This window comes from Emys orbicularis, chromosome 20, assembly GCF_028017835.1.
Source record: "Emys orbicularis isolate rEmyOrb1 chromosome 20, rEmyOrb1.hap1, whole genome shotgun sequence".
Lineage (NCBI taxonomy): Eukaryota > Metazoa > Chordata > Testudines > Emydidae > Emys > Emys orbicularis.
This window is the reverse complement of record NC_088702.1, coordinates 24,475,140-24,601,757: the sequence shown is the minus strand read 5'-3', so window position 1 is coordinate 24,601,757 and position 126,618 is coordinate 24,475,140. Positions and strand designations below refer to the sequence as shown.

General features: G+C 61.4%; 7 protein-coding genes across 7 annotated transcripts; 3 read left to right on the top strand and 4 right to left on the bottom strand.

The window, feature by feature from the left end:
- Window positions 1-8,071: 8,071 nt before the first annotated feature.
- BCAM (basal cell adhesion molecule (Lutheran blood group)) lies at window positions 8,072-30,229 on the top strand. Its single transcript, XM_065419979.1, has 15 exons — window positions 8,072-8,132; window positions 18,919-19,046; window positions 19,506-19,722; window positions 20,324-20,394; window positions 20,593-20,689; window positions 21,129-21,311; window positions 23,793-23,917; window positions 24,097-24,253; window positions 25,113-25,228; window positions 25,618-25,759; window positions 26,845-26,972; window positions 28,140-28,278; window positions 28,492-28,530; window positions 29,681-29,828; window positions 30,076-30,229. The coding sequence occupies exons 1-15, from the start codon at window positions 8,072-8,074 to the stop codon at window positions 30,227-30,229; spliced, it is 1,905 nt and encodes a 634-aa protein (XP_065276051.1).
- Window positions 30,230-35,791: 5,562 nt separating this feature from the next.
- On the bottom strand, window positions 35,792-46,544 carry CBLC (Cbl proto-oncogene C). The gene is made up of 11 exons (XM_065419978.1): window positions 46,406-46,544; window positions 45,307-45,658; window positions 44,263-44,409; window positions 43,859-44,015; window positions 43,179-43,300; window positions 42,820-42,957; window positions 42,391-42,478; window positions 42,149-42,280; window positions 41,560-41,727; window positions 36,923-36,983; window positions 35,792-35,901 (listed from the first exon to the last, which is right to left on the bottom strand). The coding sequence occupies exons 1-11, from the start codon at window positions 46,542-46,544 to the stop codon at window positions 35,792-35,794; spliced, it is 1,614 nt and encodes a 537-aa protein (XP_065276050.1).
- Window positions 46,545-51,511: 4,967 nt separating this feature from the next.
- On the bottom strand, window positions 51,512-58,578 carry BCL3 (BCL3 transcription coactivator). The gene is made up of 9 exons (XM_065420637.1): window positions 58,140-58,578; window positions 57,503-57,686; window positions 55,490-55,598; window positions 54,031-54,232; window positions 53,694-53,782; window positions 53,361-53,438; window positions 52,986-53,153; window positions 52,363-52,483; window positions 51,512-51,996 (listed from the first exon to the last, which is right to left on the bottom strand). The coding sequence occupies exons 1-9, from the start codon at window positions 58,576-58,578 to the stop codon at window positions 51,512-51,514; spliced, it is 1,875 nt and encodes a 624-aa protein (XP_065276709.1).
- A 5,626-nt stretch (window positions 58,579-64,204) lies between these two features.
- On the top strand, window positions 64,205-69,725 carry CEACAM19 (CEA cell adhesion molecule 19). The gene is made up of 7 exons (XM_065419977.1): window positions 64,205-64,256; window positions 64,660-65,025; window positions 68,398-68,599; window positions 68,874-68,926; window positions 69,009-69,099; window positions 69,383-69,424; window positions 69,539-69,725. The coding sequence occupies exons 1-7, from the start codon at window positions 64,205-64,207 to the stop codon at window positions 69,723-69,725; spliced, it is 993 nt and encodes a 330-aa protein (XP_065276049.1).
- Window positions 69,726-70,366: 641 nt separating this feature from the next.
- On the bottom strand, window positions 70,367-71,537 carry LOC135892794 (pregnancy-specific beta-1-glycoprotein 5-like). The gene is made up of 3 exons (XM_065420590.1): window positions 71,435-71,537; window positions 70,760-71,113; window positions 70,367-70,516 (listed from the first exon to the last, which is right to left on the bottom strand). The coding sequence occupies exons 1-3, from the start codon at window positions 71,502-71,504 to the stop codon at window positions 70,512-70,514; spliced, it is 429 nt and encodes a 142-aa protein (XP_065276662.1). The 5' UTR covers window positions 71,505-71,537; the 3' UTR covers window positions 70,367-70,511.
- A 9,461-nt stretch (window positions 71,538-80,998) lies between these two features.
- LOC135892705 (carcinoembryonic antigen-related cell adhesion molecule 6-like) lies at window positions 80,999-97,928 on the top strand. The gene is made up of 11 exons (XM_065420498.1): window positions 80,999-81,053; window positions 81,688-82,053; window positions 82,952-83,227; window positions 84,901-85,138; window positions 87,742-87,749; window positions 95,806-96,102; window positions 96,391-96,657; window positions 96,832-96,927; window positions 97,159-97,250; window positions 97,493-97,534; window positions 97,881-97,928. Exons 1-11 carry the CDS (start codon window positions 80,999-81,001, stop codon window positions 97,926-97,928), a joined length of 1,785 nt encoding a protein of 594 aa, XP_065276570.1.
- A 12,612-nt stretch (window positions 97,929-110,540) lies between these two features.
- Window positions 110,541-117,111, bottom strand: LOC135892706 (carcinoembryonic antigen-related cell adhesion molecule 6-like). Its single transcript, XM_065420499.1, has 8 exons — window positions 117,057-117,111; window positions 114,138-114,512; window positions 113,277-113,552; window positions 112,849-113,115; window positions 112,593-112,691; window positions 112,356-112,447; window positions 110,943-110,984; window positions 110,541-110,588 (listed from the first exon to the last, which is right to left on the bottom strand). The coding sequence occupies exons 1-8, from the start codon at window positions 117,109-117,111 to the stop codon at window positions 110,541-110,543; spliced, it is 1,254 nt and encodes a 417-aa protein (XP_065276571.1).
- Between the last annotated feature and the right edge of the window lie 9,507 nt (window positions 117,112-126,618).

The window sequence follows — 126,618 nt, the reverse complement described above, 5'->3', positions numbered from 1 at the left end:
GCTCAGCCCCTCCCCCCCGGGCACGGACCCTCCCCCTGTCTCCCCCCAGCCCTCACGTGGGGATCCCCAGGCGGGGGACACCCCGGTGATCAGGCGCCTCCCTGCCCCTAAACCCCCCTCCACGGTCAGACCTGGACCCAAACCCCCCGCGGCGGAATCGCGGCTCAGGGGCCGGTGCCAGACCCGCCTGCCGGCCCGGGGCACAGCCGGGGGTCCGCACCCCAGACCCCCGGCAGGGGCAGAGAACGGCCCCCCCAGGGTCTCAGATGCAGCCGGGTCCTGCCCGCACTCCTCTCGCCCCCCCGTCCGGCTGACGTCAGGCGGGCCCAGGAGCCCCCTGCCGGCCGGGATAATTATCAGCAGGGACTAGCGTTTATAGTTGGGGGGCTGGGTCCCCCCGGGCTCAGCCCCCCGCACCTGGGCTGTATCAGGCTAAGGGAGAGAACCCAGGAGTCCTGGCTCCCAGACATGCCCCCCTCAACCCTCCAGACCCCACTCCCCTCCCAGAGCCAGGGATAGAACCCAGGAGTCCTGGGGCCCGGGGAGTGGTGCCCACCCTAGCAGAGCCGGGGGGAGCCTGGCCTCTCCTTGCATAACCCACTGAATGCGGATTGGTGACCTTCCTTGGGAAATCTACACCCCAATATCCCAGACCCCCATCTGCCCCCTTGATCAGGTGCCTGCTGAGCCAGCAGCCGTCTCAGGGTGACTTCCCAATCCCCCATTCCTGCTAGGCAGTTAGGGAACAGGGGGGTGATAGAGGAAAGCCCCATGTCCCTGCCCCGGGGCCAGATCAGTCAGTGCTGCCTGGGGGAAAGGCCCCACCTGGGCTGGGACCCTGGATTGTACCTCCTCAGCAGAAAGGCTGCCCTGATGCTGCTGGCCCCAGGCTGGCACCCTGGATTCCTGAGTTCAATTCCCAGCTCTGCTGGTGACTCCCTGGGTGCCCTCAGGCCAGTCCCCTGCTCTCCCTGCCACTGTTCCCAGCTGGAGACTGATCCTGCCTTTGGCTTTTAGACTGTGAGCTCCTCAAGGCAGGGGCCATCTCATGGTGTGGGGACCTGCTCTCGGCTGGTCTGTGCAGCACCGAGCACCATGGGGACCCCCATCCTAGGGGCTCTGTGCAGCCCCCAGCACAAAGGGGGGGCCAAACTCCAGGAGGTCTGTGCAATGATCAGCACAACACAAGCCCCCATCTCAGTCGGGGGGCAGCGCACGCCCCCTTGTGGCACAAGGTGACCCTGCAGGGCCCCTGCAGTCAGTCCCCTCCCGCTTGTCCCACTAACTCCCTCACAGCCAGAAGCACTTGGGACAACGTCCCCCCTTCCTGGGGGCTGATTTGTTCTGTCAGTTCAGCCCAGCACGGCCTGGCTCAGGGCCGGCCCCAACCCCCTTGGGCTGCTACTTCGCCCTGGTTCCCGGCTCCCTCTGCGCCAGGGAGCTCAGCCAGCCCCCGACCTCGCTGGAGAGATTTTCCTACCGGCCTGGACTCGCACCCCCACCCTGTGGTTCCGGGTCTCTGGGGCTGGGCATGATGCAGCCAGGTCCCTCCCCAGCTATCTGCCAGCGCTCAGCCCCCAGGAGGGGCCCAGGGCAGGGTTTTCGCATGTTCCACAGTGGCTCCTACCTGGCACCATTCCCCAGCTGAGCAGCTGCTCCCTTGAACACCTGCTGCTTAAAGGGGTGGCTGGCCCCAGGGGTCCCGCCTCCTTAAAGGGGGCAGACCACCCTGTTAGCAAGTGTCTGTGCAGCCCCTAGCACAACAGGGGTCCCCCAGTCTCAGTGGGGGTCTGTGCAGAGCCCAGCATGATGGCCCCCCATCTCATCTCATCTGTGGTCTGAGCAGCGCCCGGCCTACCCCCACCAAGATCAAGGCCCCCATCATACTGGGCACTGCACAGATATGGTGAGATGGTCCCTACCCCACAGAGCTCAAAGGCAAGAACGTTTTCCCCCATGTTACTGCTGGGACCTGAGGCCGGGAGAGAGGCAGGGACTGGCCCATACCAGGAGTCATTGGCAGAGCTGGGAATTGAACCCAGGAGTCCTGAGCCCTGCCCCATGTCCTAACCCCAGTTAAAGGAGCAGAGTTAAGGTTGGGGTCACTGCAAGGCCCCTTGGGAGCCCACAGCCGGGGATGGGCAGGGTCAGAGACAACAGGCCAGGTTCCCACCTCAGCTACATTCCTGCCTTACTGGGCAGGGCACATTTATACAAATCAGATGATCACACTCAGTAGATTATGAGCTTTGTAATGATACCTTACAAGAGACCTTTTGCATGAAGCATATTCCAGTTACATTATATTCACTCATTAGCATATTTTTATAAAACCATATAGACTGCAACGTCACACCCTCCTCCTGAACTTACTGCCAGAGACTTGGACACTGACCATGGCAGAGGCAGTATACCTAAAATTCGTTTTTGGGCTCCCCATGGGGCAGACACTCCTGTGTCATCCCCCCCAATGTGTGTGTGTGAGGGGATTGTGGGGGACACACAGGGTGTGTGTGTGTGAGGGGATTGTGGGGGGACACAGGAAGTGTGTTTGTGAGGGGATTGTGGGGGGGACAGTATGTGTGTGTGAGGGGATTGTGGGGGGGACACAGGAAGTGTGTGTGTGAGGGGATTGTGGGGGGGACACAGTGTGTGTGTGTGAGGGGATTGTGCGGGGGGACACAGGAAGGGTGTGTGTGTGAAGGGATTGTGGGGGGGACACAGGATGTGCATGTGAGGTGACTGGGAGGTGCAGGGTGTATGTGTATGTGGGGAGGGGTACGGCCACTGATTTCAGTTCAATCTTGGGCTTTGTGGCTTTTGCTGCTGTCCCAAGCGATGCTGCCTGTGAACCCCGAGCCGCTCCACTCGCTTTGCTCAGCCCCCACGGAGCGGAATCCACGTTTAAAGTGATTTAACATTAAGCCAGGACTGCTCTGAGCTGGTTCATCCATGGAGTTATTCCGCAACAGTCGTGGCACTTTCAATCCTCACCCTCCCTTAGTCCGAACTCACGTTCCAGTGTGGATGAGCCCCGGAGACAAGCGTAGAGGCTCTGTCAGGTTAGCTTCCCCACCAGCACAGCGTGGGGCTGGGGTCTCTTTAGCTTCACAGGCCAACGCAGAGAGAGACAGAGGCAGGCTGGGGGTCCCTTCTCCACAGGGAGTGGGGTTCCCGGGGGGGCAGCTGCTCCGTGGGGAAGCTCTGCCCATCTCACTGAGACGCGGCCCCTTATTCCCAGTCAGACTCTCTGGCTCCAGCTCCCACCTCTGCCTTGGCCTGTGACATTCAAGAGCTTCCATTTGCAAAACCCCTCGCACATTGGTCCTTGTAGACAGACCCATGAGCTGCTCCCCAGCTCACTAGACCAAGCGTACCCAGTGCGGGGAGAGAGACAAAGCGGATGTGCTGGAGGGATTGGGGCTTTGGGACCAGTTAGAGAAGGGCTCCTGCGGCAGACAAGTGTCTTCTCCTTCGTCATCAGGGTAATTATCCCTGGCACCCGCTGCTCCAGTCGGCTTCCATGTTGGGCTCAGCGCTCACAGCACCCACCACAGTCTCAGTGCCAATGCATCATAGAGACGCTGCCATCAGGTTAACAGCGGCAGCTCGACCAGGATGCACACGGCATTAGTGGCAGAACCAGGGATAAAACCCAGGAGTCCTGGCTCCCAGCCCTCCCCGCTCTAACCCACTAGACCCACGCCCCTCACAGTACTAGAGTGACCAGATGTCCTGATTTTATAGGGAAAGTCCGGGTTTTGGGGTCTTTTTCTTATATAGGCTCCTATTACCCCCCACCCTGTCCCGATTTTTCACATTTGCTGTCTGGTTGTAGATAAATCTCTGCATTAAGCATCTTTGCCTAACTGTGTATAATTGTCATCATTTTCATATGACTTTGTATTATGCCTCTTCATATAACCCTGTATTCTATTTTCATACAACTTTGTATCAAGTCCTTTGATATAGGAACTTTGTATCAAATTCTTATATAGAAACTTTGTATCGAACCTTGGTACAATGTTATCACCCCTAAGGATAGTTAAGATAGAAGGAACATGTCTTTTTGCTAGGAATAGAATAAGATCTTCCCCCCTTTTAATCAATTGCCCTGTTGAATGAATGAGGTGTGAATGAGGAAGGGGTGGAGGGCAGCATCGCCAGACAGCTGGAACAGTTGGAGAGGGGTTGGAAGCCAGACCCAAAAACAATAAAACTTGTCAAGTGGGCTCACTAAAGAAGATCAGACATATTCGGCCTTGGGGGTTAGAAGCGAGCACCTTCTTTTGAAAACACCCTCTTTGAAAATAAATGTGGCAGCATTAAGACAACACCCAGAAAGAAGCTCCACAAAGGACCAATGGACACAGACACGGATTTTGAAGCTGGTACAGATTTGGATGAGAGGGAAGCTGCTATAAATGTGAGGTGTCTTGCAGAGGACCCCGGGTCTCGTCTTGTCAACATGGGAGCATCGATCCGGATCGGCAGAAGCCCGGCTCCACCCCTCCCCCATCTAACTCACCTGGCCAGTGCAGTTAAGAGGAGCAACTAGTTGGTAACAACAGCAAGACGGAGTGTGCTTGTGTGTGTGTGTGTAAGTGCATGAGTGTAATATATCTCATATGCACATGATACAGTGTTAATTGATACATGTATTACCAATAAAAGTGGTGCTTTGCCTTATCCCCCCTGAAAAGACCCTGGGCAGTACTTTAAGTACATGGTCACCCTACATGGTACCAGGGACAGAACCCAGGAGTCCTGGCTCCAATACTGGGCGCAACTTGCAGAGGTGCTGGGCTCCTGCTGACCCCACCAGCCCCTTTGGGAAAAGGACCCCAAGGAGACTTTCCCGGCGGCTCCATCCCTGTGCATTTCTCAGACTGGCCACACGGTGACGCTGCTGCCTGTGATGAAACAAGGGAGGGGCAGGATCCCAGCTCAGCCCTGCAAGAGCTGCAGGTGCTGCTGGGCCCCTGGGTCTGACCCAGGGCAGTGTGTGTGTGTGCACTAGTGCATGTGCTAGTGTGCACACAGTGTCTGGCTGTGCCCCTGGGTCTGACCCAGCCCAGTGTGTGTGTGTGTGCACTAGTGCATGTGCTAGTGTGCACACAGTGTCTGGCTGTGCCCCTGGGTCTGACCCAGCCCAGTGTGTGTGTGTGCACTAGTGCATGTGCTAGTGTGCACACAGTGTCTGGCTGTGCCCCTGGGTCTGACCCAGCCCAGTGTGTGTGTGTGCACTAGTGCATGTGCTAGTGTGCACACAGTGTCTGGCTGTGCCCCTGGGTCTGACCCAGCCCAGTGTGTGTGTGTGCACTAGTGCATGTGCTAGTGTGCACACAGTGTCTGGCTGTGCCCCTGGGTCTGACCCAGCCCAGTGTGTGTGTGTGTGCGTGCATAGATTTGCATTGATGTGTGTGCTAGTGTCTGGCTGGGCCCCTGGGTCTGACCCAGGACAGTGTGTGTGTGTGCACTAGTGCATGTGCTAGTGTGCACACAGTGTCTGGCTGTGCCCCTGGGTCTGACCCAGCCCAGTGTGTGTGTGTGCACTAGTGCATGTGCTAGTGTGCACACAGTGTCTGGCTGTGCCCCTGGGTCTGACCCAGCCCAGTGTGTGTGTGTGCACTAGTGCATGTGCTAGTGTGCACACAGTGTCTGGCTGTGCCCCTGGGTCTGACCCAGCCCAGTGTGTGTGTGTGCACTAGTGCATGTGCTAGTGTGCACACAGTGTCTGGCTGTGCCCCTGGGTCTGACCCAGCCCAGTGTGTGTGTGTGTGCGTGCATAGATTTGCATTGATGTGTGTGCTAGTGTCTGGCTGTGCCCCTGGGTCTGACCCAGCCCAGTGTGTGTGTGTGTGCGCGCATAGATTTGCACTGATGTGTGTGCTAGTGTCTGGCTGGGCCCCTGGGTCTGACCCAGGACAGTGTGTGTGTGTGTGTTAATGGGCACACCAGCGCTGCTTGGCCCCCTGGGTCAGCCTTTCCCCTTTCAGCTGGCTGAGTGCCTGAGGCCTGTCTGTGCCTGGCTCCTGCTTCCTCGCTTTGTTCTTGATTCCTGTGGCCTGGCCCTGGCCACGGTTCCTGCCGACCAACTCTGGCTCCATCCCTCAGGCCCGGCCTAACCACTGGACCTGCAGCTTAGTTCCTGATACACAGCTACACAACACACCCTCCTCTGCACATCGGCCAGAGCATCCTGGACACCCCCCCTCCCGTGCAGAACACTACACCAGCTTGTGTACCCACTCACACAGCCCCCTACAGATTCACACATTCATGCACACTTGTGAACACTTGTTTGTGGACACACGCAAGTGTGCATCCTGCACACATGGATTTGTGAATGCACACACACTCACCCATTCCTCGTGCTTACCTGCCTGGTGTCTCTCTCCCTCTCTCTGTCACACACACGCGCACACCCCCAAGCCTACAAACCAAAGCGCAGACCGCCAGGTTCAGACGGCTCAGATTACAGCCTCCCTGAAACAAAGGGCTCCCAGACCAGAAGAAGCAGATCCAGGGAAGGGGGGCAGGGTGGGCTGGGGTACCCTAGGGGGCTGCTCCCATGATGCACACCAGGTTGGGGGGCCCGGTGGGATGTCTCTGATGCACCAGACTCGTGATTTGCAGTGTGCTGTGGGGCTGCTGCCAGCCAGGCTGCCATTAATCCCCAGCTCCGGGCTGGCAGCCCAGCCCCCCCACCCCCTGGCCCTGGCCCAGGTTTGCAGAGAGCAGGCAGGGGAGGTGGAAACGCACATCCGGGCCCAGCTAAGCAGCACTACAGGGCATCAGCTCCCCAGCCAGCCAGTGCCCCCATCCTCCCAGCACCCTGGGGCCAGATCAACGCCGGCGCCTCCTAGAGGGGAAAGGCCCCATGTCCCATTCACCATCCCCTCCCTTTGTGCACACACTACACACTCGCTGTCACCAATCCTGGCCTTTCCCCCAGGCGGGTGTGACCTTTGACCCAGGTCTGGGGGATGCCCCAGACCCTGAGACAGGGATGTGGACTATGCAGCCTCTGGAATGGGAAGGCGAGGGGCAGGTGGCAGCATGTTGAGAGCAAAGAGAGGTCAGGCCCTGGGCTGGAAGTGGTCTTGGATGGATGGGAGGGGGGACCAGGACTCCTGGGTTCTGTCCCTGGCTCTGGGGGTGAGGTGGGGTCCAGTGGGTTAGAGCAGGGGGGGCTGGGACCCAGGACTCCTGGGTTCTGTCCCTGGCTCTGGGAGGCGACTGGGGTTCAGTGGGGTGGGGGTGGGGGCTGGGAGCCAGGACTCCTGGGTTCTGTCCCTGGGGGTGGGGTGGGGTCCAGTGGGTTAGAGCAGGGGGGGCTGGGACCCAGGACTCCTGGGTTCTGTCCCTGGCTCTGGGAGGCGACTGGGGTTCAGTGGGGTGGGGGGTGGGGGCTGGGAGCCAGGACTCCTGGGTTCTGTCCCTGGGGGTGGGGTGGGGTCCAGTGGGTTAGAGCAGGGGGGAGCTGGGACCCAGGACTCCTGGGTTCCACCCAGGCCTGTCAGGATCTGTATACCAGACCTACTTGGGCTTGTCTGAGTGGTGAACGGATCCCAACGGGCCTGACAAGAACCCAGAAGTCCTGGCTCCGGTGGCCGGCTCCGATCCCCCTGCTGCAGACCCTGACGCATGGCTATCACCCTTTGCTCCGGCCGGGATTCAACAGGAGGTGCTGGAGGGTTAGATGGGTAGACGGGCAGGGCCCTGCAGTGGCGAGGGGGGAGGCAGGCTAAGGCAGGGAGTGGGGCTGGCTGGGGAGAAGGGGATCCAATGTGCTTTAGGGGACGGGGGTCCCTGGTGTGGCGAGGGCTGCAGGGGTCCTGGTGGGGTGGGGGTCCCAGGGATGTCTCTATCCCGGGGTCCCGGCTCCCAGGGACCGCAGTCCCCGCCCTCTCTGGAGCAGGTGGGTGTTTGGGGGCCGGGCGAGCCGGGCTCCGGGGGTCGGGGGCGGAGCGAGCCGGGCTCGGGGGCGGGGCGAGCCGGGCTCGGGGGGCTGGAGTCCGGGACGGGCTCCGGGAGTTAGTTACAGTTTCTCGCGGCCGCGGACACCATGGGCCAGTCCGGCTGCCCGCTGCGGGGCCTCCTGCTTCTGGCTCTGATCGGTCGCCCAGGTAGGCACCGGACCTGGGCTCCGTGCGCCCCTCACCGTGCGCCCCGGCCGCCCCAGGCGCTGGACCCTCAGGCCCCTTCGCTGCCCGGGCTCTCGCCCTGCGTCCCGCCGTCCAGCCCGTGCCCCAGGGCAGGCGCTGCCCAGCGCTCCCCCCCCGCAATGTGAACTTTAGTCTCGGATTATGGGAGGGGGCATCTGCGAGCCCCTCTGCCTGCCCCCCCCCCGGCCCTGGGCTGCCCCCTCCTCACCCGGCAGGGGCTCCCCGGGTCTCGTCTCCGCCCCTCCCTGCCCGGGCCAGGGGGCACAATCCCCACCCCTGTAACAGTCACCTGCCAGGCTCAGCCCCCTTGGCAGGACCCTTCTCCCCATAGCCGGGTCAGAGGAGCGGGGGGAGGGGTAGCTGTGTAGGGTGGGGGGCTGGGATGTGGGGAGGGCAGGGGGAGGGGTAGTTGAGTAGGGTGGGGGGCTGGGATGTGGGGAGGGCAGGGGGAGGGGTAGTTGAATAGGGTGGGGGGCTGGGATGTGGGGAGGGCAGGGGGAGAGGTAGCTGTGTAGGGTGGGGGGCTGGGGTGTGGGGAGGGCAGGGGGAGGGGTAGCTGTGTAGGGTGGGGGGCTGGGGTGTGGGGAGAGCAGGGGGAGGGGTAGTTGAGTAGGGTGGGGGGCTGGGAGGTGGGGAGGGCAGGGGGAGGGGTAGTTGAGTAGGGTGGGGGGCTGGGGTGTGGGGAGGGCAGGGGGAGGGGTAGTTGAGTAGGGTGGGGGGCTGGGATGTGAGGAGGGCAGGGAGAGGGGTAGTTGAGTAGGGTGGGGGGCTAGGATGTGGGGAGGGCAGGGGGAGGGGTAGCTGTGTTGGGTGGGGGGCTGGGGTGTGGGGAGGGCAGGGGGAGGGGTAGCTGTGTAGGGTGGGGGGCTGGGGTGTGGGGAGGGCAGGGGGAGGGGTAGCTGTGTAGGGTGGGGGGCTGGGGTGGGGAGGGCAGGGGGAGGGGTAGCTGTGTAGGGTGTGGGGAGGGCAGGGGGAGGGGTAGTTGAGTAGGGTGGGGGGCTGGGATGTGGGGAGGGCAGGGGGAGGGGTAGTTGAGTAGGGTGGGGGCTGGGATGTGGGGAGGGCAGGGGGAGGGGTAGTTGAGTAGGGTGTGGGGCTGGGGTGTGGGGAGGGCAGGGGGAGGGGTAGTTGAGTAGGATGGAGGGCTGGGATTTGGGGAGGGGTAGTTGAGTAGGGTGGGGGGCTGAGTGTGTGGGGAGGGCAGGGGGAGGGGTAGCTGTGTAGGGTGGGGGCTGGAGTGTGTGGAGGGAGGAGGTGTATGGGGGAGCTGTATGTGTGGTAGTTGTATAGGGTGAGGGGCTGGGTTTGGGGGGCTGATGGCTCAGCCTTATCTTTGGAGCTGGCTCTGGATGGGGGGAAGAGCCCCTTGTTAGAGAGACCCCCCCCTTTAATTAATGGTTTGAAAGCAGTGGGGAATTTAAAGGGGTCTGGGAGGGTGAAAGGGAATTTAGTGTGATCTCCCCCTCTCCCACCCATCCCTTATGCCCCTTCAGCCTGCCTCCCCTTCCCCCCACAAGTCCCCCCATGTCCCCTCTCCCGCTGCAAACCTTCCTCACCCCTTCCCCACTCTTCTCCCCACCCCCTCCCCACTCTTCTCCCCACCTGCCCTTTTAACATTTACCCTCCAGCACCGCCCCCCCCCCCCCCGCCCTGGCACATTTCTGGGGAGCAATGACTTTGTGTTTAGTCACTCACCAGCCAGGTGACAAGCTGAGAAAAGCCACTACAATGATTAGTGTGTGTGTGTGGAGGTGGGGGGGGGGGGGTACTGCCCTCCCATCTGCATGCACCATGAACTCCTGTACCAGAGCGGGGAGAAAACCCAGCAGTCCTGGCTCCCAGCCCCCTCTGCTCTAACCACTAGACCCCACTCCCCTCCCAAAGCATGGAGAGAACCCAGGAGTCCTGGCTCCCAGCTCCCCCCCTCTAACCACTGCACCCCACTGCCCTCCCAGCACCAGGGAGAGAACCCAGGAGTCCTGGCTCCCAGCCCCACCTCCTCTAACCCCCTACACCCCACTCCCCTCCCAGAGCCGGGGAGAGAACCCAGGAGTCCTGGCTCCCAGCCCCACCTCCTCTAACCCCCTACACCCCACTCCCCTCCCCCCCCCTACGCCCCACTCCCCTCCCAGAGCTGGGGGTAGAACCCAGCAGTCCTGGCTCCCATCCCAGCCCGGCTCCCCCTGGTTTCTGGAATGCCGGAGGTCGCGCCCCCTGGCTCAGGGCTCTGTGTATGCTGGCGGCGCTGGGGGCTGGCACGGGTGGGCAGATATGAGCGTTGGCAGCTGTCAGGGAGGTGGATGGGTGGGATGCTGGGAGGAGGAGCTGGAATGAGGCACGGATGCCTGGAGGGGGGTGGGTTCAGAGCTGCCTCCCCCGCCCACCTCTACCCAAACATGCCCCAGCCCGTTGTTTGCTCTGCTCCTGCCGCCTGCATTCCTGGCCCCTGCAGTAGCTTTTCCCAGCCTCCTGGGCTCAGTGCGTCTGGCAGCCCTACCCCGCCCGCCCTGGCACAGCGCAAACGGGGTCCCCTCTCCCCCAGCCTGGCCCCAGCACAGAGCAACTGGGTCCCAGGCCAGCCCCAGGGCTGAGCAAATGGGAGACTCTCCATGGAGAACCACACTTAGTGTGGCCTAGGGAGACCAACCTGGCCTTGGGGGAGAGAGAAGGCTGCCTTGGCACGGCCGGGCGGGGCTGGTGCCTTGGCACGGCCGGGCGGGGCTGGTGCCTTGGCACGGCCGGGCGGGGCTGGTGCCTTGGCACGGCCGGGGTGGGGCTGGTGCCTTGGCACGGCTGGGGTGGGGCTGGTGCCTTGGCACGGCCGGGCGGGGCTGGTGCCTTGGCACGGCCGGGGTGGGGCTGGTGCCTTGGCACGGCCAGGCGGGGCTGGTGCCTTGGCACGGCCGGGCGGGGCTGGTGCCTTGGCACGGCCGGGCGGGGCTGGTGCCTTGGCACGGCCGGGGCAGGCCTGCTGAGATTGGCCAGGCCGAGCCTGGGGAGGGATTGGAGGGTGGCTGCACGGTGCAGACGGTGGGGCGAGGGGGCCTGTGCACTCAGAGACTGGCCTGGGAAGGGGGCGGGGCTGCACTGCAGGGGGGCTGCACCGAGATCAGCGGGGGGGGGGGGGGGGGGGCTCCACTCGGTGCTCTCAGGCAGGGGCAGGCGACTCCCCAGCTGGCGCTTCCCCGCCCCCAGCCAGGCACATTCCAGCCTCTGCCCTGATAACATCGCCCAGGTGTGTCTGAGTGGAGCCCGCCGGTCTCCTCCACACACCCCCAGGGCCGTGCTCCCTGCCCTGCTCTGTGCCCTGGGGGGAGGGTAGGAGACAGGTTTCAGGTGCCTGCCAGCATGGTCCCATTGCACAAGGGATCCCCTTCGCTGCTCAGCACCTGCCCCCCCACCCGCCTGGCTCCCTCTCCCCAGCTCTCATCTTTCCCTGGTTGTTTTTGCAGTGCAGGGCACAGCCCCTCCTCTGAACAGTGGGGGAGAGAACCTAGGAGTCCTGGCCCCCAGCCCTGCCCCCCTCACTAACCCAGCAGACCCGAATTCCCTCCCAGAGCCAGGGAGAGAACCCAGGAGTCCTGTGCCCCAGCCCTGTCCCCACAGCAAGCCACCAGACCCCACTCCCCTCCCAGAGCTGGGGAGAGACCCCAGGAGTCTTGGCCCCCAGCCCCTCTCTCTGCTCCTTGCTGCCAGTCCCCGTGGGTCTGGACGTCTGTAGCTCTGTCTGGCAGAGGCGCCCGCCCGGGGCTCCCCATGTTAATTAGCCAGGGTAGCTGGGCATGACTGCAGGGCTGCGTGCCATGCCATGCACTCTGTGGTCCTGGGAGCAGCAGATAAACAGTCCCACTCTGCGCGCACACAGAGACACACACACACACCCCACCCCCCGGACAGATAGTAGGAAAGTCCTTCGCCAGGGTTATTTCTAGCTGCTCTGGGACTTCGGGGCTGGGCAATGCTATTCATAGCCAGGCCTTGGACCTGGACTTTCTCACGGCAGCACAGGCCGAGGGGGGGAGCCAGGGTAGGGGGGAGACCCTGGGCTGGGGGTGGAGCTGGTGCAATGAACAGACATGGAGAGTAGGGAGCGGAGAATCCTTCCCAGGATGCCAGTGCCACTGGGCGGGTCGCATGGATGGCAGGCTGTGCCCTTGGCTGGATGCACGCACAGGAGCGTGTCCCGAGCCCTCCCCTCGCACACGGATGGGTCGAGTGCACCCTGGGTCCTGTGCACACGCATGCACCACTGAGTGTGTCCTGTGCCCCTCGGCGCATGTCTGGATAGGGCTGTCTGGGCCCTTGGCACACACATGCACCAATGTGCCTCTTTGCCTGTGCGTAGATAGGCTGGCTGGGCCCCTGGCACACGGGTGGAAGTAGACGCCCATCCCAGTCCCCTGTCTGTGTGTGGTGGAGGGAATGTGCCCCACTCTGTGCAGGGGGCAGGAGGGTCCCAGCTCCTGCTCCCCACCCCAGCCTCAGCTCCTGCTGCCCAGCTCGGGTTCAGGCAGTGACAGCTGCTCCCTGGGTCAGCAGCACCTGTTACTGTTTAATCTGCTCCCAGCTCCTTCCTGCCTGGCCTGTAACCCCTTCCTCCCCAGGGCTCCGGAGACACGGGAGCCCCCATGGGCAGGGGTGTCTGGAGTCCCATTCTCTGGGCCCATAGACCCTTCCACACCTCGGCCCAACCAGGGCCCCAGGGTGGTCCCCCTGGGAGGGGGCCTAATCCACCCGTGTCTGGAGCCCAGAGGGAACGCGGGGAGCACTTTCTCGGGGAATTAAAGGGAAGAACCCCCCCCCCCCCAGGGGTGGGCTCTGAAACCAGATGGGGAAAGTATCTGTCAGAGCAGAGGCCTCGTGGGGAGAGCTGGGGAGGTGGAGTCAGGACTCCTGGGTTCTTTCTGGGCTGGGGGTCTAGTGGGTTAGAGTGGGAGGGGAGGGGCTGGGAACCAGGACTCCTGGGTTCTTTCCGGGCTGGGGGTCTAGTGGGTTAGAATGGGAGGGGAGGGGCTGGGAACCAGGACTCCTGGGTTCTTTCCAGGCTGGGGGTCTAGTGGGTTAGAGTGGGAGGGGAGGGGCTGGGAACCAGGACTCCTGGGTTCCCATCCCTGATGCCCTTTGTTATAGGGAAGGCAGAGTTTGGGATTTATCCAGACCCCCCTCACTGTGTGGGGCAGGAGCGGGGGGTGTGTGTGTCCCTGCCCCCACCTCATAGCCCTCCTCTGGCCCCATAGCTCGGGTCTGGCATTGGCCAGGGCCTTTGCTTCATGGCCTCCATGGCAGCAGCTGTCACCGTCCTGTCCCCCAGTGGGGGCTCTGCTAACGAGGCTAATCTGTCACTGGTCCCCCAATCGCCAGCAGCCGCCCAGCCTGAGCCCAGACGGATGGAGGTAGGGTCTCAGCTGGCGGGGTGAGGTGGGGTGGGGGTGGGGGTGGGGGGATGAGACAGACAGAGGAGGGGAACAAAGGGGAGAAAAATAAAGTGTCTGGAAAACACCCACCCCCATTTCTCACCAACACCACTGAAGTCCCAGCCCAGCTCCCCTGCAGGTTTGTTGCAAGAACAGCAAAAATTACCTCCCATCCCCCCCATACCCCTCCCCCATGCACTAGCACTGAGATCCAGCCCCCCCCTTCCCCCAAGTGCTATGGGTTCATAACCCTAGCCGCTAGAACCAGGACTTGTCCCCCTAGCCCCCCTGCCCCTGAGTGCCGTGGGGTCTGCGCCCCCATAGATCCATGCCCTGGGATTCGCTCTTACCACTGTTCTAGCTGCACATGAGGGGCAGGGTCCGAGCACCAATCTGGGAGCCTGGGTCCCAGCTGGACCGGTCTCTGGAGATGGGGGTGCAGAGTGGGGCTCTTAGGAGGAGTTGGGGAGAGTGCATGCAATTGTATCCGAGCAGGGGTCGTTTTAACGCCTGCATGCAGGTGCGTTTCCCTGTGCAAGCCTGAGCGTGTAAACACACCTGGGAGTCTACAGCCGGAGGGGTGTGCGTGGGAGTGTGTGAGTGCAAATCTTTGAGTGGGCGTGTGAGTGCTTGAGTATGCAATGGCTGGTATGTGTGTGTGTGTGAGGGGGGGAGCTGGCCCTCTGGCGCTTGGCTAGTGTGTCCTGCCAGCAATGTGGGGCTGAATTGTGTGTGTGACAGGGTTAGGAGGGCACAGGGTGTGCAGGCCAGCGTGTGTGTCTGTCTGCAAACCTGTGAGTGTGTTAGCGTTCCTGTGTGTGTTACATGCCCAGCCAGTGCGAGGCCCCTGTCGCACGGCCTCTCACCCCAGGCAAACCTCTCATCACCAGCCACTTCCAGGCAGGAAAACAAGTCAAGGGTCCCCCCTCCACCTGTGGCAAGTGCCTGCCCATGCCCCCCTCCCCCACCTCAGTGCCGGGGGGGGGGGGGGGGGGTTCCCTGCCTCTCCAGCCCATAATCTCCCTGCATCCTGGTGATACCTCTGTCCCACCTGGGTCACTTCCCTCTGTCTGTCCCGCCCCCAGGGTCTGTCTTTCTGTCTCCCCCCGCCCCCAGGGTCTGTCTCTCCCAGCATGTCCCTGGCACTGAGCGTTTCTGGCACTTGTCTGTGCCGGATCCCCCCCCCCCCCCCCTTGGGGTTTTATCCTGAAACAAAGACCCAGCTTAGCCGGACCGGCCTGGAATCTCAAACAGCTGCTGCCGGCTGACGCTGCTTCCCCACCTCCCCCCGCTCCTCCCACTGCCCCCTTCGCCCCCTCCCTTCTCCCCCTAACCCCCCACTCCCTTCGCCCCTCCCTTCTCCCCCTAACTCTCCCCCACTCCCCCTAACTCCCCACTCCCTTCACCCCCACCCTTCTCCCCCTAATTCCATCCCACTCCCTTTGCCCCCTCCCTTCTCCCCTTAATTCCATCCCACTCCCTTCGCCCCTCCCTTCTCCCCCTAACTCCCCCCCACTCCAATCACACCTCCCTTCTCCCCCCTTTACCCACCCTGTGACCGGGGTCCTAGTGGGGAGCCACCTGGATGAGCGTAGGCAGCCTTGGGAGCTGATGGCTTTGTCTAATCAGCAGTCTGGGAAGGGTTAGGGTTAGTGGAACATGAGTATCCCTGCACCTTACCTGTTACCAGTGTGGAGAATTGTGCTCATCTAAACTCTCTTTGCCTTCCCCTCCCTTAACAGATAAACGGCTGTTTTCCACAAATAGTGTCTTATTACACTGACCTGCTGTAAGCACATCACTTTTACCTGGGTCAGGCTGACTTTCCCAAGCTTTACTAGCCAACAGTATATTGCTCACCAAGAATGTCCCCCTTCCTTCCTCAGTTAGGGCTTTAACCTGATCACCAGCTTTAATTTGCTCTAGAGAAACATCTTCCTGAGCCCTATCTAATGCCAGATTCACTTCTGAGATACCAGATGGACACTCTGAAATTTCTTTCACATATGCACTGCTTCTTTGCACAGATAAACAGCCATCTTCCTCAGACAAACATTTGGAAAAACCCTCCATAGGCAAATCCTTGCCCCTAGTAGACACAGGTTCAGGACCATTTATTTCCTGTGACTGGTTTATGCAGGAGCGCCGCCAGCTTTTCTGCCGCCCTAGGTGGAGGAAGGTCCCGTCCCGAAATGCCGCCCCCCACAGAGGCGGCGGAAGGTCCCGCTGCCGAAATACCGCCGCGGTTGCTGCCCCCCAAATTGTAGCGCCCTAGGCCTACCTCTGTGGGGGGTGGCATTTCGGGGGCAGGACCTTCCGCCACCTAGGGCGGCAGAAAAGCTGGCGGCACTCCTGCTGGGACCTCAGTCTTGCGACTCAAACTTCCCCTGATGAAGCTTAAGCAGAATCAGGACCCAAGGATCTTTCATACAATTTCATGTCGTCTTGGACACGTTGGGATTTCCGTGCAGAACAAAAGGGATTCAGGATGACTTTGAAGGAGTCTATCACCGGTTCTTAGCTAAACGAATTAACATAAGGCCATATTTCAGAAGATGGAGAAAGCTTCTGGGGGGAGGCTGTTCTAGGTTTGATTTTGACAAATAGTGAGGAACTGGTTGAGAATTTGAAAGTGGAAGGCAGCTTGTGTGAAAGTGATCATGAAATGGTCGAGTTCATGATTCAAAGGAATGGTAGGAGGGAGAACAGCACAATAAAGACAATGGATTTCAAGAAGGCGACGTTAGCAAACTCAGGGAATTGGTAGGTAAAATCCCATGGGAAGCAGGTCTAAGGGGAGAAACAATTGAAGACAGTTGGCAGTTTTTCAAAGAGACATTATTAAGGGCACAAGAGCAAACTATCCCACTGCGTAGGAAAGACAGGAAGTATGGCAAGAGATCACCCTGGCTTACCCAGGAGATCTTCAATGATCTAAAACTCAAAAAAGAGTCCTACAAAAAGTGGAAACTCGGTCAAATTACAAAGGATGAATATAAACAAATAACACAAGTATGTAGGGACAAAATTAGAAAAGCCAAGGCACAAACCGAGATCATACTAGCTAGGGACATAAAAGAAAACAAGAAAACATTCTACAAATACATTAGAAGCAAGAGGAAGATCAAGGACAGAGTAGTTCCGTTACTCAATGAGGGGGGAAAGACAGTATCTCTACTTCCACAACAGTAACAGAAAATGTGGAAATGGCAGAGGTGCTTAATGACTTCTTTGTTTCGGTTTTCACCAAGAAGGTTGGTGGCGATTGGACGTCTAACATAGTGAATGTCAGTGAAAATGAGGTAGGATCAGAGTCTAAAATAGGGAAAGAACAAGTCAAAAATTACTCAGACAAGCTAGATGTCTTCAAGTCACCAGGGCCTGATGAAATGCATCCTAGAATACTCAAGGAGCTGACTGAGGAGATATCTGAGCCATTAGCGATTATCTTTGAAAAGTCATGGAAGACAGGAGAGATTCCAGAAGACTGGAAAAGGGCAAATCTAGTGCCCATTTATAAAAAGGGAAATAAGGACAACCCGGGGAATTACAGACCAGTCAGCTTAACTTCTGTACCTGGAAAGATAATGGAGCAAATAATTAAGCAATCAATTTGCAAACATCTAGAAGATAATGAGGTGATAAATAACAGTCAGCATGGAGTTGTCAAGAACAAATCGTATCAAACCAATCTGATAGCTTCCTTTGACAGGGTAACAAGCCTTGTAGATGGGGGGAAGTGGTAGATGTGGTATATCTTGACTTTAGTAAGGCTTTTGATACTGTCTCGCATGACCTGCTCATAAACAAACTAGGGAAATACAACCTAGATAGAGCTACTATAAGGTGGGTGCAAAACTAGCTGGAAAACCGTTCCCAGAGAGTAGTTAGCAGTGGTTTGCAGTCATGCTGGAGGGGCATAATGAGTGGGGTCCCATAGGGATCAGTTCTGGGTCCGGTTCTGTTCAATATCTTCATCAATGATTTAGATAATGGCATAGAGAATACACTTATAAAGTTGGCGGACGATACCAAGCTGGGAGGGGTTGCAAGTGCTTTGGAGGATAGGATTAAAATTCAAAATGATCTGGGCAAACCAGAGAAATGGTCTGAAGTAAATAGGATGAAATTCAATAAGGACAAATGCAAAGTGCTCCACTTAGGAAGGAACAACCAGTTGCACACGTACAAAATGGGAAATGATTGCCTAGGAAGCAGTACTGCGGAAAGGGATCTGGGGGTCATAGTGGACCACAAGCTAAATATGAGTCAACAGTGTAACGCTGTTGCAAAAAAAGGAAACATCATTCTGGGATGTATTAACAGGAGTGTTGTAAGCAAGACTCAAGCAGTAATTCTTCCGCTCTACTCCGTGCTGATTAGGCCTCAACTGGAGTATTGTGTCCAGTTCTGGGCGCCACATTTCAGGAAAGATGTGGACAAATTGGAGAAAGTTCAGAGAAGAGGAACAAAAATGATTAAAGGTCTAGAAAACATGACCTATGAGGGAAGATTGAAACAATTGGGTTTGTTTAGTCTGCAGAAGAGAAGCCTGAGAGGGGACATGATAACGGTTTTCAAGTACATAAAAGGTTGTTACAAGGAGGAGGGAGAAAAATTGTTCTTCTTAACCGCTGAGGACAGGACAAGAATCAATGGGCTTAAATTGCAGCAAGGATGGTTTAGGTTGGACATTAGGAAAAACTTCCTAACTGTCAGGGTGGTTAAACACTGGAATAAATTACCTAGGGAGGTTGTGGAAACTCCATCATTGGGAATTTTTAAGAGCAGCTTACACAAAAACACAAACATTATCTCCCCACATGTCTTCAGTGGGTTATTTACTTTGCAGGATGTTTAACCCTTTTTAGCCATGCGTCATACCCCCCACTCCCTTCACACCTCCCTTCTCTCCCCTTAGCCCCCAACTCCCTACACACCTCCCTTTGCCCCCCTTTACCCCCCTTCACCCCCTAACTCCCCCTACACACCTCCCTTCACCCCCCTTAACCTCCCACTTCCTCTGCCCCTGCTCCCTCCTCTCACCCCATTCCCCCCATTCCTCCCACCCCTCACCCATCCCCCAGCTCCTGAGATCTGCAGAGCTCCGGGGGCAGGACTGTGAGGGATGGAAGGGGGCGTGAGGATACCAAGCCATAGGGGTGTTATTGGTTCTCTGGGACCGGAGGAGGGGGATAAGGAGCCATGGGGAGGGGTGTTGGCCTGGGGGTGGGAGGGGCCATATTGGGCCAGAGGGAGCATCCAGGGGTGCTCTTGGCCCTGTGGGAACTATGGGCCCCGTCTCACTCGTCGTCCCCCATCCTGCCCCCCAGGCTGCCTGGCCGTGGTGCAGATCTCAGTGCCAGCGCAGGTCGAGGTGCTGCTGGGATCCCCGGTCACCATCCCCTGCACGCACAGTATCACCGGGTCGCCTGATGCCCGCCTGGTGGAATGGTTCATCGTGAGTATCCTGGCACGCGCGTGCGAGTGGCGGGGGGAGTGTGACTCGGGGGGAGGGTGTCATGGGGGGCTGGTGTGAATCCTCGCTCGGGGGGGCAAGGGGGGAGGGGTACATGTGTCTCGCTGTACATGATGGGGGTTGTGCTACTGCCTGGGGGGGCTGTGGGTGTGAATCCAATTGTGCTCAAAGGGGGTGTGAGAATCCTATGGTGGGGGGGAATGGATGTGACATGAGTGCGGGGACGAATACTGTGTGTGTGTATGAGAGGGGGCTGCAAAGGGGGTGTCCCACACATGCATGTGCGAGGGAGGTGTTGGGGGTGAATCCCACACACGTGTGTGCAAGGGAGAGTATTGAGGGTGACTCTCTCACACATGTATGCGAGGAGGGGGCGTTGGGGTGAATCCCACACATGCTTGTGCAAGGGGGGAGTCACTAACTCTGTTCCCCTCCCCCCAGACGGACCGGGACGGGGAGCGGCGGCGTGTGGCTTACAGTGAGGGGGGCCGCGGGGGGGTGGACCAGGGCACCGAGTACTCAGACCGTGTCAACATGGAGTCCGATCTCAGCCTGGTCCTGCTGAAGGCCGACGTGAGCGACGAGCGGGCCTTCTCCTGCCAGGTGACAGCGGGGGCCGCAGGCAGCGCCGAGGGGGTGGCCCAGCTCCGGGTGTACGGTGAGAGACCCCCCCCCCATGCGCCCTGCGCCCCCCAGCTTCCCCTCCCAGGCTGGCGGTAGACACCCTCCCCCTGCTGGCCCTGCACCTCCTTCGCTGCCCCCACACCTCTAATCTTCCCCCTTCCTTGGGACTGGGCCCCCTTTCCTCAGCCCCCCATTCCATCCCAGCCAGCCTCTGCCCCTCGTGCGAGACCCCTGCTCGCTAGGTGGGGCTGGCTCCATGGATGCAGCTGCCTCTGGCCGAGCTCGCTGAGGCAGGCCCACTCGCTTGTGTGTGGGTGCAGGGACATGGCTGCTACAGGGAATGGGCCTTGCACGCCAGCCCCTCGCATGTCCACCTGCATGTGTGACCCTGCGGCCCAGGCTGCTCGTGCCTCCATGGGGCAGGAGTCGATTGACCCTCGCCCTGCAGCCCCATCCCCGGCAGGGTTCTGTGGTGCACGTGGGCCTTTGCACACGCGCCCACTCCCTGAACCTGTTTTCCTCCCCCTCCCCCCCGGGCACTCTGGGCCTAGCCTGGTCCGGCCTGGTTCTGTGCAGCAGCCTGGCCCGGCGTGGTTCGGTTCTGTTTTCACGCTCGCTCGCTCTCCTCCCCACAGAACCCCCCGAGCCCCCGGAGCTCACAGCTAACCCCGGGATCCTGTCCGTGATGGAGCGGTCGGCGTCAGAGGTGAGGCGACCCAGCGGACGGGGTGGTGCCAAGCTGGGGGAGCGGGGGCCCTTCCCTGGGTGGGGGTCGGGTCCCACAGTTCATTAGGGTCACTCAGACCCAGCACTCTGGAACTGGGGTCCCCAGCCCGCAGCGACCCCCGCTCCCCCAGCTGTGGGAGGGGCTGTGCTGGGAGTGATGTCATGTGTCTGTGCCCAGATCGCCACCTGCAGCAGCCGGAACGCCAACCCCGCCCCCACCATCAGCTGGTTCAAGGATGGGGCCCACCTGGAAGCCCCCATTGAACGCAATGACGGTAACAGAGACAACTTCCCCCCCGTCCCCGCCCCCGCTGCTGCCTGGCCCCTCTGGCTCTCCCCTGCCTGATTGCCGGGACCCCCCCCCCCCCCCGGCCTGCCCCTTGCCTGCCTCCCCAACAGCCGCGTTCCCCAAACTCCTACTTGTGCTGCCCTTGCTCTCCCCTCCCCCCGCCCTGACTTCTGCGCTCCCTGCCCCATGCCGGCCCCTGTGCTCCCATGTCCCCCCCCCCATGCTGACCCCTGTGTTCTTGTCCCCCCCCCGCCCTGACCTTTGCGCTCCCTGCCCCACGCCGACCCCTGTGCTCTTGTCCCCCCCGCCCTGCGCTGACCCCTGTGTTCTCGGCCCCCACCCCACACTGACCCCTGTGCGCTCTGTGCTGTGTTCTCGTCCCCCCCGCGCTGACCCCCATCCTGACCCCTCTGCTCTCCCCCCAGACATGTACGTGGTGTCTCGCTCCGTGAAGGAGGCCTCAGGGCTGCAGTCTGTGTCCAGCACCCTCTATCTGCGCCCCAGCAAGGCCGACAAGGATGCCCAGTTCCAGTGCCTGGTCCAGTACCCGCTGCCCCAGGGGCAGGTGGGCAACACCACCTCAGAGCGCTTCCGCCTCGTGCTGCACTGTGAGTAACCCTCGCACCCCCGGGACACTGGCAGTACTGAGTGCGCCGGCACGGGTATGGCATGTGCACGAGGATGCTAGCCTTGCACGAGTGTGTTTGTGTGCACACGCAGGGACACTAGGCTTGCATGGGCACTAACCCTGACACACACACCAAGACTGGAAACCTCCCCCAGCCTTGCACAGCCATGTGCAGGGACACAGACCTTGCACACGCTTGTGCGCAGAAGCACCAGTTCAGCCAGTACCGTCTGTGAGACATTCAGCATGACATAGTGCTGTGAATGCAGCCCTGGCCTGCAGTCTCTCCACTCACACGCATGCCATTGGCTCTTCCTGGTGTATGTGCATGATGGGACTCTTGTGCAAAAGCCTTTGCACAAGCATCTTGCAACTGCTGCACAGAAACAGAGGAATAATTTAAGAACACCTTACGCGATGCCCAAAAACCACAATTCCACAACTGAGGAAGAAAGCTGTGCTGGTTAAAAAACCAATCTTGTTTAGAGGGGAAATAAAAGGCAGCTATAAAATTTATATATATAAGTATAAATGGAAGAAAGGGGACATTGATAGGAATGAATATAAATCAGAAGTTAGGAATTGTAGAAAATTGATAGGGGAAGTGAAGGGATGCTAGGAGACATCTGTGGCCAGCAGAGTTAAGGACAATTATGAGTTTTAAAAAATGTATTAGGAACAAACTAATCCTGACAATGGTATTGGTCTGTTACTATATGGAAATGGTAGAATGATCACTAATAATGCAGAAAACACAGACGTGCGCAGTAGATTTCTGCTCTGTATTTGGGGATAAAACAGATTATACCTTATCACATGGTAATAACATTCTTTCCATTCCACTAGTATCTCTGAAGGATGTTAAACAAAAACTACTAAGGTTAGACCTTTCAAGTCAGCAGAACCAGATAAGTCTCATCCCAGAGTTTAAAGGAGCTGCTGTTAATGTTGATTTTCAATAAGTCTGGAGCCTCGGGGAAGTTCCAAAAGACTGGAAGAAAGAAAAGGTTGTGCCAGTTTTTAAAAAGGGTAAACAGGATGATCCAGGTAGTTATAGGCCTGACAGCCTGACCTTGATCCTGGGCAAGATAACAGAGCAGCTGATAGAGGACTCGATTAACAAGGAATTAAAGGAGGGTGATGTAGTTAATATGAATCATCAGGGGTCTATGGAATATAGATCCTGTCAAGCTAACTTGGTATCTGTTTTTGATGAGATGACAAGTCCGATTGCTCAAGATAACAGTGTTGACGTGATGGACTTAGACTTCTGTAAGGATTTTGGCTTGGTACCACAGGACGTTCTGATTACAAATCTAGAAAGATAGAAAATGAACATAGCGCACATTAGCTGGATTAAAAACTGGCTAACTGATCGATCACAAAACGTAACTAAATGGGGAATTGTCCTCGAGCTGGTGGGTTTCCAGTGAGGCCTGCAGAGGTCTGTTCTTGGCCCTGCGCTATTTCACATTTTTATCAGTGACCTGGAAGAAAACAAAATCCTGCCAGATAAAGTTTGCGGATGACACAAAAATTGGGGGAGTGGTAAATACTGAAGAGGACGGGTCACTGAGTCAGAGAAATCCAGCTCACTCGGTAAGCTGGGCGCCAGCAAACAATATGCATTTAACTATGGCGAAATGTCAGTGCACACATCTGGGAATCTCGGCCATCCTTATGGGAGGGTGCTGGGAAGCAACGACTCTGAAAAAGATTTTGGGGGCGGATAAGCAGCTGAACGCGAGCTCCCGCTGCGAAGCTGTGGCCAAAAGAGCTCCTGCAATCCTGGGAGGCGTAAACAGGAAACCGCCAGTAGGAGTAGAGAGGTTATTTTCCCTCTAACCACTGCTAGGATCCTGGGTCCAGGAAGATGTTGGTCGATTGGAGGGAGTCAGAGAAGAGCCAGAGAACGATGAAAGGGTCAGAAAACCTGCCTTGTAGTGATTGCCTCAGAACTCAAGGCTATTTAGCCTCACAGAGAGAAGGCGAAGGGGTGACGTGATCCCAGTCCAAGTCTCTACCTGGGGAACAAATATTTGCTAGCGGGCTCTTCAGTTGGGCAGGGGAAGGTCTGACACGCCCCAGCGGCTGGAAGCTGCAGCTAGACAAATTCAGACAGAAATGTGCAGAGTTCAGGATTGAACAACCTACCGGGGCTGTGGTGGATTCTCTGTCACGGCTGATTTTTAAACCAAGACAGGCTGTTTCCTGGGAACTCAGCCACAGGAACAATTTGGGGGCAGGTCTCTGGCCCGCACTATGCCGGGGGTCAGACCAGATGGTCACAGGGGCCCCTTCTGGCCTCGGGGTCTGTGAAAGAGGCTATTGCATGTGCAGAAACGCTTCCTTGCTTGTACTCGGTCACACACTCGCACTCCTGCTGCTGCCCCGTAACCCCCCACTCCCCCACTGGGGGTAGGGGTGTTAACTCATGACCTTTGACCCCCCTTGTCCCAAGATTTCACGGAGAACGTGGAGTTCCTGCTGGAGTCTCCCCTGGTGATCAAGGAGGGGGACGACGTGCGGCTGCGGTGCCGGGGGGATGGGCAGCCCGAGCCGGAGTACATCTTCTACCGGGTGCAGGTACTGGTGGTGCCCAGCCTCGGACGGGGGATACCGGGCTGCCCAGGCCCCAGGGGTGGGAGATACCAGGTTTCCCCGGGCAGCTGAGCCCTGTGGGAGTGGAGGGGGTGCCCGGGCCCCATGGGGCTGAGCCCAGGGAGGGATACCGGACTGCCCTGAACACCTCCCCATCCCCCCAGGCCTCCGAGGCCATGGAACTGGCCACCAAGCAGGACGGGGTCCTGACCCTGCCCAGCGTTTCCAGGGCCAACAGCGGGACCTACCGGTGCCAGGTGCTGGACTTTGACAGCCCCCCCGAGGTGCAGCTGGAGAAGGAGGTGATCATCCACGTCAACTGTGAGTGCCCCAGGGGCTGCTGGGAGATACGCCCTCCCCTCCACTCCCCCCCCCCCCACTGGGAGTGCCCCAGGGGCTGCTGGGAGATATGCCCTCCCCTCCTCTCCCCCCCCCCACTGGGAGTGCCCCAGGGGCTGCTGGGAGATACGCCCTCCCCTCCTCTCCCCCCACCCCACTGGGAGTGCCCCAGGGGCTGCTGGGAGATACACCATCCCCCCTCCCCACTCATGCCAATTGTGAGTGCCTCAGGGGCTGCTGGGAGATACACCATCCCTTCCTCTTCCCCCCCCCCCACCCCATGAGTGCCCCAGGGGCTGCTGGGAGATACGCCCTCCCCTCATCCCCCCACCCCCACTGTGAGTGCCCCAAGGGCTGCTGGGAGATACGCCATCCCCCCTCCCCACCCACGCCAATTGTGAGGGGCTGCTGGGAGATACACCATCCCCTGCTCTCCCCCCCCCCCCCCGCCACTGTGAGTGCCCCAGAGGCTGCTGGGAGATACACCATGCCCTCCTCTCCCCGCCCCCCGCCACTGTAAGTGCCCCAGGGGCTGCTGGGAGATACACCATCCCCTCCTCTCCCCCCCCCCCCCCCGCCACTGTGAGTGCCCCAGGGGCTGCTGGGAGATACACCATCCCCTCCTCTCCCCCCCACACTGTGAGTGCCCCAGGGGCTGCTGGGAGATACAGTTGACATGGGGGGGTTGGTGTGAGTGCCCCAGGGAGTGAGAGGGAAGGGGTGGCATGAATGCCCCAGGGAGCTGGCTTGGGATGCTCACACAGGGAAGGGAGGGGGTATGCTTTGAGGAGCTTTCTGCAATACAGCTTAGTGCATCCCTGCCCCTCTCTCCCCCCAACAGACCTGGACCCCCTGACCCTGCACCCAGGCAGACGAGTGACAGTGCCCCTGGGTGGAGACGTCACACTCACCTGCTCCGGACAGGGCTCCCAGCCCCCCAAACTGGCGTGGAGGAAGGTGAGATCCACCGGGGCTCGACTAGGTATCGGCAGGCCCTACAGAGGGGCCTGTTTATACAAGGACCCTCCCCCCAGCACTGAGATGCAGCCACCTCTGGGGTGGGGTGCGGGGGCTGTTTATACAGGGATCCCTCGCCTGGCACTGAGATGCAGCCGCCTCTGGGGTGAAATGAGGCAGAAATCTCACAAACTGATTTTTCTGGATAAGAGCTGATTTTGGGGAACCTGCTCCTACTGAGCCCCCACCCCACTCCCTGCCACATAGCACCCCTAGTACCACATGGGGGCATTGGAGCCAGCACTGACAGCCAGGGCAGAGCGCCCCCTACTGAGCACCCACCCTGCTCTGTGCAGCACAGCGCCCCCTAGTGTCCTCTCTCATTGCAGGGCAAGGAGCGAGTGGCTCACGGTGGCACCCACACCCTGCACTCGGTCTCGTACCACATGGCCGGCACTTACACCTGCGAGGCCTCCGTGCCCAGCGTGCCGGGGCTGCAGCGGGACCAGACCGTCCAGGTTACCGTGGAAGGTACGGAGCTCCCCCCTGGTGCACAGATGTGGGGCATGCCCCCCAGCTGGGACAGGGCATGGGATGGCAGTACAGGGGCTAGGGTGGCAGATCTGTAGGGTCTACGCAGCACGGCCTATTCAAATCAACGTTGAATTCCCAAGGCCTCGTCTCCAGCAGGGCAGCTAGCGCCGCGTCGCTCTCTGGGCAGAGCCCCCAGTGTGGACGCAGCGTAAGGCTGACGGCAGAGCCGCACCACCTCCTGCAAGGACGTTAGCGATGCCGGCAGCAGCGCGGCCGCATCTACACCGGGGGATGGGGGCGTTTGCCAGCAAAGCCGTGCGCTGAGGAGCTGGATTTTTCACACCCCTGACAGACGGGATGGGGCCCAGGGGGTGAGAGCATCAGGGAACACACGGAGGGTCACCTGGTACCGTCGAGCATTGGCAGAGCCCGTGTGGGCAGGAGCGTCAGACCAAGAATCCACCCTCCAGACATGTGCTCCGGCATCTCCGCCGCCTCCGTGTAGACTTCTGATCCTCCATGTCCAGCCATGGAGCATTGTGGGCGCAGACTTGTCCATTCAGACTTATCAGTTCTAGCCTCTCCTCGCCCCCCGCCTGCCCTGCTGTGCCGGACGCAGCTGGTTGTCCTGTATCCCCCCAGGGGGTGACAGGGACAGGCCCCGGCTCAGAACCATACAGCAGGGGGCTGTGTCTGGGGAGCCCTGGAGTGTCTGGGTGCTGTGGCGGGGGGGGGGGGGGTATTCCAGGCTGGGGGGTGCAGGGCCCTGGGGTGTCCCCTTATGGGACAGGGGGCAGTGATGCCCAGGGAGAGGGGCAGGGTTGGGGGTGTCCAGGAACCTGGGGATGCATGGTGGGGCTCCCTGGGGTCAGGAACTGGAGTGGAGGGGATGCCAGGTGGCAGCATGGGAGGGGTCCGTGCCAGGGCAGCTGGGGGCTGGTACCTGGGGAGGAGCAGTGGCAAGGGAGCAGGGGGCATGTCTCTGGGGCCAGCGGGGGGTCCCTGGGTGCAGGGAGCTGGGGGGGCAGAGTTGACGTGGGGCCCAGGGGATGTCCCCTTCTCTGACTTTGCCCCTTCCCCAGGGAAGCCGGAGATGGAGGAGCGCCTGACCCAGCACCAGCTCCCGGCCGAGGGGCAGCGCATCCACCTGACCTGCTCCGCTGTGGGACACCCCGAGCCGGAGCTCAGCTGGAGCCTGCCGGGGGTGAAGGTGAGGGGGCAGGGGAGGGGACCAGGTGCAGCGGGGGGTTCAGGGGGCTGGTACCTAGGGAGGGCAGAGTTGGATGCTGCAGGGGTGTGTCTCGGAGCATGGCCCAGGGTGGTGGGGAGGGTATGGGGGCACAGAATGGGGCGGTCCCTGTAGAGCAGCCCCCTCCTGCGTGCCCCCACTGCACACACCCCCCCCCAGCCTGGGCTGCTCCCCGCCCTGGCAGCGAGCTCCCCTCTCCCCCCCAGGCCCAGCTGCTCCAGTGACAGCTGCACTGTCGGCAGCTTCAGAGGAGTCAAGCATTCGTGACCGAGCTGGGCCTGGGAACCGGGGGCGGGTGGGGGGGCAGCACTGGGTGGCCACACCGGGGTCATGACCTTCCCCCTCACCCCCAGGACCCAGGTCTCACTGCTGCAGCGCAGCCCCCCCACCCCCCGCTGCCTCTCTGCAGAGCCCTTGTGAAGCGGGTCTCGGCCTGGCGGGGGCGGTGTTTGCAGAGGGCACGTGTGGGGGTGACACCCCCTGTGCTGCACACAGAGCCGTGTGAGGCAGCACAATTCGAGCCCCCCCGGCCATATGTGCTGGAGGTGGGCACTTGATTTACTGCTCCGTCCCGGGGTGACTGCCAGTGACCCCCCCCCCCCCCCCGAGCCCCACAGCCAGACAGGGCAGCAGGGCAGGAAGAGCCCCAAAGGGGAGGGGCACTTGGGGGGCAGAGGAGTTGGGGGAGGTGCATAGAGCTGGGGGGCAGCAGGGAGGATCTGGGCCCCCTGGTGCTGGGATGTGTACCTGCCCCCAAAGGTGTGTCTACACGGCCCACTGAGCCTGGGCTGTGACTCAGGTTTGAGCCCAAGCCCCTGCTTCTGTCCACACACAAACCGGTCTGACTCGGGTCAGCGAGTGCTCGGGACCCAGGTCCTAGGGCTCTGCTGGGGGTGGGGGAGAGCCCCCGTCGCAGGCTGTGAGGGTCCAAACCCCACAGCGTGGACGCAGGTTACGCTGCAGCCCTGAGGAGAAGGGCTGCGCGGCTGTGACGCTCGGGGCTTGGAAACAGCGAGTCCACAGGCCCGGTGCCAGCGAGCAGCGCAGACACCCCCAGAGGGGCAGGGTCCCCACAGGGCCGTGTCCAGAGCTGGGAGAGGGTCCCTCACTGCCCCTGTCTCCCCTCAGCCGGTGGTGAGTGGCACGGGGAACCGGGTGACGAGCGAGGTGATGGTGGAGGTGACAGCGGCACTGGCCAAGTCCGGGATCTGGTGCCAGGCCAGGAACCGGTTTGGGGAGGCCACGCAGAACTTCACCCTGGAGATCGGTGAGTGGGGGGTGGGATCAGGGCTGCAGGGGGGAGATCTGGGGAGATGAATGGGGGCAGGTAGCGGGGGGGACAGGGGTGGTCAAGGTGGGGCAGCGGGGTGGGGGTCAGGAAGGGGTAGCAGGGAAACAGAGCAGGAGGTAATTGGGAGGTGAGGGGGCATCTCTCCATCTGGGCACTGACCTGTCTGTCTGTCTTTCCCTCCCGTGGCAGAACCCCCAGCAGCTACCCCCTCCTCTTCCCCCCCGGCAGGTGAGTGCCCCTTTCCCATGGGGCTGGTTGGGGGGTGATGCCTGAAGCAGCTGTGCCCCCCAGGCAGTGTCTGGCACCATGGGGGTGGAGTCCCAGTGCTGGAGCCCCAGGGGGTTCTGGGGGTCCTGCCCCCACTAATCCCCTTCTCCCTCTCGTTCATGCTGCCCAGGGGACCCTGTGCTCCGAACAGGTGGGTGTTTAACCCTATTGGGTGCCAAGCCCAGAACTGCCCAGGTGGACGTGGGGCAAAGACGGGACCCCTTTGTCTCCCCGCAGTGGGGCTCTCTGATCCCTGGGGGGCGGGGGAGCATGTGTAGGGGACTCTAGACGGTTTAGTCACTGGTGTGCACCTGGGCATCCTGGTCTGTCTCCATCACCCCCCGTCCAGCCGGGGCACTTGGCGCCTTGCTCCTTCCCCAGGAACAGAGTCCAAACGAAACCCCAAAGTCATGGGGCCCGAGGGCCAGGCCTGTGACCCCGATCTGGGCCCACCAGCCATTGTCCTCACGCGCGTGGTCAGGTAGCCCCAGGTCCTCTCGGCTCTTGTGTTCCAGCCACAGCCTGTCAGATCCCCCTGCGACTCCTACCTTGGCCTGGTCCCAGCATCCGTCACAGGCTGCGCTCGCCTGGCCTCTCTTGGGGATCGGCCGTGCATGGGGCTGCATAGACCCTTCGGCCCCCTGCTCATCGCCCTCAGGCCTTCCTGCTATAGGAACCTCCTTGGCCTGCTTCTCCCCAGCTGGGTCTGATCCGTAATCACATGTCTCCCTCCTGGTGTCAGAATGGGCTAAGCAGGCTCCCCTATCATTGCGGCCTGGGTTAGCAATCACAGGGACCCAGGCGTCCGGGCTCACCCCCTTTCCAACAGTGGGGGGTTCTGAGCCCCAGGGGGCAGCACTGCTGGGGGGGGAGAGCGTAGGGGACCCAGGCATCCAGGCTCACCACCCCCTCTCTCCCCGCAGTGGGGGGCTCTGAGCCCCAGGGGGCAGCAGCGTGTGTCGGGGGGGAGCGTAGGGGACCCGGCGTCCGGGCTCACCTCCTCCTCTCTCCCCGCAGTGGGGGGCTCTGAGCCCCAGGGGGCAGCAGCGTGTGGGGGGGGGGAGCGTAGGGGACCCGGCGTCCGGGCTCACCTCCCCCTCTCTCCCCGCAGTGGGGGGCTCTGAGCCCCAGGGTGGCAGTGGTGCTGCGGTTGTGGCTGTCGTGGTCTGTGTCCTGCTGCTCCTGCTCATCGTCGGCTTCTTTTACTGCATGCAGCGCCGGGGACACCTGCACTGTGGGGCGGGGGAGAAGAGATCACTGTGAGTGACACCCCCAACTCCCACAGCCCTCCCCCACCAGAACACCCTTCCCCCCTCGACTGCATACAGCGTGGGAACACCTGCCCTGGGGTGGGGGGGGGATTGTTGAGAACCTTCCTCCCCCTCTCCCTCCCCCTGCCGGGGGGGCAGATATCCCTGTATGAGCCCCCCCATGCCCACCCCCTCTGTTTCCCTTGTCCCCCGTCTGTCTGCACCCCACGGGGCTCACCCTCCATCCATCCCGCAGGACACCCAAGGAAGGCGGCGCGGAGGACCCGGCTGTGGAGATGAAGACGGACAAACGGAATGAGCAGACGGGGCTGCTGAGCCCGAGCGGGGGCGGTGGGGGGGGCGATGGGGGCCACGAGGTGAGCCGGGGGGCACTGCTGGGGGCAGCATGAGGTGAGATGGGTGGAGGGCCCTGGGTGGGCAGCGGGAGGGAAGGGAAGGCCTGAGGTGGGGGGGCTGCGGCTTTGGAGATAGAGGGGAGGATGGGGGAGACCCTCCCTTGGGGGGCTGGGGTGGAGACCCTGGCGGAGTTGGGGGGACACTGTCCTCTAAGCCAGGGAGTCATGGGGGGAGGGGGGAGAAGGAGAGGTTGGACCCGGGTTGTCACTGGCTGGGGTGGGGTGGAGGCTGCCGGTGGGGGATGGGTTTGGGACATGGGGTCAGTGTGTGATTCTCCCCTCTCCCCCGCCCAGTGCTGAGCCCTGCCCCCAGAGGTCGGCTGTACCGGGAACCCCCCCAGAGGAAGAGGAGGCTGGGACGGCGGCTGGCCGGGAGAGATGGACTTTGTCCCCCCTGTTTCCCCCCAGGAGGTTGGGGGGGGGCATTTACTCCATCCCCCCCAGTTCTTTTTGTTTCAATGCCTGGTTTATAGCAAGAGACTTTTTCGGATGCCCAGGGGGGCTCCCTCCTGCCCCCCATGGACTCCCCTGCCCCCCAGCACACTGTCCCCCTATGGGCTCTACCCCCATGGATTCCCTGCTCCCCACAGCATCTGGAGAAAGGGGAGACCCCCACCTGTCCCCAGTTATGGGGGTCAGAGCCAGGTGGGCATGTTCCATCCAACCCTTCCACAGCACCCCCTGACCCACATCCACTGCCCCCCCAGAACTGGCACCCTCAGGATCTACCCGCCCTAGCACCAGGGCCCCCCCTTACCCACAGCACATGCCCCCCAGGGTCCAACTGCTCATGGCAGCAGCCCCCCATCGCCTTCCCTCCCCCACCTCCAGCATTGGTACCCCCAGAACACCCCCCCTCCCCCATCTCTGCCCTTCCCTGTGTCCCCCAGCACCTACAGTCCCCCCTCCCCCCCCCCCGCCTGGTATTGTATTTGTCTCTGGTTGTGAATGTTTTTTTACGAGACCTGTTTGTTTACCAGTGTTTTGGGGGTGGTTCTGCTGCCCCCCAAGGGGTCTGTTCCTACCTGTGCCCCCCCCTCCCCGGGGCCTTCTCTAGTCGTGACACTGGTGTTTATTTTACTGCAATGTCTGTTGGGGGCACTGGAGCTGGGGGGGAACTGGGGCAGCCCTGAGAAGGGGTGGGCCCCCCGCAGGAGCCCAGCTCTATGAACCCCTCCATGGGATCCCCCAGACCTCCACTTTCCTGCTCCCATGGCGCCCAGAGCCTGGGGCCCTCCCCAATGAAAGCCCTGGGCCCTTGCTCCAGCCATGGGGGCCATGCCCCATCCCCCCACCCTGAGGAGCTGCAGTCCTTTGGCAAGTGCTGACCCCCACCCCATTGAGCCCAACTGGGGGCTATTTATGGCTCTTTCCTGCCCCCAGCCCTAGGGGCCACCATGGGGGCAGGAGCATGGGGCCACCATGGGGGGGGGCACAGGCCCTCCCCCCCACCAGGATTATCCAGCCCCCCCATTATTCCAGGCCTGACGAAGCCCCATCCCAGCGCCCTTGTCCCCCTGCCTCATGGGCGTCCCCGCAGCCCCACCAGAAGGGGGTGGGGCTAGGAGTCTAGGCCCCCCTTTTCCCAGCCCGCCAGCAGGGGGCAGCATCCTCTGAGCACCCCTCCCCTGGCACGGGCCACCCCCGGGAAGAGCCTTAGGGGAGGGGGCTCCAGCCAAGGTGAATTTTACCCCCCCATCCCCTGTGGCTGGTCTGTCTAGTCCATGAGCCCCCCACGTAGGGTGACCAGCGAGCAAGGGGGGGGGGGGTCATAGGCAGCTACATAAGAGAAAGCCCCAAATAGCAGGACATCTGGTCACCCTACGCCTCTGCAGCTCCAGTGCCCCCCATTGTTCTGCCTGTTGCCTGCTGCCCCCCCCCCCCCCACTTTACACTGAGGCTAGGTATTAAAGATTGTAATGCCTCCCCCCCACACACCTGGCTCCTGTCTGTACGTGCTTCCTCTCCTGCTCTGAGAGGCATTTCCTGCCCCCACCCCAGCCCGGCCCTGGGCCCCTTTGAACTCCTGTGCTGGGGGGGGTTGTGTAAACAGAGGATACCTCTGCCCCCACCCCCTTGGCCCAGCTCCTGCTGGGAAGTGACTTCTGGGCGGGGGTGAGTCCCTCGGGGATTTCCCACGGAGGGGGGATGTGGTGGGGGATTTTAGGCTCTGGGCCTCATTGGCGCTGGGGGTTTGTTTGCAGTTGCAGAACCGGTGAAAAGCAGTCATTTAAACTAGCGCGAGGGGAGTGGGAACGGTGCGAGGCAGGCGCAAGGGGAGCGAGGATGGCACGAAACGAGCGGGAATGGCGTGAGGGGGGCGCCATGGGAGCGGGAACGGCATGAGGGGGGCATCAGGGGAGCGAGAACGGCGTGAGGGGGCGCCACGGGAGCGGGAACGGCATGAGGGGGGCATCAGGGGAGCGGGAATGGCATGAGGGGGGCGTCAGGGAGCGGGAACGGCGCGAGGCAGCCGAAGCGGGTATGGGGAGCGGGAATGGCACGTGGGAGCGGGAATGGTGCGAGGCGGGCGTGAGGGGAGCGGGAACGGTGCGAGGTGGGTGACGTGGGCATGAAGGGAGTGGGAATGGTGTGAGGCTGGCGACACGGGCGCGAGGGGAGCGAGAATGGCACAAAATGAGCAGGAATGGCGCGAGGGGGGCACCAGGGGCATGGGAATGGTGTGAGGCAGCCGAAGCGGGCATGGGGAGCAGGAATGGGGCGAGAGGGGTGCCAGGGGAGCGGGAACGGTGCGAGGCGGGTGACGTGGGTGCGAGGGGAGTGGGAATGGTGCGAGGTGGGTGATGCGGGTGCGAGGGGAGCGGGAATGGTGTGAGGTGTGTGATGCGGGTGCGAGGGGAGCAGTAACAGCGTGAGGCAGCCAAAGCGGGCGTCAGGGGAGCGGGAACGGCGCGAGGGGGGCATCAGGGGAGCGGGAACGGCGCGAGGGGGGTGCCACGGGAGTGGGAACGGCATGAGGGGGGCGTCAGGGGAGCGGGAACGGCTCGAGGGGGGCACCACGGGAGCGGGAACGGCATGAGGGGGGCGTCAGGGAGCGGGAATGGCGCGAGGCAGCCGAAGCGGGTATGGGGAGCGGGAATGGCGCGAGGGGAGCGGGAATGGTGTGACGTGGGCGCGAGGGGAGCGGGAACGGTGCGAGGGGGGCGCCACGGGAGCGGGAACAGCACGAGGGGGCGCTAGGGGCGTGGGAATGGTATGAGGCAGCCGAAGCGGGAATGGGGAGCGGGAATAGGGTGAGGCAGGCGCGAGGGGAGCTGGAATGGTGCGATGCGGGCATGAGGGGAGCAGGAACAGTGCAAGGCAGCCGAAGCGGGTGCCAGGGGAGCGGGAACGGTGCGAGGCGGGTGCGAGGGGAGCGGGAATGGTGCGAGGTGGGTGATGCGGGTGCGAGGGGAGCGGGAATGGTGCGAGGTGGGTGACGCGGGTGCGAGGGGAGCAGTAACAGCATGAGGCAGCCGAAGCGGGCGTCAGGGGAGTGGGAACGGCGCGAGGAAAGGCCAATACACACACCACTACAAACCCTGTGCTAACCTCTACACGGGTGCAGGATGCGTGTAAACTTTCTGCCATCGTTTATACCCAGGGCGGGTGCAAGGATGTTTCGCGCCCCCCCGCAGCAGCTCCCCCTGGCCCGGGGAGCCGTGCAGCAGCTCCCCGCCCCAGCTCACCTCTGCTCCGCCTCCTCCCCCGAGCACGCCGTCGCCGCTCCACTTCTCCCGCCTCCCAAGCTTACGGCACCAATCAGCTGTTTGGCGCCGCAAGCCTGGGAGGGAGAGAAGCAGAGCGGGGCGGCGTGCTCGGGGGAGGAGGCGGAGCAGAGGTGAGCTGGGGCGGGGAGCGGTTCCCCTGCGTGCCGCCCCCCCCCTTACTTGCTGCAGGCAGCTCTCCCCGCGCCCCCCTGCCCCAGCTCCCTCCGCCTAAATGCCGACGATGACCGGGGCGGCCGAAGATCCGGCCGCTGCGGTCGCCACCAAAGGACCCGAAATGCCGCTCCCCAAATGCTAGTGCCCTAGGTGACCGCCTAGGTCGCCTAATGGGTTGCACCGGCCCTGTTTATACCAGCGCCAGCCAGCATGAGCCTGTGTGGGGGGTGTCGATGGCTTTAGGCAGAGGGGATGTGGCCCCTTCTTGTAGCCCTGCTGGGTAGGTTTGCAGCCCCCCCACCCCACCCCACCCTGGTACATTGGGGCCCCTGAGAGATGCCGATAGGGCCAGGAGGACACAAGGCTGCAGTTTGGGCTGTGGCCAAAGCCAAGGAGATGTCAGCTAATCTGGCCGGGGAGTGGCGTGGGCCGGGGCTTTCCACTTCGCGGGTGGGCGGGCGGGCATGCTGGAAGGAGGTTGGCTAAGGGGGGCCTGTGGAATTTTGTCCTGCACAAGTCCCCATTTTCCTGGCAGAGGGGCTGGAAAAGGCATTTCCTCCCCCGCCCCTGTCCCCGGGGAGCCCATGCTACGGAAACCTCAGCAGCTACATGCAGGGCCCAGATCACTTGCCAGCCAGCCAGCGCCATCTGGGATGGGCTTTCTCCCCACTGGTACAGCCAGGGAGAGAACCCAGGAGTCCTGGCTCCCCCGCCCCCACCACTCTAACACAGTAGACCCCACTCCCCTCCTAGAACCCAGGAGTCCTGGCTTCCAGCCCCTCCTCCGCGCTCTAACCACTAGGCCCCACTCCCCTCCCAGAGCCCAGATAGAACCCAGGAGTCCTGGCTCCCCCGCCCCCCCCCCCGCTCTAACCCACTAGACCCCACCCCACTCCCCTCCTAGAACCCAGGAGTCCTGGCTCCCAACCCTCGCCCCCGCTCTAACCACTAGGCCCAGCCCCCCATGACACATGTGTCTGATCTGCGCTGCAGCCCCTGGGCCTGTCCCCCATGCTGACCATTCTGTGCCCAGCTCCCCCTCCCCACGGGCAGTTGTCCCCCTGCTGCGGCCAGCACAAAGCCGTCAGTGAGGCAGGGCTGGCCGATGCCAGCTGCACACCCAGCTTCACCTGTCCTGGGGGGCCCAGGGAACTGGGGGGGGGGGTTGCCAACTGCTGAGGGGGTAGCTGGGCCAATCTAGTTCCTGTCCCACACGCCTGCCCCCTGGCTCTGTGCAAGGCGCTGGCCCTGGGCTGTGCAGCTCCCGGCGCGACAGGGGCCCCGATCTCGGCCCGGGCGGGGGCAGGAGGGTCTGTGTAGCCGATCTCGGGCTCTGGATACAGAAGCTGCTGATTACTGGGCTCCTGAGTGCGACACTGATCCTGGTCACCCCCAGCCCCACAGCTCAGGGGGCGAAGTGCATGGGGCAGGGCGCCGGGCACCCGCTGCAGCCAGGCACCTGGGAGCTGGGGTTCTTTTTGATGCAGCCCAGTGCCCCCCACTCAGCTGCTGCCCAGCCTGGGAGCCTGGCCCCCTCGGGGCGCCAATTTCATGGGTTAGCTGGGGAGCTTGTGAACCCAGGGGTGGAGGGGGGGCGTGGGGAATGCAGAGGAGGCTTCGTCCAGCCGCATCCTCCCACGACAGAGAAGGAAATTAAAGCATTAGCTGCCGGTTAGCGCCGCATCAGCACAACAGGCTTGGAGCAGCGGGCGCAGCTGGGGAGCAGCAGGCGCAGCTGGAAAAAGAGCATCAGGACTCCTGGGTTCTGTTTTACCTGCTCATCTTCAAGAGGGGAGTGGGGGCTAGTGGTTAGAGCAGGGGGGCTGGGAGCCAGGACTCCTGGTTTCTCTCCCTGGTTCTGGGAGGTGAGTGGGGGCTAGTGGTTAGAGCAGGGGGGCTGGGAGCCAGGACTCCTGGGTTCTCTCCCTGGTTCTGGGAGGGGAGTGGGGTCTGGTGGTTAGAGCAGGGGGGCTGGGAGCCAGGACTCCTGGGTTCTCTCCCTGGCTCTGGGAGGGGAGTGGGGTCTGGTGGTTAGAGCAGGGGGGCTGGGAGCCAGGACTCCTGGGTTCTCTCCCTGGCTCTGGGAGGGGAGTGGGGGCTGGTGGTTACAACAGGGGGGGGGGGCTGGGAGCCAGGACTCCTGGGTTCTCTCCCTGGCGAGGGGAGGGGAGGGGGGGCTGGGAGCCAGGACTCCTGGGTATAACACCCCCTCCCAAGAGGGGGGTGGGGCTGAAGTTGTTTAGTGGGGGAGGAAGGAGGGGGGACAGGCTGCTCATTTCCTTGCGCTGGCTCAGTGATTTGCCCTTTGACCCCATGTGTGGCTCCGGATGCAGCCCCTGTGCCAGCCAGTCTCCGGTGGGGGGAACAGGGGCCAGGACAGCCCCTGTGCTTCGGAAGGGGGGCCCTGGGGAGGAGGCAGGAACAGGCACCCCCCAAAGCCCACAGTGGGCGGGAATTCCCCGTTGGCAGCGACAGGGGCCGGTCAGTAACTAGGGCTCCTCTTACCCATCCAGCACGGACCTGGCTCGAGCCCCCAGCCAGTGACCTGGGACACGTACGCACCCCCCTGGTGCCACCGCGGCCACACGTTTCCTCACGCGCATAACAAAGAACTTCCATTCAAAGGCGCGGGGACCCCAGCGTTGGGGAAAACTCCACATCTGCAGTGAAAAGCAGGCGTCACTACACAAACCCAGCCCCGCAGTGAGTTGGGCAGGGTCCCGTGCCTCAGTTTCCCACCTTGTGGTGGGCAAGGCCGATGAACGATTGCCCCTTTAACACATCACTCCCCCCACACACTCACCCTTGCTGTCCTTGGCTAGCAGAGAAACCCAGAGGTCAGGGGGGTGTTCACAGGGGTGCGCCTGCAACCCCAGAAAGCGGGGGGCATCCCGCAGTGACTGGTCACTGTGCACCTCCGCACCCAGCTGTTTGCGACTCCCTCTGCTGCGTTTCCCTGCCGCCGGGGTGCTCATGGCCTCTGCGATGCCACGTTCGGAGGGTGTACTGCTGAACCCAGGCCTGCAGGGATTTCAGCTCCGTGCCCGCACCGGCTGGCGGGAACCTCACTGCCAGCCCAGCCTGGGCGTCAGCCTTCGTGTCAGCGCTGGCCCCACACCAGGGCTAAGCCCTGCCTGTCCGACCCCTAGGCCTGGTCAGCGTCAGCGACTCACCTCTAGCAATCGCCAGCCAGAAACAACAGCTCTCCATGGCCTCCACCCAGCTCTGGCCTTGGGACACCAGTGAGGAGAAACTCAAACAGCACCTAGACAGCCTTAGGGAGTCCACTATCCCCCACCCCCCTCCCCTGGTTAGTGAGTGGGGCTGTTGATACTCACACCTTCTTGTCAACTGTTGGGAATGGGCCACATCCACCCTGATTGAATTGGCCTCGTTAGCAGTGACCCCCCCACTCGGTGAGGCAACTCCCATCTTTTAATGTGCTGTGTATTTATACCTGCTCCTGAATTTTCACTCCATGCATCGGATGAAGTGGGTTCTAGCCCACGAAAGCTGACGCCCAAATAAATGTGTTAGTCTCTAAGGTGCCACAAGGGCTCCTCGTTGTTTTTGCTGATACAGACTAACACGACGACCCCTTGGAAACGTAGCGCGACTTGTAACCTGTGAGATCCTTTGCCCAACGTGTGGGCTCACCAGGCAGAGCCAGCGTCAGTGCAAACATGGGTGGGTCCTGACCCTGCTCCCCCAGCTAGGGGCGAGCTCATCCAGACCCTGCTGACAAATCCACGGGACACCCAGCATCCCCTCCCCACCCCCAATTATAGCTCCCTGCCCCCACAGGGCACCCACCTAGTATTGCCCCCCCCCCAATCCCAGCACAGGACACATGCCCCCCCCAGTAAAGTACACCCAGCCCCACCAGCTGGCATGGCCCCCTCACCAATATACAGCACAGACACCCCCAACACTGCAGCCCCCTGGCCTAGAGCCAAAGCAACCCGTGGGAAGGGGGGGGAGATAGGGGCGTGGGCGCGTGGGCTGGCTAATGAGCCAGGCAGATTTAATGGGCTGCCAGGAGGCTGCCTCAACAACAAACAGAGCAAAGTCATTAACAGGCTCATAAACCCAGTGAGGCACCAGCCCCACAAACAGGAGCTGGGGCGGGGAGGGCTGTGGGTCGGGAGTGAGGGGCACCTGCAGAGCTGGGCTAGCAGGGTCTGTGGGTTGGGAGTGAGGGGCACCGGCATAGCTGCAGGGGGGGGAGCTCAGGCCATGCCTCTGTCACTCCCCATCACTTCCCCCCCCACCAGCAATGTTGCCTCCCCCACAATCAATGGGTTGGCCCAGTCGCTTCCTGCCAACCCCAGGGAAACAGCCTCCTGCTGCCCCGGGACCCCCAACCCCGGTTATAGCAATGGGGGGGGGGGGCTTGCTCTGGATGAGCCATCCAGGCTCCCTGCATAAACCTCCCCCTTCCCCCTGAGGCTCCCTCACAGCCCCTGAGGGGGGCGCAAGGGGGTGGGCTCTGCTCTCCCCAGCCAGGTGTGGGCGGGGAATGGAGAGCGGCTGCAGCTATAAATGCTGATGAAATCTGGGGCTCCCGGTGGGGGGGAGATGCTGCAGGGGGAAGAGAGGAATATACTGGGGAACAGGGTTGGGGGAACAGCAGTGGCTGGGTTGTTCCTTTCAGGGTGCGGATTCCCCCCATCTGCTCTGAGTAGGATGGGGGGACCCAGCTGAGGCTGCCCTGGGGGAGCTGGGGAGGGGGCTGACTGATAAATGGGGCTTGCGGGGTACCGCCAGGACTGCTGTGGGAAAGGGGGGTGGGGTAGAGCATGGACCAGCCCCTCCAAGCAAGTCAGAGAGGGGCTGAGCCTGGGTGGGGGGTGGATCCTACAAAGTCCCCTCATGGGAGAGGGGAAAGAAAAGTGAGGGACTTAGCCCCATAGCTCTGGCCCTAGGGTTCCATGCCACCACCACCACCCCCGCCCTGCAGGGACCCATCCTCCAGCTCTTGGGTTCTCCCCACTTCTGCCTCCCCAAATCTCCCACCTGCACCGCAGAATCCTCCATCTGTGCCCCACAGGGACCCCCCCGCCTCCTCCCCCCCGCCAGCTCCATTGCTCATTGATCGAGCTGTTCCTGGAAGTGAGATGAGCTCATATCCCGGGGTGTGTGTGTATGTGTGCGCAGAGAATTGATCCCTGCTGGGGGGCAGGGCTGGGAGCTCTCCTCAGGGTGGGGGAGCCTGGAGCTCCCCATGGGCCCAGCTGCACCCACCTTCACCCCTCCTCAGCTGCTCAACGCCCCCGCCTTGCACAGCGATACCCCTACCCCCAGCTGCTGTGCACAGCCCCCGCTCCCCCCCAAGGAGGGGGTGTCACCTGTCTCCCCTTCCCCTGGTCTAGGGCCAGCCCCAGATGTGGAGCCCCAAGGTTAACCCCCTCCTGCAGGGGGGCAGTAGCAGGGGGCCACGTGGGAGTCTGGGGGCAGAGGTTTGTGTGGGGGAGCCATGGGGGAAGGAGGGGGAGGGTTGAAAGGGCAGAGAGGGGTTGGGGGTCAGCAGGGTCTGTCTATCTGTCCCTCACCCCACAGCTGGTCTACCATGGGGTGCTGGTGACACCTGGTGGCCGCAGCTGGCATCGCACCCCTCAGAGGTTTCCCCTCATACTCCTGGGGAGGGGTGTGGAGCAGACAGGGGGTTTGGGGGCGGGGGGGGCAGACAGACCCAGACCCAGAGCGGACAGATGGATGGACCAACCCGTCGTTTCACCTGTTTTATTGCTTCTCTTTGAGATACAGGAGTCCAGACACCCCCAGTTAAACAACTCCCCATGCCCCCCCCCGGATCCCCCCAGCCTCGGATCCCACAAGTGTCGCGTCTTTCTGGGGTCTGGCTGGTCTCTGGGTCATCGGTCGGGGGGTCTCTGTGCAGTACTGACTGGGGGCCTGGGACTCAGCCGTCCATAGGGGGCTATGGGTCGAGGCCCCAGGGTCAGTACAAGGTCAGCCCCTCCCCTTCACTGGCCGCGGGTCCTGGGGGTGTCTGCAAGAGTCTGGCTGGGAGTCCTGGGGGGGTGACCTAGAATGAGACAGAGAGAGACACACGTCAGGAACAGACAGACGGACAGTGAGGGGGTGGGTGCGGGAACCAGGGGGGGGGGGGGGGGGCTGCGGGGCAGTAGGACAGACTCACCCTGGCTGTGCTGTGGGGGAGCTGAGCTAGAGCCACCCGGACTCCTGGGTTCTCTGGTCACCTGGGTCAGTGGGGTTGAAGGTAGAGCTGTGGTTGGAGGAAGGGAGAAAGGAGGCCGTGAGCTAGTGGTCAAGGCCTGTCTGTCCCCCCCACTCTTCCCCTTCCCCATCCATCTGCCTCCCACGTCTGTCTGTCCCCCCCATGACTCACTGTGTCTCCAGCGCTGTCAACCCCTCATCTGCCCCCCCATCAGCTGGGCTCCTCAGGCCCCTGGGAGAGGGGCGGGGCACGGGGCCCCCGGGGCCTGGGACGGGGGGGCAGCGGCCGATGCCAGATCCAGTCACTGGGGTTCTGGCTGGGGTGGCCCAAGGGAGGCAGTGGGAGGTCCTGGAGAGAGAGAGAGGGACATGGTTACACTAGAGGGGAGACACCTTGCACACTCGCTCGCACACTCACCCACATTCCCTTGCACACATGCCCACTGTTGCACTGGCTTGCCCATGCCCCTTGTACGCTCACCTGGGGTGTGGGGTCTGGGTCCCTGGGCTGGAGCAGGTCCAGCCGGGGGGGAACGGGGGGACCAGGCAGCTCAGGGTCCGGGCAGGGGGGGAATGCAGGATGCCCTGCCTGTGGGGGGGGAGACAGAGGTGAGGGTCGCTCCAGCTCTTCCTCCACCCCCTACATCCCCCTTCTGTCTCCCTGCCCCGTCCCCATCCCTGCTCCATGCCTCCCATCTCCTTGCCCCACATCCTCCCTCCCCCCAACCCCTGCCTCCTGCTGCCCCCCTTGCCCCTCCGCTGTCCCCAGCCCCCCATCTTCCTCCTGTCTCCTCATCCCCCCATCCCCTGCCTCCCGCTGCCCCCCTCGCCCCTCTGGTGTCCCCAACCCCCCCACCTTCCTCCCATCTCCCCATCCCCCCATCCCCTGCCTCCCGCTGCCCCCCTCGCCCCTCTGGCATCCTCAGCCCCCCACCTTCCTCCTCTCTTCTCATACCCCCCATCCCGCTGCCCCCCTCACCCCTCTGGTGTCCCCAGCCCCCCACCTTCCTCCTCTCTTCTCATCCCCCCATCCCCTGCCCCTCACTGCCCCCTTTGCCCTCCCGGCATCCTCAGCCCCCCACCTTCCTCCTATCTCCTCATCCCCCCCCATCCCCTGCCCCCCACTGCCCCCCTCGTCCCCCCTGGCATCCTCAGCCCCCCACCTTCCTCCTCTCTTCTCATCCCCCCATCCCCTGCCCCTCACTGCCCCCTTTGCCCCCCCCGGCATCCTCAGCCCCCCACCTTCCTCAGGGCCGCCAGCTCCCGCAGCACCGACTCCACGTCCTCCAGGTCGTCGTTGTCCTCGTCCGGAGCTGCCCCGGCCCCCTGCCCGCCGACGGGGTCGATGCGAATCACCTCGTGCCCCTGGATCTCCCGGCGGCAGAAGGGGCAGGTCGGGGCCTGCACTTGCTGGGAGGAGAGGGGGGTGTCAGGGGGCTGGGGTCAGGGGTCACGGGCCTGGCTGGCTCCCAGGCACCCCGCAATGGGGCTGGGGTCCCAGTGACCTGCCGGGGGCTCAGGCAGCTTCTGCACAGCAGGGTCAGAGGTCAGGGGTCATACAGTGGGGGTAGGGGCCAGAGGTCAGGCTGACCTTCCTGGTTCTCGTGCAGTCCCCGCACAGCAGGGGTCAGGGGTCAGAGGTCAGACTCACCTGCCAGGCGCTCGGACAGCCCCTGCACAGCAGGGGTCGGGGGTCAGAGGTCAGACTCACCTGCCAGGCGTTCAGGCAGTCCCTGCACAGCAGGGGTCGGGGGTCAGAGGTCAGACTCACCTGCCAGGCGTTCAGGCAGTCCCTGCACAGCAGGGGTCAGGGGTCAGAGGTCAGACTCACCTGCCAGGCGTTCAGGCAGTCCCTGCACAGCAGGTGCCCGCATGGCTGGAGCCGAACGTCCTTGTCGTTCTCGGCGCAGATTTTACAGAGCTGGAAAGTGGATCCCATCTGGGAGTAGAGCTGGGCTTGGTCCTGGGGGAGAAGGAGGGTGAGGCTGGGCTTGGCCCAGGGGGCTGGGAGGGCACCAGGACAGGGGGCTCAGGGTGGGGGCATGGCTGGGGTGGAGCAGCCCCGGTACTGACCGGTGAGACCTCGATCCGGTTCTGAGGCGTCGGTTCTGTCAGCTCCGTCAGGTCCGGATTCACGTTCTTCCCATCTGGATACAGGTAACTGTGGGGGTGGGGCGGAAACTGTCAGAACCAGCCTGGTCCGACCAGAACCTCCCACAGATCCACACCAGGACCCAGCGGGTCGGCATCAGTGCTCCCAAAATCTGAGTAACCTGGGCCCGAACCAACCCAGAATGAAACCCACACGTCCCTGACCAGAACTGACTCACCAAATCCAGACCCACAATCACCCGGGCCCAAGTTCCAGACCACACCAGGCTCCGGGCACATAACCGGATTCTGCCCCCCAGGCCTCCGCCCCAATCTGCCCAGCAGGGCCCCCAGCTTGCCCCACTCCGTCACACCCTCGGCCGCCCCACTCCCTGCCAGACCCCCACTCACAAGCCCTCCTTGTGCCCCTCGATCAGCGCCTGGAAGAGGGGTCTGTCCTGGGGGATGGTCTGCAGGATGCTGCCGTCCCGGCTCACGTAGCCGATGGCCCACTGCCCCAGCCGCGTGCAGCTGAGCCGAAACACGTAGCTGGGGGGAAAACGGGGTCAGTGGCAGGGGGTGACCCCAAAGCCTGAGGGGGTTGCAAGGGGGTAGAGGCTGCAGGGAGCGGGGTGGGGGGCTCAGCGGGGGGCGCTCTCCCCTGGCAGTCAGTGCTGGCCCCATTGACCTGGGCCTGGGCTGCAGGGAGTGGGGCAGGGGGCCAGCAGGGGGCACTCCCCACTCCACTCCCCTCCCCCCGGGGTCCCTACCTGCCCGGCTTGTTGGAATAGGTTTGCAGCCGCGCCCTCACTTCGTCGTAGGTCAGGAAGGCCACGTAGCCCGGGTGCGTCACTGCCAGGTGCGTCCAGTTCTTCAGCAGCGTGGGCCAGGGCTGCAGGGGCACAAGGGTCGCGCTGGACACCGAGGTCTTGCCCCCCTGCCCCCGAGACCCCCATTGCCTTTCTGTGCTGCCAGGGGGCGACCCCCCCGTCCCATCTGCCCTGCGTCTCTCCCCCACCCCCACCCCGCTGCAGCGCTGCTGCTGCTGAGCCGGAAACCCTCAGGCCTCCCGCCCACCCGCCCCTGGCAGTGTTTCCCCCCACCCGCCCACGGGTCAGCTCAGCTCGAGCGGGGACAGACACGCCACATCCTGCTGGGGATCAAGGCCAGCACCTGGCCCTGCTCGAAGGTGGGGGTGGGGGTGGGGCAGAGACTAGAGCGAAGCCGGCTGGAGGGGCATTGTGGGGGATTGGCCACAGCAGCTGCCACCGCCCCCACCCCCCGCAATCTGGGCCCATGGAGCCCAGAGGAGAGACAGGTGGGGGGATGGAGGACGGGCTGGGGAGGGGAAGGATGGAGGAAGCAGGTGTGCGGGGGAGGGCTGCCCCTCCTAGCCCTCATCTCCCCAGCTTGGCCCCCCGTGTCCAGCCCCGCCTCCCCCCGCCCGTACCTGGAAGAGGCGGGTGAAGATGTCGAACTCGAAGATGGACACGTGGTCGCTGCAGGTCAGGTCCATGGTGGCTCTCAGGGCCGCGGCCATGGGGCCGGGTGCCACGGGGTGAACCCGCTGCAGCCCCGCCTGGAACTCGCTCCATGACACCAGGCTCCTGTGGGGGCAGGGGGCAGTGAGAGGGGATGGGCCCATGGGGCTGATGGGGGGGTTGGAAGTAGCAGGTTGGGAGACCCTGGGGAAGAAGGGGGGTATCTGGGTGGGAGAGGGGAAGGGGATATCTGGGGGGCAAGCAGGGGGAGGAGGGCAGTGGGGCAAGGATACCGGGGAATCCATGTCTCAGCAGGGGGCTGGGAGGGGAATAGTGGGGGGTAGCTGGGGAATGGAGGTATCAGGGATCTCACCGTGCCCCCCATGTCCCTCTCCAGAAGGCCTCGGCGGGCGGCTGGCTGGGCCGGTACTGGTGCCCCTGGTCCTGCCCGTCGGGGATCAGGGCTCGGAGCTCCCCCAGCATGTGGCTGAAGATCAGCGACAGCTTGGTCAGCTTCCTCCTGGGGGAGAGATGGAAGCAGGGGTGAGAATGGGGTCCACTCTCCCCTCCCCCACCACAGTCAACAGGAAACACTTGGGGGGCGGACGGACAGGAAGGGGAGGGGGGCAGTTTCTCTGCAGCATCAAAGAGGCCCAGAGACGCTGCTGCTGGAGCCGGACAACCCCAAGCTGGGGGGAAGACGGACTGTCACCTGCCCCATTCCACAATCTCCACTCCAGGCACCCAGAAACAGACACTGGGCAGGAAAGAAGATGGTTTGTATGTTGGGGAGAGGTCGGGAGGGAGAGGCACCAGCAGAGCTGGGGGGAAACCCAGGCTGGGATGTGGGGGCTGCGGGTCGGGAGTGAGGGGCACCAGCAGAGCTGGGGGGGAACCCAGGCTGGGATGGGGGGGGTTGGGAGTGCGGGGAGCCAGGGCCCCTGGATCTGGGCGTTTTCTGTTGTTGGTTCTTTTTCTGCTTCCGCTGCGATAGGAGCTGGTTACTCAGTAACTCGGGGCCACACCCTTTCACCAGAGTCCAACAGGCGCGGCCAGCCTCTCCCTACGGGCAGGTGCCCCTCACTCCCGATCCGCAGCCCCCCGACTATCCCAGCCCTGGGGTCCCTCCCTCAGCTCTGCCGGTTCCCCTCACCCTGCTATCCCAGCCCTGGGCTCCCCGCACCTAGCTCGGCCGGTGCCCCTCACTCCTGACCCGCAGCCCCTGCTAGCCCAGCTCTGGGCTCCCCACATCCCCACCCCTCTGCCGGTGCCCCTCACTCCCGACTCGCACACCCCTGCTAGCTCAGCTCTGCCTCCCCCCCAGCTCTGCTGGTGCCCCTCACTCCCGACCTGCAGCCCTCTGCTAGCCCATCTCTCCCTGCCTCCTTGCCCCACGGTGCCGCCTTGGGGCCAGTACCTGGAGGCCGACCCCTCCTGGAAAATTCCATCCGGGTCTCCCTTGAAGAGCTTGGTGGCCTGCTTGACCTTGCGCTGCAGGTTGTTGATGTAGACAGGGAAGTAGCCGGCCTCCCAGAGGCGGCTCAGGCTGGCCCCGGGCTGGCCCCGAATCAGCAGCAGGTGCTGGCGCATCTGGGGCAGGAGCTGGAGCAGGCTGGGGGGGCTGTTCCTCAGCCCCAGCCCCGGCTGCTCCACCAGCCGCTGCAACTTCTCCAGCCCCTGCAGGGCCTTGTCCAGCGAGCGCCGAGCGGCTGCGCCCAGGGCAAAAGGGCCCCGCCGGGCACCTGGCCCCCCTGCAGCAGCCATGGCAGCTGGCGAAAGGCCGGAGGGGAGAGACTGTGTTTCCTGCACCCAGGGTTGGGCAGGGCGGGTCTGACCGAGGGGGAGGGAAGGAGGGAACGAAGAAAAGAACGAGACAGAGCGAGCGAGACAGAAAAGCGTAGAGGAAGCGACACAAACAAGCAGCTTCACAAGAGGGCCACAGGCAAGGCCTTGAGCCCCCCTCCTGTCACATCCGGACAGGTCACTCCCCTCCCCCCCACTGAGGAGATGGGAGGGAGTGTGGGGGCGTTTTTACACACTGCGCACCTCTCAGAGCAAGTGTGAACCTGCAGCTCTGGGGCCTTTGGATCCAGGAGTGAGGGGCACCGGCAGAGCTGGGGGGGGGCTGGGCTGGCAGGGGGCTGCGGGTTGGGAGTGAGGGGCACCGGCAGAACTGGGGGGGGGCAGCCCAGGGCTGGGCTGGCAGGGGCTGCGGGTCGGGAGTCAGGGGCACCGGCAGAGCTAGGGAGGGAGGAGCCCTGGGTGGCCAGGGGGCTGCGGGTCGGGAGTGAGGGGTTCCGGCAGGTCAGGGGTGAGGGGCACTGGCAGAGCTGGGGAGGGAGGAGCCCTAGGGGTCAGGGGGCTGTGGGTCGGAGGTGAGGGGCACTGGCTGTCAGTTCTGTCACACCCTGTGCAGCTCTCTGGGTGATTTCCGGGGGGTGGGGAGGCAAGCGGGAGCAGCCGGGAACCCGCCCCGGGCCTCAACCTACCTGTAAATCCAGGTGCCGCTGACTCACCTGTGGCCTCGCCTGCCCCTGCCCCGGGGGCGCGCCTGGAACCCGCCTGCAATTCTCCCTTCGGCCACCAGGTGGCGACGCTGCCTGGACGATCCTCGGGGAACAATTGTACCAGCATCAGGGGCCCGTCCAGCCCCATAGCCCCCCCATCAGCCCCACAAGCCCATCCAGTCCAATAGCGCCCCCCATCAGCCCCAGGGGCCCGTCCAGCCCCATAGCGCCCCCCATCAGCCCCACAAGCCCATCCAGTCCCATAGCGTCCCCCATCAGCCCCAGGGGCCCATCCAGCCCCATAGCGCCCCCCATCAACCCCAGGGGCCCGTTCAGACCCATAGCGCCCCCCATCGGCCCCAGGGCCCCATCCAGCCCCATAGCGCCCCCCATCAGCCCCAGGGGCCCGTCCAGCCCCATAGCGCCCCCCATCAGCCCCAGGGGCCCATCCAGCCCCATAGCCCCCCCATCAGCCCCAGGGGCCCGTTCAGCCCCATAGCGCCCCCCATCAGCCCCAGGGGCCCGTTCAGCCCCATAGCGCCCCCCCCATCGGCCCCAGGGCCCCGTCCAGCCCCATAGCGCCCCCCATCAGCCCCAGGGGCCCGTCCAGCCCCATAGCGCCCCCCATCAGCCCCAGGGGCCCTTCCAGCCCCATAGCGCCCCCCATCAGCCCCAGGGGCCCGTTCAGCCCCATAGCGCCCCCCCATCGGCCCCAGGGCCCCGTCCAGCCCCATAGCGCCCCCCATCAGCCCCAGGGGCCCATCCAGACCCATAGCCCCCCCATCAGCCCCACAAGCCTATCCAGCCCCATAGCGCCCCCCATCAGTCCCAGGGGCCCATCCAGCCCCATAGCCCCCCCATCAGTCCCAGGGGCCCATCCAGCCCCATAGCCCCCCCATCAGCCCCACAAGCCTATTCAGCCCCATAGCGCCCCCCATCGGCCCCAGGGGCCCGTCCAGCCCCATAGCCCCCCCATCAGCCCCACAAGCCCATCCAGCCCCATAGCCCCCCCATCAGCCCCAGGGGCCCATCCAGCCCCATAGGGCCCCCATCAGCCCCAGGGGCCCATCCAGCCCCATAGCGCCCCCCATCAGCCCCAGGGGCCCGTTCAGCCCCATAGCGCCCCCCCATCGGCCCCAGGGCCCCATCCAGCCCCATAGCGCCCCCCATCAGCCCCAGGGGCCCATCCAGCCCCATAGCCCCCCCATCAGCCCCACAAGCCCATCCAGCCCCATAGCGCCCCCTATCAGCCCCAGGGGCCCGTTCAGCCCCATAGCGCCCCCCCATCGGCCCCAGGGCCCCGTCCAGCCCCATAGCGCCCCCCATCAGCCCCAGGGGCCCGTTCAGCCCCATAGCGCCCCCCATCAGCCCCAGGGGCCCATCCAGCCCCAATGCCCCACCATCAGCCCCAGGGGCCAGTTCAGCCCCATAGCGCCCCCCCATCGGCCCCAGGGGCCCATCCAGACCCATAGCCCCCCCATCAGCCCCACAAGCCTATCCAGCCCCATAGCGCCCCCCATCAGTCCCAGGGGCCCATCCAGCCTCATAGCCCCCCCATCAGCCCCACAAGCCCATCCAGCCCCATAGCCCCCCCATCAGCCCCACAAGCCTATTCAGCCCCATAGCGCCCCCCATCGGCCCCAGGGGCTCGTCCAGCCCCATAGCGCCCCCCATCGGCCCCAGGGGCCCGTCCAGCCCCATAGCCCCCCCATCAGCCCCAGGGGCCCATCCAGCCCCATAGGGCCCCCATCAGCCCCAGGGGACCATCCAGCCCCAGGGGCCCATCCAGCCCCATAGCCCCCCCATCAGCCCCAGGGGCCCATCCAGCCCCATAGCGCCCCCCAACAGCCCCAGGGGCCCATCCAGCCCCATAGAGCCCCCCATCAGCCCCAGGGGCCCATCCAGCCCCATAGCCCCCCATCAGCCCCACAAGCCTATTCAGCCCCATAGCGCCCCCCATCAGTCCCAGGGGCCCATCCAGCCCCATAGCCCCCCCATCAGCCCCACATGCCCGTCCAGCCCCATGGCGCCCCCCATCGGCCCCAGGGGCCCATCCAGCCCCATAGCCGCCCCATCAGCCCCACAAGCCCATCCAGCCCCATAGCGCCCCCATCGGCCCCAGGGGCCCATCCAGCCCCATAGCCCCCCCATCGGCCCCAGGGCCCCATCCAGCCCCATAGCGCCCCCCATCAGCCCCAGGGGCCCATCCAGCCCCATAGCCCCCCCATCAGCCCCACATGCCCGTCCAGCCCCATAGCGCCCCCCCATCGGCCCCTGGGCCCCGTCCAGCCCCATAGCCCCTCCATCAGTCCCAGGGGCCCATCCAGCCCCATAGCCCCCCCATCAGCCCCACAAGCCCATCCAGCCCCATAGCGCCCCCATCAGCCCCACATGCCCGTCCAGCCCCATGGCGCCCCCCATCGGCCCCAGGGGCCCATCCAGCCCCATAGCCGCCCCATCAGCCCCACAAGCCCATCCAGCCCCATAGCGCCCCCATCGGCCCCAGGGGCCCATCCAGCCCCATAGCCCCATCGGTCCCAGGGCCCCATCCAGCCCCATAGCGCCCCCCATCAGCCCCAGGGGCCCATCCAGCCCCATAGCCCCCCCATCAGCCCCACAAGCCCATCCAGCCCCATAGCCCCCCCATCAGCCCCACAAGCCTATTCAGCCCCATAGCGCCCCCCATCGGCCCCAGGGGCCCGTCCAGCCCCATAGCCCCCCCATCATCCCCACAAGCCCATCCAGCCCCATAACCCCCCCATCAGCCCCAAGGGCCCATCCAGCCCCATAGGGCCCCCATCAGCCCCAGGGGCCCATCCAGCCCCATAGCACCCCCCAACAGCCCCAGGGGCCCATCCAGCCCCATAGCGCCCCCCATCAGCCCCAGGGGCCCATCCAGCCCCATAGCCCCCCCCATCAGCCCCACAAGCCTATTCAGCCCCATAGCGCCCCCCATCAGTCCCAGGGGCCCATCCAGCCCCATAGCCCCCCCATCAGCCCCACATGCCCGTCCAGCCCCATGGCGCCCCCCATCGGCCCCAGGGGCCCATCCAGCCCCATAGCCCCCCCATCAGCCCCACAAGCCTATTCAGCCCCATAGCGCCCCCCATCGGCCCCAGGGGCCCGTCCAGCCCCATAGCCCCCCCATCAGCCCCACAAGCCCATCCAGCCCCATAGGGCCCCCATCAGCCCCAGGGGCCCATCCAGCCCCATAGCGCCCCCCATCAGCCCCAGGGGCCCATCCAGCCCCATAGCGCCCCCCAACAGCCCCAGGGGCCCATCCAGCCCCATAGCGCCCCCCATCAGCCCCAGGGGCCCATCCAGCCCCATAGCGCCCCCCATCAGCCCCACAAGCCTATTCAGCCCCATAGCGCCCCCCATCGGCCCCAGGGGCCCGTCCAGCCCCACAGCCCCCCCATCAGCCCCACAAGCCCATCCAGTCCCATAGGGCCCCCATCAGCCCCAGGGGCCCATCCAGCCCCATAGCGCCCCCCATCAGCCCCAGGGGCCCATCCAGCCCCATAGCGCCCCCCATCAGCCCCAGGGGCCCATCCAGCCCCATAGCGCCCCCCAACAGCCCCAGGGGCCCATCCAGCCCCATAGCGCCCCCCATCAGTCCCAGGGGCCCATCCAGACCCATAGCCCCCCCATCAGCCCCACAGGCCCGTCCAGCCCCATAGTGCCCCCATCAGCCCCAGGCGCTCATCCAGCCCCATAGCGCCCCCCATCAGCCCCAGGGGCCCATCCAGCCCCAAAGCACCCCCTATCAGCCCCAGGGGCCCCGTCCAGCCCCATAGCACCCCATCAGCCCCACAGGCCCGTGCAGCCCCATAGCGCCCCCCCCCATCAGCCCCACAGGCCCATCCAGCCCCAGGGCCCCATCCAGCCCCATAGCACCTCCCCATCAGCCCCATGGGCCCATCCAGCCCCATAGCGCCCCCCATTAGCTCCACAGGCCCATCCAGCCCCATAGCGCTCACCATCAGCCCCAGGGCCCCGTCCAGCCCCATAGCGCCCCCCATCAGCCCCAGGGCCCCGTCCAGCCCCACAGTGCCCCCCATCAGCCCCAGGGCCCTGTCCAGCCCCACAGCACCTCCGTGTTAGCCTCCTGGGCCCATGCAGCCCCATAGTGCCCCCCATCAGCCCCACAGGCCTATCCAGCCCCACAGCACCTCCCCGTTAGTCTCATGGGCCCATCCAGCCCCATAGCACCCCCGCCCCCATCTGCCCCACGGGCCCCTCCAGCCGCATAGTGCCCCCTAAGTCTCTTTCAGTCTTGGGATAAAAAATACAAAAAATATTTTATTAGCGGCTTAGAAAAGACCCTCATAAGTTACCCCCAAACCACAACCCCCCCAGGAGATTCAAGTATCAGTGACTGGCGGCAACTCTGAGGTGGGGGGGCAGGATCCCCCCGCCCACCTGGTTCTGCATCCAGCAGAGCACCGAGGGGGCAGAAGGGTTAATGCTAGCGAATGGGGGTGGGGGCATAGAGGGCCCCTGCGAGTCCAGTCTCAGTGCAGCCAATTCCCGCCCCCCCAGTGTCTCCCCCAGCCGAGTTCCGCCAACTCCATCCCAGGCTTTAGCTGCGACCTCCCCAGGGGCTGCTTGTGGTTTCACTCAGGCTCTGGCCCTGTTTGGGGCAGGGGTCCTGGCAGGGCCACTCTGCTGTCTCCTGGGGGAGGGGAGGGCAGAAAGAGGACACACTGCCCCCCCCCCCCAAGGCGGGGGGAGGCGAATGCAAGGGGGCCTGTTGGACAGTCCTCTCTTCAGGGCTTCACCCAGGCCGGGACCTGGGCACGGAGCTGGCCGGGCACCTAGGCCCCATAGGAGCATATGGGTTCCCCCTCCATGGAGGCAGCCAGACACCTGGGTCCCACAGGAACACATGGAGACGCCCGGACTCCTGGGTCCTGTAGGGGAGTAGGCAGCTGTCGCTGGCAGTGAGGGTCCCCCAGGAGGCCCGGATGCCTGGGTCCCACAGGAACAGACGGGGTCCTGTGCATGGAGACGCAGGGTCCTCTAGGAGCCGGTCACCCCAGTGCTACATCCCCAGGGCGAGAGTCCCCTGGGGTCCCTGGGCTGGGAGGGGCGGCTGCCCCCAGGACTCCGCTGTCAGCTGCCCCCGCTGTCCCTGTGGCGAAGCCACTGCCCTTCCGCAGCCGCGGGTGGGCTCCCTGCCCCACGCGGAGTCCGTGATTGGTCCAGCCCGGCACCTCTCAGGTGAATCCGATTGGGTGGCAGCCCCTGGACAATGGGCGGGTGAAAGGCGCCAGGCAGCAGCGAGAGGTGATTGGTTGAGGTGTCCTGGCCGGGAGACGCAATTGGGTAGATGGCACCATGGAGTGCAGGCTCCAGCAGGCTTTCGGCCAATCGCAGAAAGGGCTTGGGGGCAGTGGCAGAGCCCATTGGCTGCCCCAGGGTGGGCGGGGGCATGTTTCCCTCCAGTTTCACCCCACGGAGGGGGCCAGGCATTGATGCCCCATTGGCTGGCTCAGCAGTTTCTGGTCTCTGATTGGTTGGGGCAGTTCTGCAGCCTCCTGGGGTGTGGGGAGGGCTCGGGGCAGAAGACGGGGAGCCAGGGGAGGCGTTGGGCAGACCTGGGGGGAGAGAAAGGGGACATCAGGAATCAGCCCCAGAACCCCACCCCCCCAAAGGGGAACCTGGAACCCCCCCGACATCCCAACCCCCCCAACCCCTGGACCCTCCCACTGGGGAGCCCACAGCCGTGAGGGGGTTGGTGCGTCTCTCCATGGGGCTGGCTCCAGGGGTCATGGGCAGGCGGACCAGAGCATGACCTTCAGACGGGGCATTCCCCAGGGGGCTCCGGGGGGTGGGCACATGGGCTAAGGGGGCCAGTGGGGTGTTTCTGCTGGGGGTCAGGCAGGCGCCAGGGGCATTGGGGGGGCAGCACTCACCGTTGGGGGTCAGGCGGGCGCCAGGGGCATTGGGGGGGCAGCATTCACCGTTGGGGGTCAGGCGGGCACCAGGGGAGCTGGCTGAACTGGGTGCCGGGGAGGCCCCGTCCCGGGTGCTGTCGGGGGCTGGGGGAGGCCGGGAGGCCTTTCCCCTCAGGATGTCGATCACCTGGGAATGGGGGATGGAGAGAGTTACCCTGTCCCGCTGGGAGCCCCCCCAGACCCACCCCAAGGCCCCCTAATCCCCCCCCCATCACCACATGGCAGCAGTGGCTCCTCCCCTCCCTGCTTCCCTTCATCCCAATGGCCCCCACTCTCCCTCCCTCCAAGCCTCTATACCCCCAGCCTCTCCCTCCCAATAACCCCCCAGGGGCCTCTTAGTGCAGCCCCTCCTTGTCCTCCTGCCGACCCTCCCCAGGCCACTGCTCACCCCCCCCCCCCCCCGGATCCCCCCATGTCCTGCCGACCCTCCCCAGGCCCCTGCTTACCCCCCCAGCGTCTTCCCCACGTCCTGCTGACCCTCCCCAGCCCCCTGCTCACCCCCTCAGGGTCCCCCCGCATCCTCCTGCCGACCCTCCCCAGGCCCCTGCTCACCCCCTCCGGATCCCCCCACATCCTGCCGACCCTCCCCAGGCCCCTGCTTACCCCCCCCCAGGGTCCCCCCCACTCACCCGCCGGTTCTTGGCCACCATGAGCGCCGTGTCATTGTGATAGTTCTTGATCCCGCAGTCGGCCCCGTTCCGCACCAGCAGCCGCAGGGCGTCCAGCAGCCCCCGTCCACTGGCCACGTGCAGCGCCGTGCACCCCGCATACGACTGCGCGTTCACATTCGCCCCATTCTGCCGTGGCGGGGGAGAGACGAGACGGGCGGTGAGACGGGACAGACAACGCCCCCCGCCCAGAGCGTCATGTCCAGGGGCGGTGGCTGGGAGGGGGCAGGGTTTGGGGGGGCAGTGCCAGGAACCTGGTTGGGGCAAGGGGACATTTGGGGGAGCTGAAGGGAGGGAGAGGGGCCAGGTGTGGGGGAGAGGGGGCCTGGCCCTCACCTGTATTAGCAGCTCCACCATGTCCAGGCTGTTGTTCTCCACGGCATGGAGCAAGGGGGAGCGGCCGCTCTTGATGTCCTGTGTGGGGTGCACAGCAGGGTCAGACCCCTCAGGTACAGACAGGCTCCTCCCCCCCCCAGTCACACATACACCCCCCCCGGAAATCCCCCCTTAGTTCACAAAGTTCTCTCCCAGCTCTGCATCCCCTTCCCCACTGCTGTACCCAGCCCCCCTTGTGTGTGGGGGGGGGGGTTGGAGGGGATGGGCTCCCCCGTACCCAGCCCCCCGTGCGCCATGTCTGTGGGGTGGGGGTAGGCGACCCCCCATGCTCACCACAGCGTCGATGTCCGCCCCGTGCTCCAGCAGCAGCAGCACCGTGTCCCGGTTCGAGGTGGCCACAGACACATGCAGGGGGGTGAGACCTGGGGGGAGAGAACGGGGCGGGGGGTGAGAGAGGCACAAGGGGGAGGGACGGGGGGGGATGCTGGCCTGGCTTGGGGGCGGGGGCCTTTGGGCTTTTCCAGAGATTCTGGTCCCAGTTCTCAGCTGTTTGGAAAAATTCTCAAAACCACAAGCTCCCTCCCCTGCCCCCTCCTGACCCCAGTAGCCCCCATCCCCGCATCCACCCCTCCCGCCCCCAGTCCCCTCCATCCCCTCTCACCCTGCTCACCCTCGTAGTTCCGGGCCTCCAGCTCAGGTCGGTTGCTGCCCCACTCCAGCAGCTCTCGCAGGCACCGGGGGCTGCCGTGCTCGCAGGCCAGGTGCACCGACGTTTGTCCGTGCCGGTCCAGTGCCATCGGGGAAGCCCCGTGCGAGAGCAGCAGCTTCACCAGGGACGGCTGGGTGGTGATCACCGCCAGGTGCAAAGGGGTCTGAGGGGGGAGAGGCACAAGGCACTGCTGCAGGGAAGCTCACAACGCCTGGCAGTGGGTCCCAGCTGGGGGCACACACAAGGAAGCTTGCAGCACCAGGGGGTTTCCCAGCTGGGGACACAGGCAGGGCATTGCCACGGCAAAGCTCACACACCGAGACATGCAAGCTGCGAGCGGCTGGTGCACACCCTGTAACCAGAGGAAGCTGCCCAGTCCCGACGGTGCTAACCGCAGCCCCCGGCGCCAGCCGCGTTGACGCAGACGCTTCTGAGAAGGGGCTGGAGATGGCTCAGGTGGTGGTTTACGGGAAATGGGGCACACAACACGGGACTGGGGGAGGCTGCCCCCAGCTTAGAGACCCCCCTGGGACCCAAGCAGAGTTGGGGGGAGCCCAGGGCTGGGGTAACTGGGGGCTGTGGGTCGGGAGTGAGCGGCACCTGTCCATAGGGTGGGGCTGGCAGCTCCTTCTGGGCTCTGGGGATGGGGGGGGCTGAGCGTGTAAGAGTGTGCACAGGTGCCAGGGTGTGTGTGAGTGAGCACGTCCCAGCAAGCCGTGTCTCTGTGAGAGCAGGCGTGTGCACCACAGCGAGTGTGCGTGTGTGTGTGACCAGCACGTGGGGCCATCGCAGTGGGAATGTGTGATGCCTGTGGAAGTCCGTGAACACGCTTGTTGCAGGGAGCGAGTGTGTCTGAGTGCGTGTCGCAGTCTGTGTGTCACACCAGTGCACGGTGAGTGTGGAAGGCAGCATGAGCGTGCAGTGCTCCGGGAATACAGGTATTGCAGGGAGTGGGAGTGCCCGAGTGTGTCTCTCTCCGCTGTGCACGGTGAGTGTGCAACGCAGCGTGCCCCAGTGCTCTGGGAATGGTGCAAGGAGCCAGAGGGAGAGGGGAGAGCGCTGCAGGGTTTGCCCTTGACCTGCAAGTGCTCCAGCTGCCAGGTCTGTCTGCGTCCCCTCCCCCGTGACTCAGGCTCTGACCCTGGGGCGTCGCCCAGGCAACGAGGGAGGAAGTTGTCGGGGAAAGTCCCGTCTGTGCTGGGGCTGGGCGGGGCTGGGCACGTGGGTTCTGGGAACGTCGTGCCCGGGTTCCCCCCCCCCGTTCAGCCTGGTGCCACCTGACAGGGGCAGGTTGGCATCACACCCCTCCCCCGATACCCAGCTCCCCCCTCCCCCCATCTGCCAGGGACCAGTCTGGTATTAAAGCCCACAGACCAGGCCCCCCATCCTGCCCCGGGACCCCCAGCCCCCCCGGACTGACCTGCCGCATGTTGTTGTAGATGTCCAGGTCCCGCTGACCCTGTAGGAAGAGGCTGACCAGGCGCTGGGCAACGGGCAGGTTCCCCTGGGCCACAGCGATGTGCAGAGCCCTGTGGGCGGGGGGAGGAGAGACCGAGACCGTCACTGGGGAGGGGGTGTGTGGGGGGGGTAGAACCTCCTCAGGGTCCCCCCACTCCACAGAAAGTTCCTCTCCCCTCCCCCAGCCACAGAAATTCCCCAGGTAGGTTCTGGCTAGAACAGCTGTTGCAACAGTGTCACGGGAATCCCCAGCCTCATCCCAGCTCGGAGCTCACCGCAGTGGGCAGTGCCCCCTTTAAACCCCACGCGAGCGCCTCTTCACCAACAGTCCCTAATAACCCCTGGGCAGATGCCGGCTAGAACAGCAGGTGCAACAATGTTACTGGAGTCCCCAGCCCCTCCCTGCCGCTCCACAACCCCCCTGCAGAGAGGCTGGCCCTTTCAGATCTATTAGCGACACTGGTGCTGCTTAGAACAAGCGTTGCAATGTTAGCAAGGTCCCCGTCCTGCCCCACATCCTCCCCACTGGGTCTGAGCCCCCCCCATCTTCCACCTCACCCTCCCCACTGCCCCTTGGCTCCCTTAGCCCATCTCCTTGGGTACACCCAGCTCTCCCCCTCCCTCCCATGTCCTGCCCCCAGAGCCCTGTCACCCCAGCTCACCCTCCCTCTGCTCCCTGCTCTGGTCCCCGGCTCTGCTGCCCCCCAGCCCTGGCCCCCTCTCTGCTGCCTCCCCCCCCCCCCCCAAGGACACAGGTGGTTTCAGAGAATCGCTCCAGCAGCGAATTACGATAAAAGGAAACCTCTTATCAGCGCAGCCCAAGCGAAGGGGGGGGGGGGGGGCGATCCTCGACTCCGGGCTTCCAGTAAGAGCTCCCAGCCGCCCGCTGACCTCCACTTCCTGTCTCAAACAGGCCACTTTCGATATCCACTGGCAGCTCAGGCTTGGGAGGCTGCAGCGCTGCGAGCTGCCCCAGGAACAGTGCCCTGCCACTGCCCAGCTGGGAACCCAGCGCTGCGAGCTTCCCTAGGAACAGTGCCCTGTCACTGCCCAGCCGGGAACCCAGCGCTGCGAGCTTCCCTAGGAACAGTGCCCTGTCACTGCCAAGCCGGGCACCCAGTGCTGCGAGCTTCCCCAGGAACAGTGCCCTGTCACTGCCAAGCCGGGAACCCAGCGCTGCGAGCTTCCCCAGGAACAGTGCCCTGTCACTGCCCAGCTGGGAACCCAGTGCTGCGAGCTTCCCCCCATGAGAGTGCCCTGTCACTGCTGAACCAGGAACCCAGCACTGCGAGCTTCCCCAGGAACAGTGCCCTGTCACTGCCCAGCCGGGAACCCCGTGCTGCGAGCTTCCCCCATGACAGTGCCCTGTCACTGCGCAGCAGGGCACCCAGCGCTGCGAGCTGCCCCAGGAACAGTGCCCTGTCACTGCCCAGCCGGGAACCCAGCGCTGCGAGCTTCCCTAGGAACAGTGCCCTGTCACTGCCAAGCCGGGAACCCAGCGCTGCGAGCTTCCCCAGGAACAGTGCCCTGTCACTGCCAAGCCGGGAACCCAGCGCTGCGAGCTTCCCCAGGAACAGTGCCCTGTCACTGCCCAGCTGGGAACCCAGTGCTGCGAGCTTCCCCCATGACAGTGCCCTGTCACTGCCCAGCTGGGAACCCAACGCTGTGATCTTCCCTGCAGCAGTGCCCAGTCAGGCGCAGGGAGGGCCCGTGGGGGGTGGAGGAAGAGGAAGCCGGGGAGGAAATCTATCCCCCTCCCCTTCCAGTAAGAAGTTTGAGCCACGGGACCATTACGCAGGAAGAAAACGTCGGCAGGGGGTGGGACCGGGATGGGGGAGGGCTACCCAGACGGGCCGGGGATTCCCCTTCCCAGCCGGGCTGGCTCGCTCTGTCTGGGCTCGCAGATGGGCCCCTTGCCCCCATGTCCGTGTTGGGGGCCCAGGGCTATTTAAACTCACCCCCCCCCCCCACTTACGTGTCTCCATCCTCGTCCTGCTTGGTCGCCGTAGCGATGTCAGCAGCCATCTGTGTCTGCAGGGGGCAGAGAAGGGGGTAGGGAGTGGCGGGGCGCCCCAGCAGGGGGGCCGGCAGCAGGGGGTGGGGGGCCACGGGGTGGAAGAAGGGGGCCCGCTCCGGGACCAGGAAAGGTCCGGTCAGACCTGGTGGGGGGAGAAGAATGGGGGTGCGTGAGCGAAAGAAGGGATCCCCCTTATACATCGCAAGGGACCCAGGAGTGCGGGCCCTGCACCTCCTGGGGTCTCCCTCATAACCCGTCCCTAGGGACCCAGGAGTCCGGGGCCAGCACCCCCTGGGGCTCCCCCCCATAACTCCTCCCCCAAGGGACCCAGGAGTCCGGGGCCAGTGCTACGTTTGACCAATCGCTTTACTGAAATCCTCACCCGGCCCCTGAGGCCAAGGGCACGGACTCGCCTCCGCCGCCCCCACCCCATTTCCCGGGCCCCCGGCGTCTGGGCGGAGGGGGGGGGGGTCTCCAGCCCGTGGGACCTGTCCTGGCCACACGCCAGCGTCTGGGGAGGCGCCGGGTGTCTGCGGGGAAAGGAAGGAACCGGGGGTCCCCCGCGGGGGCGATGTGGGGTCGGGGGGTCACCCACCTATGAGGTAGGGAGCTGGCAGGCGGGTGTACTCCACAGCCACGTAGGGGGGGCAGTAGCCGTTGCAGAAGGGGGGATGCTGCTCCCCGGAGGCGCCCTCCTGCCCCCCGTCGCTCTCCGTCTTGGGCACCTTCCCGGCGGGGGGCCCTGGCCGCTCCCAGCCCGGCCCCCGCACCACGTAGCGGCGTTTGCGCAGGGGCAGCGAAGTCTCCGCTTTCCTGCCCCCCTCGTCGGGGGGCCCCGGGCTCGGCGCCCCGAGGCGGGGGGGAGGAGTCCTTGGGCCCCCCGGGGCGCCGTGCCAGGGTGCAGGGAATGCCCCGCTGCCCTGAGAAGCCCGCTGCCCCCCGGGGTCTTTGGGACGGGGAACCCCGCTCCCATGGCACTCGGCGGTGTCCCCCTTCCGCCACGTCCTCAGGTCCACGGGCATCTCCTCCGCCATTCCTCAGGCTCCGGGGTCCCTTGCCCCCAGAGTGGGGGAGGGGTCGCCAGCCAAACCCGGCTCGATCTCCTGGGTCCTTTGCCCCCGGGGTAGGGGTGAGGGGGGGGTCACCAACCAAACGCCGCTCGGTCTCCTAGGTCCTTTGCCCCCAGGATGGGGGAGGGGTCACCAGCCAAACCCCGTTCTGCCCTTTTGCAATCTCATCGCCTCAGCAGGTGCCCCCTGCAGCCCCGGGCACCTCCAGGGAGCGGGCGCGCAGGGAGGGGGCGGCCTGGCTGCCCCGTGGGTGCCCACAGCCCCCGACTGAAGCCAGGGAGGCTGCAGCAGGCAGCGGGGTAGAGGAAGGGCCACCGGGACTTCCCCGGCCGCTCAGCTGAACGCTAGGGACTTTCAGAGCCGCCTCTTACCCAGCCCCCCTCCCCCCGGGCTTGGGGTGGAGAATGACGGCCCCCGCCCCGCCCCTCGCCCGCCCCCAGGAGCGGCAGCGGCAGCAGGGGAGCCCCGGTGCGCCCAGGGCGCACACTTGGCACGGGGCCCTGGGCGCACCGCCGGCTTCCCGGACTCTCCCCTCCCCTCCCCACCGGAAACGCCCAGGAACGGGGAGGGGGGGCGGCAGGGAACGCCCCGGGCTCGGCGGAGGAGGGAGGAGAGGGGAGGGCGCGTTCCAGACACGGTTAACCCCTTCCACCCCCCCGCCCCTGGCACGGAGAGACGGGGGCTGTCAGTGAAGGGGGCTGCGGGGCGGGCCAGGCCGCCCCATGCCCCTCTGGTGCCCTCCGTGCAGGGCTCCCTGGCACCCCTGCAGAGCGCGCCCGTCTGCCCCCGGCCCTGGCCCCGCATGGCAGGGGGCGGGAACGGGGGACCGGCTCGGGGCAGCAGGGACCGGGAGCCAGGGCCCGCGCCAGGCACAAGCAGATTAAGCAATTGATTAGGGCCCAGCCGCTCAAAGCGGCCCCATTGATTAGTTTGTGGGGGGGGCCCAATGGGCCGGGGGTCTCACGGCTCCCTGGGAAGCTGGGACCTTGGCAAGGGGGCAGCAGCAGGGCCGGGAACACGCTCCCAGGGCAGATGCCGGGGGCAGGGGCAGGTCTGAGTCACCGGGGGTGAATCCAGAGTCACTGTGAACCCCCAGGGAGCTGTGGGTGGATGCGTCTCAGTCTGCCCCCCCCACTTTCCTCCCCACTTCTCCTTCCACCCCTCCCCCTGTCTGTCCATCCCTCCCCATCTCCGCTCACCCCCCTCCATCTCCCCCACACCCCATCCCTCCCTCCTTCCATCCCTCCCCCCACCCCTCTGTCCATCCCTCCCCATGTCCACTCAACCTCCTCCAGCTCTCCCCACACCCCTCTGTCTGTCCACCCCTACCCCATCACCAGTCAACCCCCTCCAGCTCCCCCCATCTCTCCCTCATCCACCCTCCCTCCCCCATACTCCTCCAGCCCCCTCTATGTATCCATCCCTCCCTCCCCCCACAGCGCCTGAGAAATGCCCAGGGTGTGAGGGACCGTGTCCTGGGCCCAGACAGACCGCCAGCCCCTGGCTCAGGGCTGTGACCCCAAATACAGCTGGGGAAACCGAGGGAGTGACTCAGCTACAACTCACAGCGAGTCACCAGCACAGCTGAGAATGGAACCCAGGAGTCCTGGCTCCCACCCCTCCCCCAAGGACTCTGTCACATCCGTGTTGTTCCTGCCCGGGTGGCAGGGATGGGTCCCGAGCCCACTGCAAAGGGCTGAGTCACTGAGGCTGGGGGGAGGGGGGAGAACAGAGACATGGGGACCCCGTGGCTGGGGGGATGGGGGAGCAGGGGGTTCTAGGAGCAGTGGTTGGGTACACAGGGCGGGGTGGGGGGGGCGTGGAAGACTTTGCCCTGTTGATCCAGTAGGGAATTTCCTGGGGTGGGGAGGTAGATAATTTACCTGCCCCCCCCCGGCTCCACCACTCCCCCCTGCAGTGACCCCTCCCTGCTCCCCCTGCAGTGACCCCTGCCCTGCATCTCCACTTCTCCCCCTGCAGTGACCCCTGCCCCCATTCCCACTGCTCTCCACTGCAGTGACCCCTCCCTGCATCCCCACTGCTCCCCCTGCAGTGACCCCTGCCCCCACTCCCACTGCTCCCCACTGCAGTGACCCCTCCCTGCATCCCCACTGCACCCCTGCAGTGACCCCTGCCCCCACCCCCACTGCTACCCCTGCAGTGACCTTGCCCCACCCCACTGCTCCCCCTGCAGTGACCCCTGCCTCCACTTCCATGGCACCCCTGCAGTGACAGCTGCCCTGCATCTCCACTGCTCCCCCTGTGGTGATCACTGCCCCCACTCCCCCACTGCACCCCTGCAGTGACACTGTTGTCCCCCCCAGCCAGGTCTCTGTCCCACGGGTGCATGGGAGTGAGAAGTGCCAGGCTGTGGGGGTGCAGAACACACAAAGCCCTGCAACCAGAGAGAACAGCCAGCTGTCCCCAGCCCAGCACCGAGGCACAGGGCCCAACCACCAATCTCTCAGCTCTCTGTGCACCTCTGCCCTGCTTCCCCCTGACCATGCACACCCCCCCCCGTAACTCCTTCAAACAGCCCCCCCTTCTCCCCGGCTCCGCCCCTGGAATCAGGATCCGATTTACCAGAAGCGATGGGTTTGGAAAGTCCCTGCTCGGCATCCTGCATCCCCCACTGGGGGGGGGGGGGGAGGAGCTGGGAGGGGGGGCAGGTTGGGCCAGCAGCGACCCCCCCTCCCCTGAGAGGCTGTGTTCTGCAGGGGAGCACAAGGATGAGTGTGTGAGCAGGCACACAGCGCACACAGCTGTGCAGTGAGTGCACCACTGTGGGTACGTGTGCAAGGAGTGGGTGGTGGATGTGTCAGGATATGTGAGAGTGCAAGAAGGGTCAGAGAGTGCATCCTTGCATGAGTGTGCAAAGATCAGTGGTGAGGGTACAAAGGTGTGTGTGTGCAAGGACAGACAGCTGACAGAAATTGGTGGTGAGTGCTAGAGGGTGAGCGTGATCACGGGAGAATGGTGGTGAGTGTGCAAAGACCTGTTCGGTGAGAATGCAAAAAGGCAGCTGGGAGTGTCCTGATTCCCAGTCCCCCCCCCAGAATCTCTAAACCCCCACTCCCCTCCTAGAGCCAGGGAGAGAACCCAGGAGTCCTGGCTCCCAGCTCCCCCCTGCTCTAACCCACCAGACCCCACTCCCAGAGCCGGGGATAGAACCCAGGAGTCCTGGCTCCCAGCCCCCTCTGCTCTAACCACCAGACCCCACTCCCCTCCCAGAGCCGGGGATAGAACCCAGGAGTCCTGGATCCCAGCCCCCCCTGCTCTAACCACCAGACCCCACTCCCCTCCTAGAGCCAGGAACAGAACCCAGGAGTCCTGGCTCCCAGCCCCCCCTGCTCTAACCCACCAGACCCCACTCCCAGAGCCGGGGATAGAACCCAGGAGTCCTGGCTCCCAGCCCCCCCTGCTCTAACCACCAGACCCCACTCCCCTCCCAGAGCCAGGGATAGAACCCAGGAGTCCTGGCTCCCAGCCCCCCCTGCTCTAACCCACCAGACCCCACTCCCAGAGCCGGGGATAGAACCCAGGAGTCCTGACTGCTTGGGCCTTCACGCCCCCTCTTCTCCGGCCGGCCCCTGCCTCGAGGGATGCAGACGAACATGGGGGGGGTGAGTTCCTCCATGGACCCCTGAGGACCCCTGGTGGTGAAATGCGGAAATGCGCCTTTGTCCGGGTCTGTGGAGGGCCCGAGTGGGAGCGGGCGGGGCGGGGCGGCTGGTTGGATGGAGGCGGGACAAGGCGCAGACTGACACCCCCCCCCGCACTGCAGGGAGGGGGGTGCCCACAGGGGGGCTCCTGTCTGTCTCTCCGGGGGAGCCAGGCTGCAGCAGTGTCTCCGGGGGGGTGTGCTCAGGAGAGGGGGGCAGGGAGCAGGGCAAAGGGGTCTCGGCGGGCGCTTCTGTGCCGCTGGGAGCGGGTTTAGGGCGGGGAGGGGGCGCTGTGCTGTGGAGGCTCAGCAGGGGGCGCTGCGGGCAGGGGATGGGGGGCTCGGCAGGGGGCGCTGTGCTATGGGGAGGGGTCGCTGTGGGGAAGGGATTGGAGGCTTGGCGGGGGGCGCTGTGCTATGGGGAGGGGGCTCAGCAGTGCGCTGCGGGGAGCGGGTGGGGGGCTCAGCAGGGGGCGCTGTGGGGAGGGGGTTGGGGGCTCGGTAGGGGGCGCTGTGCTATGGGGAGGGGGCTCAGCAGTGCGCTGCGGGGAGCGGGTGGGGGGCTCGGTAGGGGGCGCTGCGGGCAGGGGGTGGGGGGCTCGACGAGGGGCTCTGTGGGGACGGGGTTGGGGGCTTGGTAGGGGGCGCTGTGCTATGGGGAGGGGGCGCTGTGGGGAAGGGGTGGGGGCTCCGCAGGGGACGCTGCGGGCAGAGGATGGAGGGCTTGGCGAGGGGCGTTATGCGGTGGGGAGGGGGGCTCAGCAGGGGGCGCTGTGGGGAAGGAGTTGGGGGCTCAGCAGGGGGCGCTGTGGAGAATGGGTGGGGAGCTCAGCAGGGGGCGCTGTGGGGAAGAGTGGGGGCAGGGGGTGGGGGGCTTGGCGAGGGGCGTTATGCTGTGGGGAGGGGCTTGACCCAGTAGGATGGAGTGGGGGGAGGGGAGGGCCCCCCAGTTTCTCATGTGTCCGGGGGGGCCGGGATTCCCCAGCGGGGTTGGGGGCGGGGCCCCGCGGTGTGACTGGAGCCCGCCCCCCACCCCCCGAGATCTCCGCTCCCTGCTCCCCAGTGAACCGCCATAGACTGAACCCAGCGGGGGGAGAGGGGGGTTGGACCGGACGCTGGGGGCGGGGCGGTGTCCGTGTTATGCGGGCGGGGGGGGGGGTGTCTGACAGCACCGACCCCCCCCCCCAGCAGCGCAGAGCCACCGCGAACAGGCGAAGGGTGCAGGTCCCGCCCCGGCCCCGCGGGGGAGGGAGTCAGAGCCGGGAGGAGGCTGCCGTGAAGGAGACGGACGGACAGACCGACAGACAGACTGACCGCCAGCCCCACCGGCCTCCCGAGGGGGCGGGCTCAGCACTTGGTAAGATACAGACACCTACAGCTGGGGGCCAGGACTCCTGGGTTCCGTCCCCGGCTCTGGGAAAGGAAGGGGGTCTGGTGGTGGGGGCTGGGGGCCAGGACTCCTGGGTTCTGGCTCTGGGAGGGGAGTAGAATGGATAGACCCAGGACCTAGGACTCCTGGGTTCTCTCTCAGCTCTGGGAGGGGAGTGGGGTCGAGTGGGGGTGAGGGGCTGGGAGCCAGGACTCCTGGGTTCTCTCCCCTTATTTTTGATGTGCAGGGCGCCCCCCCCCCCCCCCCGTCTGTTTCCCGGGCACCCGCCTCTCCAGCCCACGTTCCAGGTGCTGGGTGACTCAGGGCCAGACGGGTTGAGCAGCTCTCGAATGCTGCCGCCTCCGCCCCTGCAGCCCTGCGCCCCGGTGGGAGGCCAGCGGAGATCCTGCATCCAAAGCCCATCGGAGGAGCTGAGCCTGGGACCCTTGGCAAAGGCACTTCAGCAAAGGGACCCAGGCATCCGACTGGGACCCTCTCTCAGGTGTCTTTTCTCTCTCCACAGACTGTGACCCTCCCCTCTGCTCCTGCCTCCGGGGAGGATGGAAGGGCCTTGTTTCTGGGACACCCCATATAAGGGGGTTCTGCTTGCAGGTGAGACAGAGCAGTGTGTTGGGGGAGCCCTGGGCTGGGCTAGCAGGGGTCTGCGGTTCGGGAGTGAGGGGCACCGGCAGAGCTGTGGAGGGTGCTCAGGGCTGGGCTAGCAGGGGTCTGCTGTGGAGGGAGGAGCCCAGGGCTGGGCTAGCAGGGGTCTGCGGTTCGGGAGTGAGGGGCACCGGCAGAGCTGTGGAGGGAGGAGCCCAGGGCTGGGCTGGCAGGGGTCTGCTGTGGAGGGAGGAGCCCAGGGCTGGGCTAGCAGGGGTCTGCGGTTCGGGAGTGAGGGGCACCGGCAGAGCTCGGGGGGAGGGGAGGGAGGCCAGGGCTGGGCTGGCAGGGTCTGCGGTTCAGGAGTGAGGGACACTTTCACCATCTCTCTTCCTCTCCCCTGTCCCGCCAGGCTGTCTCCTGTTGTGCTGGGGTCCCCGCGCTGTGGTTTGTACTGTTGTGGTGCACGTGATCCCGGAGGCTCCGTCCGTGGGGCAGAACGTCACTCTGTCCGTGGAAGTCGGCCTGGAGCTCCTGCGTCACTTCGACTGGTACCGTGGGCGGCTGACTGATGGCAGCACCCGCATCTTCAGCTACTTCCCGGGGCAGGACCGCCCCCAGCGCAACGGGGTGCAGTTCACGGGCCGCGAGGTTGGCTTTCCCAATGGGTCTCTGCTCCTCCGGGGCGCCCAGGCCAATGACAGCGGCACCTACCAGGTCGCCCTGCAGCTGATGCCGCAGGGCAGCGAGAAGGGCACTGTGGAGCTGCGGGTGAGCGGTGAGTGGCCCCCCAGGGCCTGCCCCTTCCCCCAGACACCCCCAATCTCCCATGGCCCCCCCGACATGTCCACCCCCCCAGGGTGTCAGAGGAACAGCGTGGGGCTGCAGGTGGGTGGTAAATCACATCCCAGAGACACCCCACCCTCTGGGACCCTCCGCAGGGATCCACCCGTCCCCCAGGGACCCCAGCACCATGGCCCCTCCACCACCCTGTGGGCAGGCGAGGTTCTAAAACTCACATGGGCTAAAGAATGAGCCGGTTACCTCGGCTAGTTTTCCTGCTGGTCTTTGGCTCTGTGTCCTTCGGCCAGAAAATTACTAGAAACGGACGAGTTTAGTAGCAAAATAACATTGAAAGCCAATGAGAGCTGACAGCAAGCGTTCAGGACGGGCTGTATCGGGCCCCAGCAGAGGTGTTACAATGATCAAGGGACAATCAATCCCAGCTGCTCTCCCACTACACGGGTCTGGGCTGGTGACCTAGCCGCAGGGGGCTCACGGGGCTGCCAGGGGGCAAGTCAACCAGCCAGTGCTCCGGTGGGATTTGGAAATGGAGCCACGTCACTGCAGGGCCTTGTCGGCTGTTGCCAGAGCCAGGGGGCCGGTTGTGCACGTACAGGGCTATTGCGCACGAAACAGGCAGGGAGGGAGGCTGCAGGCCCCCAGGGCTGGTGCACTCGATGGTGCAACCCGCAGCTCACAAACCGATTCGGACCCTTTTCGTCTGGAGCCGCAGGATCTGTGTGCGTGTGGCAGGCTCAGTCCTGTTAAACGCTGGGGTTCTTGCAGCGGCTTTGCCTGTCGGACTCAGCACTCTCGGGTACTTACTGACGCAGAGTCGCGTCTACACCACTACGACCAAACTTGCTGACGTGATGCCAACAGGCCGCACGGAGCTCAGTCCCCTCAGGCGGGCCTGGCTGGAGACGTGAAACCCAGGCAGCCCTCGCGGGAGATAGTACCAGAGTAAACGTCGCACGATCACTGGGAGCGAGGAGCGGACACACGTTCCAGATCTGAGCCTGTGCTGCGGATCAGCTGGAGCTGGCATGGGTGGGTTCTGCCCTCGTTCCTGCAATGACAGGAGAGAGCCGGGCGTTCACTAGGTGACTCGTGCAGGGCGCTGTGTATAGAGCAGCTGGATCCTTTCTAGTCTCTGGATTTCGCTGCTGTCTCTCCCCAGGGCCCTGCCCAGCAGAGCGAACTGGTGCTGTCAGTGAGGAGGCGCTAGCTGTGACCCCCTGGGGGGTGTTCTCATGGGCCAGTCTCTCCACGAGATGCTTTGTCGCGGGGGAGTGAGGCACAGGGTGTTTGCTACGATCGAGCGCTGCTCGGCACGGCAGTCTGGCCTGCTCCCTGCCCAGCATAGCGGCTGTGGCCAGCTGGAAAGCCAGGTTGGAAGCGTCCAGCCAGGATGTGAGCTGTGCCTTCTCCTCAGCCAGACAGGAAACAAGTTGTCTCCTCTGCGGCATCTTGCAATAGTGGGAAACTCCAGAGTTTCGGTGCAAAACCTCCTGGCTGGGATGAGCCACCGCGTTTTGTGTGGGGCACGAGGGACCAGGCACCACTGGCTCCGTTCCAGGCCTCAGCCAGTTGGGGCAGTGACTTCCTCTCTGCCCAGTCTGTGCTTGCCCCACCAGCAGGCCGTGCTCTCTGCAGAGTGTCTCCAGCACGTCCCTTCCCCTCGCGCAGGGCTCCGGCCTCGGTTAGTGGCTCGTCGCACTGCCGTGATATAAACCTGTTCGACTCGCTCGCTTGGTCTGTCGCCAGCCCGAGACAGCGACGAAGGAACTCAGCGGCCCGTGGCTCCGTCCCCAGGGTGGGTTATCCCCGCAGCGCTGCGAGACGTCCGGTAGGAACTTCGTACGTGAGGGTCTCCGCGTGCTGCTGCCACTCGTGCCGCACGGCTGGGTCTCCAAGCACCAGTAGCTATCTCAGTGCGCCTGTCCCAGGGGCAGGGTTGGCTTAATTCTGGGGTGTGGCTTCATCGGGCTCCGGACCAGCCCGCCGGGTCGCCCTGGGGGTGACGTGCACCGCAGAGCAACTCATCCCGATGGCTTTGTAAGGCACCACTGAACGTGTCGGCTCCTGTGGCCCAGAACGCGCCGGTCGTACGCAGCCTTCGTGAAGAGCCCGTTCCCCAGCTCGTCGGGCATTGTCCGGGTGGGACGTGTAACCATTTATCTGGGATGTTTCCGTGGCCGGCAGTGTAAAGCTGAGAAAAGCGCAGCGTGCGGGTGGTCTGTGCGTACGGGTCACACCAGGATCGGGTGAGCCTTGAACACTGGTTCCTTGGCAGGTCCGTGCCCCAGCTCACGGCTAGGCCCTGCAGTGTGTAGCAGAGACACTCCTGTCAGCCTGGTCCATCCAGCCCTCGGAGCGGCAGCCGTGAAGTCAGGGGAAGAATTCTTCCATGGCCTTAGCCGCATTCACACCGGGGCCCCTTGTCCTGGCTCGGGGTGTGAAATTCACGGAGCTGGGGCGGGCTGGTTTGTAGGTGTAGACCAGGCGTCGAACTCTCCGAGATCCTCACTGGAGCGAGTCCCTGTCTAGAGAACCCCCGGCCAGCCAAGAGCCCCGGGGGCCCCGCGCAGATCACACTGCGGCTGCAGGCAGGCGGCGCGCTCGGAGCTGTCCACAGGCCCTTGCGGGCAGGCGCCCCGGGCAGCAACAGAGCCTCAAGCCGAGGGGGCTGTTGGCAAATGCTGGGAACAGGTCCCGGTTCCGGATCCTGCACCGGCTCGGTCGCCGTTACCCGGTGGCAGCGCCGGAGCATGGGGGCAGCGTCAGCCACTGGGTCTGCTTTGCGTCCAGGCCCAAAGCACAGACACCGAAGAGGAAGGGACTCGGGTGTCGGGCTGGCACTGGCAGTGGGGCCTGGCCCGGCCACTGGTCATTCCCCAGCATCGTGCTCCGGAGAGCAGCCTAGAGGCCTGGCCCATGGGAGGATGTTGACTGCAGGCTGGTTAGAGACCCCCCCCAGGGACTTCAGAGCCCCCCCATCGCCCCCATCCCCCTCTCCATACCCCCCATGGCTTCCATCCCTCCAGGGACTCCCCCATAGACTCCCCCACCTCCCAGGGACTGCCTCAGAGCCCCCCCATCCCTCCATGGCCTCTATCCCTCCAGGGACTCCCCCACCTCCCAGGGACAGTATTGGAGACCCCCCCATTCCCCCCCATGGACTGCCCCGGGGACCCCCAACCCTTCAGCCCCCAGGGGGAGCCAGAGGGTGATCCCTCCCCAAACCCCATTAGCCCCCCTCATTCCCCCAGCCCAGGACTCTGTTCTGTCCACAGGGACCTCCTGGGGTCCCCCCAAGCCCCAGCTCCCCCCAACACTAACCTCTCCTCAACTCTCTTCCTTGCAGCCCCGGCGACCACCCTGGGCCCAAGGACGCTGCCCCCCACGGGCTCAGGCACAGGGCCTCCCCCGGCCACAGCAGCCCCCAGCACCCCGCAGGTCCTGGGCTGGGTGGTGGCGGGGGTCGTGGTTGGGATTTTGCTGACCGGAGCTCTGGGAGCCGTGGTCATCTACCACCTCGTCCTGCGCAGGTCGGACCTGGCCGGAGGGTAAGCGGGGGGGTGGGGGGTAGGATGCCTGGGTTCTCTTTGGCTCTGGAAGGGGAGCGGGGTCTAGTGGTTAGAGTTGGGGGGGGGGTGAGGCGGGGCTGGGAACCAGGATGCCTGGGTTCTCTCCCTGGCTCTGGGAGGGGAGTGGGGTGTAGTGGGTTAGAGCGGGAGGGAGGAGGGTGGCTGGGAGCCAGGACACCTGGGTTCTTTTCTCCTGGTGAGGTGGGGTGGGGATTCCCTTGGGATTATCATGTCAGCTCCTGGCTCTGTTTAGCTCCACAGGAAAACTGGATCCCAAAGGGAAGAAACCACCAAGATCTGCCAGGGGTGAGTCACAGTCCTGATGTGGGGCTTGGGGGTGGGGCTGAGAGCCCGGACGCCTGGGTTCTATCTCCCATTCTCTTTCCAGATGACACGGAGCCGATTTACGAGGTGATGGAGTCTCCGCTGGAGTTGCCCCAGCCGGATGGGAGAAACCCCGAAACTGACCCCCAACCCCCCGTGGTGAGTGAGGCTGGGCCAGGCACTGCCCCCCTGGGGATCCCATGGGCACTGCCCCCCTTGAACTCCTGGCATGCTGCCCCCCGGTCACTGCCAGGTACCGCCCTCCCCTCCCCCCGCCCCCCCCCGCAGAGCCTGCCCCCCTTCCCCACAAGCTCCTGGGTTAGAGCCTCTCCCTGGGATCTGTTCCCTGCCGGTGGGGTGGGGGGCAGGGGGGATCCTGGAGGGGGCTGGGGTCAAGGGCAGGTTATAACGACTCTCTCTCCCCTCCCCCATGTCTTGCAGGCCATGCCCTTGCCTCCCCAGCCAGACCCCAACTACACGGTGAGTCCCCCAAGTTCAGCTTCCTGGGGGGGGGTACGAGGGGCTGGGAGGGTCCGTGTGTCCGGGATCCTCCCCCACGTCTGTCTGTCCCTAACGGCCCCTCTCCCCTGGCAGGAGCTGCTGCAGCGAGCCGAGTCCGTGTACGCCCAGATCCAGAGGTGACGCCAGCTGCAGAGTCCACAGGGGGGAACCCCCCAGGGACGCCCCCCGCCGTGGGGAACCCCCCCCAACGAGGAGCCACCCAGGGACACCCCCCTGCCATGGGGAACCCTCTGAGGGTCCTCGCAATTGGGATCCCTGACCACAAGGATCCCACCCATGGGGAACCCCCTACCATGGGGAACACGCACAGAAAAACTGGGGTACTCTCCCAGGGACTCCAATGGGCAGCTCCACCCACACAGAGCCTGAGCACCCCCCACACAGAGCCTGAGCACCCCCCAGTGGGGTACCCCTCAGCAAACCTGGGAACCCTCCACAGCACCCTTGACCCTCCCAAAGGGACCCCCTCCCAGCATCCATGGAAACCCCTAGAGCACCCCCCTCATTGTCCATGGGGAACCCCCCAGGAGAACTCCCACCCTCAGCCTGCACGCCAGACCTCACACCCTGGGGATCCCCCTATCAGCATCTCCAGGGAACCCCCCACCCCCAAACCCAGCCTCCCGGGGCCCCTCCAACGCCGGAGCCTGGATCAAACCGCTGGATGAAGAGCTGAGCTGGAGGCCGGTGTTGGGAGCAGATGGGGGGCACCCCCAGCCCCACTATTAAACCTTGTTCCTCTGCAACAGTCTCCCTTCTACTCTGCTCTGGCTTGGGGGGGGCAGGGGGAGATGGGGGGTGGGATGGAGACTTAGGGGGCTGCCATTACACAGAGACCCCTCCCTGCCCCCCCCCCCCCCGTGCCTGACTCTTCCCCCCCACCCCAGTGCCAGGCTGAGCTCAGCTGCCAAAGACTTTTATTGAGGTTCAGTGGGGGTGGGGAAGGGGTGGGGTCGCTGGTGGCTGGGATGGGAGGGGGAGAGACTGGTCACTCCCCCCCCAATTCTTGCTGGCCTAGTTGGGGATGAATCCCGGCCCCATCCGGTCAACCTGGAAAAGACGAGACTTCATCAGGGGGAAGGGTCACAACCCCCCCCCCCCCCGAATCCCCTACCGAGCCTCCCTGCCCCACGGCGTCCTCTGCTCAGCTCCCTGCAGCCTGGTGCCCCCTACCTAGCCCCCAACCGAGCCTCCCTGCCCCATGGCACCCCCTGCTCAGCTCCCTGCAGCCTGGTGCCCCCTGCTGAGACCCCTGCCCCGTCCTTGCCTCCACGGCGCCCCCGTTGCTCTTACCAGAGACCTGTAGGCGCCCGAAGGCCTCGGCGTAGCGCCCGCCTGCCTGGAAGACGAGGGTGTAGTCCCCGCTGTCCTGGGGGGTCACCCCTGTGATGCGCAGGGAGCAGTCGTTGGCAGGCGTCTCCCGCCCAGTGAAGGCCGGACCCCGGTGCAGCTCCCACGGGGGCACAAAGATCAGGATCTGCTGGGACCGCGCTGTGGTGAGTCCTCGGTACCAGGCGCAGAGCTGGGCAGGTCCCTGCATCCCCTGAACGGCCAGGGTCACGGCCTGCCCCACACGGGGCTGGGGGGGCACCGGCATCAGGGTGACACTGGCCCCGGCTGGCAGGAGGCTGGAGAACAGGACACAGACTGGGGGCAGGGGGGAGGGTGGAGAGTACATCAGAAGTGGGATGTACCCAGCTCTGCCGTGCCCCTCAAGCCTGACCCGCAGCCCCCTGCCAGCCCAGCTCTACCTCCCCGCCCCAGCTCTGCCGGTGCCCCTCACTCCCGACCCGCAGCCCCCTGCCAGCCCAGCCCTGCCCCCCTCCGCCAGCTCTGCTGGTGCCCCTCGACCCTGACCCACAGCCCCTGACAGCCCAGTCCTGCCCCACCCCCCTAGCTCTGCCGGTGCCCCTCACTCCCCACCCGCAGCCCCTGCCAGCCCAACCCTGGGCTCCCTCCTGCCCTCACCTGCCAGGATTCGGCCCATCCAGGCAGTGCCCCATGGGGGGCAGGGGTTGGTGCCGGAGAGTCCCCCCATGGTCCTGTCTGTGTTGTGCGAATGTTGCTGGTGCTGAGTGAGGCAGCCAGGCTGGGTGGGACGGGGTCTGGGGGGAGCGGGGGGCAGGGGCGGTTGCCTAAGAGGCCTGAGCAGGGAGAGGATGTTGGGTAAGAAACCCACAGAGCAACGGAGTCCTGCCCCCTCCCCCTCCCATCCCTGAACTGCCCCTGTGCCCCCCAAGCTCCCTGGCCTCTCCCCTCAGCACTGGGGGGGCAATATCAGGCATATGAATGCACCCGTCTGGACCACAGGGGGCAAGGAGCCAGGCCTCCCCCTGGCTTCCCCCCCTGAAAAAGTGAGAATTTGGTGTAATAGTTTTATGAATCCTGCCTGTGCCCAGGGTGACTAGACAGCAAGTGTGAAAAATCGGGATGGGGGTGGGGGGGTAATAGGAGCCTATATAAGAAAAAGACCCAAAAATCGGGACTGTCCCTATAAAATCAGGACATCTGGTCACTCTACCTGTGCCTCAGTTTCCCTCTGGACTGGAAAAAGGGCTCAGTCCCCTGCTAGAGCCACACAGGCGGCGGGAGTCTGTGGGGAATGGCCTGGTCCAGGCAGACAAAGAGCCACCCTGAGGACTGGCCCCCCTGGCAGCAGGACGCCCCTGAGAGAGGGGCCGCGTGAGGGAGCCAGCCATGGACGTGATCACGGCTGGGTTGGCTCATCACAGTGCCGGCCTGGCTGGGCCATGGCTAACGGCTGCCTCTCTGGGCTGTCCCCAGGCCCCGGGCCTGCAGCTGGGGGCTGAGTGGGGCCCCGGGCTCTGCACAGGGGCTGGGGTCACTGCCACTGCCCCAGGGGCCTCGCGCCTGCAGGGTCTGGCTGGGCCGGACTCCAGCAGGGACCCTCAGGGGAAGAGGGGGGGCTGTTGCCGGCGGCCCAGTCCTGGAGCCCACGGGCCTCTGCCCAGCCCTGGGGGTCCCTGGGGCCTGGCCCAGTCAGGGGTCGCGCCCAAGAGGCTGGTTGCAAGCTGGGGCATAGGCCAGACCCTGTGACTCCCCCCCCCCGCCCTTCCCCCTCTGCCCCCTTTCTCCCCCTCCACTCCCTGCCCCCTCTTCTCTCCCCCACCCCAGAGATCCTGTGCCCTTCCCCCCTGCTGCCCCTCACCCTGTCCCCCTCTGGGCGGCCTGCCCCCCACCCCTGCAGCACTGCCTGCCCCTCCTCCCCCATGCCCCCCCACCGGGAATCCCTCAATCTGTGGGTTCCTTACTTAACCCCCTCCCCCATATGCTCCCCCCAGGAAATGGGGCACAATGGGGCAGGTCGAAGAAGGGTCGGGGACTGGCAGGTGAGCTGGGGGGGGCAGTGGGCTCCTCCCCCCGCTCTGCACTCACACTGGCGTGGGTGGGGCCGGGGCCACTCCGGAGCCGGGACGCAGAATGAGCCCCCCCCCCCCCCCCCCGCCACGGGTCTGTGTGTAGCCAGGCGGGTGCCTGCCGGGGGGGGGGGCGTGTTCTAGGGGTTAATGCTGCCCCCCCCCCCGCTGGAGTTTGTGCAGAGGCGCGAGGCTGGGACCTGGGGCCTCTACGATCCACCCCCCAACCTTGTCTGCGGGTGGGAGGGGGCGATAGGGGAGGTTCCCCTTTGGGGGTCTCCAGCCCCCCTGGTTCCGCGGTGCCCCTGGAGCAGGGGGGTCACCTGCTCCCTGCAGGGGGCCAAGAGCGACCCGGCGACGGCGGGGGGAGAGAGACCCGGGACCGCCCATCACACAGACCCCCCCACCTCCCCCATGCACCTGGCCCCTCTACAGGTGGGGCCTGTCCCCAGCCCCCCATTTACCTGCCCCCACGACACAAACTCCAGGCTGCTGCTCAGTTCCGAGGATTTTATTGAGGTTATTGGGGGGGAGGGAGATTTGGGAGGGGTCTGGGGGAGGGACGTTGGGGGGAGTGGGGGAGGGGCCTGGGGAAGGGGGGAGTGGAGAAAGGGGTTGGGGTGGGGGAAGGGCGGTGAGGGGGATTTGGGGGGAGGGGGCTGGGATCCGGTAACAGCCCCAGGACCTCCCGGTGGGGGGCAGCGAATCCGGACACCGCCCGGTCACCCTGCGAACAAAGAGAGCATAAGTGGGAGACAGCCCCCACCCCATGGAGCAACTTGCTGCCCAACCCCCTTGCCCCACGGCGCCCCCTACCAAGCACCCCCACCCCGCTCCCTGCCCCATGGCGCCCCCTGCTGAACCCCCACCCTGACCCACAGTGCTCTCTGTTGAGCCCCCCACCCCGTCCCATGGTGCCCCCTGCTGAACCCCCCACCCCACCGTGCCCTCTGCTGAGCCCCCCGTCCCACAGTGCCCCCTGCTGAGCCCCCCACCCCGCCCCACCGCGCCCCTTCTTGCTCTTACCGGCGAGCTGCAGGCGCGCGAAGAGCGCGTGGGACCGACCCCTGGCGCGGATGACGAGGGTGAAGCTCCCGTTGTCCTGGGGGGTTAACCCCGCGATGCGCAGAGAGCAGTCGCCCCCCAGGGTCTCGCGCCCCGTGGATGCCGGCCCCTGGCTCCGCGTGTCCGGGGAGGTGAAGGTCAGGATCCGATCGGTCTCGGCTGTGGAGCTTCTGCGGTACCAGGTGCAGCTCTGGGCGACTCCCCGGGCCCCCCCCACCAGCAGGGTCACTGTCTGCCCCACGGTCGGGTGGGGGGGCACCACTGCCACCCCAAAATCAACAGCGCCGGCCAGCGGGAGGCAGGAGAACAGGACACAGACTGCGGGGGGGGGGGGAGGACGGGAGGACGTCAGAAATGGGAACCCCCCAGCTCTGCTGGTGCCCCTCACTCCCGACCCGCAGACCCTTCCTATCCCAGTCCTGCCCCCCCACTCACCTGCCAGGATTGGGCCTGTCCAGGAGCTGGCCCAGGTGTGGGTGTGGGGGGCACCTGGGAGACGCCCCATGTCCAGTCTGTGCTGGGGTTGAACAGGCTGAGGGGGGAGAGTGCCCGGCGGGTGAATCTCGGTGCGGGAGAAGGGCAGGGATGGGCGGGGGGGGGGAGTTGCCCAACAGGCCCCAGGGGAGGGGATGTTGGGTAAGAAAGAAACTGACAGAGCAACGGAGTCCTGCCCCCCCGTCCTCTCTGCCCCCCCCATCCTCTCTGTACCCTGCCCCCAGCCACAGCCCCCACTGCAACACACCCGACTCCTGCCCCCCGCACTCTGTACCCTCCATCCTCTCTGCCCCCCGTCCTCTCTGTACCCTGCCCTGTCCTCTCTGCCCCCCTGCACTCTGTACCCCCTCCCTGTCCTCTCTGTACCCCGCCCCCATCCCCACTGCAACACGCCCAACTCCTGCCCCTCCCCCGCACTCTGTACCCCCCCGACCTCTCTGTACCCCCCCCCGCACTCTGTACCCCCAGTCCTCTCTGCCCCTCCGTCCTCACTGTACCCCGCCCGCGTCCCCACTGCAACACGCCCAACTCCTCACTGCCCCCCCGCACTCTGTACCCAGCCCCCGTTCCCACTGCCCCACTGCAACACGCCCGACTCCTCACTGCCCCCCCGCACTCTGTACCCCGTCCCCACAGCCCCTCTGCAACACGCCCAACTCTTGCCCATCCCCCGCACTCTGTACCCCCCGACCTCTCTGTACCCCCCCCCGCACTCTGTACCCCGCCCCCAGCCACAGCCCCCACTGCAACACACCCGACTCCTGCCCCCCTGCACTCTGTACCCCGCCCCCGGCCACAGCCCCCACTGCAACATGCCCGACTCCTGCCCCCACGCACTCTGTACCCCGCCCCCGTCCCCACAGCCCCCACTGCAACACGCCCAGGCTCCTCACTGCTCCTGCCCCCCAGGCCCCGCACGGAGCGGGGGACGGGGGTGAGGAATGTGACGGCAAAAGGGACGGGGGGGAGCCAGGAGATGGAAACAGCCCCCCCCCCGACAGCCCCTGGGTTCAGGGCTCCACAATCCCCCCCCCCCCCCCCCGTGGCCGGGCCATGCCCAGGGAGCTGGGGGTGGGGGAGGAGCTGGGGCCTTGTGACACCTCCAGGAGCCGGGGTCCCCACAGACCTAGCCCCAGATAGTGCCCCACCCCCAGGGGCCTGGGGCTCAGGGAGGGGGGTCATAGAATCACAGGACGGGACGGGACCTCCAGAGGTCGTCTAGTCCTGTCCCCTGCACTCCAGGCAGGACTAAGTATTGTCTAGACCCGGGCGGTTCTGGAGCCACCTGCGGCTCTTCAGGGGTTAACATGCGGCTCCTCGTCTAGGCACCGACTCCAGGGCTGGAGCGACAGGTGCCAACTTCCCAATGTGCGGGGGGGGGGGGGGGTTCACTGCTCAACCCCTGGCTCTGTCGCAGGCCCTGCCCCCACTCCACCCCTTCCCGCCCCCTCCCCTGAGCCTGCCGTGCCCTCGCTCCTCCCCCCGTAACGATGCTGGTTCTGGCGGGACCCAACTGAGAGGATCAATTCAGGACAAACTGCTTAAAACGGGGCAGTTACAGCCCAAGGCCGGGGTCTTTCCACCTCTAAGGCACCAAACCAGCCAGCCAGACCGAGGAGAACTAACACGGCTACTACTCTGAAACCAGCCAGCCAGAGAGGACTTCGGTCTCACCCCACTGGCTAACCACAAGTCACACAAGCAATTCCCTCAGACACTCCAGTTTCCCAGTATCAGCACCAGTACCACTCGTTATGGGGATGAATGGTTATGAAAACCAATACCCCAGTAAAAGAAAAAAGGTTCTCCCGATCCCAAAGGACCAAGCCCCAGACCCAGGTCAATAGACAAATCAGATCTTACCCACAAATCACGCTGTTGCCAATCCTTTAGAATCTGAAATCTAAAGGTTTATTCATAAAAGGAAAAAGATCTAGATGAGAGTTAGAATTGGTTACATGGAATCAATGACATCCAGAAATGGCCAAGTTCTTGGTTCAGGCTTGTAGCAGTGATGGAATAAACTGCAGGTTCAAATCAAGTCTCTGGAACATCCCCAGCTGGGATGGGTCCTTCAGTCCTTTGTTCAGAGTTTCCGTTTGTAGCAAAGTCCCTCCAGAGGTAAGAAGCAGGATTGAAGACAAAATGGAGATCAGGAATCAGCCATTTATAGTTTTTTCCAGGTGTAAGAACACCTTTTTGTTCTTACTGTCGAAAATTACAGCAAGATGGAGTCTGCAGTCACATGGGCACGTCCCTGCATACTTTGCTGAGTTATAAGGCGTATTTGCCTTCCCTCAATAGGTCAACTGTATAGCTGATGGTCCTTAATGGGCCATCAAGCAGGCTAGGCAGAGCTAACACCAACTTGTCTGGGATGTTTCCCAGAAGCATAGCATAAGTTTGAAATACAGACAGTACAGAGCCAATATTCATAACTTCAACTACAAAATTGATACACACATATAGACAGCATAATCATAACCAGCCAACCATAACCTTGTCTTAGACACCTCATTTGACCCCGTTTGTACAAGATTTGGTGCCACTACAGGACTTTGGTTGCAGCCATGTTCTATATGGTCCCAGATTATATCAATAACATCACACCCCCCCAGAGCCTCCTGCACCCCACAAAACAGCTGATCAGGAGGTGCGGGGAGGGAGGGGGAGGCACTGATCAACGGGGCTGCGGGTGGGCGGGAGGCACTGGCAGCGGTGGTGGTGGGGAGCTGATGTGGGGCTGCTGACGTGTTACTGTGGCTCTTTGGCAACGTACATTGGTAAATTCTGGCTCCTTCTCAGGCTCAGGTTGGCCACCCCTGAACTAGACAGGACTGGCTCCAGGCTTTTTGCCGCCCCAAGCGGCGGAAAAAACCAAACCAAACCAAAAAAAAGCCACAATCGCAATTGCAAACGGCGGCACTCCGGCGGCAGCTCCACCGCGCCGCTTTCTTCTTCGGTGGGAATTCGGCGGCAGGTGCTTCCCTCCAAGAGGGACCCGCCGCCGAATTGCCGCCCCCTTCCCCTTGGCCGCCCCAAGCACCTGCTTGCTGGGCTGGTGCCTGGAGCCGGCCTTGGATCTAGACCATCCCGGACAGGGGTTTGTCCAACCTGCTCTTAAACACCTCCAGTGACGGAGATTCCACAACCTCCCTGGGCAATTTATTCCACTGTTTAACCACCCTGATAATTAGGAAGTTTTTCCTAATGTCCAACCTAAACTGGCCTGGTGCTGCAATTTAAGCCCATTGCTTCTTGTCCTGTCCTCAGAGGTTAAGAAGAACAATTTACTTGAGAACTGTTATCATGTCCCCTCTCAGGCTTCTCTTCTCCAGACTAAACAAACCCAATTTTTTCAAAAAGAACAGGAGGACTTGTGGCACCTTAGAGACTAACAAATTTATTAGAGCATAAGCTTTCCTGGGCTAAAACCCACTTCATCGGATGCATATAGAGTGAAACATATATTGAGGAGATATATATACACACATATATATATACATATATGGAGATATATGTGTGTATATATATCTCCTCAATATATGTTTCACTCTATATGCATCCGAAGAAGTGGGCTGTAGCCCACGAAAGCTTATGCTCTAATAAATTTGTTAGTCTCTAAGGTGCCACAAGTACTCCTGTTATTTTTACTTGGTGTAATGACCCATCCACTCCCAGTCTTTATTCAAGGCTAATTTAATGGTGTCCAGTTTGCAAATTAATTCCAATTCAGCAATTTGTTAGTCTCTAAGGTGCCACAAGTACTCCTGTTCATTTTGCTGATACAGACTAACATGGCTGCTATTCTGAAACCAATTTTTTCAATCTTCCCTCATAGGTTTTCTAGACCTTTAATCATTTTTGTTCCTCTTCTCTGGACTTTCTCCAATTTGTCCACATCCTTCCCGAAATGTGGTGCTCAGAACTGGACACAATACTCCAGTTGAGGCCTAATCAACACAGAGTAGAGCGGAAGAATTACTTCTCGTGTCTTGCTTACAACACTCCTGCTAAGACATCCCAGAATGATGTTTGCTTTTTTTTTTTTTTTTTTTTTTTTTTTTGCAACAGCATCACACTGTTGACTCATGTTTAGCTTGTGGTCCACTATGACCCCCAGATCCCTTTCCGCAGTACTGCTTCCTAGGCAATCATTTCCCATTTTGTATGTGTGCAACTGATTGTTCCTTCCTAAGGGGAGTGACTTGTATTTGTCCTTATTGAATTTCCTCTTGCTTACTTCAGACCATTTCTCTGGTTTGTCCAGATCATTTTGAATTTTCATCCTATCCTCCAAAGCACTTGCAACCCCTCCCAGCTTGGTATGGTCCACAAACTTTATAAGTGTACTCTGTATGCCATTATCTAAATCATTGATGAAGATATTGAACAGAACCGGACCCAGAACCGATCCCTGCGGGACCCCACTCGTTATGCCCCTCCAGCATGACTGTGAACCACTGATAACTACTGTCTGGGAACGGTTTTCCAACCAGTTTTGCACCCACCTTATAGTAGCTCCATCTAGGTTGCATTTCCCTAGTTTGTTTAGGAGAAGGTCATGCGAGACAGAGTCAAGATAGACCACATCTACCACTTCCTCCCTATCCACAAGGCTTGTTACCCTGTCAAAGGAAGCTATCAGGTTGGTTTGACACGATTTGTTCTGGACAAATCCATGCTGACTGTTGCTTATCACCTTATTATCTGCTGGGTGTTTGCAAACTGATTGCTTAATTATTTGCTCCATTATCTTTCCGGGTACAGAAGTTAAGCTGACTGGTCTGTAATTCCCCGGGTTGTCCTTATTTCCCTTTTTATAGGTGGGCACTAGATTTGCCCTTTTCCAGTCTTCTGGAATCTCTCCCGTCTTCCATGACTTTTCAAAGATAATCGCTAATGGCTCGGATATCTCCTCAGTCAGCTCCTTGAGTATTCTGGGATGCATTTCATCAGGCCCTGGTGACTTGAAGACATCTAGCCCAGTGGGTTAGAGCTGGGGAGGGCTGGGAGCCAGGACTCCTGGGTTCTTTCTGCGCCCCGTTCCTTGCAGCCCAGCGCCCCCTAGTGTCACACTGGGGCATTGCCTCTCTGCCATGTACATTGGCCAAACTGGACAGTCCCTCCGCAAAAGAATAAACGGACACAAATCGGACATCAGGAATGGTAACATACATAAGCCAGTAAGTGAACACTTCAATCTCCCTGGTCATTCTATTACAGATTTAAAAGTCACGATCATTGAACAAAAAAACTTCAGAAACAGACTTCAAAGAGAAACAGCAGAACTAAAATTCATTTGCGAATTTAACACCATTAATCTGGGCTTGAATAGGGACTGGGAGTGGCTGGCTCATTACAGAAGCTGCTTTTCCTCTCCTGGAATTGACACCTCCTCATCTATTATTGGGAGTGGACTACATCCACCCTGATTGAATTGGCCCTGTCAACACTGGTTCTCCACTTGCGAAGTAACTCCCTGCTCTCCATGTGTCAGTATATAATGCCTGCATCTGTAACTTTCACTCTATGCGTCCGAAGAAGTGAGGTTTTTACCCACGAAAGCTTATGCCGAAATAAATCTGTTAGTCTTTAAGGTGCCACCGGACTCCTTGTTGTTTTTGTAGATACAGACTAACACGGCTACCCCCTGATACTGGGGCATTGGAGTCCCTTTCTGTGGGAAGGGACCTGGAGTCCTGGATTCCACCCCCGTCCCCGTCCCCCTTAGCTCCTCGCAGGTGTGTGTGTGTGTGGGGGGGTCCCTCACTCCCTGCTGGAGGGGACGAGCCCTGCGCTGTGTATGTCTGTGTCACACGCACACACTGCAGGTTGCGGGGGGGGGGGCTGTTTCCCTTCCCCCCATCTCTGTGCGTCTGTCTGGGCGCAGGTGCCTTTACACTCTGTGTCCTACACCTCGCCCCGCCCTGGAGCGGGTCCGTCCCCTCCCAGCTGTCCCAGATCCCTGTCTGTCTGTGCTCTGCCCCCCCCCCCGTGTCTCTCTCTCCCCCCCAGGGGTGTTGCTCTCTGCCCCCCCAGGGGGTGTCTCTCTTCCCCCCCTTCCCGGGGGTCTCCAGGGATGGTTCCTCCATCGACACCCCCCCTACTGGGGGGTAACTGGGGGGACCCAGGGTGGGGGGTGCAGATCCCCAGGGGCTGGGGGGCCCATCCTGTGCCAGGCATTAACCCCCCAGGGACAATTCCCCCTCCAGTGTGACCCTCCCGCACCTCCCAGGACCAGCCCCATCCCTGGGGACGGGAGCAGTTGCCCTGGAGAGCACATATCAGGTTCACATCCTGCGGTGGGGACTGGATTTACCCCGCCTCCCATGTGAGGTGGGGGGAAGGTGAGTCACATCCCCCCCCCCCCCCGGCAGTGGAGGCAGGCAGGGCTGTTGGGAGGGGGGGGCACGGTGCCAAAGGGGCTGTACCCCCGCCCCATCCCTGCGCTGGGCTGGGCAAGGGAGGTGCTTCATGCCAGCTCCGCTCCCTCCCCCCCACTTCCCCCGTCTCTGCCCTTTGCCCCCAGCTGGGAACCAGGTGCCTCTGCTGTCCCGGCAGCTCCCGGCGGGTCCCGCAGCAGCGACGGGCGATGGGGAGAATCCCCCACAGACCGGGCGGCCCTTGGTCAGGGATTCTCCTGGCAGGTTCGGGGGTCGGGAGAGGGGCGAACGTGGGACCCAGGTGTCCGGGACACAAAGGCCTCCAACAGGCACCATTGCAAATAAAAGTAGAGGGGCTGCGGGTCGGGTGGGAGTGAGGGGCACCGGCAGAGCTGGGGGGAGCCAGGCTAGCAGGGGTCTGTGGGTCAGGATTGAGGGGCACTTGCAGAGCTGGGGGGGAGCCCAGGGTTTGGCTGGCAGGAGCAGAGTCCGACACTTCCTGCCCCAGGCTGGTTCCACCCCTGGGCTCCCCCGAGGCTGCGCCCCTCAGCCCTGGGGTGGGACCCATCAGATGCCGCTTTGTTCCCACAGATCCTGCTTTGCATGAGGGGATTAGCAGGGATCAGCTGTTTGTGTCTCTGTCCCAGAGCACTGAGGGCACACCCAGATCCCCTCCCCCCCAAGATCCAGCCCCATGTAGAGACCCAGGTGGGTCCCACAGCAGCAAAGAGCAATGGGGCAAATCCCTGACAGACTCGGGGGGGAACGGACCATGGGACTCAGGTGTCCCGGACACACAGGGCTGTAACAGGGGACAGTGCAAATGAAAGCAGAGGGGCTGCGGGTCGGGAGTGAGGGGCACCAGTTAGTATCAGTCTCTCTGGTCTCCCCCCCGCAGCCTCCGTCCTCGGCTCCTGCCTCCAGCCGGTGCTGGCCCAGACCACAGTGACCATCGTCCTCACCCCGCCGAGCCCCGTGGTGGGAGGGGACGTCAGCCTGGCCCCGCAGCCACCACCACAGGACTTCATGTACTGCAGCTCCTTGCGATATAAGACCACTGATGGAAACCGCCAGATCCTCACCTACTTCCCACTAACGCCCCCTGTTCAGCAGAACGGCCTGGCCCACACAGGGCGGGAGACAGCGGGGCCCGGCTGCGTCCTGAACATCGCGGGGTTAACGCTCAATGACACTGGGTTCTACATGATGGAGATAGAGCGCCGGACTAGCTTTGTCTTCGCGATAGAGTATCTGCCCGTCTATGGTAAGTGCCACCCCCGGGAGCTGCGCTGATTCCAGGCCGTGTCCCCCCCTCGCCACCATCCCCACCCCAGAGATGGGGCTCTGGGCGTCTCCCCTTTGGGAAGAACCCGGCTAGGTCACGGGGGAACCTTCCTCCAAACTCAGACACCATGGGGCAACCTAGGTATCCCAGCACCTGAGAGACCGTGACCCCCCCTAGCTGTGGTGCTCTGGACCCCCAGACCCTCCTTTTCCCTCCCTGAACTGGGAGCCAGAACCTGCCCCAGCCTACGTGGACCTGAACATAGACAGGGAGTGACCCCCCCGACAGGCGCTGCTATCGCTGTTGGGATTAATTATCTGCGTCGCATGGGCCCCCCTGTGCCAGGTGCACAGACATCCCCACACAGAGCTCACCCCACATACCCCCCAGAGCCTGGATCAAACCCAGGAGTCCTGGCTCAGACCCCCACTCCTCTAACCCACCGGACCCCCCTCCCGCTCCCAGAGCTGGGATAGAACCCAGGAGTCCTGGCTCAGACCCCCACTCCTCTAACCCACCGGACCCCTCTCCCCCTCCCAGAGCTGGGATAGAACCCAGGAGTCCTGGCTCAGACCCCCACTCCTCTAACCCACCGGACCCCTCTCCCCCTCCCAGAGCTGGGATAGAACCCAGGAGTCCTGGCTCAGACCCCCACTCCTCTAACCCACCGGACCCCTCTCCCCCTCCCCGAGCTGGGATAGAACCCAGGAGTCCCGGCTCCCAGAATTCAGCTCTTTCCCAAGCAGCCCTACACTAAAGTTGGTGGCGGGATAACAGCTCACTTATGCTGCAAGGCAACTGGGTCTGAATCCCCCACGGGGCTGTGGGGCAGGAGTCCCATTGTGCTGCTCCCCCCAGTGACACTCTCTGTTCCCAGAAATCCTGCCCAAGCCCACGGTGATGCCCGGCCAAACCCAGGTGCTGGAGAACGGGACCTTCACCCTCACGTGTAACAGCTCCCCCAGCGCCGACACCGTGCTCTGGCTCCGGGACGGGGCGTACCTCGCGCCCAGTGAGCGGCTGGTTCTATACTCTGACAACCGGACCCTCACGGTGCTGAATGTCACCCGGGGCGACGCCGGCACCTACCAGTGTGAGGTCAGGAACCCCGTCAGCACCGACCGCAGCGAGCCCAGCACCGTGATGCTGGCCTGTGAGTAACTGCAGCCCCGTCCCCCGGCCGCGCTGCCCCTGGTCCTGCCGGCATCGCCCAGCCACAGAGATGCAGCCCCCCTGCCCCCCTCAGCATGGGGCACAGGGGAAGTTTATGGAGGGCCTCTTCCCTGTCACTGAGATGCAGCTGCCTCTGGGGTGGGTCATGGGGGCTGTTTATACAAGCTTCTCTGGCCTGGTGCAGAGATGCAGCCATCTCTCAGTTGAGACACAGCGGTTGTTTACACAGGGACCCGCAATCCATCTGTAAGCGGGGGAATGGTCCCGCTATTGTGGGGAACTTTCCTGGCTTCTGCACTACCCCGGTGAAGTGGGCTAACGAAAGGATCCGAGTCCTCGCTCCCACTTCCTTTACCCAGAGGCCTCCCTGCCCTTGAGGACTCCCCTTCCACTCTCCTGTCTGGCAGAGTCCTCGTAAACCCCGACAAGGCTGGGCCCAGGATTCCTGGGGGGCTTGACCCCCAACGCTGCTGTGGTCACCTAGGACAGGGGCTAGGGTGTCCCCACTCCGGGGTACTCTCTTTGCACTGGGCACCTCCCTGACCCACTGATTATTTTATACAATTTAAAGCAAATACAAGTTATTTAATTAACAATTACTTTTAAAAAAGAATAAGGAAAAATGGAAAAGGTTAAAGGAAAACACATCACCCTGCTCTGAGGCAGGGAATATCACAAGCAGTGTCTCTGGAACGTCCGGGCAGTTCACAGTCTGTTCCTTGTAGGTCCCGGGCCTCCTTCTCAGGCCCTGGCTGTGCTGCAGGGACGCTGTGGGTTGGACACTTGCTCTGGCGGTGGCCACACGCTCTCAGGCTCTAGGTGGCAGGACCCTTCTTCCCAGCGTCGCCCCCGCCCTGTCAGGGTTACGATCCCCCTCCAAGTCTGGCCTGCAAGGCCTCTTGGCTGAGGTATCTCCCTGCGCTGGGCCCACTGCCAGGGTCCCCCTCACTCTCCCCAGCTGCTCACCGCACCCGGCTCCGGACTGCTCCAGCCCCAGCTCCAGCCCCAGCTCCAGCTCCACTCTGCCTCAGCACGGCTGCTGCTGCTGCTCTGCCTCCAGCTCCCTGGGCTGCTTCTCTGGCCCCTCTGGCTCTGGTTGCTGCAGCTCTGCCCCCAGGACAGGTCTGCTCTGCAGGCTGCTTTTGTAACTCTGCTTTGGGGCTGCAGCTCTGCTCCCAGCAACTTAGCTCAGGCCCCTGCTCTCTCCTGGCTGTGCTCTGGCTTTGGGGCTGCAGCTCTGCTCCCAGCAACTTAGCTCAGGCCCCTCTCTGTCCTGGCTGTGCTCTGGCTTTGGGGCTGCAGCTCTGGCCCCTCTGGATCTGGCCCGGTTCTGCTCTCCAGCTCAGCTTGGGCCCCTGCTTTCTCCTTAGCTCGGCCCCACTCAGTCTGACCCAGGCAATTCCAGCTCACACGGAGGACGGGACCCCCCTGGCCTCCTGACCCTCTGATTAGCCTGCCCGCCCTGTCAATCAGGCTGATCTGGAGCATTGGCCTCTCCCCATTGTTCCTGGGGACTGTCAGTCTCAGGCTCCTGATTTGCCATCGACCCTTCCCCTTTTAGTGCTGGGAGCAAGCCAATCAAAACACCCCCACTGAATGTTAGTAAGGGGGCAACAGTCCCCTTACACATCCCCTGATCTCTTTTCTCTGCAGATGGGCCGGACTCTACCAGGATGGACCCTCCAGGACCCATCAACCTGACCTTCGGATCGCTTCTGACCCTGACGTGTGTCGCTGACTCCGTCCCAGCCCCGAGCTATCGCTGGGTTCTCAATGGCACCGACACTAAGGAGACCGGGAGCAGCTTGACCTTTAACCCCATGACCTGGGCTCAGCAGGGCACATACGAGTGCCAGGCTCACAACCCCGTCACCAACCGCACTGCCTGGGCGTCTGTCGCCGTGCGGATGACAGGGACGGGTGAGTCCCCGGGATGGAGCAACGCACTGCAGACACAAGGATCCCAATGCTGGCACCAACGCCCCAGCGCGGCACTAGGGGGTGCTGGGCTGCAGGGAGCGGGGCAGGGGCTCAGTAGGGGGCGCTCTCCCCTGGCAGTCAGTGCTGTCCCCAATAGGCGCTAGGGGGCCCGGGCTGCAGGGAGCGGGGTGGGAGATATTGTGGCTGAACCATCTGATCCAAATCCCTTCCCCCGCCCCCCACGTCTCTCCTCCAGACACCCCTCCCCCAGATGCTCCTTCAGCTCTCTCTGCCGGGGCCGTTGCTGGGATCGTCATCGGGTCACTGGCGGGGGCGGCGCTAGTCGGAGTCGGGGTCTATTTCCTCTGTGAGTAACAGCGCCCCCCCCCCCCCCCAGAGAGCCAGGACTCCTGGGTTCTCTCCCTGGCTCTGGGAGGGGACTGGGGTCTGGTGGTTAGAGCAGGGAGGGGCTGGGAGCCAGGACTCCTGGGTTCTCTCCCCGGCTCTGGGAGGGGAGTGGGGTCTAGTGTTTAGAGTGGAGGGGAGGGGCTGGAAGCCAAGGCCCCAATTCCAGTGTCTCTGGTGATTCCTCCCAGACTCTCGCTGCCGGAACGAGACCCCCAAGGAGAACGAGGCACGCGTCCCAGTGTAAGAGAACCAGCCCCCTACAGCCTGGGTGGGGCCAGTGGTGAGTGACAAGGGCTCAGCCCCACCTCCCTTATTCCAGGCCCGCCCCCTCCTCTGTGGGTGCCACTCAGTCTTGACCTGCAGCCCCCAGCCAGTTTACCCTGTCCCCTTTGGGCTGGGGTGGGGGGGTTACACAAACCCAGGGTCCCATTGACTGTCCCAGGGTCCCCCCCCTGAGCTCGGCTGGGGACCTGGGGGGTCTCTGGGGTCTGGTGCTAACGACCCTCTTCCCTCTGTCTCCCCCAGGCCCAGCCCGGGAGCCCCCCTGACCCCAGCCCCATATACCAGGTGAGCACCGGCCCCTTGCGCTGTATCCTCCCCCATGAGGGGGGTTCGGACCCAGTGGGGGGAGGGGGAGCTGCCCCCCAACTAGCCCTATGGCTGAGAACGGGGCTGGTTATCACATCCCAGAGCTGGGGGGGGGCAGAGTGAACCAGAGGGGGACCAGCCGGGAGCCCCAGGGCTGAGGGGAGGGGCTGGGGGGACCCAGCACGGGGGGGAGGGATGGGCCTCCCAGGATTGGAGGGGCTGTTAGGGCCCGTGGGGGAAGCTGGGGGGCTGGGTCCTGCAGGGCGGGATTCCCAGGTCTCCCCTGTGGCGTCGCTGGCTGAAATGTTCCCGTTTCCCCCAAACGCTGCAGCCCCGACAGCCGGACGTGTATGAGGAGCTGAAGAAGTGACGCCCCCCCTCCTGCCCCCCGGTGCATGCTGGGAGGGGCCCGGTGCATGCTGGGAAAGGCGTGTCCCTGCGCCTGGGTCCCGCCGCCCCGGGGACGTCCCGTCGATGAAGCGTTAAAGGGCAGGAACAGTCACCGCCTGGCACGGGGGGTCCGTCCGTCCGTCTGTCCATGCTGCTTCCCTGGGGCCCATCACCGCAGCATCTGAGACCCTGTGAGGCCTCTTCCCCACCCCTGTGGGGGGCTGGGCCATTTTCCCCACTGTACGGAGGGGCCTGGGCGGCTCACTGACCGGCCGGGTCCCACGGGGAGTCTGTGGGGCTGTAGGGACTCAGACCTGGGTCTCCCAGTGCCTGGCTGGCGCCCAAACCAGAGGCAGGGGTCCCTGCCCAGGCCTTACTCCCCACCCTCCCCCCAGCGCCCGGCCCCACGTCTTCCCCCCCACACCTTTCCCCCAGTTCTTCCCTGCAGAGCTGTGAGCAGCGACGCCGACCCGCCCGGCCGGGACCCGGGACCCCTGGTGGAGGGCATAGAGCACCGAGGGGCTGACGGGGCCCCCGACTCTGACGTTTCCAGACCCCGTCCCAAAGGGGCTCGGGAGGTCCCTGCCCAGAGCCGGCAGCGCTGGGCGAGGTGACCGTGGTGAGCCGTGTGCCGGGGGCACAGCCGGAGCTCTGTCTGGCCTGGGTCTCAGGGGCTGGTTCCAGCCGGGCAGCAGGAGGCGCCAGGCCCGTCCCTGGCAGACAGGAGGCACCGGGCCGTTCTCTCTGTGCCCGGCTCTGGGGGCACTGGGTAGTGCCGAGCTCGCCAGGCAGCTGGTTCCACCCGGAGCCAGGCCCCAGCAGCGTCTGCACCAGCCCAGGGAAGCAGCTGGCAGGGAAAAGCGCCCGGGGAGGGGCGTGTTTCTGAGGAGAGATGCTGGCTTGGGGGGAGGTATTGCGTGGTGCGGGGTGTAACGATGCTGCCTCTGGCGGGACCCAACTGAGAGTATCAATTCAGGACAAATCGCTCAGAGCAGGGCAGTTACAGCCCCAGGCTGGTGGTTCTCCACCTCTAAGGCACCAAACCAGCCAGCCAGACCGAGGAGAACTAACACGGCTACTACTCTGAAACCAGCCAGCCAGAGAGGACTTCGGTCTCACCCCACTGGCTAACCACAAGTCACACAAGCCATTCCCTCAGACACTCCAGTTTCCCAGTATCCCCACCAGTACCACTCGTTATGGGGACGAATGGTTATGAAACCCAATACCCCAGTAAAAGAAAAAAGGTTCTCCCGATCCCAAAGGACCAAGCCCCAGACCCAGGTCAATATACAAATCAGATCTTACCCACAAATCACGCTGTTGCCAATCCTTTAGAATCTAAAATCTAAAGGTTTATTCATAAAAGGAAAAAGATCTGGATGAGAGCTAGAATTGGTTACATGGAATCAATGACATCCAGAAATGGCCAAGTTCTTGGTTCAGGCTTGTAGCAGCGATAGAACAAACTGCAGGTTCTAATCAAGTCTCTGGAATACAAACATCCCCAGCTGGGATGGGTCCTTCAGTCCTTTGTTCAGAGTTTCCGTTTGTAGCAAAGTCCCTCCAGGGGTCAGAAGCAGGATTGAAGACAAAATGGAGGAGCTGCCGCAGCGTTTTATAGTTTCTGCCCGTGGAAGGACACTTCTTTGTTCAGAATGGACCCGGCTGAGGGGTCCCATTCTCTGTACCTACAAGCTCTGTTTTAGACCGTGTTCCTGTCGTCTAATAAACCTTCTGTGTTACTGGCTGGCTGAGAGTCACGTCTGACTGCGAAGTGGGGATGCAGGACCCTCTGGCTTCCCCAGGACCCCGCCTGGGCGGACTCGCTGTGGGAAGCGCACGGTGGGGCAGAGGATGCTGAATGCTCCAAGGTCAGACCCAGGAGGTGAAGCCGTGTGAGCTCCTTGCCCTGAAGACAGTCTGCTCCAAGGGAGAGGAGACTCCCCAAAGTCCTGACTGGCTTTGTGGGGAGCAGTTCCAGAGCATTGCCTGGGGACTCCGTGACAACCCCCGCCCTGGGGGCCCCGACCCCCCACCCCCACATGGCCCCGAAAGCCCCTCCGTGCCACAGCACCCCCCCAAACCCTACAGGGCCCCAACAGCCACTCCCTGCCCTGGGGGCCCATCTCCCCATGTTCCACCCTATAGCCTCCCCCCTCAAGGCCCATCCCTCGCACATCCCCAGCTGGGGACCCCCAAAGCCCCTCTGCCAGCATTGGGGCTCCCAGCTCTTCCCCTGAGGAGGTGTCCCCACCCCCGGCCGATTCTGTCCCTCCTGCTCTGGGGTTGTGATAACCAGCCCCATTCTCAGCCACGGGGCCTATACGGGGGGCAGCTTCCCCCTGTGACGCTCTGTACCTCGGGGAACACCCTGCATCGCCATGTTCATCCTTATAAAATGATTGTGTGGTGTCCAATGCAAAGTTTGTCATGTCGGGTGTGTTCAGAAGGCTCCTGATGCCCTGAGCATTGTTGTTACAGTGATTGTTACAGGAATGTTCTAGTGATGTTATAGGCTGTAATTTCATGTCTGTAGTTATGAGACTGAAAATGTGTCCTCATGGCTTAAAACAAGCCCAGGCAAAACTCTCCAGGAGCAGAGGGGCAGTTCACACCTCATCAGGGCATGTATGGGACAAACCCAGTCCAGCCTCACAGGAACAAAGGACACTGGCCTAGGCAGCAACAAAGGATGTGTTGGACTCTCGAGTGAGTCACCCCCCTTCCCTTGGTCAGTCAGGGACTGCGATGAGGTAATGCTCACCTGACCCTGAAGTGGGGGGCCAAAGCCAAGAGGGCAGAAAGAACATGATAAAAGGGAGAGACGTTTGCCAGGCTCTTCCTCTCTTCCACCTCCATCTACAGACACCCCCACCAAGCGACTGAAGCGCTGATGAAAGGGGAGAGGCTGGCTGAAGAGCGACCAGCCAGCCTGTGGTGAGAAGCCTCTAAGTTTGTAAGGGCATTGAAAGTGTTAAGATCAGCTTAGAATGCGTTTTGCTTTTATTTCATTTGACCAAATCTGACTTGTTATGCTTTGACTTATAATCACTTAAAATCTATCTCTGTGGTTAATAAATCTGTTGGTTTGTTCTACCTGAAGCCGTGTGTGTGGTTGGAAGCGTGTCAGAGACCCCCCCTTGGGATAACAAGCCTGGTACATATACATTTCTTTGTTAAATTGACGGCCCAGTGCTGGGGGGACCCAGCCCCAAATACTGCCCCACACCCGGGGGCCTGGGGCTCAGGGAGGGGGGTCATAGAATCATAGGACGGGAAGGGACCTCGAGAGGTCGTCTCCAGGCAGGACTAAGGATTATCTAGACCAGGGCGGCTCCGGACCCACCTGCGGCTGTTCAGAAGTTAACATGCGGCTCCTTGTAGGGGCTGGAGCTACAGGCGCCAACTTCCCCATGTGCCGGGGGGTGCTCACTGCTCAACCCCTGACTCTGCCACAGGCCCTGCACCCCTTCCTGCTCCCTCCCTTGAGCCTGCCGTGCCCTCGCTCCTCTCCCTCCATCCCAGAACCTCCTGCACCCCACAAAACAGCTGATCGGGAGGTGTGGGGAGGGAGGGGGAGGCGTTGATCAATGGGGCTGCCGGTGGGTGGGAGGCGCTGGGGGGGGGAGCTGATGGGGGGAGGCTGCTGACGTGTTACTGTGGCTCTTTGGCAACATACATTGGTAACTTCTGGCTCCTTCTTGGGCTCAGGTTGGCCACCCCGGTCTAGACAATCCCTGAGAGGTGTTTGTCTAACCTGCTCTTACAAATCCCCAATGATGGAGATTTCTACAACCTCCCTGGGCCATTTATTCCAGTGCTTAACCACCCTGACAGTTAGGAACTGTTTCCTAATGCGCAACCTAAACCTCCCTTGCTGCAATTTAAGCCCATTGCTTCTTGTCCTGTCCTCAGAGGTTAAGAAGAACAATTTTTCTCCCTCCTCCTTGTAACAACCTTTTATGTACTTGAGAACTGTTATCATGTCCCCTCTCAGGCTTCTCTTCTCCAGACTAAACAAACCCAGTTTTTTCAAAAAGAACAGGAGTACTTGTGGCACCGTAGAGACTAACACATTTATTTGGGCATAAGCTTTCCTGGGCTAAAACCCACTTCATCGCATGCATGCAGTGGAAAATACAGTAGGAAGATACATATATACACGGAGAACATGAAACAATGGGTGTTACCCTACTCACTATAAGGTGAGAAAAAAAACTGTATGTAGTGGTAATCAACATGGCCCATTTCCAGCAGTTGAAAAGAAGGTGTTAGGAGCGGGGGGGGGGGGGGGGGGGAATAAACATGGGGAAATAGTTTTACTTGGTGTAATGACCCATCCACTCCCAGTCTTTATTCAAGGCTAATTTAATGGTGTCCAGTTTGCAAATTAATTCCAATTCAGCAATTTGTTAGTCTCTAAGGTGCCACAAGTACTCCTGTTCTTTTTGCTGATACAGACTGACACAGCTGCTACTCTGAAACCAATTTTTTCAATCTTCCCTCATAGGTTTTCTAGATGTTTAATCATTTTTGTTGCTCTTCTCTGGACTTTCTCCAATTTGTCCACATCCTTCCTGAAATGTGGCGCCCAGAACTGGACACAATACTCCAGTGGAGGCCTAATCAGCACGGAGTAGAGCAGAAGAATTAGATCTCGTGTCTTGCTTACAACACTCCTGCTAAGACATCCCAGAAGGATGTTTGCTTTTTTTGCAAGAGCGTTACACTGTTGACTCATATTTAGCTTGTGGTCAACTATGACCCCCAGATCCCTTTCCGCAGTACTCCTTCCTAGGCAGTCATTTCCCATTTATTGTGTATGCAACTGGTTGTTCCTTCCTAAGTGGAGCACTTTGTATTTGTCCTTATTGAATTTCATCCTATTTACTTCAGACCATTTCTCTGGTTTGCCCAGATCATTTTAATCCTGTCCTCCAAGGCACTTGCAACCCCTCCCAGCTTGGTATCGTCCACATACTTTATAAGTGTACTCTCTATGCCATTATCTAAATCATTGATGAAGATATTGAACAGAACCGGACCCAGAACCGATCCCTGCGGGACCCCACTCATTATGCCCCTCCAGCATGACTGTGAACCACTGATAACTACTCTCTGAGAACGATTTTCCAACCAGTTTTGCACCCACCTTATAGTAGCTCCATCTAGGTTGCATTTCCCTAGTTTGTTTAGGAGAAAGTCATGCGAGACAGAGTCAAGATAGACCACATCTACCGCTTCCCCCCATCCACAAGGCTTGTTGCCCTGTCACAGAAAGCTATTAAGTTGGTTTGACACGATTTGTTCCTGACAAACCTGTGCTACTGTTACTTATCACCTTATTATCTTCTATGTGTTTGCAAACTGATTGCTTAATTACTTGCTCCATTATTTTTCCGGGTACAGAAGTTAAGCTAACTGGTAAAATAAATAAATAAATGGAGATATACCTATCTCATAGAACTGAAAGGGACCTTGAAAGGTCATTGAGTCCAGCCCCCTGCCTTCACTAGCAGGACCAAGTACTGATTTTTGCCCCAGATCCCTAAGTGGCCCCCTCAAGGATTGAACTCACAACGCTGGGTTTAGCAGGCCAATGCTCAAACCACTGAGCTATCCCTCCCCCGTGTAATTCCCTAGGGCTGTCCTTATTTCCCTTTTTATAAATGGGCACTAGATTTACCCTTTTCCAGTCTGACTTTTCAAAGATAATCGCTAATGGCTCAGCTATCTCCTCAGTCAGCTCCTTGAGTATTCTGGGATGCATTTCATCAGGCCCTGGTGACTTGAAGACATCTAGCCCAGTGGGTTAGAGCTGGGGAGGGCTGGGAGCCAGGACTCCTGGGTTCTCTCTGTGCCCCCGTTCCTTGCAGCCCAGCGCCCCCTAGTGTCGCACTGGGGTATTGGAGTCAGCACTCACCGATGTTTCTGTGGGAAGGGACCTGGAGTCCTGGATTCCCCCCGTCCCCGTCCCCCTTAGCTCCTCGCAGGCGCGTCCCTGTCCCGTGTGCAGCGCCTGGCAGAATGGGGCCCCGGGCGAGCGTGAGAACAATGGGGACAGCGGGAGCGGGAGAGGGGGAGGCACCCACCATAGACGGGCTGATCCGTCCGGGGCGGGGGGCCTGGTCGGGGCGCGTTAACCCTGCGATGCGCAGGGGCCGGGGTCTGAGCAGGGGGACCTGGTGCGGGGAGGAGTAACTGAGGCTCCTGTTTTCAGCAGCGGTCGCTGAGCGGTACCGGCTGCAGCCCAGGCGGGTGGGGCCAGGGGGCCGCGTCCCCTCCAGCTCGGGGTTCTGGGGGTCGGGGTCTGGGCCGGCGCCGGCTGGAGGCTGCGGGGAAGCAGAGGCCGCGAGAACCTGTGATGGGGGGAGGCGATACCACGTACAATCTCCGCAGGTTTGGCAGGTTCCCACGCGCGGCAGCAGCGTCCAGGACACCGGCCCCGTCCAGCCTCTGGCCGCTGGCCCCTGCTCACCCCAGTCCCAACCCTCGCCGCACCGGGGGGCCCCAGGGACTCCCCGCGCTCGGGGACACATCACAGCGCCTCGGGGGGACCCGGGACACGCGGCGCTGAATCCGGGATCTGCTGAGCCGCTCTGGCGACTGGGGGGGGGGGACTGACTCGGGATTTGGGGCTCCCCCTCCCCCAACGCTTCCCTGTCCAATCGGGGTCCCAAAGGGGCTGGGGGGGGTGACCCGCCCCGTGCCTGCGTAAAGCCTTGGCGTGAACTCCCCGAGCGAGGGACCGAACGGTGCAGGGAGCTGGGGTGTGTGCCTGTGTGTGTGTGTGGGGGGGGGGTCCCTGCACCCCCTGCTGGAAGGGACAAGCCCTGCTCTGTGTGTCTGTGTCACACGCACACACCCCAGGTTGCGATGGGGGGGGGCTGTTTCCCTTCCCCCCACCTCTGTGCGTCTGTCTGGGCGCAGGTGCCTTTACCCTCTGTGTCCTGCACCTCGCCCCGCCCTGGAGCGGGTCCGTCCCCTCCCAGCTGTCCCAGATCCCTGTCTGTCTGTGCTCTGCCCCCCCCCCCGGTGTCTCTCTCTCCCCCCCAGGGGTGTCGCTCTCTGCCCCCCCAGGGGGTGTCTCTCTCTTCCCCCCCAGGGGGTGTCTCTCTCTTCCCCCCCTTCCCGGGGGTCTCCAGGGATGGTTCCTCCATCAACACTCCCCCTACTGGGGGGTAACTGGGGGGGACCCAGGGTGGGGGGTGCAGATCCCCAGGGGCTGGGGAGCCCACCCTGTGCCAGGCATTAACCCCTCAGGGACAATTCCCCCTCCAGTGTGACCCTCCCGCACCTCCCAGGACCAGCCCCATCCCTGGGGACGGGAGCAGTTGCCCTGGAGAGCACATATCAGGTTCACATCCTGCGGTGGGGACTGGATTTACCCCGCCTCCCATGTGAGGTGGGGGGAAGGTGAGTCACATCCCCCCCCCCGGCAGTGGAGGCAGGCAGGGCTGTTGGGAAGGGGGGGCATGGTGCCAAAGGGGCTGTACCCCCGCCCCATCCCTGCGCTGGGCCGGGCAAGGGAGGTGCTTTGTGCCATCTCGGCGCCCCCCCACACACACACTTCCCCCATCTCTGCCCTTTGGCTTCAGCTGGGAACCAGGCATCTCCACTGTCCCGGCAGCTCCCGGCGGGTCCCGCAGCAGCGACGGGCGATGGGGCGAATCCCCCACAGACCGGGCGGCCCTTGGTCAGGGATTCTCCTGGCAGGTCAGAGGGACGGGGTCGGGAGAGGGGAGAACGTGGGACCCAGGTGTCCGGGACACAAAGGCCTCCAACAGGCACCATTGCAAATGAAAGTAGAGGGGCTGCGGGTTGGGAGTGAGGGGCACCGGCAGAGCTGGGGGGAGCCAGGCTAGCAGGGGTCTGTGGGTCAGGATTGAGGGGCACTTGCAGAGCTGGGGGGGAGCCCAGGGTTTGGCTGGCAGGAGCAGAGTCCGACACTTCCTGCCCCAGGCTGGTTCCACCCCTGGGCTCCCCCGAGGCTGCGCCCCACAGCCCTGGGGTGGGACCCATCAGATGCTGCTTTGTTCCTGCAGATCCTGCTTTGCATGAGGGGATTAGCAGGGATCAGCTGTTTGTGTCTCTGTCCCAGAGCACTGAGGGCACACCCAGCTCCCCTCCCCCCAGATCCAGCCCCAGGTAGAGACCCAGGCGGGTCCCACAACAGCAAAGAGCAATGAGGCAAATCCCTGACAGACTGGGGGGGACGGACGGACCATGGGACTCAGGTGTTTGGGACACTAAGGGCTGTAACAGGGGACAGTGCAAAGGAAAGCAGAGGGGCTGCAGGTCGGGAGTGAGGGGCACCAGTTGGTATCAGTCTCTCTGGTCTCCCCTCCTCGCAGCCTCCGTCCTGGGCTCTTGCCTCCAGCTAGCGCTGGCCCAGACCCCAGGGACCACCACCCCGCTGAGCCCCGTGGTGGGAAGGAGCGTCAGCCCGACCCCGGCCCAGACCCTAGTGACTACCACCCCGCCGAGCACAGTGCAGATACGGAGCCCAACTAGCCCTGTCCTCTCCTCGGTGGATCTGCGCGTCTCTGGTAAGTGTCACCTCGGGAGCTGCGCTGACCCCGGGCCCTGCCCCAGCGATGGGGCTCTGGGCATCTCCCCCTTGGGAAGAACTCGGCTAGGTCACAGGGGGAAACTTTCCCCAAACTCAGACACCGTGGGGCAACCCAGGTACCCCAGCACCTGAGAGACGGTGACCCCCCCAAGCTGGGCCCCCAGCCTCCCCTTTTCCCTCCCTGAACTGGGAGCCAGAACCTGCCCCAGCCTACATGGACCTGAACATAGACAGGGAGTGACACCCCCCCCCCCCCGCCAGGCGCTGCTATCGCTGTTGGGATTGATTATCTGTGTCGCATGGGCCCCCCTTTGCCAGGTACACAGACCTCCCCACACAGAGCTCACCCCCCCCCCACCCCCCAGAGCCTGGATCAAACCCAGGAGTCCTGGCTCAGACCCCACTCCTCTAACCCACCGGACCCCCCTCCCGCTCCCAGAGCTGGGATAGAACCCAGGAGTCCTGGCTCAGACCCCCACTCCTCTAACCCACTGGACCCCCCTCCCCGAGCTGGGATAGAACCCAGGAGTCCCGGCTCCCAGAATTCCGCTCTTTCCCAAGTAGCCCTACACTAAAATTGGTGGCGGGATAACAGCTCACTACTGCTACCAGGCAGCTGGGTCTGAATCCCCCACGGGGCTGTGGGGCAGGAGTCCCACTGTGCTGCTACCCCCCAGTGACGCTCTCTCTGTTCCCAGAAATCCTGCCCAAGCCCACGGTGACGCCCGGCCAAACCCAGGTGCTGGAGAACGGGACCTTCACCCTCACGTGTAACGGCTCCCCCAGCGCCGACACCGTGCTCTGGCTCCGGGACGGGGCGTACCTCGCGCCCAATGAGCGGCTGGTTCTATACTCTGACAACCGGACCCTCACGGTGCTGAATGTTACCCGGGGCGACGCCGGCGCCTACCAGTGTGAGGTCAGGAACCCCGTCAGCACCGACCGCAGCGAGCCCAGCACCGTGATGCTGGCCTGTGAGTAACTGCAGCCCCGTCCCCCAGCCGCACTGCCCCTGGTCCTGCTGGCATTGCCCAGCCACAGAGATGCAGCCCCCCTGCCCCCTCAGCATGGGGCACAGGGGAAGTTTATGGAGGGCCTCTTCCCTGTCACTGAGATGCAGCTGCCTCTGGGGTGGGTCATGGGGGCTGTTTATACAAGCTTCTCTGGCCTGGTGCTGAGATGCAGCTATCTCTCAGTTGAGACACAGCGGTTGTTTACACAGGGACCCGCAATCCATCCCCTGACCTCTTTTCTCTCTGCAGATGGGCCAGACTCTGCCAGGATAGACCCTCCAGGACCCATCAACCTGACCTTTGGGTTGATTCTGACTCTGACGTGTGTCGCTGACTCCGTCCCAGCCCCGAGCTATCGCTGGGTTCTCAACGGCACCGACACTAAGGAGACCGGGAGCAGCTTGACCATTAATCTCACGACCTGGGCTCAGCAGGGCACGTACGAGTGCTGGGCTCACAACCCCGTCACCGGCCGCACTGCCTGGGCGTCTGTTGCCGTATGGGTGACAGGGACGGGTGAGTCCCTGGGATGGAGCAACGCGCTGCAGACACAGGGATCCCAGTGCTGGCACCAATGCCCCAGTGCGGTGCTAGGGGGCCTGGGCTGCAGGGAGCGGGGTGGGGGGATTGTGGCTGAACCATCTGATCCAAACACCCCCCTCATCTCTCCTCCTGACGCCCCTCCCCCAGGTGCTCCTTCAGCTCTCTCTGCCTGGGCCGTCGCTGGGATCATCATCGGGTCACTGGCGGGGGCGGCGCTGGTCGGAGTCGGTGTCTATTTCCTCTGTGAGTAACAGCCCCCCCCCGGGAGACCCAGGACTCCTGGGTTCTCTCCCCAGCTCTGGGTGGGGAGTGGGGTGTAGTGGGTTAGAGCGGGAGGGAGGAGGGGGGCAGGGAGCCAGGACTCCTGGGTTCTCTCCCCGGCTCTGGGAGGGGAGTGGGGACTGGTGTTTAGAGCGGAGGGGAGGGCCTGGAAGTCAAGGCCCCAATTCCAGCGCCTCTGGTGATTCCTCTCAGACTCTCCCTGCCGGAACGAGACCCACAAGGAGAACGAGGCACCCGTCCTGGTGTACGAGAACCTGCCCCCGACAGCCTGGGTGGGGCCAGTGGTGAGTGACAAGGGCTCAGCCCCGCCCCCTGCTATTCTAGTCCCGTCCCCTCCTCTGCGGGTGTCCCTCAGTCCCAACCTGCAACCCCCCAGCCAGTTTACCCTGTTCTCTTTGGGCGGGAGCGGGGGTGGGGGGTTACACAAACCCTGGGTCCCATTGACTGTCCCAGGGACCCCCCCGAGCTCGGCTGGGGGGTCTCTGGGGTCTGGTGCTAACAACTCTCTTGCCTCTGCCTCCCCCAGGCCCAGCCCAGGAGCCCCCCTGACCCCAGCCCCACGTACCAGGTGAGCGCCGGCCCCTTGCGCTGTATCCTCCCCCATGAGGGGGGTTCGGACCCAGTGGGGGGAGGGGGGAGCTGCCCCCCCAACAAGCCCTATGGCTGGGAACGGGGCTGGTTATCACATCCCAGAGCGGGGGGGGGGGCAGAGTGAGCCAAAAGGGGACCAGCTGGGAGCCCCAAGGCTGAGGGGAGGGGCTGGGGGGGCCCAGCACTGGGGGGGGAGGGATGGGCCTCCAGGATGGGAGGAGCTTTGGGGCCAGTGGGGGGAGCTGGGGAACTGGGTCCTGCAGGGTGGGGTCCCCAGCTGTCCCCTGGGGCATCTCTGGTTGATTCATCCCCGTTTCCCCCAGACGCTGCAGCCCCAAGAGCTGGACGTGTACGAGGAGCTGAAGAAGTGACGCCCCATCCTGCCCCTGGGGCATGCTGGGAGGGGCCCGGTGCATGCTGGGAAAGGCGCGTCCCTGAGCCTGGGTCCCACCACCTCGGGGATGTCCTGTCGATGAAGCATTAAAGGGCAGGAACAGTCACCGCCTGGCCCGGGGGGTGCGTCCGTCTGTCTGTCCATGCTGCTTCCCTGGGGCCCATCACCGCAGCGTCTGGGCCTCTCGGAGGCCTGTGGGGGGCTGGGCCGTTCTCCCCACTGCACAGAGGGGCCCTGGCGGCTCAGTGACTGGCCGGGTCCCACGGGGAGTCTGTGGGGCTGCAGGGACTCAGACCCGGGTCTCCCCAGTGCCCGGCTGCTGCCCAAACCAGGGCCAGAGGTCCCCGCCCAGGGCTTCCCCCCGACCCTCCCCCCAGTGCCCGGCCCCTCATCTTCCCCTCCCCGGGGCAGTTCTCCCCTGCAGAGCTGTGAGCAGCGATGCCGACCCACCCGGCCGGGACCCGGGACCCCTGGCGGAGGGCACAGGGCACCGAGGGGCTCTCGGGGCCCCGGCTCTGACATCTCCAGCCCCCAAAGGGGCTCGGGGGGTCCCTGCCCAGGGCCGGCAGCGCTGGGCGCGGTGACCGTGGTGAGCCGTGTGCCGGGGGCACGGCCGGAGCTGTGTCTGGCCTGGGTCTCAGGGGCTGGTTCCAGCCTGGCAGCGGGAGGCGCCAGGCCCGTCCCTGGCAGACAGGAGGCACCGGGCTGTTCTCTCTGTGCCCGGCCCCGGGGGCGCTGGGTGGTGCCGAGCTCGCCAGGCGGCTGGTTCCACCCAGAGCCAGGCCCCAGCAGCGTCTGCACCAACCCCAGGGAAGCAGCCGGGAGGGAAAAGCGCCCAGTGCCGGGGGGGAGGGGCGTATTTCTGAGGACAGACGCTGGCTTGGGGGGGGATATCGCGGGGTGCGGGGTGTAACGATGCTGCCTCTGGTGTGACATGACTGAGAGGATCAATTCAGGACAAACTGCTTCAAGTAGGGCAGTTACAGCCCAAGGCTGGGGTCTTTCCACCTCCAAGGCACCAAACCAGCCAGCCAGACCGAGGAGAACTAACACGGCTACTACTCTGAAACCAGCCAGCCAGAGAGGACTTCGGTCTCACCCCACTGGCTAACCACAAGTCACACAAGCAATTCCCTCAGACACTCCAGTTTCCAGTTTGCTCAAGAAACTCCCTGAAAAAGCACAGGAACAAATCTGTACAGACACATGCCTAGAACTCCGACCAGGTGTATTCTATTTGCTACCCAAGATCCATAAACCTGGAAATCCTGGACGCCCCATCATCTCAGGCATTGGCACCCTAACATCAGGCTTGTCTGGCTATGTGGACTCTCTCCTCAGGCCCTACGCTACCAGCACTCCCAGCTATCTTCGAGACACCACTGACTTCCTGAGGAACCTACAATCCATCAGTGATCTTCCAGAAAACACCATCCAGGCCACTATGGACGTAGAAGCCCTCTACACCAACATTCCACACAAAGATGGACTACAAGTCGTCAGGAACAGTATCCCCGATAATGTCACGGCAAACCTGGTGGCTGAACTTTGTGACTTTGTCCTCACCCACAACTATTTCACATTTGGGGACAATGTATACCTTCAAGTCAGCGGCACTGCTATGGATACCCGCATGGCCCCACAGTATGCCAACATCTTTATGGCTGACTTAGAACAACGCTTCCTCAGCTCTCGTCCCCTAACGCCCCTAATCTACTTGCGCTACATTGATGACATCTTCATAATCTGGACCCATGGAAAAGAAGCCCTTGAGGAATTCCACCATGATTTCAACAATTTCCATCCCACCATTAACCTCAACCTAGACCAATCCACACAAGAGATCCACTTCCTGGACACTACAGTGCTAATAAGCAATGGTCACATAAATACCACCCTATACCGGAAACCTACTGACCGCTATACTTACCTACATGCCTCCAGCTTCCATCCAGGACACACCACACAATCCATTGTCTACAGCCAAGCTCTAAGATATAACCGCATTTGTTCCAATCCCTCAGACAGAGACAAGCACCTACAAGATCTCTATCAAGCATTCTTAAAACACCTGCTGAAGTGAAGAAACAGATTGACAGAGCCAGAAGGGTACCCAGAAGTCACCTACTACAGGACAGGCCCAACAAAGAAAATAACAGAACGCCACTAGCCGTCACCTTCAGCCCCCAACTAAAACCTCTCCAGCGCATCATCAAAGATTTACAACCTATCCTGAAGGACGATCCCTCACTCTCACAGATCTTGGAAGACAGGCCAGTCCTCGCTTACAGACAGCCCCCCAACCTGAAGCAAATACTCACCAGCAACTGCACACCATAGAACATAAACACTAATCCAGGAACCTATCCTTGCAACAAAGCCCGATGCCAACTCTGTCCACATATCTATTCAAGTGACACCATCATAGGACCTAATCACATCAGCCACGCCATCAGGGGCTCATTCACCTGCACATCTACCAATGTGATATATGCCATCATGTGCCAGCAATGCCCCTCTGCCATGTACATTGGCCAAACCGGACAGTCTCTACGCAAAAGAATAAATGGACACAAATCTGACATCAGGAATCATAACATTCAAAAACCAGTGGGAGAACACTTCAACCTCTCTAACCACTCAATGGCAGACTTGAAGGTGGCAATTTTGCAACAAAAAAACTTCAAAAACAGACTCCAAAGAGAGACTGCTGAATTGAATTAATATGCAAATTAGATACAATTAACTTAGGTCTAAACAGAGACTGGGAATGGTTGGGTCATTACACTAATTGAATCTATTTCCCCATGTTAAGTATCCTCACACCTTCTATGGGTCATCTCGATTATCACTTCAAAGGTTTTTTTTCTCCTGCTGATGATAGCTCAACTCAATTGATTGGCCTCTTACAGTTGGTATGGCTACTCCCACCTTTTCATGTTCTCTGTATGTATAAATATCTTCTTTCTGTGTGTTCCAGTCTATGCATCCGATGAAGTGGGCTGTAGCCCACGAAAGCTTATGCTCAAATAAATGTGTTAGTCTCTAAGATGCCACAAGTACTCCTGTTCTTTTTCCAGTTTCCCAGTATCAGCACCAGTGCCACTCGTTATGGGGACGAATGGTTATGAAAACCAAGACCCCAGTAAAAGAAAAAAGGTTCTCCCGATCCCAAAGGACCAAGCCCCAGACCCAGGTCAATATACAAACCAGATCTTACCCACAAATCACGCTGTTGCCAATCCTTTAGAATCTAAAATCTAAAGGTTTATTCATAAAAGGAAAAAGATCTAGATGAGAGCTAGAATTGGTTAAATGGAATCAATCACATCCAGTAATGGCCAAGTTCTTGGTTCAGGCTTGCAGCAGCGATAGAACAAACTGCAGGTTCAAATCAAGTCTCTGGAACATCCCCAGCTGGGATGGGTCCTTCAGTCCTTTGTTCAGAGCTTCAGTTTGTAGCACATAAGAAGAACATAAGAACATAGCAAGGTTCCTCCAGAGCTCAGAAGTGGATTGAAGACAAGATGAAGGGTTTCCAGGGCCTTTTATAGTCTCTGCCCGTGGAAGGACGTCCCTTTGTTCTTACTGTGGAAAATCACAGCAGCAAGATGGAGGTTGGAGTCACATGGGCAAGTCACATGTCCAGGCATGACTCAGTTTACAGGCCGACGCCATTGTTTCCATGTTAGTTTGAAGGTTCCCAGGAAAGCTCAGATGTGGATTGGCGTCTCCCAAAGTCCATTGTCGGTTAAGTGTTTCTTGACTGGGCACTTACTGAGAATAGTCCCTTCTCCAGAAGCCAACTACATGCTTCACTGAGGCTTCTTGGAATCAAATACATTTGAGGTACAAGGACAGAGCCAAAATTCATAACTTCAACTACCAGATGATTCACACCTACAGACAGCATCATCGTAACCAGCAAACCAGAACCTTTCCATGGACCTCTCGCTGGACCTCCTTTGTACAAGATTAGGGGTAAATATATAACAGTGGTTGGTTGCACCAATGATCTGTACGGTCATAGTTTATGTCAATAATGTCACACGGGGGGCACCCAGGGTCCTGCCCCGAGGGGAGCAGCTGCCAGCGGGTTTGTCTCCTGCAGGGAGCGTTGGAGCCCGGCCGGCTGGGAGCCGGGGGGAGCCGGACGCTGGGGGGAGCTGAACCCCGCAGGAGCTGCCAGGGGCGGGTTCGGGACGTCGGGGCGCTGGGAAGCGTGTTCCCAGTTTATTCTCCATCTCACCCATTGTCCCATTGGCCTTGGGGGGGAGCTGGGAACTCGGCCAGTGGGCAGTGCCAGGGGCTGGGCGCTCCAGGGGGTTGCTGGGCGGTTGGGGGGTGCCAATCGCTGACCTGCCCAGGGCTGAGGGGAGGTTGTGATGCCTGGGGGGGGGGAGGGGTCGGGGAGGTGACCCCCGGCAGGGCCAGACAAGGCTCCTTGGGCCGGCGCAGTGGGTCGCGAGGGGCCTCACAGCCCAGCAGGTGAGTCCCCCTCCCCCCGGGGGCAGACAGGGCTGTCAGGAAACAGGGAGCATGGTGCCAAAGGGGCCGTACCCTGTGCCCCGTACCTGCGCTGGACCGGGCAAGGGAGGTGCTTTGTGCCAGCTCCGCTCCCCCCCTCCACTTCCCCCGTCCCTGCCTTTTGCCCCTGTCACAGAGTCCCCGGGCGATGCTCGGGAACTGCTCCCCACAAAGCCACTCAGGACTTTGGGGAGCCTCCTCTCCCTCGGAGCAGACTGTCTTCAGGGCAAGAAGCTCACACGGCTTCACCTCCTGGGTCTCTCCTGGGAGCATTCAGCATATGCCCCTCCGTGCGCTTCCCACAGCGAGTCCGCCCAGGGGGTCCTGGGGCAGCCAGAGGGTCCTGCACCCCCACTTCGCAGTCAGACGTGACTCTCAGCCAGCCAGTAAAACAGAGGTTTATTAGATGACAGGAACATGGTCTAAAACAGAGCTTGTAGGTACAGCGAACAGGACCCCTCAGCCAGGTCCATTCTGGGGCCCAGCGAGCCAGACACCCCCGTCCGCCCTCACTTCCTGTCCCCAGCCAGCTCCAAACTGAAACCCCCTCCAGCCCCTCCTCCACTGGGCTTTGTTCCTTTCCCGGGCCAGGCGGTCACCTGATCTCTTTGTTCACCTTTAGCTATTCCCTTGCAGGCGGGGGAAGGGCCCTGGCCATTTGTTGCCAGGGAGACAGAGTGTCGGCCATTTATGCACACTGGCCTTTATCCCACCACCTAGAGAATGAAGAACCGCATAGGGGAAACTGAGGCACACACACAGTATTCAGAGGAAACATTAAGAACAGTCCCACTTCGTCACAGAGGTGGAGGACCAGCCTCACTCTTGGCATGCCCGATAACACGATGGTGCTGGCTTCCCCAGTGGTTAGGAATGCACAACCTGAGCTGATAGCGTGATGGAAAATAGAATGATAGGTAGATATAAAGCTCCCTAAGGTATCCTCACATGGTATTTTATAGGATCCTGACACTATGTAATTCAGGCCCAACCTACTGTACCCAAATCTTGTTTCCATACCCTAAGGAATTTATGGGTACCCTTATCCTATAGGTTAGTTGATTATGACACTTACTCTTTACATATTATCTCACTCCAAAAACTGCCAACCTAGGCTCTCTTGGCGACTTCCAGGTTTGTGGTGTACCCTGCAGTGTGTGTAGTTCCTCCCTTCGGTTCCCCAAAGTTCAGGGACCATTTCTATCTGTGCCAAAGGTTGCCAGCTTTTATGCTGACTTACTCTTAACTGATCATACTTTTAGCTATTTAGCGGATCTTACTGGATACAGGCCGGTTGGCTTCTTGCATTTCAGCAAAACTTATTCTATGTATAATTATTAGGAAACACATTTCATATGCCTTGACACCTCCTAATTTCATAGGAATTAATACTGATAAGATATAAGAATCATGTATGAAATGGATAAATTTGGAAAGAGAAACATATTATTTGATACGGCTCCCTCATGAGGTCCAGAACACAATCCAGGACCTGCCCTTTGACTGTTCCCAGAAATGCCTCAAATCACCTCAGACCGCTGGGTTCTGAGCACGGTAGAACTGGGATATTCTCTCCAATTCTGTTCCCTCCCGCCCTCCCAGTCCCTCTTCAGGGACCCTTCTCATGACCAAACGCTCCTACAGCTCGGGGCGGTCGAGGAGGTGTCTCTGGAGTTCAGGGGCAGGGGTTTCTTCTCCTGTTACTTCTTAATCCCCAGGACCAAGGGTTGGCTCAGGCCCATTCTAGACCTGCGAAACCTCAACAGATTCATGAAGAAATTGAAGTTCCGCATGGTCTCCCTGGCTTCCATCGTTCCCTCCCTGGATCCGGGGGACTGGTTCGCCGCCCTCGACTTGAAGGACGTGCACTTCCACATCTCCATAATCCCATCACACAGATGTTTTCTGCGATTTGTTCACGGGCCTCCCCTTCGGCCTGTTGGCGGCCCCTCGGGGGTTCACCAAGTGCACGTCGGTCGCGGCAGCCTTCCTTCAAAAGCATCAGGTGCAAGTCTTCCCATACCTGGATGACTGGCTCATCAAGGGCTGGTGCCGAGCCCAGGTGGAGGTACACGTGAACCTGGTGCGTGCGACGTTCCTCAGACTCGGTCTCATCCTCAATGTGGCGAAGTCGACCTTAATCCCCACTCAGAGAATAGAATTCATCAGGGCCCCCTTGGACTCTGCTCAGGCCAGGTCGTTCCTGCCCGAGTCTCGTTTTCTAGCCACAAGGGCCAGCATAGAAGGTCTCCACCGGCTCCCCACCACGACGGCCAGAAATGACCTACAATTGCTCAGACATATGGGGGCTCACACCTGCGTGGTGCAGCGTGCAAGGCTGTGGCTCCGTCCCCTGCAGGCGTGGCTGCCCCATGTGCACAGGCAGGACCGGGACCATCCAGGCAGACTGGTCACGCTCACTCCTCGGGTTCTCGAGTCCCTCCAGTGGTGGCTCGATTCACAAGCAGCCTGTGCAGGAACATCTGTCTCCAAGCCCCAGCCGTCGCCGTCGCTGGTCACGGACGCGTCGGCGCTGGGGTGGGGAGCGCACATGGGCAACCTCAGGGTCTATGGTCCCGGGCGGAACGATCGCTGCACGTCCATGTCAGGGACGTACGGGCGGCGCATCTCGCTTGCCAGACGTTTCGGGCCCAGCTCCAGGGCAGATGTGTATCGGTGCTGACAGACAACACCACAGCAATGTTCCATATAAACAGACAGGGTGGTGCCCGCTCCTCTCCCCTGAGCCAGGAAGCCCTCGGGCTGTGGGACTTTTGCATTGCCCACTCGATAAGCTGGAGGCGTTGTATCTGCCGGGCTCTCAAAACAAACTGGCCAATCGCCTCAGCAGGTCCTTTCATGGCCACGCGTGGTCTCTCCGCCCAGACGTCGTCAGCAATATCTTCCAGAGGTGGGGCGCTCCCCAGATCAATCCGTTCACGACACGGAGCAACAGGCAGTGCCAGCAGTTCTGCTCCTTCCTGAACCACAGCCGGGCTCGATCCCGGATGCCTTTCTCCTCTCGTGGACGGGCCACTGTCACGGACTCACAGGTCGGGCCGACTCTGGGCCCCGTGCGGTCCATGGGGGGTGCCCCTTTCAGTGAGACAGCCCTTCTCAGGGGTCCACTCTCTCTCGGGGTCAGGCCCCTCCACCTCCTGGATCCGCACCTCTCTGAACCTTAGCACGTCTGTCTCTGCCATGGGCCCCCTCAGGGAGTCCCCTCACTCTGGCCCCCGCGGCCTCCGCCCCCGAAGGGGACGATGCCCCCACCCCCGCCCCTGTTCTCTAGCCCAGAGCGACTCTCAGCCAGCGTAAAACAGGAGGGTTCATTGAGAGTTGAACACAGCACAGGAAACTCTCAGGGCCTCAGGCCTGGCCTCCCTCAGCCTGGCACATCCCAGTCTCTCTGCATCCAGGGGGGCTCTGCCTGCTGCCAGAGCCCCCCTGCTCCCCAGCTGGGCATCTGGTACCCCCGGCCCCAAGCCACGCCTCTGTCCATTGTCTTCTCTCCAGGTAAACAGGGTCGTAAACCGGGGCCTCCTCTCCTGCTTCTCCCTCTGGCTGGAACTGGCCGGTCAGGTCACGGGGTCCTCTCCCCGCAGCCCATTGTCCTCCCACTGGCTAGAACCGGCTGTGACTCCTGAGCTGGGCTTCCGGGTCACCAGGTCACCAGTCGCTGGGGTATCCATCCTCCCGGCCATCGGATGGGGTCCCAAGTTCCCTCTCTGGTCCTCTGTAACAACAAACTTCCTCTCCCCTCCCCTCGTTAAACCAGTAACACCCAGGGAAACTGAGTCCCACCCCCTCAGCACACAAACTACTGGAAAAACAAGGAAAAAACAAGAAAATCCCCCACTTTCTCACAGCCCATTTTCCCCTTTCTGCGCCGCGAGCGTGTGTCCTGGGATCTCCGATTCAGCAAGTACCGGGACCCAGCTCCAACCTGGGGCGTGTCCACCCAGCTGTGACAGGAGCTGTGGGAGCACGAATAGAGAGCCAGAGTCATGCCAAGGAGAGCCTGGTGCATGCTGGGAGCCCAGTGCATGCTGGGAGGCCTCACAGAAAACCCTGAAAATGTGACCCAGGTATGAGCAGCGCTGCCTGAGTCTGCAGAGAGCCTGAGCCAATCGCTCTGGGAGAGCCAACAGCTGCCCCATCCCTGTCGCTGTGATGTTAACTCTGGCCCCTACTGACAACAGGGCCGTGCTGTTAACACTTTGGTTTCTGGTGACTTGGGAACATCCAGCTCTGCCCCACCCCCAATTCCCAGCTGCGGGCGGTGCAGAGAACGGGCAGGAAATGCTGCAATTGGCTGGTTCAGCAATACCCGGTGGGAGGGGCCGTGGGTAACCAGCAGGAGCGGGGCGGGGGTGTGTGTGTGTGTGTGAAGGAGCGTGAGACCCAGTGACAGACACCCCCAGGAAGTGGCAGAGTCACCCCCCCCCCAGGACTGCACATACACACACACACCGTTCCCTAGCAGCCGAAGGGGAAGTGGGCGGGTGCGGCTGGGAGGGACAGTCTCAGCCAGGAGGGGCCCTGTGGGGCTGCCCTGCCTGTGGGTCCAGGCTCACAGCACAGACCCCACCCCCACTGGATGGAGATGGGTCCTGCCACGGGTGCTGGAACTAGGGGGCTGCCGCACCCCCTGGCCGGACGTGGTTTCCATCATACGCAGGGTTTGCAGTTCGGGTCAATGGCTCTCAGCCCCCCACTGTCCATATGGCTCCAGCGCCCCTGGGTCCTGCTGCAGCGAAGGACAAAGCCCAGAGGGTCCCACCCACGGGTGCAAATCAGGCCTGGCCCAGCAAGGCCGCCCCCCGGCTCACCAGGAGGGGGGCCGAGAGCTCCATCCCGGGGCAGCCCCTGTCCGGCTGAGCCCTGCGGGGGGCTGGACCGTCCTTCGCCAGCAGGGGGCAGCAGCGAGTGCCCAGCCCGGCCGGGCTCCAGGCCAGATGCACCCGGGTCCCCTTGGCCCTGCTGGGGCCGGATCGGGCCGGGGGCTCCCGCGGTCTGGCCGCTTCGCGTGTGGGGCCTTTGCTCCCACTCTGCTCCCCCTGCACCCCTGGGCTGCGCCGTGTGACAGTTCCCAGGGTACCAGGCTCACAGGCCCCTCGCGACCCCCTGCCCCACTGTGAGGAACCTCTTCTGGCCCTGCTGGGGGTCAGACCCCCGATCCCCCTCTGCAGGCAGCACAACCCCCCGCTCAGCCCTTGACAGGTCAGCGATTGCCCCCCAAATCACCCAGTATCCCCCTGGGGTGCCCAGCCCCTGGTGCTGCCACTGGCCGAGTTCCCAGCTCCCCCCCAAGGCCCAGAACCCCCAGCTGAGCAGTGACCCCTCCCCCAGCCAGCACCCCGCTCAGCCCCGGCACGGCCAGGCATTACAGAGAAAACCAGGCTGAGTGTATGGACCAGCCAGAGCCCAGAGCTGGGAGAAGGAGCCGCTGGAGGCTCCTGTTATTTACTCCTCATAACACAAGAGCTAGGGGTCATCAAATGAAATTAATTCACAAAACACACAGTCAACCCGTGGAACTCTTTGCCAGAGGATGTTGTGAAGGCCAAGACTATAACAGGGTTCAGAAAAGAGCTAGATAAGTTCCTGGAGGACAGGTCCATCAATGGCTATTAGCCAGGATGGGCAGGGATGGTGTCCCTAGCCTCTGTTTGCCAGAAGCTGGGAATGGGCGACAGGGGATGGATCACTGGATGTTACCTGTTCTGTTCCTTCCCTCTGAGGCACCTGGCACTGGCCACTGTCGGCAGACAGGACACTGGGATAGATGGACCCTTGGTCTGACCCAGTATCACCGTTCTTATGGAGTTAATGGGACAATGGGTGACATGGAGAATAAGAACATAAGAACATAAGAACATAAGAAAGGCCGTACTGGGTCAGACCAAAGGTCCATCTAGCCCAGTATCTGCCTACCGACAGTGGCCAATGCCAGGTGCCCCAGAGGGAGTGAACCTAACAGGCAATGATCAAGTGATCTCTCTCCTGCCATCCATCTCCATCCTCTGACGAACAGAGGCTAGGGACACCATTCTTACCCATCCTGGCTAATAGCCATTTATGGACTTAGCCACCATGAATTTATCCAGTCCCCTTTTAAACATTGTTATAGTCCTAGCCTTCACAACCTCCTCAGGTAAGGAGTTCCACAAGTTGACTGTGCGCTGCGTGAAGAAGAACTTCCTTTTATTTGTTTTAAACCTGCTGCCTATTAATTTCATTTGGTGACCCCTAGTTCTTGTATTATGGGAATAAGTAAATAACTTTTCCTTATCCACTTTCTCAACATCACTCATGATTTTATATACCTCTATCATGTCCCCCCTTAGTCTTCTCTTTTCCAAACTGAAGAGTCCTAGCCTCTTTAATCTTTCCTCATATGGGACCCTCTCTAAACCCTTAATCATTTTAGTTGCTCTTTTCTGAACCTTTTCTAGTGCTAGAATATCTTTTTTGAGGTGAGGAGACCACATCTGTACACAGTATTCGAGATGTGGGCGAACCATGGATTTATATAAGGGCAATAATATATTCTCAGTCTTATTCTCTATCCCCTTTTTAATGATTCCTAACATCCTGTTTGCTTTTTTGACCGCCTCTGCACACTGCGTGGACATCTTTAGAGAACTATCCACGATGACGCCAAGATCTTTTTCCTGACTCGTTGTAGCTAAATTAGCCCCCATCATGTTGTATGTATAGTTGGGGTTATTTTTTCCAATGTGCATTACTTTACATTTATCCACATTAAATTTCATTTGCCATTTTGTTGCCCAATCACTTAGTTTTGTGAGATCTTTTTGAAGTTCTTCACAATCTGCTTTGGTCTTAACTATCTTGAGTAGTTTAGTATCATCTGCAAACTTTGCCACCTCACTGTTTACCCCTTTCTCCAGATCATTTATGAATAAATTGAATAGGATAGGTCCTAGGACTGACCCTTGGGGAACACCACTAGTTACCCCTCTCCATTCTGAGAATTTACCATTAATTCCTACCCTTTGTTCCCTGTCCTTTAACCAGTTCTCAATCCATGAAAGGACCTTCCCTTTTATCCCATGACAGAATAAAATGGGAACGAGCTTCCCAGAGCCCCGACGTCCCGAACCCACCCCTGGCAGCTCCTGTGGGGTTCAGCGTCCCCAGAGCCAGGCACAGAGAGAACGGCCCGGTGCCTCCTGTCTGCCAGGGATGGGCCTGGAGCCTCCCGCTGCCCGGCTGGAACCAGCCCCTGAGACTCAGGACAGACACAGCTCCGGCCGTGCCTCCGGCACACGGCTCACCACGGTCACCGCGCCCAGTGCTGCGGGCTCTGGGCAGGGACCTCCCGAGCCCCTTTGGGGGCTGGTCTGGAGACGTCAGAGCTGGGGGACCCGCAAGTCCCTCGGTGCCCTGTGCCCTCTGCCAAGGGTCCTGAGTCCCGGCCGGGCGGGTCGGATTCACTGCTCACAGCTCTGCAGGGGAGAACTGCCCCGGGGAGGGGAAGACGAGGGGCTGGGCGCTGCGGGGAGGGTGGGGGGAGAAGCCCTGGGCAGGGTCCCCTGGCCCTGGTTTGGGCACCAGCTGGGCACTGGGGAGACCCGGGTCTGAGTCCCTGCAGCCCCACAGACTCCCCGTGGGACCCGGCCGGTCACAGAGTCGCCCGGGCCCCTCCGTGCAGTGGGGAGCTCCCACGGCCTGGTGTGGGACACAGAGCGCCAGGCTCAGGTCAGGCGGGCAGAGAACAGGGCAGGTGCCCAGGCTGGGGGTGTTTGGTCGTGAGATGTCACCAAGCCAAATCCTGTGCTGGGCACAACGGAGCCGGAGCCAGTCACAGGCGCCGACTTTCTGATTTCCTCGCAGGGGCCCAGATGCTGCGGTGATGGGCCCCAGGGAAGCAGCATGGACAGACAGACGGACGGACCCCCCTGGCCGGGCAGTGACTGTTCCTGCCCTCTAACGCTTCATCGACGGGACGTCCCCGGGGCAGCGGGACCCAGGCTCAGGCTTTCCCAGCATGCCCCGGGCCCCTCCCAGCATGCCCCGGGGGCAGGAGGGGGCGTCACTTCTTCAGCTCCTCGTACACGTCCGGCTGTCGGGGCTGCAGCGTCTGGGGGAAACGGGGACGATTCAGCCAGAGACGCCCCAGGGGAGCCCCTGCAGGGCTCAGCCCCCCACGTCCCCCATGGGGCCACAACAGCCCCTCCCACCCCAGGGGCCTAACGGCCCCTCCCATCCTGGGGGGCCCATCCCTCTCCCCCGGCTGGTCCCCCCCAGCCCCTCCCCTCAGCTCTGGGGCTCCCGGCTGGTCTCCCTCTGGCTCACTCTGCACCCCCCAGCTCTGGGATGTGATAACCAGCCCCGTTCTCAGCCATAGGGCTTGGGGGGGGCATCTCCCCCCTTCCCCCACTGGATCCGAACCCCCCTCAGGGGGGAGGATACAGCACAAGGGGCCGGCGCTCACCTGGTACGTGGGGCTGGGGTCAGGGGAGCTCCCGGGCTGGGCCTGGGGGAGGCAGAGGCAAGAGAGTCGTTAGCACCAGACCCCAGAGACCCCCCAGACTCCCAGCCGAGCTCGGGGGGGGGACCCTGGGACAGTCAATGAGACCTAGGGTTTGTGTAAGCCCCCCGACCCCACCCAAAGGGGGCAGGGTAAACTGGCAGGGGGCTGCGGGTCGGGACTGAGTGTAGAACTGATGAATGAAATTGTTTTTAATTGTTCACTTTATTAATGTAACTTCATAGGTAAAGTTTTATGAATGAAACAACATTCATTCATAAAGCCGGTTACCCCAAAACTGGCTAATTAACAATTAAAATGCTTGTTAAGAGCCACAGTTCAGCCAGCTGCCCTTGTAAGTTTCACTTTCAATCCAATTTCTGCTTAAATCACTGAAACTTGAACTGTTTCAAAATTCAGGTTTCAGAGTGGCAGCCGTGTTAGTCTGTGTCCGCAAAAAGAACAGGAGTACTTGTGGCACCTTAGAGACTAACACATTTATTGTAGCATAAGCTTTCGTGGGCTAAAGCCCACTTCTTCGGATGCATGGACTGCAACACACAGAAAGAAGCTTATGCTCAAATAAATGTGTTAGTCTCTAAGGTGTAACTTCTGTTCACTGTTTGCCATATTGTAACTCAAACTCCATTTTAAAACGCTCACTCCATTTTGTAAGCTGGCTGCAACCTTCATTTTTGCAAAACCTGCTGTAATCTTGTTAGTTTAGTTCAGATGTGTGAATGAGGTCTGCATGGATCAACCTCCAGCCCCAGCCTGATAAAGTGAAGTGCAAACACCAAGGGCTGAAGATGCAGACAACAGCCCTGACAAAGTGAGAAGAGTCCATCCTAAAAGAAAAGAACAAAGGTACAATAGAAGGAAGATCAAAGCCAAGTCCCAGGCTGAAAGTCACGTCTGCAATTGACGGGTGATCAATCACACCGACCCCAGAGGCAGCGTGACACAGCAAGACCTATAGACTCTGGATTCAAACTAAAGCCTACAAAAAGGATGGGGGAGATAGAAGACTTTGGGTAACGTTCTGCTGCCAACATGGAAGGGCATCGGTGCACCCAACAGAGACCGGCCCTTCCTTGTGCCCGGCTTTCCTGGCCAGTTACTGCCACAAGCTACGATCCCAAGCTGCGAAATCAAGCCACAAACTCACATAAGTATTGGAGCATAAGCTTTCGTGGGTGAATGCCCACTTCATCAGACACCACAATAGATCAAATTGTTATCATAATAAATGTGGCATCTTTGCCTTGCCCCCCGAAAAGATCCTGTGTAGTTTTGTCTGCATAACATGAGTGGCACCCGCAGAGGAGGGGGTGGGACTGGAATAGCAGAGGGTGGGGCTGAGCCCTTGTCACTCACCACTGGCCCCGCCCAGGCTGTAAGGGGCAGGTTCTCGTACACCAGGACGGGTGCCCCGTTCTTCTTGGGGGTCTTGTTCCGGCAGCGAGAGTCTGGGAGGAATCATCAGAGACGCTGGAATTGGGGTCCTGGTCCCAGCCCCCCCCCCGCTCTAACCACTAGACCCCACTCCCCTCCCAGAGCCAAGGAGAGAACCCAGGAGTCCTGGCTCTCCCGGGGGGCGGGGCTGTTACTCACAGAGGAAATAGGCCCCAACTCCGACCAGCGCTGCCCCTGCTAGTGACCCGATGAGAATCCCAGCGACGGCCCCGGCAGAGAGAGCTGGACGAGGGGCATCTGGAGGAGAGATGGGGGGAGTTGGATCAGACGGTTCAGCCAAAATCCCCCCACCCCGCTCCCTGCAGCCCAGCACCCCCTAGCGCCACACTGGGGCATTGGTGTCAGACCTGGGATCCCTGTGTCTGCAGCGCGTTGCTCCATCCCGGGGATTCACCCGTCCCTGTCACCCACATGGCAACAGACGCCCAGGCAGTGCGGCCGGTGATGGGGTTGTGAGCCCGGCACTTGTACGTGCCCTGCTGAGCCCAGGTCGTGGGGTTAAAGGTCAAGATTATCCTGGTCTCGTTAGTGTCGGTGCCGTTGAGAACCCAGCGATAGCTCGGGGCTGGGACGGAGTCAGAGACACACGTCAGGTTCAGAAGCGACCCGAGAGTCAGGGCGATGGGTCCGGGCAGGTCTATCCTGGCAGAGTCTGGCCCATCTACACAGAGAGGGACAGGGTCAGCGGATGGATGGCACCAGTGAGGGGTCCCTGTTTAACCAGCACCCTGCCCCACCCTAGACCCAGCTGCATCTCTGTGGCTGTGTGATGCCGGCAGGGCCGGGGCAGCGCGGCCGGGGGACGGGGCTGCAGTTACTCACAGGCCAGCGTCACGGTGCTGGGCTCGCTGCGTACGGAGCTGACGGGGCTCCCGACCTCGCACTGGTAGGCGCCGGCGTCGCCCCGGGTGACATTTGGCACCATGAGGGTCCGGTTTTCAGGGGACAGCCCCAGCCGCTCACTGGGCACGAGGGACGCCCCATCCCGGAGCCAGAGCACGGTGTCGGCGCTGGGGGAGCTGTTACACGTGAGGGTGAAGGTCCCGTTCTCCAGCACCTGGGTTTGGTCGGGCGTCACCGTGGGCCTGGGCAGCATTTCTGGGAACAGAGAGAGTCACTGGGGGGAGCGGCTGGATCCAACCTAACCCCCAGGGGAGCCCTCGCTCTACCGGGCTCCTGCCCCACAGCCCTGTGGAGGATTCAGACCCAGGCACCTGGCAGCAGTAGAGAGCTGTTATCCAGCTGCAAACTTCATTGGAGGGCTACACAGCTACATGGGAAAGAGTGGGGTTCTGGGAGCCAGGAGTCCTGGGTTCTCTCCCCAGCTGGAGGAGGGGAGGGGGGGCTGGTGGGTTAGAGAAGGGGGGGCTGGGAGCCAGGACTCCTGGGTTCTCTCCGGGGAGGGCTGGGCAGTGGGGTCTGCGTGAGGAGGTCTGTGCAGCCGGCACAAGGGTTAATGCAGATTGTACCAACTGCTACAGCAGCTGCTGTTGGGGGGGGGGGGGTGTCACTCCCCATCCGGGATGCAACGTACAGGGCAGGGCCTGTGTTTGGGGGCAGGTTCCTACATGACCCAGCCACGCTGATCCCCGGGGGAGATCCCCAGACCCCCATCGCTGGGGCGGGGCGGGGGGGGGGGGCACACGGCCTGGGATCAGCGCAGCTCCCGTGCGGGCAACTTACCAGAGATGCGCAGACCCACCCTGATAGAGCGGACAGGGTTAGTACCGGTACGGCTCTGTATCAGCACCGTGTAGTTCCCGGTGTCGCTGAGCGTTAACCCCGCGATGTGCAGGGTGCAGCCCGGCCCCGCTGTCTCCCGCCCCGTGTGGGCTGGGCCAGGGATCTGATCAGGGGCAGGAGGTGGGTAGTAGGTGAGGATCCGGCTGCTTTCATGAGTGGTCGCTGATCGGTACCAGCTGCAGACCAGCACGTCCTGTGGCAGATTCTGTGGGGCCAGGCTCACGTCCCCTCCCACCATGGGGCTCAGCGGGGTGATGATGATGGTCACTGGGGTCTGGGCTGGCGCCAGCTGGAGGCAGGAGCCCAGGACAGAGGCTGCGGGGGAAGGAAAGTCTCAGTTGGGCAGCGAGAGGCCTGGGTGTGGGGGGTCAGTTGGGGCCCTCTTCCTATCCCTGTTCTGACCCTTCCCGCAGGCTCCCACCACCGCTGCTGCGACCTGGTGAGGTTCCTCCAGAGGGGATCTAGGAACTGAAAGTGAAAAAGCCTTCAACCGGCCGGGCCCATTAGCACAACAGTGAAACTGCTGACAAGGCCGGCTCCAGGCACCAGCGGAGCAAGCAGGTGCCTGGGGCAGCCAGCGAAGAGAGGGGCGGCACGTCCGGGTCTTCGGCGGCAATTCGGCAGCGGGTCCCTCAGTCCCTCTGGGAGCGAAGGACCCGCCGCCGAATTGCCGCCGAAGAATCGTGATCGCGGCTTTTTTTTTTTCTTCCCCTCCTGCTTGGGGCGGCAAAAACCCTGGAGCCAGCCCTGACCGCTAAAGAGCCATTGAGGGGTAACGAAGCCATTTCACAGGCGTTTGCCGACCCCCAGGGATACACTGACAGGTTCTGAATTTACTGACAAAACCAGCTGTGTGTCACTGTCATAGTTACTCCGAACATGTCACTCTGCAGGACCTGAGTTTAAAATTTGCTTTAAAGATATTTCATTCATGTGTTGCAGAAGATTATAAATTCACATCTCTAAAAAATCCTTGCAGAGATTTTTAGATGCACAATCTGAGTATTCCTCTTTAGCCTTAAACGCTTGGATCTTCAGACATTCAGTTTTCCTAATAAAGCCTTCAAAAGACCCTCCCCCCTTTTCTAAAATACACAGGCAAGCCCGGGCTGCTGTCGGGCACAGGGGCACCATTTTAATAATACTGCACAGGGGCCCATAAATCCTAAGGACGGCCCGGCCTGGGCCGGTCCCTGCCCGGCCTTCCAGAGCTTGGCCTCTGACTGGGGGAACCTGCCCCGGGCCCCTGGGGAACGGGACCCCCAGGCTGGGGCTGCACCAGGGACACAGACAGCGACGTCGAGCTGGCGACAGAATCGTCCCAAACACCTTCCCCCTGAACCCCAGCCTGGGCACGGTGTGTGCGTGTGTGTGTATTGACCTGTGTGTGTGCATTCTCTGTGTGTACGCACAGCGGTATCTCTGCAGCTGTGTGTGTCAGTGTGTGTGTGAGCACAACTGTGTCAGTGCAGCTTACGTGTGTCTCTGTGTGTGTCTGTGTCCGGGCCACGGGCGTGTCTCTGTGTGGGTGTCACATGTCTGCATGTGTCCCTGTGCACACGCGTGTGTCTAGCGTCTCTGTGCCATGGCAGGGGTGCGGGTCTCTGTGTGGGTATCACATGTCTGCATGTGTCCCGGGGCACACGCATGTGTCTAGCATCTCTGTGCTGTGGTGGGGGGTGCGGGTCTCTGTGTGGGTGTCACGTGTCTGTGTGTGTCCCTGTGCACACGCGTGTGTCTAGCGTCTCTGTGCCATGGGGGGTGTGGGTCTCTGTGTGGGTGTCACGTGTCTGCATGTCGTCACATGTCCCTGTGCACACGCGTGTGTCTAGCGTCTCTGTGCCGGGGGGGGAGGTGCGGGGCTCTGGGGACCCAGCTCTGGCTGTCACTCCCCAGTTGCAGAGCAGAGGGCGGGGTGGGGGCAGGTGCTGCCGATGGCCCCGTGGAGACGGGTTTTTTCCCCAAAGCTCCTGGGGGATTCAAACACATGAACTCCCCCCCGACAGGTCTGAGACCCCTGGACACAGGGCGGGTCAGAGCGAGGGTGTCACGGAGTGTGGGGGGACACAAGGCCCTGCACCCCCGGCTTCCTGCGATTCACCATGACTCTCAGCCAGCCAGTAAAGCAGAAGGTTTATTTAGACGACAGGAACACAGTCCAAGACAGGTCTTGCAGGCACAGACAACAGGATCCCCCCCAGTTAGGTCCACCTTGGGGTCCCAGGGCCCCACAGCCCCCTTGGGAGGTCAGAGCCCCGTCTGCCTCCCAGCCATTCCACCAGCCAGCTCTGAAACTCCCCCTCCAGTGACCCCTCCCACAGCCTTTGTTCAGTTTCCCGGGCAAAGGTGTCACCTGGCCTCTAACCCCTTCCTGGGTTCTCATGTTACATGCTCAGGTATTCTCCGTCGGTCAGTCTCCCATCCCCCAATGCAGACCATCCTAGCCACACTCCCCTGCCTTCCCAGCCAACACCCCCCACTCAGCATTCAAAGACCACATTAAGAACAGTCCCAGTTCGTCACAGAGGAACACAAGGGGGCTGGTGCCCCCATCCCACAGCGACGGGACAAACGGAGATGAGCCGGAAATCAGCAAGAGCGAGAAAGATCCCTGATATGGGTTGGGGTCTGTGCAGCACGACACAATGGGCCCCCACCATCTATGGTCCGATCCAACCCTCAATCCCGACCCACAGCCCCCTGCTCTTCTAGCCCTGGTCTCCCCCGCCCCCCAGCTCTGCCAGAGCCCCTCACTCCCGGCCCGCAGCCCCTCTACCTTCATTTCTGCTCTTCTCTATTGGATGCATTTGTGTCCCGGACACCTGGGTTCCCTGGTCTGACCCCCCCCCCCCTTCTCACCTGCCAAGAGAATCGCTCTCCAGGGGCCGCCCGGCCTGTTGGGGATTTGCCCCATTGTCCTTTGCTGCACCAGGACCTGCCTTGAACTGGGCAGGGTGGCATCTGCACTGGGACCAGGACCCACAGGCAGGGCAGCCCCATGGGGCCTCTCCCGGCTCAGACTTCCCTTCCCAGCTGCAACCGCCCACTTCCCCTTCGGCCGCTGTGGCAGGAGGGTGATTCGCTGGGGATGCGGGAGGGGGTGAAGGCTCCAGGCTCTGGAAGGGGCCAGAAATGAGGCTTCAGGGTGTGGGAGGGGGCTATGGGCTGGAGCAGGGGGTTGGGGTGCAGGAGGGGGTGTCGGGTGCAGGGTCTGGGATGGAGTTAGGGTGCAGGAGGGGGCACTGGCCTGGGACAGGGGATTTGGGGATGCGGACTCCGGCTGGGCAGCACTTACTTCAGGCGGCTCCCAGTCGGCGGTGCAGCGGGGCTAAGGAAGGCTCCCTGCCTGCCGTGGCTCTGCGCTGCTCCCGGAAGCGGCCGGCACGTCCGGCCCCTAGACAGAGGCGCAGCCAGGCAGATGTGCGAGGTGCGTGTGTGACAAAGTGGGACTGTTCTTAATGTTTCCTCTGAATACTGTGTGGGTGCCTCAGTTTCCCCTATGCGGTTCTTCATTCTCTAGGTGGTGGGATAAAGGCCAGTGTGCATAAATCACTGACACTCTGTCTCCCTGGCAACAAATGGCCAGGGCCCTTCCCCCCTGCAAGGGAATAGCTAAAGGTGAACAAAGAGATCAGGTGACCTCCTGGCCCGGGGAAGAGACAAAGGCAGAGGAGGGGCTGGAGGGGGTTTCAGTTTGAGGCTGGCTGGGGCGGGAAGTGAGTGAGGACGGGGGTGTCTGCCTCGCTGGGCCCCAGAATGGACCTGGCTGAGGGGGTCCCGTTTGCTGTACCTACAAGCTCTGTTTTAGACCGTGTTCCTGTCGTCTAATAAACCTCTGTTTTACTGGCTGGCTGAGAGTCACGTCTGACTGTGGAGTGGGGATGCAGGACCCTCTGGCTTCCCCAGGACTCCACCGGGGCGGACTCGCTGTGGGAAGCGCACGGAGGGGCATATGCTGAATGCTCCAAGGTCAGACCCAGGAAGGTGAAGCCGTGTGAGCTCCTTGCCCTGAAGACAGTCTGCTCCGAGGGAGAGGAGGCTCCCCAGAGTCCTGACTGGCTTTGTGGGGAGCAGTTCCAGAGCATCGCCCGGGGACTCTGTGACAGCGCGCTACCCACACCTGCAGGCACTGCCCCTGCAGTTCCCATTGGCTGCGGTTCCCGACCAATGGGATCTGCGGAGCCAGCGCTCAGGGCGGGGGCGGTGGGCGTAGATTCCCTGATCGCACCTGTGCGTAGGGGCTGCAGGGTCATGCCGGCCACTTCCGGGATCCGTGCGGAGCCAGGGCAGGCAGGGAGCTGCCGTCACCTTGCTGGGTGGTGCCGACTGGCACTGCCAGGGTCCCTTTTCAACTGGGTAATCTGGGCGAAAACCAGACGCCTGGCAACTGTACAGAGCCTCCCCACCTGTGGGGATCATGGCATCTCCCTCCCCTCCCACTGCTCAGGGGGCTTCTGGGGAATGTGGGAATGTGCTGGGTTCAGACACTAAATAATCCTCCTGTTTTACGCTGGCTGAGAGTCACTCCGGTCTAGAGAACAGGGTGGCATCGACCCCTTCAGGGGTGGAGGCCCCGGGGGTCCAGAGCGAGGGGACTCCCTGAGGGGGCCCACGGCAGAGACGGACGTGCTCAGGCTCAGAGAAGTGCGGCTCTAGGAGGTGGAGGGACCTGACCCCGGGAGAGAGTGGACCCCCGAGAAGGGCTGTCTCACTGAAAGGGGCACCCCCCACGGACCGCACGGGGCCAAGAGTGGGCACGGTCTGTGAGTCCGTGACACCCTGGACTTCAGAAAACCAGACTTTGACTCCCTCTGATGGGCAGGATCCCCTGGGAGAATAACATGAGGGGCAAAGGAGTCCAGGAGAGCTGGCTGTATTTTAAAGAATCCTTATTGAGGTTGCAGGAACAAACCATCCTGATGCGTAGAAAGAATAGTAAATATGGCAGGCACGGCCGCCCAGAGGGTGGGGGGGGTGGGGGGCAAGTGGGCCAATTTGCCCCAGGCCCTGGGCCCCACAGGGGCCCCCACGAGAATGTCTGAGGCTCCCCCCCTGGCCCCGCTCCCGGTGCCTCAGTGCGACGCATCCAGGAGCGGCCCTGGACAGCGCTGCAGCGTGGCTCCGGTGGGACCTGAGCTCCTCCCGCTCCGAGCCGCGTGGTAAGGGGGCGGGGCTGCAAGCTCAGGTCCCGCCGGCGCCGCGCCGTTGCAGCGCTGTCGAGGGCAGCTCCTGGACGCGGCATGCTGAGGCTTCGAGAGAGGGGAGAGGCGGGGGTAAGCAGCATGGTAAGGGGCCGGGGCCAGGGGCAACACACGGGGTACATAAGGAATTTTTCAATTAACTACGTGTGACGGTTTGGATCACAGAAACCCCCTGGGAGCTGCCACCCACCTGATGTGCCCAGAGACTACTTCTACCCCCTGCTTTCCCTGCCAGCTCGGGCCCCCAGCACCCTGTCTTGCTGAGCCAGACACTCCCGTCTGCTCCAACACAGACCCAGGGTCTGAATTACTCGCCCCAAACCTGCAGGTTTACCTGAAAGCAGCTAACAGAAGTGTTCCTGTCTTTAACACTCAGATGCCCAACTCCCAATGGGATCTAAACCCAAATAAATCTGTTTTACCCTGTATAAAGCTTATACAGGGTAAACTCATAAATTGTTCGCCCTCTATAACACTGATAGAGAGATATGCACAGTTGTTTGCTCCCCCAGGTATTAATATATACTCTGAGTTAATTAATAAGTAAAAAGTGATTTTATAAAATACAGAAAGTAGGATTTAAGTGGTTCCAAGTAGTAACAGACAGAACAAAGTAAGTCACTGTGACGAAGTGCGGGGGGGGGGGTTCTTGTTTTTTTCCGTGTTTTCCAGTGGGTTGCATGCAGAGGGAGTGGGATTCAGTGTCCCGGGGTGTTACTGGTTTAACGAGGTGAGAGGAGAGGAGGCCCAGGCCACCCTGTTTACGACCCTGTTTCCCTGGAGAGAAGACAATGGACAGAGGCGGGGCCTGGGGCCGGTGATCTCAGATGCCCAGCTGGGAAGCAGGGGGGCTCTGGGCTGGAGAGGGGGAGCAGGCAGAGCCCACCTGGATGCAGGGGAGACTGGGATGTGCTGGGCTGGGGGGGGCTGGGCCTGGGGCCCTGAGAGTTTCCTGTGCTGTGTTCAACTCTCAGTCATCAAGCCAAATAAAATAAAATGCGCAAATCTATGTCTAATCAAACTGAATACAGATAAGATTCTCCCCAGTTCCAGAATGCTCCCTTTTACAGACTAATCTCCTTTTAGCCTGGGTCCAGCAATCACTCACACCCCTTGCACACTGTCCTTTGTTCCAGTTTCTTTCAAGTATCCTGGGGGGTAGGGAGGCTCTTTAGCCAGCTGAAGACCACCATGGAGGGGTCTCCCAGGGGTTTAAATAGACTTTTTCTTGTGGGTGGAGACCCCCTCCTCACTCCTATGCACAGTCCAGCTCCAAGATGGAGTTTAGGAGTTACCTGGGCATGCATGCAGATAGGATTAATAGATTCAGTAGATCATAACCTTTATATAGATATGTTACATAGCATCAGTAGATCATATTCCAGTTATGTCATATTCCCATAAAGCATTATGGGGTACAGCGTCACACTACCTAAAAAAAATGAAAGATACCAAGGGAATTAATTTATTTGCAGGTATCATCACATAGTCAACGATCGTAGGGGTTAGAAAAATGAAACGTACATATCTTTCAGTATTTGAGAAGAGAAAGCAGAAGAAAGCTAGAGAGACGCAAGAAGAAAAGGGAAAAATAACAAATTTCTTCAGGCACAGTCCAAGTCAAGTCATGCTGACATTCAAGGCTCTTCAGAGGTGGGAAGTGAAAGTGGTGTTGTAAGAGAAAAAGAAAAGGAGGTGTGTGAGGAATCCAAAATATTACCACATTCAGAAAACAATGTTATGGTTGTTGCGGAGGAAGAGAAGGAAATCCAGCCTCTTTGGCTAGACAATGGAGAAAACATCGGTGACACTGCTATAGCTGAGAAACTGGTACAGTCGACTAGTCCTGCTGCTGTAGATGGGAATGACGAAGAAGAGTTGTGCAGTAACGACCCAGCCCCTTGGAAGTACCTAGATATAAAGAAAAGAGATCTTACTGTATTGAAGGGTCCACCACATAAGCCCAAAAACTTTCCCCGTGATTCTTTTGGCAGGAAATTGCCGATAACAGTTTTTTCTAAACATCTGAGTAATGGCGAATGTATTGAAAGAGACTGGATGGTGTGGAGTAAAGACGCTGCAGCAATATTTTATTTTCCCTGCAGTCTCTACAGAAGTGAAACTCAAACTAACCAATTACATCGTTCAAAATGTGTCGAAGGTGGAATTGCCGATAATTGGAAAAAGATTTACGAGAAAAATCAAGAGTCATGAAGAAAACGCTTTACATTTGAGCAATTACATTAAGTGGAAGGAATTATTTCAGACACTCGGTGATCAAAGAGGCATTGATGCAGCATTACAGCATTGTATTAAACAGGAGAAGGAAAAATGACGTCAAATATTAACTGCCGTTGTTGACGTAATTCTTTTCCTAGCAAAGAATAATCTGCCATTTCGTGGTAGCCGTTCTACTGTTGATTATGACGACTGTGGGCTTTTCTTGTCAACACTGCAGCTTGTGGGCAGGTACAATACTGAGGTGAAACAACATCTAGAGACGGAGGCTCAATGCAGAGAGTGTGGTCGAAGAATGCCGGCTCACTACCTGTCATGGCGTAGTCAGAATGAGTTCTTGAAACGGTGTGGGGAGAAAGTTTTGAACTCTATTCTTGAAGAGGTAAGAAAAGCCCGATATTTCAGCATTGTTGTGGATGGTACACCTGATGTTTCACACACAGAGCAGTTAGTTTTTATTCTCAGATATGTGATGCAAAAAAACGGAAATTGGGATGTGCATGAAAGATTTGTTAAACTAGTAGCTTTTGAAAAGAAGACTGACGCAGATAGAGCAGAACAGATAAAGAGGTTTTTCAAAGAATGTGACTTAGAACTATCTTGGTGCAGAGGGCAGGGATATGACAATGCCTCTAACATGTCAGGAAAAATTCAGGGAGTAAAGACAAGAATTTTGGAAGAAAATGCCCAAGCCTATTTTTCTCCATGCCGCGTTCACACGCTGAACCTCTGTGGCACCCACGCTATGGAAACCAGTGTAGAGGTAAAAACATATTTTGGAAATGTTCAGAAACGCTATAAAGTATTTGCTCTTAGCCCTGCAAGATGGAAACGTGTGCAGCCCACTGCGAATATATCTCTTCACTCTGTATCTAAAACTAGGTGGAGCACAAGAGTTGATGCTGTTCGCCCCCTAATCAAAAATCACACAGGCGTGCTGGAAAGTTTAATTAAAATTGAAGAGGAGCTTCATTTACCTCCCGAAATCCAGGCAGATGTTGACTGTTTGATTAAGTGGCTTAAGTCATTTGAATTTGTACTTTTTACTACAATATGTTTTAAATTGCTTCAGTGTATTGATGATAAGAACAAGGTCCTACAAACAGGAGCGGCACCAGGGTTTTTGCCACCCTAGGTGGGGGGTCCTTCCGCACTCCCGGTCTTCGGGACACTTCAGCGGCAGGTCCCGGAGCAAGTGAAGGACCCGCCGCAGAATTGCCACTGAAGACCCGGAGCGCGGAAGGACCCCCCGCCGCAGAATTGCCACCGAGGGCAGCAAAATGCTGCCCCCCAAATCCTGCTGCCCTAGGCGACCGCCTAGGTCGCCTAAATGGAAGCGCCGGCCCTGCCTACAAAGTGCCAAATTAACAATGGAAGAGGGAGCTAAACACATGAGCAACTTAGTCAAGGAAATTCAAACAATGAAAGATTCTTGGCCAATTTTTTTTGAAGAAGCCAAACAAGTCGCTTCAAGCCTCGGCATTGACCCAAAAATGAAAAGTGACTCAAGGATCCGGAAGAACAAGCGATTCTTTGACGACACAGGGGATGCAGACTATACGTTTGACTCTCCCCATATTCAGTTCAAAGTACAGGTGTTCTTCCCGACAATGGATTTGCTTCTATCAGAGCTAGGAGGCCTTGGCGAAAGAATGGCTGAAGTCTCAAATTTATCTTCACCCTTTGTGTCCGCCAGATAAAGTAGATGAATCTTCTATAGAAAATTTTGTTGACACTTTGGCAACAGCATATCCAAAAGACCTCCAGAGAGATCTTAAAGAGGAACTTAGAATCTTTTACAAAATAAAAGAAGATTCCAACTTAAGAGTTGATGGACATATAACCTCTGCACTTACACTTCTTAATGCTTTCTTCAAAAAAGGGTTGGAAAACGTGTTTCCACAGATTTGTATTTGTTTACGCCTACTAACAGTGTTGCCAGTGTTGGTAGCATCGGGAGAGTGTGCCTTTAGTAAGCTAACATTGATTAATCTGGCTTCAAGATTAGGCTAGATAAGTTTATGGAGGGGATGGTTTGATGGGATAACGTGATTTTAGTCAATTAGGCAATAACGTGCCATTGCTGGTAAAATGAGGGTCCGGCTGGAGAATCTTGCCCGCATGCTCGGGGTTCTACTGATCGCCATATTTGGGGTCGGGAAGGAATTTTCCTCCAGGGTAGATTGGCAGAGGCCCTGGAGGTTTTTCGCCTTCCTCCGCAGCATAGGGCAGGGGTCGCAAGCTGGAGGATTCTCTGCGACTTGAAGTCTTTAAATCACGATCTGGAGACTTCAACAGCTGAGTTAAGGGAAAGTGGGTGGGTCAGCTTTTGTGGCCTGCATCATGCGGGAGGTCAGACTAGATGACCATAATGGTCCCTTCTGACCTTAAAGTCTATGAGTCTATGAGTTTGCGTTCAGCCACGGGGGAAGAAAGGCTGAACCATTTGCTCACTTTGAGCATAGAATACGAAATGGCCAAAGACTTAAGTTTTGATGACATTATTAATGAGTTAGCCAAAATGAAAGCGAGGAAAAAAATTGCAGCTGTATAATTAACGTTCAGAACAATTTGTAAAGAAACGATTTCATAAGCAGCATTATGTAATTGCAAATGTTTATGTACCATTAAAGCATTTCATGTTTTTAAATAATGTATTTTGTGTATTTTCAAATGATTAAAAATTAATTTTTGAATGTATTTCACTGGTTATTTTTTACATTTCCAAATACATGTTACTAGAGTATTGCAACTTTTTTTTATGGAAGGGGCCCCCGAAATTGCTTTGCCCCAGGCCCCCTGAATCCTCTGGGCGGCCCTGATGGCAGGCGACCAGCTTGGCACAACAGTGAAATCCTTGCTGATCTTAAACACCAAAAAGAAGCTTACAAGAAGTGGAAGATTGGACAAATGACCAGGGAGGAGTATAAAAATATCGCTCAGGCATGCAGGAGTGAAATCAGGAAGGCCAAATCACACTTGGAGTTGCAGCTAGCAAGAGATGTTAAGAGTAACAAGAAGGGTTTCTTCAGGTATGTTAGCAACAAGAAGAAAGTCAAGGAAAGTGTGGGCCCCTTACTGAATGAGGGAGGCAACCTAGTGACTGAGGATGTGGAAAAAGCTAATGTACTCAATGCTTTTTTTGTCTCTGTCTTTACGAACAAGGTCAGCTCCCAGACTGCTGCACTGGGCAGCACAGTATGGGGAGGAGGTGACCAGCCCTCTGTGGAGAAAGAAGTGGTTCAGGACTATTTAGAAAAACTGGACGTGCACAAGTCCATGGGGCCGGATGCGCTGCATCCGAGGGTGCTAAAGGAGTTGGCGGATGAGATTGCAGAGCCATTGGCCATTATTTTTGAAAACTCATGGCGATCGGGGGAGGTCCCGGATGACTGGAAAAAGGCTAATGTAGTGCCCATCTTTAAAAAAGGGAAGAAGGAGGATCCGGGGAACTACAGGCCAGTCAGCCTCACCTCAGTCCCTGGAAAAATCATGGAGCAGGTCCTCAAGGAATCAATTCTGAAACACTTAGAGGAGAGGAAAGTGATCAGGAACAGTCAGCATGGATTCACCAAGGGCAAGTCATGCCTGACTAACCTAATTGCCTTCTATGAGGAGATAACTGGCTCTGTGGATGAGGGGAAAGCAGTGGACATGTTATTCCTTGATTTTAGCAAAGCTTTTGATACGGTCTCCCACAGTATTCTTGCCGGCAAGTTAAAGAAGTATGGGCTGGATGAATGGACTATTGTGACGAAGTGGGGGGTTTTCTTGTTTTCTGTGGGGTTTCAATGGTTTGCATGCGGAGGGGGTGGGACTCAGTTTCCCTGGGTGTTACTGGTTTAACGAGGTGAGGGGAGAGGGAGTTTGTTTTGCAGAGGACCGGAGAGAGGACGTGGGGACCCAGCCGATGGCCGGGAGGATGGATACCCCAGCGACCGGTGACCTGGCGACCTGGTGACCCAGAGGCCCAGCTGAGGAGACGCAGCCGGTTCTGGCCAGTGGGAGGACAATGGGCTGCAGAGTGAGGACCCAGTGACCTGACCAGCCGGTTCCAGCCAGAGGGAGAAGCAGGAGAGGAGGCCCCGGTTTACGACCCTGTTTACCTGGAGAGAAGACAATGGACAGAGGCGGGGCCTGGGGCCGGTGATCTCAGATGCCCAGCGGCGAGCAGGGGGGCTCTGGGCTGGAGAGGGGAGCAGGCAGAGCCCACCTGGATGCAGAGAGACTGGGATGTGCTGGGCTGAGGGAGGCCAGGCCTGAGGGTCAGAGAGTTTCCTGTGCTGTGTTCAACTCTCAATAAACCCTTCTGTTTCATGCTGGCTGAGAGTCACTCCGGTCTAGAGAACAGGGTTGCATCAACCCCTTCGGGGGTGGAGGCCCCGGGGGTCCAGAGCGAGTGGACTCCCTGAGGGGGCCCACGGCAGAGACAGACGTGCTAAGGCTCAGAGAGGTGCGGATCCAGGAGGTGGAGGGGCCAGACCCCGAGAGAGAGTGGACCCCCGAGAAGGGCTGTCGCACTGAAAGGGGCACCCCCCATGGACCGCACGGGGCCAAGAGTGGGCACGGTCTGTGAGTCCGTGACAACTATAAGGTGGATAGAAAGCTGGCTAGATCGTCGGGCTCAACGGGTAGTGATCAACGGCTCCATGTCTAGTTGGCAGCCGGTATCAAGCGGAGTGCCCCAAGGGTCGGTCCTGGGGCCGGTTTTGTTCAATATCTTTATTAATGATCTGGAGGATGGCGTTGACTGCACCCTCAGCAAGTTTGCAGATGACACTAAACTGGGAGGAGTGGTAGATACGCTGGAGGATAGGGATAGGATACAGAGGGACCTAGACAAATTAGAGGATTGGGCCAAAAGAAACCTGATGAGGTTCAACAAGGACAAGTGCAGAGTCCTGCACTTAGGACGGAAGAATCCCATGCACTGTTACAGACTAGGGACCGAATGGCTAGGAAGCAGTTCTGCAGAAAAGGAC

Excerpts from the sequence above, each read along its gene's own strand:
- BCAM (XM_065419979.1), top strand. The coding sequence starts at position 8,072 with ATGGGCCAGTCCGGCTGCCCGCTGCGGGGCCTCCTGCTTCTGGCTCTG. Across the intron at positions 19,047-19,505 it reads GCCTGGTGGAATGGTTCATC|ACGGACCGGGACGGGGAGCG; the intron begins GTGAGTATCCTG and ends CCCTCCCCCCAG. Across the intron at positions 20,690-21,128 it reads CCCCATTGAACGCAATGACG|ACATGTACGTGGTGTCTCGC; the intron begins GTAACAGAGACA and ends CTCTCCCCCCAG.
- CBLC (XM_065419978.1), bottom strand. The coding sequence starts at position 46,544 with ATGGGGCTGGACGGGCCCCTGATGCTGGTACAATTGTTCCCCGAGGAT. Across the intron at positions 45,659-46,405 it reads AGGGGCAGGCGAGGCCACAG|CTGCCATGGCTGCTGCAGGG; the intron begins GTGAGTCAGCGG and ends GCCTTTCGCCAG. Across the intron at positions 42,281-42,390 it reads ACCGGATCGAGGTCTCACCG|GACCAAGCCCAGCTCTACTC; the intron begins GTCAGTACCGGG and ends CTTCTCCCCCAG.
- BCL3 (XM_065420637.1), bottom strand. The coding sequence starts at position 58,578 with ATGGCGGAGGAGATGCCCGTGGACCTGAGGACGTGGCGGAAGGGGGAC. Across the intron at positions 57,687-58,139 it reads GCCAGCTCCCTACCTCATAG|GTCTGACCGGACCTTTCCTG; the intron begins GTGGGTGACCCC and ends TCCCCCCACCAG. Across the intron at positions 53,439-53,693 it reads GGGCGGACATCGACGCTGTG|GACATCAAGAGCGGCCGCTC; the intron begins GTGAGCATGGGG and ends CACCCCACACAG.
- CEACAM19 (XM_065419977.1), top strand. The coding sequence starts at position 64,205 with ATGGAAGGGCCTTGTTTCTGGGACACCCCATATAAGGGGGTTCTGCTT. Across the intron at positions 65,026-68,397 it reads TGTGGAGCTGCGGGTGAGCG|CCCCGGCGACCACCCTGGGC; the intron begins GTGAGTGGCCCC and ends TCTTCCTTGCAG. Across the intron at positions 68,600-68,873 it reads AGGTCGGACCTGGCCGGAGG|CTCCACAGGAAAACTGGATC; the intron begins GTAAGCGGGGGG and ends GGCTCTGTTTAG.
- LOC135892794 (XM_065420590.1), bottom strand. The coding sequence starts at position 71,504 with ATGGGGGGACTCTCCGGCACCAACCCCTGCCCCCCATGGGGCACTGCC. Across the intron at positions 71,114-71,434 it reads GATGGGCCGAATCCTGGCAG|TCTGTGTCCTGTTCTCCAGC; the intron begins GTGAGGGCAGGA and ends CCCTGCCCCCAG.
- LOC135892705 (XM_065420498.1), top strand. The coding sequence starts at position 80,999 with ATGGGGAGAATCCCCCACAGACCGGGCGGCCCTTGGTCAGGGATTCTC. Across the intron at positions 97,251-97,492 it reads CAGCCTGGGTGGGGCCAGTG|GCCCAGCCCAGGAGCCCCCC; the intron begins GTGAGTGACAAG and ends TGCCTCCCCCAG. Across the intron at positions 97,535-97,880 it reads ACCCCAGCCCCACGTACCAG|ACGCTGCAGCCCCAAGAGCT; the intron begins GTGAGCGCCGGC and ends CGTTTCCCCCAG.
- LOC135892706 (XM_065420499.1), bottom strand. The coding sequence starts at position 117,111 with ATGGGGCAAATCCCCAACAGGCCGGGCGGCCCCTGGAGAGCGATTCTC. Across the intron at positions 113,553-114,137 it reads GGTGGGTCTGCGCATCTCTG|AAATGCTGCCCAGGCCCACG; the intron begins GTAAGTTGCCCG and ends CTCTGTTCCCAG. Across the intron at positions 112,448-112,592 it reads AGTTGGGGCCTATTTCCTCT|ACTCTCGCTGCCGGAACAAG; the intron begins GTGAGTAACAGC and ends GATTCCTCCCAG.